The sequence below is a fragment of the Hippocampus bargibanti genome, linkage group LG11 (assembly GCF_051943395.1).
Source record: "Hippocampus bargibanti isolate YZ-2025 linkage group LG11, ASM5194339v1, whole genome shotgun sequence".
Lineage (NCBI taxonomy): Eukaryota > Metazoa > Chordata > Actinopteri > Syngnathiformes > Syngnathidae > Hippocampus > Hippocampus bargibanti.
This window is the reverse complement of record NC_142744.1, coordinates 15668843-15813021: the sequence shown is the minus strand read 5'-3', so window position 1 is coordinate 15813021 and position 144179 is coordinate 15668843. Positions and strand designations below refer to the sequence as shown.

The window sequence follows — 144179 nt, the reverse complement described above, 5'->3', positions numbered from 1 at the left end:
CAAGGAATGAGATCCACCTCCCACCTATCCGGGCATACATGGATGACATGACCACCTTGACCACTACCGCAGCTTGCACCAGGGGGCTACTTGGAAAACTGCAGGAAAACATTAAATGGGCCCGGATGAAAATCAAGCCGAGCAAGTCACGCAGCATCTCAATCGTCAAGGGACAGCTAAAAAATGTGAAGTTCTGCATTGCTGATGACCCAACACCAACGGTGTCTGAGGAACCGGTCAAAAGCCTGGGCAAGTGGTACAATGCAAACCTCAGAGACAAAGATCAAGTGCAGCAACTCAAGCAGGACATCACCAATAGTCTGGAAAACATCAACAAGACTGAGCTGCCAGGAAAGCTCAAGCTCTGGTGTCTGCAGGTTGGACTTCTCCCTCGGGTAATGTGGCCACTCACAGTCTATGAGGCCCCACTCTCAACTGTGGAGAAGATGGAGCGAACCATCACTAGATATGTGAAACGCTGGCTTGGTGTTCCACGCTGTCTGTCTAACATCGGCCTTTATGGCAAAGGGGTCCTTGCCATAAATCTAAATCTATCTCTCTATCTCTACCTCTACCTCTACCCTCTCTATCTCTCTCTCTATCTCTATCTCTATTTCTCTCTCTCTCTATCTATCCCTATCTCTCTCTCTTTATCTCTAACTCTATCTCTAAATCTATCTCCCTATCTCTCTCTATCTCTATCTCTACCTCTACCCTCTCTATCTCTCTCTATCTCTACCTCTACCTCTAAATCTCTATCTCGCTATCTCTCTCTATCTCTCTCTATCTCTCTCTATCTCTAGTTATCTCTATCTATTCTCTCTATCTATTTCTATCTCTCTCTATCTATCTCTATCTCTTTCTATCTCTACCTACCTCTCTACCTACCTCTCGATCTCTCTATCTCTCTACCTCTATCTCTACCTCTACCCTCTCTATCTCTCTACCTCTCTCTATCTCTACCTCTATCTTTCTATCTCCAGATCTCTATCTCTAGATCTCTCTCTCTATCTCTCTCTCTATCTGTCTCTCTCTCTATCTATCTTTAAATCTCTCTCTATATCTCTCTCACTACTGACGATGGCACACTACAGACGATGTGTGTCATCTACGATGTCCCAAATTCACAACCTCCCATCCCTGAGGCACAGCTCCCACGCCACTCTCAACATCAAGGCTAATCTCATGTGAGGACCATCCATTGACACAAATGGACAGAATAACATCACGCCCAGTGTTTCATGATTCTTCTGAACTTGGAGGAACGAAACCCTGCATTGTAGTCATGAGAAGTGATTATTTTAAGTGAGTGACGTCATTGTTCTTTGGGAATGCAATGATGACGCCAAAAAGCTGATAAGTCACACGATAAAACAATCCAGTGAGATTTAGAACTGATTACAACAAAACAAAACACACGCACACACGCACATGCACCCACACACAAACACGCGCACAAATGCATACACACACACACACACACACACACACACACACACACACACACACACACACACACACACACACACACACACACACACACACACACGCACACACGCACACACGCACACGCACACACACACACACGCACACACACGCACACACGCACACGCACACACGCACACACACACACGCACACACACGCACACACACGCACACACACACACACACACACACACACACACACACACACACACAACCTTCAACTATCGTTAGATTAAGAGATGATCATATATCTGACATCGCTCGGGTGAGGGGCCTTCGACGAGCAGTCTGTTGCACAGGCGTAATCCTGACAAATCCTTTATTTTCCTCGGAACATCCAACACATGAGCCGCTCCCAGCTTTGAATGAGCCACAACAGTGAGCTGCTTCAATGAGTGATGACGCAGGAATCTTGAGGGAAAAAATGAGTTGTGTAGTTGTCAATTTACATCTAATCCGCGTCCACTAATGACTGGCGCAAATCAAGAGCAGAAATGACACAATCGAACATTCAGGCTTACTTGTCTGAATGTCTGGATGAACAAACATACCCAAATGGAGGTGATCCTCCAACGACTTTGCAGCACTTGTGTCACATCCTCGTCGCCGTCTGGAGTTTGCCCCTCCCCTCCTGTCTCCTCCTCCGCTGCTCCTTGGAGCGGGCCCCTCCCTTCCTGGCTGACCCGGCTCACGCACCTGTTCCCCATTCCCTTAATTGTGCCTTCTGGCTATAAAAGCCACACCTACCGTACGGGTGTTGTCGGAGTATTCCAGGAAGTTCCCCGTCACTCTTACGCATGCAGGTCGGTTTGTCAGTGCCCGTATCCTCACCTTGTTATCTGCCATTTCATTTCTGTCTCAGTAAAAGACTCTTTGTTGGAAACTGTCTTACTGTGTATTTCGGATCCAACCTTTACCTCCTTCTGTCGTCCCTTGAGTCCTGTCACGCCGCCTCGAGTGGACGTGACAGCTTGTGTCTAAAATCATTGACTGCTGCATCCAGGCAGGAAAAGCGAGCTTGACTAATAAAATGAAATAACTATTCCAAATATGTATCACACAAATCGAACAAAGTTTGTTCAGGATTTCATATTCAGAATAAAAATGTCTGGTTGGAGATGCAAATATTTATTTAGGACTTGGCAAATAAAGATTTGCGTGTTGACGCGACCCAAAACCACTTTTTAATTGTGTTTCTAATTAGCAGAATGTGCTTTGTCATTGAAGTTTGTTCGTGATTACCATATTGTAATCTGTGTGTGTGTGTGTGTGTGTGTGTGTGCGTGTGTGTGCGTGTGTGTGCGTGTGTGTGTGTGTGTGTGTGTGTGTGTGTGTGTGTGTGTGTGTGTGTGTGCGTGTGTGTGTGTGTGTGCGTGTGTGTGCGTGTGTGTGCGTGTGTGTGTGTGTGTGTGTGTGTGTGTGTGTGTGTGTGTGTGTGTGTGTGTGTGTGTGTGTATCATTTGCTTGTAAAGTGATAAGCCAGATCAAATTTGACATCCAAGGTTATTGTCAGCTTTTGATTAAGTCTTGGTCAACAAACGGTGAAACTTATCTCTGAGTTGAATTTGAACCCCAAATAACCTTGCTTTCAAATAAAAATATTCAAGTGTGAGGACAAACATATGTTGTATAGGACCTATTCCAGCAAGTACAAAGTGACTCAAGCAAGAGAATTAGTTCCGATACAAAGATCTGGTGAAGGTTCCCTTAAAGTGGCTGCCCGTTAGTTATTGGACAGATACTTTATTAACTATTCGCTGCCATTCCTGAATTTATTCGGGAATTGAAAAGTGTGACATGGAGCGCCATTCCCAAAAAAGCGCTCTATACTGTAAATCAATGTATATATTGTATTTTGTACAGCCGTCGCCATTGCAAGGTCAAATATCTCCAGATCAATATAATTTAGGAATTAACTCATTTTTTTCTGATGAAAGAAGAGAATCTAAGGTTTCTTACGCTGAATTTAAGGTTTCTGTAGTCATAATACTCAATATTCTGTGGGTCCTGCAATTCCAGTGAAAATGACAAAAACCCGTGCACTAGAATGGACACATTTTTGCACATCATCTGGCAGTGAATGAGTTAATGCCAGGTCAAAGACTCAATCCAAATGCTCAAGATGACCAATTTTAACAGGAAAATACTTTTTTTTAGTTTGAATTTTTACCACGTAGAACAAATGGTATTGCTCAAGGCTTCGTGTCATGCCTTCTGTTTATCTTAACATACAGCTCAAGGTTGTTTCATGACAGACCTTGAAAAGTGAATTCAGAGATTTGTTTTTAAATATATTAGACACGTTTGAAGATAAACACTGAAAATCTTTGCCAAGACAGTTATCCTGAATTGTGGAGATATTGGGCCCTATTTTGGTGCCCAGCCTAAATCTAGTGAAATGTGCAGCCCAATTGTGCGCATCAGCATCTTTTTCTTTTACTTTTGTTATGTTCATAGATAGACACAGGTCAGAAAGGGGCATTTGCACTATTACATTCAGGGAAGGAAATTGGCACACCCATTTAAAAGGAGGAAAGGAGCTCACAAGCTAGCTGGTGGCAAAAGTCTCTTTCTGGATCATAGAAAGACCTGCTACAACGGAGCCGGAAATAGGTCGGCCAGCTACTGGTAGCTTTAACTCATTTCCTGGCACAGGAAAATATGACATAGACCGCTATTCCCGAATTAGTTCGGTTTTTGTTTTTTCTTACTTGAATGCAGATAAATCGCTGGCCAGACCTCCTACAATATTTTCCCTTCCACAAGGGGCAGCATTTCGCTTTTTTCCATGTTAGGACTTGTTTTCAGCTTCAGCTGTTGTTAAGAAGCTGTATAAACCAATATGTATGTATTGGATTGTATTTTGGACAGCCACCCTCATTTCAAACTCATATAACTCCAGGTGCATATAATTTAGGAAATAACTATTTTTTTCTGATGAAAGAAAAGAGTCTCAGGTTTCTTATGCTGCATTCAATGTTCATGTCGTCCTAAAACTCAATAATATGTGGGTCCTGGAATTCAAATGACAACGACAAAAAAAAAAAAAAAAAAAAAAAAAACTAGACTGGAGTGGACATATGTCTGGCAGTGAATGAGTTAAACAAGTATTTTCGTATCTCAAAAATGTAACCGTCGGGAACATTTCAGACATGAGTGATTGACATCATGTCAATCACTCATGTCTGAAATGTTCCAGTGCAGAGGAAATGATCTGTTTAACCACTCAAAAATTACAAGGTTGCTAAAATCACTCTTCTTTATGCTGTGTCACAATTGTTTTTTTTTTTTACTTTAAATGAGGACAAGCTCTGTCCAACTTCGACAGGAACTAGGTCATAAAGAGGACCCAATTTAACTTGGCAGATAAACTCATCAGATAACCACTCCACTGACATCGGCTGGATTCTATACATAGTGACATGGTGTTCATCTTATATGGTGGGTCAACAGGTTGCCAGCTAAGTCTGAAATGTAATAAAGAAGAAGTTAAAAAAAGATGTTGCATTTTCCATTGAGGGTTTTTCCCCCTACTATGCTTTCGACCACTTCATTGACATGTTGGGTACAAAGACGAGTTGCTCTCTCTTTTTATTGATTTATGTTTTTACACAATATAGCTGCACCTTTTACGAGACAGAAGGCTTTGGGGTTAAGCCAGACATGGGCAAACTACGGCCCGCGGGCCACATACGGCCCGTTAGGCTTTTTAATCCGGCCCGCCGAACCTGCCCAAATTATAGTAAAAACAGCGTCTGAAACTCATGACAAAAAGTTAGCGGACAACAGGGCAGATAACTGAAAAGTTGCCTGCCCCATCTTTCACAACCTGAAACACAATGAGACAACTAATCACATTAAAAAACATTGTCACAAAGTATAACGTTTTCTTTTAAATCAAGAATGTACCTACTACAAATGCTACCTTGCATAATTTACGGTAAATGTGCATGGCTAGATTTTGCTGCAGTAGTCGATTGTCATTGTGGTGCACAATGCAACGTTTGGATTGCTTCCTACGAGCCACTCAGCCCCTTTCATGAGTCTCACGTACACTTTACAGTCAGGGTTTAATGTAAATTTACGTTTTGTAGCGTCACATATGTTGTTAGCTTCTTTTGAATCTTTCTTCTGGGCTGAGGATCTGTGCATCTATTTTGGAAAATTATATGCAATTGGACGACTTTATAACGCTTGCGAAAGTCCGGAAGAAAGAAGCAGGCTTCTGATTGGCTGCCGTGCCGAGTATGCAAATTTCACTGCAGGTTGCCTATGTCTGTGTGCTCGGCGACGGTACACGTGTATTGTTTGCGCGTGAAGGCGAGGGCGTCAGTGAGGAGTTTGTTGAGCGCGCGGTCAGGACAAACCATCTATGATTTGACGGAATTTAACACAAGTAGGTATTATTGAGCTTGAATATTTCGTTGTGGAATAATATGTTTTGAATGTTGAAAGTGATTCCATTTTTCAATAAATGTTGATTTCTTTAACTTTGCCCCTCCAATGAAAACTTATTAAAAACAGACGCAATCTTGATGAATCACAGTGCATATGTTATTTTAATCTATTTCCATTTCCTCCTCCAAGTATCTGCGAAATAGTATGTAAACGCCATATTCCTTGAGACAAATTTATTAACTGATCAGGGATATTTTTCACATTTGAAAGACAGTTAATAAATTGGGTTCTTACTGTGCTATGAGGTTTGTACACACTACATTTAAAGGACAACCGGCACCATTTTTTCGTGTTTCCCACTGACATTATAAAAACGTTTTATAGCGTCTATAATACCCAAAACAGGCAGGCTGATATTTTTAGTTAAATGAAAAACACCAATAAAAATGACTTCAAAATGAATCTGGAAATGGCCAGTTTCAGAAGGTCCTACCCCTTTGTTCGTGACGTCACGCCATGACGTCTTGCCTTGCTCGAGAATCAAAACAAGGGCTTCAGATTCGGAGAAGATGTTTTCTTGTTACTCATCCAGTTATGAATATGATTCAAATAGTTATGAAGAGGAAAGCATAAATGTTTGCAATCAATTAAAGGAGTCCTCTCATATCAATTCGAGCCGCCAATGACAGCAATGTAGCACCCAGAAAATGCAGAAGATTGCGCCCAAGCTCCGTTGGAAATGGGCTGATTTGTCAGCTGGGAATTTGTATCAGCGAATATCAAATAGTTGTCTTGGTGCAACACACAACGATTCACCATGGCGTTATTTATGTGTTGTGTTTTCCTTCTAATTTCGCCATCAACACGAAGTTTTCAGACCAAACAAAGTACCCAAAATGCATTGTGTGTCGCTTTCTCGGTCAGGGGCGGTCCAAACGTGACGTCACATGGGGATCGTCATCAACTCGAAAACAAGACTTAGTGAATATTCAGCGCAAGTCTTAGAACGTAAACTATAGCTATATGCTGTGGAATCTTTGTAAAATACGCTCAGTAGAAGTCATTTGAAGTGATTTTATACATTATGGACATAACTTGTCGGGAGGCGTCGGTTGTCCTTTAATGCTTTAGGCTTAGTATTTCCGGCCCAAACACTCCCTCTAAATGCTCCTGGCCCGGCCCCTCTGTCAAATTTTAGAACCCAATGCGGCCCGCGAGTCAAAAAGTTTGCCCACCCCTGGGTTAAGCACTGCAACCACGTCACCATTATGCCTCAAGAGGATCAGAAGCACACTATGCCCGATCGCAAAATGTCAGGGAAAACACCCTGTGTCAACATTATTTTGGGTCTAATGCTTTATTGAAGCTAAAAGTACTTTTAGTCAAATATTTATTTCCGAACGTGTCACTTTCAAGCTCCACGTATCCAAATGAGAAGAGCTCCTCAACTCCATTGATTGACTTTTCAGTTCAAAATAAGCATCCCATTGACTCTTGTCGTGAAGTTCCGACCTTGAAGCTTTGTCTCGGCATGTGCAAGCTGTGTGTAAAGTAAATAACGCACGTATCACATTGTGAGAGCGCACAGACGCCGCAGCTGTCTCCGCGAGATGACCCGCGTCAGAAAGGCCACCTTTCCCACAGTCTTGAACGTGCATACTTTTTTTAATAATTAAATAATAATTAAATACGCCCAAAGGTTACATTAATATTAAAGTCTTGTGTGTGGGATCAAAAGACTGTTGAATATTTTTTTTAATAAGGTCCCATAGTGACCATTTTATTTGTGCACCTGATAGTTTGTTGACATCTCACCAGGATATCTTTGAAAATGTTCCACTGATGGACATGTCTTATTCAATAATACAAGTCAGATCTAGTTTGCTTTGGCTAGTTTGCTTTGGCTATCCCACACAGAACGATGGGGTAGGGGGGGTGTACTTAGTGCCGTTGTCATGTGTTATGTACTCAATGTGAGCAACATCACATGATGGATGACACACAAACAGTGATAATCGGGGCAAATTTGAGCATTTCCATTTTTTTCTATCAAAATCAAGAAAATGCCCGACTCATAAATGTCTCCAGAAGATGAAACCCATCTTGCTTCGAAAACACAAGAGGTTTGCAATTGTAAAGGTAAAGACCTCTTCTTTTCCTTTCGGCTTTTCCCATCAAGGGGTCGCTACAGCAAATCAGTGTCCTCCATCTTTAGAGGTTTGATCCACATGTTTGTTTTGGCCAAGCTTTTACGTCGGATGCCCATCCAGCCACAACCCTCTGTATTTATCCGGGCTTGGGACCGGCACAAGAAGACTTATGTCCCTTTGTGTCTACAGAACAAGCAACTCACTCAGTCAAAGGCTCCCCCAAACACAAAATGGTCATCGGCACAGCAACATTCAAAAAAGCAAAAACTCTACTCACCATTCAGCTCTAATGGTAATCATTACTATACAGTATGCCTATTTTGCTTGATGCAGTGTTCATTTGCATGTGTTTTGTCAACCGTGGACAGTAAATCAAGTTTTGTGTTTCCTTTGTTAAAGATGCAAAATTAATTCCCAACTGCTAAGAGTAGAATGTCACTCCACATAGTCATTGTTGTGCTTGAGGCTAGGTGTTCATTTCACTTTCAAAAAATGGAAGAGGAGCTTGCCTATATGTTTTACTCAAAGTAATGTAAAGGTAAAGACCGTTCAATATTAATGATCCCAATCCGTTATAAATGTCATATGTAGTCTATCAAGCCACTAAACACACTAAAAATGAATGTGGTGGAGTCACCAAATTAGACAAACGTGATAGTCGCCTTTCTCTTTTAATTTTGGCAGGTCTCTCTTAATACTGCGACTGCTTTGGACAGGCGGAGACTCACTTTGTTCGTCAGCTTGAGTCAGCGCCAGTCTACATGAGCAGGAAGCACACACTTCCCAATCTTTTCCTCAACATGTGTGGGGTTCACATAAAAAAAGCATTTCAGCAAGGACAAGGAGAGTTTCAAATTGTGTCAGTTGTGTATGTGCGTGTGCATGCGCGAATCCATGGAGAAGTTGGAAGCGAGGGATTGCCCTCCGTTGGCCAGAGGAGAGTGTACTTTGGCAAAGACTAACCTTGGGATGTCAGGGACTTTTCTGCATGTGTATGAAAAGTACTGTCATGCGTCTGGACTTTTTTTACAAATACATGTAGTATATATACATATAGTAAGTACTTTGGGTTAATAAATGGTAGAAAGCACTCGTCTTCTCATTAGTCTCCGGAATAAATCAAAGTATTTAAAACAAAGTACAGTATATAAAGTATTTATTTCCCCGTTAGGTGATGTCTCAAACACAAGGTGCATAAAATTGGAAGTTGTTGCGTTAAATGTTGTTCTTCCTGGTTCAGCTCTCCATTTGTATAGTCTAAATATTAAATCAGCAGGAAGCAAGTCGATATACAAAAAAGGAATATTTATTATCAGGCAGCTAGTGGATGTTCTCCAGGGGAGAAGCTAGGCCAAAAAAAAGAAAGAAACAGACCTGGTGCAAATATGACGCACCAACGTGACTATATGTTGCTTTGCTATTTGCATTTCGGTCTCATTTAATAAAGAAGTGAAACGGTATGCAAGTAGAAATTGTAATGTGCAACTATGCATGTTGCAGTATTGATGATGATGATGATGATAATAATAATAATAATAATAATAATAATAATAATAATAATAATAATAATAATAATAAGAAGAAGAAGAAGAAGAAGAAGAAGAAGAAGACATTTAATTTACAATTTATAATTTCACGTAATGGTGGTTTGAGGTTTAAATTGGATCCTGCTTACAACAGACTTCTTAGATCGTTACCACGTAGGCTTAGTCATGCTGATGAGGTGATACCAGAGCGAATGGGGCAATAAGAGCAAGTCATAGCCATAATCAGACAGACAAAAGAAGTAATCAGATTAGGTTCAGGGAGTAGTCCACCGCTCCCCCCAAACTTAGAGCAGGGATCTATCAAAGCAGAAGTCGGGCACCGCCACCTCTGTCCATTATGGTTATGTGCTACCAGCACAACTTTAGTTCGCTGACAAAGCTTTTCAGATGAGGAGCGAAACATCCAACACCTTCAAAGAAGTACAGATGATGGCTGAAGAAACCTTTTCAGTAAAACCATAAATAAATAAATAATAAGAGCTGATTAAACTAAACTGTGAATGATGATGATGATGATGATATAACATTTATTTGTCTCACATTGGAGAAATTCCTAATTCACAGCAACAAAGTTATGAGGAAGAGAGAAGGAAAACAAATAAGTAGAAAAAGAAAACATTGGTAACATTGGCAAGTTTTGCTACTTAAAGCGCATTTGAAAATGCAAACTTTAGACAGTTCATAAAATTAGAGCATTGCAGTTACGGTTTAGTTTGAAATGGTGGTTGTTAAAACAATGAGAAAAGTGAAAAACAACATGTTCTCTTTGCAACTATGGCAGGAGTAAAAAAAATTGCTTTCTCCCACAGGCTGTACTGTACTTGAGAACACAGCGTACCGGTAAACACAGCAGTCCTTTCTCAGAGCGTTTCCCAGGTGGCCCGTCACACCGTGGGAACGGTTTCCCTGGGTGAACTTGAAGGAATCACAGCGGAATTGTCTTTCAGCACAAAATCAATTCGTTAAGCTGGCATACACGGCGAGCCTGTTCCTGTACCTGAACCTGTAACAGCACCCGCTTTGACCTCTGGCCGAGGTGCAGTGACCGATTCATCCGATTGTTCTTTTTTGGATACACGCCACTATTCATTATGTTTATCTGAAAGCCCATCATTAAACCAAACCGAGCAGGATGATGACATTTGTTATGCATCACTGCTCTTAGCGCATTACTGCCAGAAAATGACTTTCAACTATTGCCATTTCAGTCTTATTCAGAAAGACGTTTTCTCTCTCTCTCTCTCTCTCTCTCTCTCTCTCTCTCTCTCTCTCTCTCTCTCTCTCTCTCTCTCTCTCTCTCTCTCTCTCTCTCTCTCTCTCTCTCTCTCTCTCTCTGTCTAACAGTTATAGTTTCACATCAAACAGAACTGTCATGGTCATACAGTAGATAAGAGAGGGAAGTCTACTGTAGTGTGCAAAGGAGGAGGGGGGGGGAGGGGCTTCCCTTTCACAAGCCAGTCACGCTGCAGTGAGAGGCCAAGTGACATCCGGGCACATCATAAGGCAAAGTCCAAACCAATTCAGACACCATGAAATTCAAGTTGGAAGCCCATTTTTCTTGGCTGTGTAATAATTAGGGCCGAGCTGGCATGCTGTTTATGTAAGAGGGGCTTGTTTATTCATGGCGGGTTCGGTTAGTGCGAAAGCTTGGTTCGGGTCTCAATGGCTCCATTACGTGGCCGAGTGCTTAAAAGCCTCTTTCGAACTTCAAACATAAGACGGGTCCTGTGCTGCCTCCATTGGTGGGCTGCAAAAAAAAAAAAAAAAAAAACACTGGCATGGAATCACACAGCAAATACAGCAATGAGAGCATGAAAGTGTGCGGTTCCGATTCTTTCGTTCTGACCCATAGCGTTATGCAATTTGCTGTATGTTGAGCACCTGGCTCAGCGCGCGCGTTCCGAAACAGCATGTTTTATCAACATTTGAATAAACGACATACAAGAAGTTCTCGCATTCCAGCTGACCCGTTCAAAGAGCAAACAACCGAGTTGGCTTCCTTTTTGGTGCAAAGAACACAGAAGCTGCTTATTCTGGGGTGCGTAAAGCCTCATATTGATCGGATAGCTGTAAGCCTCTTTGACACGCTCTCTCAGGACCGGACCGGGTAGAGCTTGGTCGCTCGTTTTGGGCAGAAACATTATGAGTTTAAATTCTCCTCTCTTGTGTTGAATTAAGGAGTCCAGAAAATTACTTGTGATTTGAAGAAACTTAAGAAATACTGTCATTAAACTGTTCATTTTTTTACTATGAATGTGTGGATTTGTGATAAGCTCATAAAATTGCAATATTATATGCTACCTTCAGAGCTGTCCAACCTTTCTTGATGATGTCCAACTATTCTTAAAAAGCGTCTTGAAAGTGGCTTTAACAGTATATCTGCAACCAAATCAATTTCTTTTCCTCCTTCAGCCATTGTGAGTTGACAAAACCGCTATTAAATCAACACAAAAATGCTCGCTGCACATACAGTGTGCTCGCTCTGGCCAGTATGTCAATCATAATTTGCAAATCTCTGACATGTCCAGCGCCTCCGAGCAGGACCTGGGTGGCCAACTCTGATTGGAGGCAGATTGGTTAAAGCAACTGTTTCATTGACATTGGTTTTAATGCTCCAGAGCCTGCAGAACTGATTGTGAAAGTGTACAAGAAGATTTCTGACCCTGATAACAAATGATGGCTGAAATCTTCTTTTCCTTTCGGCTTTTCCCTTCAAGGGTTGCCACAGCGAATCAGTGTCCTCCATCTAACCCGGTTTTGTGCATCCTATTCTCTCACACCAACTACCTTCATGTCCTCTTTGACAACATCCATAAACCTCCTCTTTGGTCTTCCTCTCATTCTCCTGCCTGACAGTTCAAGGCTCAGCATCCTTCTCCCGATATAGTCACTCTCTCTCCTCTTGACACGTCCAAACCATCTCAGTCTGGCCTCGCTGACTTTCTATCCAAAGCCTCTAATATGAGTTGCCCCTCTCATGTACTCATTCCTGATCCTATCCAACCTGGTCACTCCCAAAGAAAACCTCAACATCTTCAGCTCTGCTACCTCCAGCTCTGCTTCCTGTCTTTTCTTCAGTGGCACTGTCTCCAGTCCAAATATCATGGCTGGTCTCACCACTGTTTTATACACTTTTCCTTTCATCCTAGCTGAAACCCTTCTATCACACATCACACCTGACATTTTTCTCCAGCCGCTCCAGCCTGCCCGGACACGCTTCTTCACCTCTTTTCCACACTCTCCATTGCTCTGGACAGTTGACCCCAAGTACGTAAAATCCTCCACCTTCTTTATCTTTTCTCCCTGTAGCATCACTCTTGCTCTTGTATCCCTCTCATTCACACACATATATTCCGTCTTGCTGCGACTGATCTTCATTCCTCTCCTTTCCAGGGCATGACTCCACATCTCTAGTTTCTCCGCCACCTGTTCCCTGCTCTCGCTACAGATCACAATGTCATCTGCAAACATCATGGTCCAAGGAGATTCTTGTCTAAAGTCGTCTGTCAGCCTGTCCATCACCATAGCAAACAAGAAGGGGCTCAGAGCTGACCTCTGGTGGAGTCCCACCTCCACCTTGAATTCCTCAGTCATACCGACAGCACACCTCACAACTGTCTTACAGTCATGATACATATCTTGCACCGCTCTGACATACTTTTCCGTCACTCCAGACTTCCTCATGCAATGCCACAGCTCTTCTCTGGGCACCCTGTCATACGCTTTCTCCAGATCTACAAAGACACAATGCAATTCCTTCTGATCTTCTCTGTACCTCTCTATCGACATTGTTAAAGCAAACTATGCATCTGTCGTACTCTTTTTTTGGCATGAAGCCATACTGCTGCTCACAAATGTTCACTTCTGCTCTTAGTCTAGCTTCAACTACTCTTTCCCAGAGTTTCGTTGTATGGCTCATCAACTTTATTCTTCTTTATTCTTTATTCTTATTTATTCTTTATTTTTATTCTATGGCTGAAATGTGATTGGTTAAATGGTTAAATAGGAAAGAAAGCACACATCTGGAAGCAGCGTAACATGGGAAAAGCAATGAAAGGAAGCTGAAAGGTAATATGGAATTATTTAATAAGAATTCATGGACAAAATATAATTCACATTCGTTTGTGATTCAGATATTTTTAGGCCAGCTGAGAAGGCCTTGCAGGCTGGTTAAAATGGTCCATATATTAAAAAAAAAATCTGCGTCTCACCCACCATGGGTGGTGTCTGTCTCCCATTTTAGCTTGGGTCCTCTACCAGAGGCCAGAAAGCTTGAGGGTTCTGCGCAGTATCCGTGCTGTTCCCAGCACTGCGCTTTTCTGGACCGAGATATCCGATGTTGTACCCGGGATCTGTTGCAACCACTCGTCGAGTTTGGGGGTCACTGCCCCGAGTGCTCCGATCACCACAGGCACGACTGTCACCTTTACCTTCCAGGCTCTCTCAAGCTCCTCTCTGAGCCCTTGGTATTTGTCGAGTTTCTCATGTTCCTTCTTTCTGATGTTTCCATCACTCTGGACCGCTACATCCACGACAACGGCTTTCTTTTCCCCTTAATCTATGACCACGATATCTGGTTGGTTGGCCATTACCATCTTGTCGGTCTGTATCTGGAAGTCCCACAGGATCTTTGCTCGGTCATTCTCCACCACCTTAGGAGGTGTTTCCCAATTTCACCTTGGGGTTTCCAGTCCATACTCCGCACAGATGTTTCGGTAGACTATGCCAGCCACCTGGTTATGGCGCTCCATGTAGGCTTTCCCTGCCAGCATCTTACACCCTGCAGTTATGTGTTGGATTATGTGTTGATATGTGTTGAGACAATCCAACATATATATATATATATATTATTTATGTATTTATTTATTTATTTATTTATTTTTTTCAGGGACTCATCTTGAATATTTTCAGGGGATTCGTCTTGATAAATACAGTACAAAACAATAATATTTTATTCGTACATCAGGTTTGCAAGTGGAAATGCCCTTTTCAATCTATTCCATTCCTGAGTTTTGCATTATCATTCACTAATAGCAGTAAACAAGCACAGCTATTCTTGAAACTTTGAAAACAGAAACCGGCATTGCTTTGATCTGTGATATGCTTAAAAAAATATGAAGAATAACACAATTGTGAATGTTGTCACTCATCCTCAACACAATCAACGTTGTTGTCGCGGAATCAATGGCGCTGGGGAGGACAGGAGTGTTTGATTGTTTCCTGTCATGAATGGAGTGTTTCTTGATGGCTTCTTGATTAAGCTGATGTCACCGTCACGCCAGCCGGGTCACACGGCATGCATCTTATGATCATCATACACCGACGCCGAACTCTCCTGGTACATCACACACCGGACCCTGGCTGCTGGAACTAAATGTGGGTGCTTAAAATGTGCAAAGACTTCCATTGTAACATGTTATTTATTTATTTATTCGTTCATGTATTTGTTCATGTATTCATTCATGTAGTCGTTTATTGATTGATTTATTTATTTATTTATTGTTAATTTTTTAATAATAATATATTTTATTTCTAAGCACCTTTCAAAGCTCTCAAGGACACTTTACAGTTACAGGATAAGAATTTTGTTTTTTTATTTATTCATTATTTTTTTTATTAATTTGTTTATTAAACTGTTTATTAATGTATTTATTTGCTTATTGATTCATTTTTATACATTTAATCATTCACTTAATTATTCATTTGTTTGTTTGTTAATTTGTTTATTTATTTACTTATTCATTCATTTATTTATACATTTATTCATTCACTAATTTGTTTGTTTGTTTGTTTATTTATTTTTCAATGTATTTATTAGTTTGCTATTTTATTATACATATACCATGTAAATTTCTCCACTGTGAGACTAATAAAGTCATATCCAATCCAATCCAATCCAATACATCAGAATCAAAACCTTTATTCGTCCCACAATGTACACATTTGCAGTCAACAGTAGCAATTTGAAAGGGGATGGGGGGTGAAAGGATAGAAAAACAAGACATTCTAAGCAGAGTAAAAAATGAGATGTATACTGTAAATGTGCAAAACCGTCTCATAAAAAAACTGGACATAGTGCAAGTATCAAGAAAGTCATATTGATATATGTAGCTGTATTGTATTGCATCAACCCATATTTACTGTACAAGAGTACTGTTTTTTGTTTATTTATTTATTTTTATTTTTTTTTCACATGTGATTATTGACAATTGAGAAGTCTGACAGCAGTCGGTAGGAATGAGCGGCGGAACGTTGCAGCAAAGGTGTAATAGTCTCTGGCTGAAGGAGCTACCCAGTGCTGTCAGATTGGGCAGGAGGGGGTGGGAGGGGCTGTCCATCATAGCTTTTAGTTTAGCAAGCGTCCGTCTGTTGCCCAGCCACAGTATATATATATATATATATATATAAAATGCATTACATACGTAGAGATTAGGCATTAGCTTGTTCACTGGCACCTTTTTCCTCAATTTTAATGCCACAGTTAAAATGGAAAAGTTTTTTTCCTGCAATGCAATTCTACAACGATGACACGACAAAAGCTCCAACCTCAAGCGTGCCCGCACAGCAGACTTTGAAGTAAACATTGTGCAAATGTGATGCAAGGTTGCAGCCTTTTTCCTTCGGAGTCACAGACAGCAATTGCGCGAGTCAGAGAAAATGGCGGAAACAGCTGCTTCCTTGAGTCGCGACATCTTATTTCCCCTTTGTGAATTCAGTTGTTAAGAGGCCTTTACACACTCCCTCAACCGAACTGACCACGGTCGGTGCAACACAGTCTTGATCTCACACAATACAAACCTAACTTGACCCCTTGTAATTGGAGATTTGTGCGGTTTCCTTAACCAAACCAGATTCTTGAAGGCAACTGCTGCGATGACTCACTGGGGTAGCCAATGAATGAAAATGTCTGGGTCATATTCATCTTTTATTGTGAACATTGAAATCCGCATCATGTTTAGTGGTGGGCGGTCACCACTTGATAGCAAGTCTCAAACAATACGTTATTGTTCCTTCTGTTTTGTTTTGTTTTGTTTTGTTTTGTTTTGTTCTCACTCACGCCCAGAGTCCTTGTCTTCGATTTCATGCCAGTCTTTCTTTGCTGGTTTCTATTTATCTTTATTCACCGAAACATCAACAACGGAACATTTGTAATCAGATCAAGGAGAGAAGCGGAATGGCACTTTATACTGTTTTCAAATAACAGGAGCTGTTGAGTCACAGGACATTAAATAGAAAGCAAAAAATCTGCACGAGCCTTTGCTACCTTTAGATCAGATGTCAAATTCGAGGCCTGGAGGCCAAATCTGGCCCGCCACATCACTTTATTCGGCCCGCGAAAGCAAATCACACTTATGAAATTCCATGATGCTTGTTAAAGTCTGAACCAACATTTTAAATTGTCAAATATAATCCACAATAACAGTCATTATTCATATTTAAAAGCTAGTTATTTATTATTTTGTTGTGCACTCTGTATGTAATATGTGGAGGAACTATTCTCATGTTTTCTGTGGATTCTCATGTTTCTATTCTGTGGAAGAACTATTCTCATGGTTTCGCCAAATTCATAATGGCCCCTGAGAGGAAACCGTAACTACAATGTGACCCACGGCAAAAAAACTAGTTTGATACCACTGCTTTAGATCCACAACAGTTGCGATTACCATCTAACACAAAAAACAACCAAGACATGCGGTGACCGCAGTAAATGTATAAAACATCCTTATGACTTAAAGTTTTTAGTTCTAGACTCAGTAAAAAAACAAAAATAAAACAATAGGTGTCAGTCCAGTGTTAGAGAATCACTTTTGAAAATAAACGAAGTTGGAGTAACATAACCGAATAAATCACACAATAATCAGTCAGTTTTCCTTCAATTCAGATCAGATACTTCCAGTTAGTCCTGCAAATGAAACAGGAAGTTTAAATTAGAGAGAAAGAGAGACAGAGAGGAAGACAGAAAGCGGAAGACGGATGGACGGACGTACGGAGATAGATAGATAGATAGATAGATAGATAGATAGATAGATAGATAGATAGATAGATAGATAGATAGATAGATAGAAAGCATGTATTATGTAGAGAGACGATTATTAGCTACTCAAGTAATTCTCATTGTGGTTGTAGTTTAGGGTCACACCGAAAGTGTATGCAAAAAAAAAGTGATTAAGATTGCGCGACTGTCTGTGTTTTATAAGCTGCGTTGTCTTATTTTGTCATTCTGTTCTGTTGAATTCGGCTCGGGCACCTGCAGTGGCTCTTCTCTCACCTGCGGTTGAGAGGAAATTGAAACATGCCAGTGGCTGAAAATAATTCATACTGGCTCCTCAAACACTGTGGATCAATCCATCATGGGAAAATCGAAATAAGAGTGTCCAAGGCCACGAGTCAAAATGTTCAGGAAATACAACACCCATGCTTGCCAACTACTCATCTTATATTGAATATTATTACCTGGTGAGTGTTACATCCGTAAATAAGTATGGAAATGTAACGCAACTCTTTCAGAAACATTTGTGGTGCAATTCGCACTGCGGTCTGCACTTGGGACATTCTTGCATGTATATTCCTGTAATGCACGTTTACTGTCAGTTCATTGGCAGGTTTCCATTTTGTTAAATGCCAAAAAGTCTATCCCGTTCGTACGAAATGCAAATGCCCAAAGAAAAGGCCCACACAACTCCAATTTATTTGGTGGCCCAACTGAGCTGCATTTTTCTTCCATCAAATTGTAATTTGTAACATAGGCCAATGAAAATGCAACAAAAAAAACTCAACCATATCATGTGCTGTCAAGTAAATGTTGACCTATTTTCTGTCCATTAAGTCCCTGGTGATTACTGCCGGTGAACAAAAGCTGCCCTTGCAGGTTACATAACTGCCTTGGAGGCCAACGTTTACCTTTGGTGTTGTGGAGCTGTCATTGGGATTGTGTTACCCCCAACGACGAAACCGCTTTACACTCTGGATATCAGAATCAGAATCATCTTTATTGCCAAGTATGTAGAACACACAAGGAATTTTTTTCCGGTACAACACACTGCACTAGTATCGTCGTCAAAAAAAACTGCTAAGTGGCACTATACAGTTCCATTTTGGCTACTGTTGAATATGTGACAATTGTGACATGCATTATATCATTGTCGACTTTCACCATAACTGGACACACTTTAGGACAAGACGTTGCAAAAAGTGGACATTTCCGGGCTCGCGTTGGGGGTACACTCAGTACATGCATAATCATCAGTTGTTTTTTGTGGGGGCATGCAAGAACAATCAACCCAGAGAAGAGGGGGGCCAAGTGCACAATACTCAGGCTGTCCCCCCGTCGGCCCCACGCCGCATAAAGACCCGATTATCCCCCCAACCCCGATCGGCTACCTCTCCTCCTTTTCTCTGTTGGCCAGCTAGCATAGTGGACAGAGATTGCTTTGCAGTCTTTCTTGTCTTCTGTTGAGCAGCAGGGACTCTCCCGGGTCTCTGCATTTTAACAGGATTGGCGAGCCACTGTGGGAAAGTCATTAAATGTATGGCACCCTGCTTTTTTTGTTGTTTAATTTGTTTCAAAGGGACTCCTGGAAAGCAGTGTCCAGGAAGGCAATGGATGCAAATGCTGGTACCCGCTGCCATGGCAAAAACTCTCAGACTGATAAACCCCCCGACATTGTCGACAGCTAAGTGCTTCCTCTATTGTCCAGGAGCTACATAGTCTAATGTCTTAACAGAACAGATTGTGAAGGCGTCCAGGTAGATTTCTGACCCTGGTAAATAATGATGGCTGAAATGTGATTGCTTAAATGCTTAAATACAAAAAAACACACATCTGGAGGCAGGGCAACAAGGGAAAAGCAATGAAAAGAAGTTGAAAGAAAAATTGGAATTATTAAATAAAAAATCATGGACAAAATATAATTAGGTCATTCACTGTCAGACAATGTACAAAAATGTGTCCACTCCAGTGCCAGGGTTTTTGTCATTTTCTCTCAAATTGCAGGGCCCACAGAATATTGAGTTTTAGGACTACATAAAGATTCAATGCAGCGTAAGAAACCTTTGACCATTTTTGTTCGTCATAAAGTAAAGTTATATGGGTCTGGAGTTATCTGAGCTTGAAAGGGGGGGTGGCTGGACAAAAGGCAAATTCTGCTCCCTTGTGGGAGGGAAAAACATTGCCAGAGGTCTGACCGGCGCTTTATCTGCAAAAAAAACTAAACCCGAATGGCGTTCCACATCACGGAATGGCAGTGAATGAGTTAGCATCAGTCTGTGATTCAGATATTTTTAGGCCAGCAGAGAAGGCCTTGCAGGCCTTGACGGTCCATCACTGGTAAATGCACAGGGAACCTGAAAACTGGTGTCTCCTGAATTTTATGCATAGACTCTGTTTTCATTGGTAAGGCGAATTTATTTTTAAAAGAACAGCGCCCCCTGTCATTAGGCAGGAGAACTGTGTGCCTCACCTATGCACACAGTTTTGATAAAAATAAAATAAAATAAACACTGTAGTACAGTGACTGTACATTATATACACCAGCTAAACTGTAGAAATTTAGTTCATATACTAAAAACTTTTGAACACTTTAATAGCGATATGCAGAGGGACAGCAATGTGTTAGCGTAGTGATTGCGCAATCCATGGTGAGGCTCCACTTAGTATTTGAACAGTAAATGTGAAAATTCAGTGATTTTGAAAAAAAAATGGTGAAGTTAAATGGAAAAGAACGTTAAAGTACAAATCACTAAATAAATATAACTGTTTAATGTATTTTGTCATTTGATATTTCCATCATGACAGGGGAGGCACAGCCTCACCTGCCTCCCCTGACTGCACGTCACTGATCACTACATTTAAAACATCCAGTTTGCATTCTCCAAACAAACGACCCACGTTATGAAAAACCACTTCTGCAGAACATGAAACGACCAAGGTACAACAAGTGACCGGTTTTAGTTGCATCGTAATAACGGAATACTGATTTCAAACACGTTTTTTGCTTCGTAAGGTGCGTGCGCCGGTACACAATTAAACATGGCATGACGTGACGCTTTTGCTGTAAGACCACCTCGAAGTGGAGCAGGGAACCAGTCTGAAGCAGTCTGCACAGATAAGGAGGGGTGAGTTCAGTCATTCATTGTCAATGGAGGCGACTGTGACTAAACAGTACCCTCTGCTGGCGATTACCGACGCCACGTTTTGTTTACCAAGCCATGAAAACACAGGAGGGACCAATGCAGAACTCAAAGTGCTTCTCTTGTCCTGTTTACTGATGTCACAATATAGACGTGCCCATGTCGCAATATTGGGCCATGACCTGTAGTGGTCGTTAAATAAAAGTTCTATATTGGGTTCTGTGCATCAATTGGATCAACAAACCCTAGGCCATCTCCAAATATAAAGGCTGATAAATTTCAAAGAACCATTCAAAGGAATCCAGTCAGGGTAGGGGGAAGCATGCTCAAGGTTGTCACTGGAAAGCCGTATTTTGATAAATCCTGGTCAATAATCATTGATTGATGTCTCACTCCGTTAATGGCATAGCGATGTGCTTTCACGGTTTAAATCCAATGTTGTCTGGTATATTGTACTTCATTTTCTTTTAACAACGTTTGGGCTAATGAGAGAAGACAAGCATTAATCTGACTCTGATTTACCAAATAGCAAAGCGCTAAACGGATGAAAACAAGAACATTTTTATAGCCCCACTCATTTGTTTTGATGACAAAAATAAAAACTACGTAATCTTGACAATCATAAAATTTGCCCCATTTTCTATGGTGACACAAAATGAGCAAATATGAAAAATATATACATTTGCGACAAAGTTTGTGTCGGCTGACATTTCGAAGGTGAGCAGCAGCAGCATGTTGGATCAACTGGAGACACTTGATGGAGGATTAGTCGACTCCCAAATAAATTTGCATCCCAGTAATCCAGAAGCCATTCAACGAAAACAAACTTGTCTCAAAAATAAATAAAAAAATAATTCCCCCTTTTCTCTGAAACACTGAGTAAGGCTGAATCATCCAATGATGATCGTCAGGTAACAAACAGGCAAGGTGCGTTTTCACCATTCAATACAGCACGACAGCCATTGTCATTGGAGTCAACGGTCCATTGAGGCCTGTTGGATTTCATTTCCAGCTCAAAGATTCATCAGCTCCTTCCACCGCCCCTCCAGTCTGGCTGCAGAAGCGGAGTGAACTGGGTTAGGCTTATGTAACCAGTGTCTGTTCTCACAAAGACCCTCAGCCACTCGTCTTCCTCTAATCTTTTCAGCTTGATTACACTCCCCATCCCTCCTCTTGTGGCGTGTTCTCACACACTGGAACAATCTGGATAGCACCACATGAACTGAGGAACCGGTTAGGAGCGGATGGTGCTGATGGTTGTTTGGGGGGGGCATGCGTGTGTGTGTGTGTGTGTGGGGGGGGGGGGGGCTTACGATTGGCCAGGTGTGAGCGCAATGGCTTGTCGTGACAAATGTGGAGCTGATACATCAGCGCTGAGCTGTTCGCATTGTTGCTATTGCAGCCCGAAACATTACCGCAGCCGTATCCCCGTTTATTTATTTATTTATTTATTTATTTGTTTGTTTGTTTGTTTTATTAGTGTATTATTTTGTTTATTTATTGATCTATTTATTTGCCTATTTATTTATTTATCTACTTATTTATTGTTTATATTTTGTTATAATAAATATAATAATTTAATTTGAATTGTTATTGTAATATTTATTTACATTTTGTTTAATTATTTTTTTTAAATTCTGGAACTCACTTCCTACCAACATTCATAACATCGATTCTCTTCCCACCTCCCAAATCCCATCTCAAAACCCACCTATTTAAAATAGCATTTTCGGTGTAGCTCTCTCTTGTTTCTATTTATAATTTTCATAATAATAATAATACATGACAATTTCAGCGCCTATCAAAGCTCTCAAGGACACATTACTGTCACTGACAAGCATAGGTACTACAATAAATAAAATACAACCACAAATAGCATGCAAAATACAATTATCAATAGAAACGAGAGTGTCCTTGAGAGCTTTGAAAGGTGCTTGAAATAAAATGTAAATATCCTGTGACTGTAAAGTGTCCTTGAGAATTTTGAAAGGCGCTTATAAATGAAATAAAATATATTATTGGATTGGATTGGATTGGATATGCCTTTATTCGTCTCACAGTGGAGACATTTACATTATTACATTATTATTATTATTATTATTATTATTATTATTATTATTATTATTATTATTATTATTATTATTATTATCTCATGTATTTATTTAGTTAGTTATTTCTATGTATTTATGTATTTATACGTTTATTCGTTTATTTATTTATCTATGTGTCTATTTATTTATCTATTTATTTGTTTATTTATTGTTAATTCATTTATTCATTTATTTGGGGGGGTAAATCAGTATCCTGCATGCAAGAGTGATTACACAACAAGCAAATAGAAGTACTGTATCAATATTTACTATTCGCATGTGTATAGGATGTCATGTTGACCTTGTTACGAACACAAATTTTATGAACACAGACATTCTGCAATCATAGAATTTGCTTTTGTGTGTTGCATGTTATAAAAGGGAAATCACTCAATAAAATGCTGTACAGAAAAATGAGCCACAAAGCAATGTGTGATAACTACAAATGTATTTTACATGAATCGTTGTTCCATCCATTATCCAAGTCACCTAACAAGGGTTATGGGCGGACTGGAGCCGATCCCAGCTAACTTTGGGCAGTAGGTATGGTCAACCCTGGAGCATTTGTCAGAGAATCCCAACCATCTTTGTTTCATAAATGAGCCCCACAACGCAACAGAAATTTGTCACATTGGGATTGGCGAGAGGTGCGCGCATCTTCTCGCAACTCGCATCTTCGTAGGGCTGCAGCATCAAGAAGCTGGTGACACCCATCATAGAGGTGGACGCTTCGGAGTCCGAGGTGTGGGCGGTATTATCGCAGTGCGCCCCAGTTGACCAGAAACTCCACCCTTGCGCCTTCTTATATTATATATATATATATATATATATATATATATATATATATATATATATATATATATATATATATATATATATATATATATATATATATATATATATATATATATATATATATATAAAATATTATGATCCAAGATGGCGCCGCGGATGGCAGCCTCGGTCACACGCTCCCTAGTATTGTTCCTGGTTTTGTCATTTTCATTTGTTTTTTGCGAACCTACGCGACTCAGTTACACGAGGGAAGAGTTACTGAGCATTGGGGAATCCACTCTTGGACTATTTTCACCGACACACCAAAATCTACATGGTTTTTCGGGGCTGCTCGCGAGCGGCGTAGCAGCTCTGTACGGAGCTTTGAGATGCCGGCGTAGGAGGGGTAAGCGAGCCGGCGTGCTCGTCAAGCTACGGCAGCGTGGATTTCGAACGCCGCTCCCATCGATCCACGTCGCTAATCTACGCTCACTACCAAACAAGATGGACGAACTTCTGCTTCTCACAAAGACCAATAAAACGTTTGCCCGCTCTGCTGCGCTGTGCTTCACTGAGACTTGGCTCAGTGACCGCCACCCGGATTCCGCGCTACACCTACCCGGATTCCGTCTCCTTCGGGCCGACCGTGACACGGAGCAATCGGGGAAATCCAAAGGCGGTGGACTATGCTTCTACATCAACGAAGAATGGTGCACCGATGTCACGATGCTCAACGCACACTGCAGCCCTGGTTTGGAATCGCTGTCTCTCAACTGCAAGCCATTCTACTCCCCATGTGAGTTCGCTTCCTTTATTCTCGTTGCCGTGTACATCGCGCCACAAGCTAATGCTAACGCGTGTATACAAACGCTAGCGGACCATGTAAACCATCTCGAACTAAAATATCCAGAATCTCCCCTGATCATTTTGGGCGATTTTACTCAAACACGTTTAAACCATGAACTTCCCAAATATAAGCAGCATATTGACTGTTTCACCAGAGGAGAAAACATTCTAGATCATTGTTACACAGCACTCAAAGGCGCATACCGGTCTGTTGCCCATGCAGCATTGGGTCTTTCTGACCACTATTTAATCCACTTAATTCCCACATACAAACAGAAACTCAAATGTGTAAAACCGGTAGTCAAGACAGTTAAAACATGGACAGATGAAGCAAAGTTATCGCTACAAGAATGCTTAGACTGCATTGATTGGAACGTCTTTGAAACTTCAACGGGCACATTGGATGAATACACAGATACTGTAACATCATACATCAGTTTCTGTGAGGACATGTGTGTACCAACAAAGTCCTTCCGCTCATTCAACAACAACAAGCCATGGTTTACTCCCAAACTCAGGCAGCTTAGGAAAGAGAAAGAATCCGCATTTAAAAGCGGCGATCGAGCAGTTTACAAACTCGCCCGAAACAGGCTGACGAAGGAAATTAACATCGCAAAGAAAAGTTATGCGGAGAGGCTTAACAAACAGTTCTCCGCTAACGACTCTGCATCGGTGTGGAATGGCCTGAAAGCAATAACAAATTATCGTTTACCTTCCCCCCAAGCAGTGTACAACAATGGTATGGCTGATGAGTTAAATACATACTTTTGCCGATTTGAAAAGGACACCCCCATTTCCCTGGTCTGCCCACCATTACCAGAAACTACCGTATCTCCGCCCTCTGCCCTACAGATCCACGAAATGGACGTTAGACGGCTCTTCAAGCAGCAGAAGATCAAGAAAGCTGTAGGACCTGACAGAGTGTCCCCCTCCTGCCTGAGAGTCTGCGCTGACCAGCTGGCTCCGGTCTTCACACAAATCTTCAACAGATCCCTGGAGCAGTGTGAAGTCCCATCCTGCTTCAAACAGTCTACTATCGTCCAAGTTCCAAAGAAACCAGCACCCTCGGGATTGAACGACTATAGACCTGTTGCTCTGACGTCTGTGGTCATGAAGTCCTTTGAACGCCTCGTGCTGAACCACCTAAAGAACATCACCGGACCTCTGCTAGATCCTCTTCAGTTTGCCTACCGGGCAAACAGGTCTGTGGAGGATGCAGTCAACATCGGACTGCACCACATCCTCGACCACCTTGACAACACAGGAACCTACGCAAGGATCCTGTTTGTGGACTACAGCTCTGCGTTCAATACCATCATCCCAGAACTCCTCATCCCCAAACTTCTCCAGCTTGGTATGTCCCCCACGATCTGTCAGTGGACCCTCAGCTTCCTGACAGGACGGACACAACAGGTCAGACTGGGAAATATATCATCCACAACACGAACCACGAGCACTGGATCCCCGCTGGGATGCGTCCTCTCTCCATTGCTCTTCTCTCTCTACACGAACGACTGCACCTCAACGCACCCAGCTGTCAAATTCATAAAGTTCGCAGACGACACCACGGTCATCGGTCTCATCAAAGACGGCGATGAGTCTGCGTACCGACAACAAGTGGAGCAGCTGGAGCTCTGGTGCAGCCGTCACAACCTGGAGCTGAACACGCTCAAGACAGTTGAGATGATCGTGGACTTCAGGAAACATCCATCACCACAGCTACCCCTCACACTATCCAACTGCCTTGTGTCAACCGTTGAGACCTTCAAGTTCCTGGGAATCACAGTCTCCCAGGACATGAAGTGGGAGGTCAACACCAACTCTATTCTGAAAAAGGCCCAACAGAGAATGTACTTCCTGAGGCTGCTAAAGAAGCATGGCCTGCCACAGGAGGTGCTGCAACATTTCTACACGGCTGTCATCGAATCCATCCTATGTTCTTCCATCACCGTTTGGTTCGGGGCCGCCACAAAAATGGACAAAATCCGACTTCAACGGACAGTTAGGACGGCGGAAAAATCATTGGCACCGCCCTACCCACTCTCGAGGACTTGCACACTGCAAGAATCCAAACTAGGGCGCGGAAAATCCTACTGGACCCTCCGCACCCTCCCCACCACCTTTTCCAGCTACTCCCCTCAGGCAGGCGCTACCGATCCATGCGCACCAAATCCAGCAGGCATTTAAACAGCTTCTTCCCCCAAGCCATTAACTCTTTGAACTCTTTCAACAGTAGCCAAAATGGAACTGTATAGTGCCACTTAGCAGTTTTTTTTACGACGATACTAGTGCAGCGTGTTCTACCGGAAACAAATTCCTTGTGTGTTCTACATACTTGGCAATAAAGATGATTCTGATTCTTCTCTCGTCTTCTCAGCCCTGCGGAGGCCCACTACGACGTGGGAAATCGGGAGCTGCTGGCAGTCATCCTGGCTCTGCAGGAGTGGAGACACTAGTTCAAGGGGGCGAAACATCCCTTCACAGTGTTCACCGAACACAGGAACCTGGCGGCCATCCGGTCGGCCAAGAGACTTAATTCGTGCCAGGCTCGGTGGGCACTGTTCCTGACCCGCTTCAACTTCACACTCACCTACTGCCCCGGATCTCAAAATACCAAACCAGACGCCCTGTCGCTCATCCATGCGCCGGCGGCAAGGGAGGAGGTCGCGACCAGCATCCTGCTGGCGCAACAAATCCTGGGTGCTCTGAGGTGGGAGGTGGAGAAGAAGGTTCAGGAGGCGCGAGTTGGTTACCAGGTACCGAAGGAGTGTCCGGTGGATTGACTATTCGTCCCCCCCGCACTACACGTGCTACGTGCTTCACTGAGGACACGCCTCCTGGGTCGCCTGTCACCCTGGAGTCAACAGGACGATCCACCTTGTTGCCCAGTGGTTCTGGTGGCCGGAGCTCCGGATGAACGTCGCCGACTTTGTGAAGGAATGCCCGGCATGCACCTGTGGGAAGATGTCACACCAGCCCCCGGCGGGACTTCTCCAGCCACTGCCAGTCCCCTCCCGACCCTGGTCCCACATCTCCCTGGATTTCATCACGGGTCTTCCCCCTTCCCGTGGCAAGACGGTCGTCCTCACGGTGGTGGACCGTTTCTCTAAGTCGGCCTACTTCATCCCGTTAACCAGGTTGCCGTCCACCATTGAGACAGCCCAACTCATGGTTAACCACGTCGTCCGTCTCCACGGGATCCCGATGGACATCGTGTCGGACCGGGGACCACAGTTTGTGTCCAAGGTATGGAAACGTTTCTGCAGGGCCATAGGGGCGTCAAGAACCAGGACTTGGAAGCGGCTCTATGTTGAGTGTGTCTCCCCCGTCCAGCGTTGTGGGCCCTCCACTTGCCGTGGGTGGAGTACGCGCACAACACCCTGGAGCGCCAGGTGGAGGTCCCGTCCATGCAACATCACCTCAAACGGGCCCATCAGGTGTGGAAGGAGTGTCTCAGTAAAACATTTTGAACTCATCTATTGTCTCCATCGAGTACTTCAAATCCAGCTCCTTTTTTTGTCCGACGAGGTCTTTCGCATTTACCTCGTGCGGATGTGACAAAATTGCTCAATTGCCAGTGAGCCTCTGTTTGCAGGTAGCAAGCTATGACATTTAGATTAACTTACTTGCATTCTATCTTGCACAAATTTGACACTAATCAAAATCATGATAAGGTCTTCTACAAATCATACAATACATTTAAATTAGCCACAGCATGACATGAGTCATTTTTCTGCAAGCAAACATTTGCGCTCATTGCTGTGAGACTTTTGAGTGATTTTTTTTAACTGCAGTATCAATGGAAGTATCAATGGACATTGTGATCCGTAGCGAGAGCAGGGAACAAATGGGGGAGAAACTATAGATGTGGAGGTCTGCCCTGGAAAGGAGAGGAATGAAGATCAATTGCAGCAAGATGGAATATATGTGTGTGAGGGAGAAGAGATAAAGAAGGCGGAGGATTTTAAGTACTTGGGGTCAACTGTCCAGAACAATGGAGAGTGCGGAACAGAGGTGAAGAAGCGTTCCCAGGCAGGCTGGAACGGCTGGAGAAAAATGTCAGGTGTGATTTGCCATAGAACGGTTTCAGCTAGGAAAAGTGTATAAAACGGTGGTGAGACCAGCCATGATGTTTGGACTGGAGACATGCCACTGAAAAAAAGACAGGAAGCAGAGCTGGAGGTAGCACAAATGAAGATGTTGAGGTTTTCTTTGGTAGTGATCAGGTTGGATAGGAGCAGGAATGAGTATCTCAGAGGGACAACTCATATTAGAGGCTTTGGAGAGAAAGTCAGAGAGGCCAGACTGAGATGGTTTGGGCATGTCCAGGGGAGAGAGTGAGTGACTATATCAGGAGAAGGTTGCTGAGCCTCGAACTGACAGGCAGGAAACAGAGAGGAAGACCAAAGAGGAGGTTTATGGATGTTGTCAAAGAGGACATGAAGGTAGCTGGTGTGAAAGAAGAGGTGGCACAAAACCGGGTTAGATGGAGGACACTGATTTGCCGTGGCGACACTTGAAGGGAAAAGCGGAAAAGAGGAGACATAAATAACATAACTCGGTCTGCATATTTCCACCTCCGTAATATCAATCGTCTCCGCCCCTCTATGACCCCTCAGACTACTGCTATCCTTATGCACAGTCTCGCCACCTCCCGTATCGATTATTGTAACTCACTTCTTTTCAGGGTCAATCAAAAATTTCTCCATAATCTCCAACTAGTCCAAAAGTAGTCATCACTAAAAAACCCTCCTTTCACCACATCACTCCTCTCCAGCAGCTCCACTGGCTCCCTTTTCAACTTCGTATTGATTTCAAGATACTTCGGTTTACATTTCAGAAATCAGAAAATCAGAAATCAGAAAACCTTTATTCGTCCCACAATGGGGAAATTTCCAATGGGGTGGGGTGGGGGGGGGGGTGAAAGGATAGAAAACAAGATATTGTAAGCATAACAAAATAAAAATGTCAACTGTATACTATGCAAATGTAAATGTGCAAAACAGTTTCATAAAATAAAATAAATAAATAAATAAATAAATAAATAAATAAATAAATAAATAAATAAATAAATAAAGCCATAACCTTGCCCCCCTATCTGTCTGACCTACTTCAAATCTCCGTTCCTTCTCGGGCCCTCAGATCCTCTTCCTCCCTCCACCTCTGTTGCCCTCTGCCCCTCTCACCACGATGGGGTGCAGAGCTTTCAGCCGCTCCGCTCCCAAACTCTGGAACTTACTTCCACCCAACATCCGTAACATTGACTCCCTTCCTACTTTCAAGTCTCACCTCAAAACCCACCTTTTTAAACTTATTTTCATGGTCTAGTTTAATCTGCTGTTTTATTATTATTGTTTTATTCGTGAATTCATTGCTTTATGTATTCTTTTTATTGTAAAGTGTCCTTGGGTGTTCAGAAAGGCACTTGTAAATTAAATGTATTATTATTATTATTATTATTATTATTATTATTATTATAAAAAAGGCCAAGATGGCGCCAGAGTAGGCAGCCGTCAGTAAGGCCTCTCATGAGCCTTGCTTTTTTTGGTTGTTTTTGTCTTGTTTTGTGTTTTCTTATGTCACTTTGTGTTGTTATGCGTCGTGTGGAATGGATACGGATTGTTTTTCAGCATTTTTGACCACGACATTCATCAAGGAGGAGACTGTGCTGAGCGGTTGCGCCTTTTCGGCAGCATGAATATGCCAGTACTGTTTTTGAATGGGAGGAATGTCGGTGCCATTCGACTGCCATCGCTGGACAGCTCTGGGGCCATTGTGCTTTTTTTGCGCCTGTAATGGGCAGCATCTTCACAGCCCCGCTTTGTTCAGCGGAAAGGTCTGTGCTGTTGGACAGTTTGCGGCTGGATGGATGCATGGCTTGAGGAGCCCGCGATAAGAAGAAAGGAGCGTCAGCGCAGGAACTGTTGCGGCTTGGAATTGAAGCAGATTTATGTGGGACAGGAGATGTGAGACAATCTCTTTTCGTCAATGGATGCTACAGCTGTGTGTTTGCTTTCAACATTTAGCTTGTAGTCGACGTGCACATTCCACCATGATGTCCCTGATCCACTGGTGGAAAGACGCTTTGATCTTCTCCTCTTTCATGCAGAACTGCTTCATGTCATCACAAAGAGGGTACAGCAAGTCCTGAAGAATGAATTACTCTCTGTGTCTTTGTTTTGTCATATTGTCTTTGTGCTGTCATATTATTTGTTTAGTGTTTTTTTTGTTCTTTTGACTTCAAGACGGCGCCGCAAGAGTGGCTGCCTTTCCAGCAGCTCATGTATTGTGTTTTTCTACTTTCATTCCTTTCATCACTTTGCTGCTGTGAAATGTAAATTTCTCCACTGTGAGACTAACAAAGGCCAATCCAATCCAATTATTATTATTATTATTATTATTATTATTATTATTATTATTATTATTATTATTATTATTATTATTGGCCACACTGAACGGCATGCAATAGAGTCTAGTGACTAGACCGAACATGTAGCCAACGAAGCTTTGGGGCAAAACAATTTGCAGTGATATTTTTGTGATCGACTCACCCCACCCATCTAACTGTAGTTTGCGGTGTGCGGCTTTGGCCGCCATGAATATGCACGCTATGTATTTTAAGAGCAATTTCTAGGACGGTGTGTACTCTGCTTTAATACTTGCTTACTGCTTTAATACTTTTTCCTGCTTTAGTTTTTCTTTCAATCTTATTTGCCAAGTGGTGCATTGAAGCTTCACATGTTTAGTTTCTTAGAATGCTTGTCTCTTTAAAGTGGATACTGTGATGCACATTAAAAGCAGAGCAGTGACCTGGGTGGTTCAAAGGTCAGCAGCTGGGCTCCACTTGATTTTTTATTTTCTCAAACTGCAGTGGAAAAGCAAGACCTGTCTGTCACCGCGCTTTACTCAGCAGAAACAAACGTGCACAATACCCACAAACCTGCTCAGCGGACTATGTATTTAATATCCTTTCTGATATTTTATGATGGCAGCATGGTAATTGACTGGTTAGTACGTCGCAGGGTTCAATTGCGGAGTTTGCATGTTCTCCCTATGCCTATGTAGGTTTTCTCCGGGCACTCTGGTTTACTCCAACATTTAGAAAATATGCATGGCAGGCTAAATTGTCCCTAGAAGTGAGTATGAGCATGGATAATTATTTGCCCTTGCATGATCTGTGCTTGGCTGGCAACCAGGATGTCCCGCACCTACTGCCCGAAGACAGCTCGGATAGGCTCCAGCATGCCTGTGACACTCATTAAGATGAACGAAATGGATGGTTGGTTGAAGGTGTTGTGACCTGGTCAAGGCTCAAGATGTATTGTGACACAGTAAACGTTTGACAAAAGACCCCAAAAAAGTCACTTGCGTAACGTTGCGTAAACCTGGTTGGGGTTAAAAGCACGTGGGGATCTGCAGTGGAAAGAGGTGAATAAAATGATCAGTGCTCACTATTGGTGAGTAGAACACACCTCTCCCCCACCCCCCCCCTGAAGCAGTGGCTTATATTAGCAGCCTTCATGACAATGCCAAACCTATAAGAAGTACAGTGAGACTTCAACTTACAAACTTTTTATCTTACAAACGTCAAATTTATGACAATTAAACCTTATAATAAGCACTATTTTCATAATACACACCCACCACGGCTGGCGGAGTGATCTTCGGCGGAAGCACACGACCGAACAGCACCAGAGGTTAAGTTACCAACAGTCCTTATGGAAGGTGACTCTCCTTCCATAAGCCATCAACGACCATCAAGAAGGTAAATGAAACTTTATTCTACAGCACAGTTTATTTATTTAATTACAGTCGTCATGTAATGCGCCTCTCTTTCCAAACAGCAATTCCCTTTGACCTTCGACCTCCAACGCCATTCCATCAAGCCATAAATGACCATCACAAATGTAAATAAAGTGACTTTATGATACAATGCAGTGTATTTCTTTCATTACAATACAATAGCACATTTATTATACATAGAATAAGGTATGCTGTGTGTAGTTCTAAGGCTTATTTAGTTGAAAAGTATATTTTATGGAAACCCGGGAACGGATTATTCCCATTTTAATGGTTTCCTATTGGAATTTTTTTTTTTGAGATACATACTTTTCGCCTTACACACTCTGTCTGGGAACCAATTAAGTTCTTAAGTTGAGGTCTCACTGTATCTTGTATCAGTACTCAACCATTCAGAGATCTGGTAACACCATACACCCATTAATTTTTCATTGAGTTCGTCCTCATGAGGGTCACGACGAAGAAACACGGTACATTGTGAACTGGTTGATAGCCAACCACAGTGAAAAAAAAATAACACTGACACATTCACACTTATGGACAACCTCAGACAATGGAATGTTTTTAATAAACTTAAAATCTGCGTTTATAGCTGTAAAATGCACATACGAAGTCTCCAACACAAAAAGCACAGGTGCTCTCTGTAATATTTGAGGAGAAATTGTAGAACAAGACAGCAGATTTATTTTAGTTTCATGCATGACATCACCTGTGAGAGAGAGATTTTGAGGTTTTTCAAACCTGTCACCAAATTGGCATTCCTACTGGAACAGCGTTTGTTGTCTGCTGACATCTACCAGCCTGGCCTAAAATTACATTTGAGTGTCAGAGAAGCACTCTGCTGCCCTCTAGCGGTTGAAAGCAAGATAACCAAACCCCCAATCGGAACTGTTTTCGTCTATATTACAAAGCAAACTTTAAAATGGATAAAGCTCTTTACCAATTCTTTCAAATACAATTAATCCGAAACAATTTCGATTAATACTGTAGGCATGACCTTCCCGTTAGCAGTTTGCATACTTTCTTGGTGCGAACACATTTGGTTGGTTGGTTTCTTTTCATTATTACACAATCGTGTGTCAAAATGTCGTATTGATTCCTTGAATAGTGTTTTGTTAGATTCAAAATGTCACCATAAATTTGTTTTTTCTTCTTCAAAAAGTGTGAATCTCCTGTCCGGAATCAGAAAAGTTTCCAGGTTTGCCTGGGTGTGCCTGTGGATTTTGGCGCGCTGACATGCCACGCGTGCAGCTGCCCACTTCCTGACGTCCTTCCATAACCCGGGTCAGACAAACTTGGTCCCAAGTAGTTTGACTGACGCCCGGACGCCAGGGTGTGAGAGGGAATGAATAGAATTACAAATTCGCAGACGCCACTCCTGCGGAACCACAGGACGAGTGCGAACTGTAGACACATCGGAGAGGAGGGCGGGACCCCTTCGCACATATCCACTAGATCGACTTTAGAAAAGATCATGGCGCTGGTCAAACGTGCAGAAAAATCTTGGATGTGCAGGATGGGGTAACGGTCATGTCTGGTTATGTTATTAAGTTGATGAAAATCACCGCACGGCCGCCAAGAACCGTCACTTTTGGGCACCATGTGTAAGGGTGAGGCCAACGCCTCACGATGCCAAAGCGCACCATCATCGCGAACTCCCCTTTCGCCATTGCCAATTTTGTCGCGCCGAGGCGACAAGTGCGGGCAAAAGCTGGCGGGCCAACCGTGGGAATTAAATGCTCTACCCCGTATTTTGTATTAGAATTGGAAAAGGCGGGAGTAGTTAGCGACAGATAATCGGTCAGCAGGTGTTCATAAACGTTACCCGACGTTAAATAATTATCTTGCGTCAATGGTCCGAGCCCTCCAGCCTCACACGGAAAAGTGGCGAACCAGATGGCGTCAATCAAACGACGGTTAGCAATGTCCACAAGTAGTGTGTGAGCACATAAAAAATCTGCTGACTTGTGATCCGCTGTCCACGAGGTAAAGTCTTCCTGACTAGGAATCCGCAATGAAAAGCAGCTCGCATTCGTTGCCAGCGTCCACGGCTGCAATTGGGCGCCGGCGCTGGAGTTTCCCGGAGCCTCGTAGGTGCAGGGAGGTACGCAGCGTCGAGCCTTGGCGCCAAATCGCTGGTGGAAAAAACAGAGGGCCTTCTCGTGTCGTTTCTGCGTGACCACTACGGCCACGAAGATCAGATCGATGCTTGATGCCGCTTCACCGAGGGGTTCGGCCGTCACACTTTGCACGGCGAACCGCCGTGTCGCCAGAAACACTCGATCCGCTTCTTCCGCCAAATTTCGATAGTCGCCGGTGGTCAGGAACGTCGAGTTAGCTAGCACGGCGTGCACTGAGGGTGGTAGCTGGCGGAAGAATACATGTGGGAAAAGGAATCCGCCTTCATCCGAGCCTAAAAGCGACAGAATTTTGTCCATGAGATCCACTGCCATTCCATCGCCTAGTCTGGGAAGGGAAAAGAATCTGTCTGCCGAAAAAGTGAACCTTCTGAGCAGCAGTTGTTTGAGTGCGTCGTACTTCCCGCAGCGTGGAGGCGCACGCAGAAGTTGCATCATGCGATGTGTTGTAGGTTGGTCGACGGACGCCACGACCATGTAATGCTTCGGCTCATCCGTCATGATACCATGGAGGTGGAAAAGTGCGTCCACATGCTGAAACCACGAAGTCGGGTCACTCGGCTAGAACGTGGGCAGCTTCCGCTAGTGGCGGGGGCTGTCAGTTGCGCACGTTGGAGCGACAAGGCCAAGGAAGGCGCCTCTTCATCCGTTGCCAGAAACATTTCGAACGTCTGGGTCATCAGTGTAGCACTTGAGGAAGGGGAACAAACGACTGGCTGGAGCACATCTTTATTCCAACTGCTAACAAGTGGATCTGGCTTGAACATGGGAAAATGCAGTAAAATATACTTATCATAAACATGCCCCTTGCTGTACACCTGCTGGGTGAGATACATGGTCCTAGTGCCCGCCACAGTGTGATGTTTTTTTAACATTTACAGCAGCTATTCTATTTTTATTTGAATTGTTCAAAATAAAAAAGAGCCAGTATGTATCATACAGCTATAATCAAATTATTCATCGAACAACGATCTAAACCAGTAATGCTCAAAAGGGTTCAACGTTAATTATTGTTGATAATGTAATTGATTAACTGTATACTTTAAAAACAGAATTGTCCAAATGCTCAAAACAGGAAATATTATCAGATTTGTGTGGTGCTTCGTGAAAGCAGACTTATTCTTTGTCTTGAATGAAACTATGTTTGTGCGATTTCTAAAGTCAATTTGAAAATGTACCCGGTAGCTGGATCAAGGGATGGAAATGAAACATTTTTTAAAAATCTGGCTAGTTTCGAAAATCCCAAAAAATAATCAATCATTAAAAGTTGTTAGCTGTAACTGTAAATTGAAGTCTTTGCAATTTGGGAGTAGGCTTTTGTAAGAAACAGGAAATGAGAAAAATATTTGCTTTCAAGGGCCAATTAAAGTGATTTTGCTTCTCCCACCATTACATTACTGAGGATAAAGTCCAAAAATGCACGAATACTCTTTATTTCCAAATGTACAACCAATGAAACATGTATCAGTTTGTCATAAGAAGTTCCCAAAGTCACACGATACAGGCACGCACACGCAAACACACACGTTCACTGTAAACTATAACAAGCATAGATCACAAAAACAGGCTGCGCTCATTTCCGCAAAAGTGAACATGCAAGAATATTAACTGGGGCTATTAATTACATTGACTCATACAGTACTCTTACAGTGGCTCATAGCGCTGGGAACGCTGCTATGTACAAAGCTAAAACTCCATATGCACCCATTGGACATATCATGAGATACACCGACACAATCTAATGATGATATTAAAATGAGAATGATGCTGTTATCTTGTTTATGTACGTGTAAGGAACAATTTCATTTTCTGCATTCAGGTTGATTTTCCGTGAAGCAAAATCAAACAAAGGCATGAACTAAAGTGAGAACTAGCCCTCTTTAATTTGATCTTTTTGCACAATCTAAGGCAACGTTGCTTTCTCTGGAATTCAGGTTTTTGAATATTTCTGGGCAGTGACAACAAGGCAAAGAAGCAGAGGATTTGACTCAAAAAGTCCAAGGGCATGCAGTACAAAGCCTGCCATCATTCCATTTTTTAATAAATATAACTGAGGAATAAAAATCCAGCTTTCACAGTGTCAACTGTTGATATAAAAAAAGGCACAACACATTCATCGTTTTATCTGTGCACTTCAGACAATCACAATACATTATTATTTTTGGAAATACCAAATCTTTTATGCAGTGCAAATCTTTTATGCAAATGGCAAATGTTACTGCTAATGCACTTCAACTCGACCCGGTCACTGCTCGCCTTTGACTTCCAAACTTTAAGTCAACAGAGACACACAGTGGTAGTACAACATCCCTTTTGGGAAAAATTATATAAAACAGTGGTCCTTAACCACCGACCCGTGGGGGAAAAATGAACTGTAAAGCCCTCTGTATTAATTGATGTGGATTTGCCGTCCCGTTTTAACTGAATATTTTTGGAACAATTAATAAGTCTTGGGGAAACAAGCCAGTGTCTTATTGTGCCGATCCCAAGCCTGGATAAATACAGAGGATTGTGTCAGGAAGGGCATCCAATGTAAAAGCTCGGCCAAAACAAACATGCGAATCAAACCTCTGAAGATGGAGGACACTGATTTGCTGTGGCGACCCCTGAAGGGAATAGCCGAAAGGAGAAGAAGAATAACTATTACGTCGATCTAAAGCGTGCATATTTTGGATATATAGTGGTACCTCGGTTCTCGACCATAATTCGTTCCAGGACCCTGTTCGAAAAGCGATTTTTTCGAACACCGAAACCACCTCTTTGCTCCTGTCACTTGCGAGTTGACAGCGGGGGACTGGGGGAGGGGGGAGAGGGGGGGGGCTGCCTCTCCCGGCCGTTCTCCACCCGCTGTCATTCTCTAATCACGGACACGGGGCATTTAAACGGTTTGCGATCACCTCGCCAATGCCGGATGATTGACTCAACTCGCCACTGTGCCTGGACTCTTCCTTCGATGCGCGAGTGGATCCGGTCCGAGGTATTTTCCCCGCGTCGCGTAAATTTATGTCATCTTCCGGGATTGCGTAATTTTGCACCCTCGTGTGCCATTTGCTTTTTGGCGTAGTAAGCGGGTCGGATCCCCCCCTGCCTTCTTACTCGTTGTGTTTTCTTTGATTTGTGAATAAACATCCTGCTTGGGTAGTACGTGTCTGCTTTGGGATCCCAAACATTCCACTACGTTCTGACGAGTCAGCTGCCGTCACTCTCGCTTGGAACGTGACAGCTACGGATGACTCGGCTACAGGATGTTCTTTTCTCTTCAAATATCTATCCAATGACACTTGCTCTCACACCCACAGTCACATCACTAGATTTCACAGCCTCCTTATTAATATCGTACTGATCGTAGATTTCGCCATGCTGTATTCCCTCGCCAGATCAGACACTCGCACACCTCCTTCATATTTTGTGATTATTTCTTTCTTAAATGCAATAGTTTTACGCACTACTTTTCTTTTGTCATTTTAAGCAGCACTTACTTTCTTTGGAGGCATGATTAGGGGCTAAAACTCTTCGTACACCTATATTAAACGCTAGAGCAAAACGCAGAACGTCCGCGAGCGACAACAGTTGGTCACGAACAGAGCGATACACCCGTGCGCCGCTCAGCTCCCCACCCTCGCGTACGCACTCACGCGTTGTATTGGCGTTCGAACACCGATTGATGTTCGAACGTCGAAGCAAGAATATCTCGAATATTTTGATCAAACACCGATTTGTTCGAACAGTGAGGCGGTCGAGAACCGAGTTACCACTGTAATTTTATTCAAGACCACTAGATGACGCCAAACAATCGACTCTGACACTGTCAAAACCCGTAAATCACCCTCAGATTTTTTTTTTGCGTTGAGTTGTGCGGGGCAGTGACGTGCGGTGAGGTTCATGGCTGGTGAGGCACTGACGTCATCAATGACGTCACCCATCGTCTCTACTTAGTATTTGAACGGTAAATGTGAAAATTCAGCGATTTTGAAAAAAATCCTAAAACGGTGAAGTTAAATGGACAAGAACTTTAAAGTACAAATCACTAAATACATCTAACTGTTTAATTTACTTTTTCATTTGATATTTCCATGACAGCCTTCCATGATGACAGGTGAGGCACTGCCTCACCTGCCTCCACTGACTGCACGTCACTGGTGCGGGGTGCCCAAACCTTTTAAACTCAAAATTTACTTTTTAAACAATCTCACCTCCCGCGATTGACCCGTTCACGTGCACGCGCATATACGCATGCACTTACACACAGTGAGCAACAGTCATCACGTTCCCCAAGATCAGAAATGAACAAAACTCGAAAATAAATACGTACAAGAGTTTATAGTTTGGGAAAAGAAAATTGCTGCCTACCTTAGTAGGAAAAAAGCGAGATCGAACCAGGTCTGATCGAAAGCTGCACCTGCAAACCTCTGTACGCTAACAACTTCCGGTGCTCTCTACTACTACCTGGAGCAGTATCCTGGAGGGACGAACGGACAGCGGGGGGCGTGACTTGCCTGTCAGATCTGACAGGTAGGTCACGCCCCCATAGCAACACCAGCTGAAAATGGCGCGTCACAACAACATCCGTGACACTCTGACGAAGGCGGAAGTAGACGCCGAAACATGTCAGGTATTTGAACACCGACAATACACTGTCTGTAAGATAAGAATCTGTTTAAAATTAGATATCAAGTAGACAGAATGAACTTAATACAACTATTATTATTATTATTATTACATTACTTAACGAGTGTTCTGACCGCAATTTTATTCATGGCCACTAGATGGTGGCACACAACCTACTCAGAGACTAAATTTGAAAAAAAAAATGAAACCTGGGAAGTCACCTCCACAGACTTGTTTTTTATCATCTGGAAATTCAAACACGGACTCATCCAAGGAGTCACACTCAATGAACAAGAAGGTTATGTGTACGGCGAGGTGGCCTCCTCTCTTGGCAGGTTTAGCTGAACCTCTCCTCCCGAGACAGCCGAGTAGACCACGCCAATAGAACCGGGTGAGTCGTTGTTGTCCATGGTGAAGAGCTTGGTTGTACCAGAAGCTTCTTTTTCCGGGCTCAATCCCCTGGACGACGCGGGGGAGGATGTGGGGCTGAGCTGTACGGCTGTGGTGTCCTGAAGTGTATGCTCGCTGGTCTCAATCTCGAACGCCGCTCCACCAGACAGCCCGCCGTTCCCGATCAGGTTCATGCCTCGACCGCCCATCTGGGCCCCACGCGAGTTGCGAGGAGGAGGAAGACGGCTGCACACGCAACACGCCCCAAAAAAGGAGAAGGCCACCAGCAGCAGGATGGGTCCGATGACAATGGAAGGGTTGGCAGAAGGCACCAGGGTCCGGAAGGCAAACACTCCCACCAGGGTGATGTTGAGTCCGGCCAGCATGATGCACAGGCCGCAGGCGCAGCACAGGGCCGGAGAGGGCAGTCCGTTAGGACGAGACACTCGGCGCTTTTTGTCCTTGAGTGGTTCCTTCTTGGACACGGCGCCGCCGGCGTTTCTATCAGTGATGACCATGGTGTCGCTCGCCTCAGGGCGACCGCTCGCTTCTTCACGCCAATATCTTCACCATTGTCCTCTTCTGATCGGGGTCAAATATCTGATCATGTGCAGGGATGAAAGATTTTACTGTTAAACTCTGGAAATGCAAAGCACAGCAGCGTTATTTATAGAGTGCATTTCATACATAAGGTAATTCATACAATATACAGTAATACCTCATTTATCACGTTCATGCGGACCGGGACCACCCGGGATAGACAAAAATTCGCGATGTAGCGAAGCCTACCATGGAGTAGTAAATTTACATGTGTATGGGTACAAAAAATATTCACAAGGCCAAATTTAGTGGAAGACAGTACAGGATATGCATAGAGAAGCACAGTAAATGTTTGTAATACGGTACAAAACGAATGCAATAATTTGCTGTTGTTTACACTACTGTACTGTCGTGACTTTCGCTAACATTTGCGGCCTTTTTTTAAAAAAAGAAAAATATAATTAAAAAAATTAGTCCTGCTCCATTTTGTGTTTAGTTGTGCTACTTGATTCACGTCACTTGTTGGTCTATCTTAGCAAATGTTCCTGCGAACATCCTTGTGACCATTTCTCAAAGATGCCACGCATTTTATTGTGACACATTTTGTTTCTTTCAACATCGTGAACGTCTCCATCATTCAGTTTCCAGAACTGTGATGTCAATTTTCCTCAGGTGTCATCTCTAGTCATGTGAGGTAAGCACGTCTCACATTAAAGAAGGTTCAGACTGGGAAACCTGCTCAAATCATAAAGTTCTAGTCTGGCTTCCAAAAACAAATCAGCTCACTGGTTTGAATGGACTGTCTGTATTTGTCAGGATTGTGATTGACTTGCGCCACATTTCGTTCTGAGCGAAACACTTGAATTAAAGATATTTTTAAGCGCAAAAATGTTTTAGTTGAATGCTAATCTATTTTTGGCATCATAAACAATGATTTGATGAAATCACGTTTCTTCATTCAAATTTCAAATTTCTCCTCTTTCATCTAGAACTGCTTCATGTCATCACAAAGTGGGTACAGCAAGTCCTGAAGAATGAATGTCTCTCTGTGTCTTTGTTTTGTCATATTGTCTCTATGCTGTCATATTATTTGTTATTTAGTTTTTTTTTTTGTTCTTTTGACTTCAAGACGGCGCCCCGAGAGTGGCTGCCTTTCCAGCAGCTCATGTATTTTGTTTTTCTACTTTCATTCCTTTCATCACTTTCCTGCTGTGAAATGTAAATTTCTCCACTGTAAGACTAATATAGGCAAATCCAATCCAATCCAAATTTATCTGATTATTAGAACCTGGCAGTTTGGTTGAAACAAGTTTTAGCGTACATTGGATTGGATTGGATTTGCCTTTATTAGTCTTGCAGGGGAGAAATTTACATTTCACAGCAGCAAAGTGATAAAAGGAATGAAAGTAGAAAATCAAAATACATGAGCTGCTGGAAACGCAGCCATGTATATATATGTCAAGTCACTTGAGGCTCGAGGGCAGGACTCGAGTGACGAAGGAAAGCGGAGAGGTAGGATCCAAAATACACGGTGAGACAGATACTCAGGAACAAAAGTCTTTACTGAGACACGCATGCAAAAATAACATCAGGATGAGGTAAGTGACAGTAATTGATAAAGGCAGACCTGACGGCAAGGTAGTAGCGAGGGTAGCTTTCAGAATTCTCAGACGGAGACGGTAATGTGCGATCGGCATTTATATTCAGAAGGCACAATCAGTGAATGACAATCAGCTGTGGGAGCCCAGGTGAGAGATGACGGGAGGGGCCGTCTCCAGGGAGCAGCGGAGGAGGTGACAGGAGGGGTGGGGCGCGCCCAGGAGGGCGACGAGATGTGACTATATATATATATATATATATATATATATATATATATATATATATATATATATATATATATATATATATATATATATAATGGCTGGAAACTGAAAGATACTGGAAAGGCATATGGGAGAAGGAGGTCGCACATAACAGCAGTGCACAATGGCTGGTGACTCTGAAAGAGGGGCACAGCAACCTCCCCGAACAGAACCCAGTTACCATCACAGCGGCAGATATACAAGAAAGAGTCTCAGGTATGAAAAACTGGACGGCACCAGGCCCGGATATGGTCCACACCTACTGGCTAAAGAAACTCACAGCTCTCCACGAGCGCCTAGCAGCACAAATGAACCAGTTGCTGATGGATGGGACTCACCCAGGATGGCTAACCGAAGGGAGAACAATCCTGATCATGAAGGATTCCTCAAAGGGTGCAGTTCCTTCCAACTATCAGCCAATAACCTGTCTCTCCACAACATGGAAGCTCATGTCAGGCATCATTGCGGCTAAGATAAGTGGACACATGGATCAATACATGAGCAAAGCACAGAAAGGCATTAGTAGAGATACTAGAGGTGCCAAACATCAGCTGCTGGTTGACAGAACAGCCGCACAAGACTGCAGGTCCCGGCATACCAACCTGTGCACAGCCTAGATTGATTACAAGAAAGCATATGACTCGATGCCACACACATGGATCACCGAATGCTTGGAGTTGTATAAGGTCAACAGGACCCTGAGAGCCTTCGTTGCAAACTCGATGATGTGGAAAACCACACTTGAAGCCAATGGCAAGCCACTAACGCAAGTGTCCATCAAATGTGGCATATACCAAGGTGATGCACTCTCCCCACTGCTGTTCTGCATAGGACTGAACCCCCTCAGCCAGATAATCGCCAAGACAGGCTATGGATACCGCCTCAGAAATGGAGCTACGATCAGTCACCTCCTCTACATGGATGACATAAAGCTGTATGCTAAGAGCGAAAGGGACATAGACTCCCTGATCCACACAACCAGGATCTACAGCAGTGATATCTGAATGTCATTCGGGCTGGAGAAATGTAGTCGGATGGTGACTAAGAGAGGCAAGGTAGTCCACACTGAAGGGGTCTCACTCCCTGAAGGAACAATACTAGAAATTGAAAACAGCTACAAGTACCTTGGTATACCACAGGCCAATGGCAACCTCGAACTAGCAACAAGGAAAGTGGCTACGACCAAATACCTCCAGCGGGTGAGGAAAGTCCTCAGATGCCAGCTCAATGGCAAGAACAAGACCCGGGCAATAAACAGCCATGCCCTGCCCGAAAACTCCTCACCATGCATGGAGGGTTCCATGCCAAGTCCAGCACCCTGAGACTGTACACAAGACGTAAGGAAGGAGGCCGGGGACTAGTGAGTGTGAGAGCCACTGTCCAGGATGAAACATCCAAGCTCCATGAATACATCAAAGAGAAGGCTCCAACGGATGATGTACTCAGAGAATGTCTCAGACAATGGGGAACAGAGGATGAGGTGCTGGAAGAGGGACAATCATAGGAAGAAAAGCCCCTACACGGGATGTACCACCGAACCATAACAGAAGTGGCTGATCTCAAGAAGTCCTATCAGTGGCTAGAGAGGGCTGGCCTAAAGGACAGCACAGAGGCACTCATCCTGGCTGCTCAAGAGCAGGCCCTGAACACCAGAGCCATAGATGGAGGGATATACCACACCTGACAAGACCCGAGGTGTAGGTTGTGCAAAGAGGCACCTGAGACAATCCAACACATAAAAGAAGGAACATGAGAAACTCGAGAAATACCAAGGGCTCAGAGAGGAGCTGGAGAGAGCCTGGAAGGTAAAGGTGACAGTCGTGCCTGTGGTGGTCGGAGCACTCGAGGCAGTGACCCCCAAACTTGACGAGTGGTTGCAACAGATCCCGGGAACAACATCGAATATCTCGGTCCAGAAAAGCGCAGTGCTGGGAACAGCACGGATACTGCGCAGAACCCTCAAGCTTCCTGGCCTCTGGTAGAGGACCCGAGCTAAAAAATGGGGGACAGACACCCATGAGGGGTGAGGCGAATATATATATATATATATATATTGTGATATCATGAGAGGCTAGCTCTCATCGGGACGGGACAAGAAGTGCAATGGACGACAGGTTTTGATACAAACAAAAGGTTTTAATCAAGGGTTCCAGGGGGAATTCACAAGCAACAAAGGTTCGAATAGTGTCTCTTCCAATACTTGTCAAAATAAAGTCTCTTCTGCTACTTAAATCCAAATAAAGTCTCTTCTGCTACTTAAATCCAAATAAAGTCTCTTCTGAGGTAAAACTGAAGACGGAGTTCTTTACAAGAGTCTCTAGGCCTCACCCCTCTTGCCGTCCTCGTCATGTAGCCTAGCCACCTTAGCTAGGTTCAAATCCAGTGTCTAGTCGTGTGGTCCCAACTGGCAATGAGTTCCACGCCGCAATCAACTTCTCCACAGAGCACAGCAATCGAGCTTGTCTTTCCCCAAGCTGCACACTCAGAGGCTCTCTGCCTTAAGAGCCTTGCTTCCCAATCAAGCCCTGATCAGCTGCAGGTGTGTGGGTTTAATTGCTGCCTTCCACCAGGTGGGGCCAAGACTCTCTCTGGGTGGAGCCATCTTAGGGGGATGTATTTGCCCTCCAGGACACAGCCTCTCGTGACATCACAATATACAGTAAAGTCTCGTTATATCGATATTCTCGGGAGTCGGAAAAAATATCGATATAACCGTACTATCGATATATCCGATCCTGCGGCATGTAAATTTTCTCCTTGCGTTCATAGAAATAGTATCGTAATAACCAGTACTATCGATATAACCGATATCGATATAACGAGACTTTTATATATATATATATATATATATATATATATATATATATATATATATATATATATATATATATATATACAGTAAAGTCTCGTTATATCGATATTCAAGGGAGTCCGAAAAAATATCGATATAACCGGGACTATCGATATATCCGACCGTGTTTGCATGTAATTTTCTCCGTGCGTGCATAGAAATAGTATCGATATAACCGGGACTATTGATATATCCGATATATATATATATATATATTGTTATTCATAAATAATATCATTTTCTGCTCAATTAAAGGACAACCGATGTCATTTGTTTTTTTAACTGAAAAACGTTTTATAGCATCTAAAATACCTAAAACACGCAGTATGATATTTTTAGTCAAATGCAAAACACCAATAAAAATTACTTAAGTCTCCAAAATCTGCAAAAAATTGAGCTGCGAATTGGGCATTTTCAGAAAGTCCCGCCCCCAGTTCGTGACATCACGCCAAGACGTCTTGCATTGCTTGTGAATCAAAACAATGGCTTCAGATTCAAAGAATATGCTTTCTTGTTATGAATATGATTCAAATAGGAGAGGAACACATACATGTCTGCAATCTATTAAAGAATTATATGTGCCATTTTGAGGCAACATTGAGGGAAAATCTCTCACCCAAAAAAAGAGGCACAAAATGGCGACCAGTGGCCACCTCCGCTTCCGCAGGCTGAAAAATTCTTTATATGGTGCTTGGATGCCCTCTTCTGGCCTTCTGGCGGCTTTTGGGTGCAACACGAGGTCCCCAGACCAAACAAGTACAGCAAAATACATTGACGTGATGGAAGGACCGCTACAATGGCTTTTTTACAGTCAAAGGGCGGTCCTTTAGTGACGTCACGTACGGACTCGTCACCTACTCAAAAACAAGACTTCCTGAATATTCAGCTCAAGTCTTAAAATGTAAAATACGCTCAGTAGAAGTAATTTGAAGCCATTTTACAAATTATGGACACAACTTGTCTGGAGACGTCGGTTGTCCTTTAAGTCAAATTTGACTTCCCGAGGCACACCTTTAGAACTCTCATGGCAGCGGTTGGGAACCACTGCGGAGTGGATTATTTGGACTCCATTCAACATTTCCATTGTGTCAAATCAGCCGTTACATCAAAAACGGCTAGATGGAGATGCACACTGTATGAAACACTATAAAGCTTTGTCATATTTAATTCTTTTTTTTGCTGCATAGGTGTGAACATCTGCTTACCTTTCTATGTACAATGACGCCATGACGTCCATTCCAGTCCACCCGGCTGCTTTAAAAAGGATCATTTAATGGTTGAGAGTTCGGAAAGGAGATTTTGCAGAAGCTGGTTCCGACTGCTGCTGTCTTTGTTTGCAACGGCGCCGATTGAGGAGGGCGCAAGTCATGACACGCGTTCAATCAGCGGACATGAATATGAGGCGAGCCGAGACCCCCCAAGTCCTGCGGCACATGCGAACCGATCAATTTGGACCACCATCTAGACCCCACCCGTATAAAAAGAAATGGCTCCTCAATATATCATATGGAGCATGTACAGAATATTACCTCCTGTCAACCTCTAGTTGTGTGGACGTGCGTCGCGATGACGTCGTGGTTTTTTTTTCTTTTAAAGAGAAACGTACACGGAAATTGGACAGAAAACACACCCGCCGGCAAAAATATGAGGCACACTTATACACATTATGATTGGGTGTTGATGGGAGATGTGTTATTTATTTTTTCACGATGCTGACAGTTTTAAGCGTTTTCAAGAGTACTTGGACAAACTGATATTATATTTTTTTTACATTATCAAGGACACTTTACAGTCACAGAATACTATTTCTTTTTCTGTGGGTATGCAGCGTCAGCCAGACGAGCCACCTTCACTCAACCCGGAAGTAACACACACTGACACTACGAACTCAAATGAGAACTATGTCAGTCCTGTGTCTACCTGTAGTTCACGTGGCATGTGAGGGACTTTCTTCCAATTCCAAATGGCTTGTCTTTTTTAATGCGTCAGTAATGACAAAATAATCAAGATGAGAAGCCTTTTGAGGCTCATTCAGACACTGTTAGAAGTTATTATACAAGGGCGCTCCTGCGCATCTGTGGCGAAGAGAGGAAATGGATGATGACAAGATTTAGACACCCCAAGGAGAGAATATCAAGATCATTTCTAAAGCATTTTTTAATTTAATATTGAGAGATTCGTTTCCAACAGGAGGCGGTGGAGGTGCCAACGCCCCCTTGGAAACCTGCCAATGCTGTGGTACACAACATATCCGTTTGTTTATCCACATTTGTCAAAGGCCTGATTGCACTGATTACCACTTCAGCCTCCTCACCCCTACGACACACAGACAGCTAATCTGAACTGGGTCACCTGAACCATGCAGTGCAAAACTAACCTATGTTTGTTATTTCATTGTTGGTTATTGTGTCTCCAATGTGTTGAGCATTCTATAAAGGCTGCATGTTATCTTCTAGAGCACAGCACGATTCAGCAAAACTAGCAGTGCATCCAGGCGTTGATCAGCCACTCAGCATCTCACCATTTTTGTTTGGCCACAAGGAAGGATGACGTGCCGAATCTGCCGTGACGTCCCCGAAATATCAATTGTATTCTTCTCTGTAGGGTGCACACAATGGATGTCACTCTTTTTGCCTGCATGCTGGTTTCTGTACATAATCCAGCTGGTTGTGTGCATGCTAAACATGAACCGGGCCATGTAAATATCATGCAAAATCTAATGAGCTCTTCTTTGAATAATAACCTAAATGATTCCTTAATTGTAGGATGAGAACACGGCGTGATGAGATGAGTTGCATAGAAATGGAACCACTGGGTTTAATTTGTTTTAATCAGTGTCAGGAAGTCGAGAGGCAGTGCTCTCAGAATCTTAATTTAACATGATAGCTCCAGTTCAATTCAGGAGAGGTTTATGAAATGATGTAAATAATATATAATGAGCGTATTTACTGTAAATCCCTAAACCAGGAAGTGGGGGTGGGGAGAAACACTCAGTGTCCTTGAGAGCTTTGAAAGGCGCTTGAAAAAAAATTATTATTATTATTATTATTATTATTATTTTAATAAGTATGACAAAACAGATGTACCATATATGAAATAAAAGAATGTCAACGTGGTCAAAGTAGGCTAGAAAAGTTTCTCTTCAAGTTATGTCTGACTGAGAACCGAAAAGCAAGGAAGCAGTTAGGCAAGAAGAACAAAGAACAAAGGTTAAAGTAAACTATGGAATGAACACAAAAAACAAAAACAACAAATCTATAAGCAATACAATAAATAGGAAAACTCAAATAATCAACAGACAATGACAGCTAGAAAACTGAAACGTAACTCAAATACTCAAACTGACGAGACAAGAAACACCTGAGCAAGGCATAAGTATCTTAAGGCGCTGAGTTGACATCACGAGACAGGCATGGGTAGAACTAAAATCTATTAAAATAAAAAATCAATCAACATTGGATTTAATTTCCTTTAAAAAGATATTTCAGTTTCTTACACGGAATGTGAAATAAAACCGAAAGCAGTGTCAGATCAATAAAGGCAGACATCGTTCATTTGTCATTGGAGATTTCTGCTACAGACAAATGGCAACTAGCGTTCGGTGTGCTGAGATCACCGTTTGGTGGCAATTTTTGTTTTGAAATTTTCTCCTTCTTTGTACAACAAAAATATAGTGTCTTTCTTGAGGGGATTTGAAGGAGGGGGTGGAGGTCCTCGACAGCTCTGAAGGCATCCAGCTACTCTCGGTTAGTCGTTACGTAATCAATACTAATAAGTGAGCCTGTTACATCCATTATACACAACGAGGACATACAACACCTTCCTGTTTGCGCTAGCTTAGATCATGAGCCATTTCTTTCTTTCACTATTATGATTGTCTCTGTGTCCTCCTGATCACAAAGGCTTCAGAAGAAAGTCATAACTTAAATCAAATTAGCAAACCACTGAATGAAGCAAAGTGCTCACACACCAGAAATCTGCTCACATTAAACTGTGGTTTCCCGCTTCTGTTCAAAGTCATCAAGGGCTTCAAATATTCCACCCTTAAAATATTATCCCGAACAACTATCACATTTCAGTTATTTATGTGAATAATTTAGAATTAAATAGTTTATTCTGAATTTGAATTACATCACTTAAAGTTCAGTGACTCAGATATAGGATGACTCTGTATATTATAATCTTAATTTATTGATTAAGTGAATCTGAACAGTACAATTTGAATTTGAAAAGGCCAGTTTTAAAACTGTATTCGATCCTAACTGATAATTAAATTCTGTTTATTTTCATTTTCACATGCTGCTACGATTGGCCGGGGAAGAGTCTCGAATAATACTTTTTACTTTACATTGGTAAGATCAGAGCATTGTCATCAAAAGTGAGTCTAGTTTTTGCTTTTTTTTAATGTTGCTGTGCCCATGAGCATTTTGTGTTTGGGAGCCTTTTACTGAGCGTGTTGCTTGTTCTGTAGCCACAAAGGGACATAAGTCTTCTTGTGCCGGTCCCAAGCCCGTATAAATACAGAGGGTTGTGTCAGGAAGGGCATCCGACGTAAAAGCTTGGCCAAAACAAACATGCGGATCCAACCTCTAAAAATGGAGGACACTGATTTGCTGTGGCGACCCCGTCAAGGGAAAAGCCGAAAGGAAAAGAAGAAGAAGATCACAATAAATATCACAAGAGTTTTCATCTGTAATGTATTTACCAGTTAAGCTAGCTAAACACCTAGCAGAGCTTGTTATAAATCGACCACTAAAGCTACTCGCCTATTCCTCGGGGGTTTATCAATATGGAAAGTGCAGCGTACGGTTTCGTAAAGTCTTTAAGGACAATCTTCTGAAAAATGTACAAAAAAATACACACAAACGTTTTTCCTAAGGTGAGTGTCTTTGTAAACTGGAACAGCTGTGTATCAACACCATGCCCGGCCGACTCTGTTTCCATGACGGCAGCATAAAGCGCATCATGGGATATTTTCTTAGCCAACCCTTCGCAAATAACGAACCAGTGGATGTTTAAAATAGCTATAAAAAGAACAATATTCCGCTTTTGTCTCATAGGGGTTGGATACTGTATATAGTCATGTCATATGAAGTACTCCAGGAACCACAGCGCGAGGACATTTTTTTCCTCATCATGTGTGCGCTCTCTCACAATTTAGAAATCGGATGGAGATATCATGTACACTATTATATTATTAACGCAGTTCTTAAAGGGCAGCACTGCAATATCTTGAAGGGTCTCAATCGCAAAAAGTCCCTGGGAGTTGTTTATACTCGACAGCTATTGTATACTTGATCGCTCACTCTCTCTGACTTCATGGAAATAAAACTTCTTTCAATACAGCTGACGTGTATGCGCTGAATAATGACGTTTATTTCATTTTTCACACTCCAAACTGCAAACGTGGTTCAGTGAACAAGGTCCTGGGTTGCCATGGTGACAAGATCCAACGAGATTGTTCATTGTACCTGATAACGTTCTTGTTCGAAAATGTCCTCGTTTTTTCCTCTAATTGGGAATCGCGCGGGCGAAAAAAATGCTATTGTGTTGGTCGTTACGGTTTGGTAGACGGGCTGTGATTGGTTAATAATCAATTGTTATCAACAAAAGTCTCCTCGACAGACGTATTTGGGCGGGAAGTGACGGACTAAAAAATACGACTTAGTGAAATTGGTTTCTAGCAAAATATGATGTTGAAGAAACCATTTTGTTGCTGTGAGTGCAACGTTTTTCATCAAATCTTCGCAAGGTGGTTCATTTTGCAAAATAGGGCGGCACAATCAAGTTCTGGGTTGAAATGTCAGTGTGTGGATATTCTTTCTGTGCTTGATGTTTTATGAGGCTTCCTCTCACCAACACCATCTACTGTACATATGTTGCTTTCCTCAGAAGAGGGTCCCTTTCCAGCCTGATTTCAACATCTGCCTCCTCCAAAACAAACAATTCACATAATCAGGATGGTTATCATGCACCTGCAAAGATGCTCACGGATGAATGATTCGAACACTGCTTTCCTCCCCTGACAATCTGATTTAAATTTACAATCCAGGCAATACATCACAGTACATTCAAACAAAAACACTGTGTGTAGAACACAATGCAGATGGAATGTACTTCTCTGAATCCGTTCAGTGTTCAAGTTCTACACTCATCTGCTATTTCCTCCCCTCAGCCCGCAACTGACGCCTCTGTGACACACCCAGAGGTAATAAAAGTGTATACCAGCTCACGTGTTAAGTTGTTCGCAATCAACTCCAACCAGAACATAATAACAGAAGCACAGCGCCTGTGGTCCTCTCAGTGGCACTTGCCTCCGATTTAACACTTTTTGATTCCTCCTTAGGAGCGACGCAAGCTGGCACTAAACCGTGGCAGGTCCTGGGGGTGGCTGTGAAGCTTGCATGTGTTCAGAATGTCATGAAAGTAGTGAAGGAGTGAAAAGATGTTGCCAAGAACACTCTGTTCATGCTCATTAGTCAGCTTGTGTGTTGGGTGGCGTCATCACGCATGAAACCCCCCAACAAAAACACATAACACATAATTAAGAGACGCCATTGACACAGCCACCGGCAGTTTTGAATCAGCCATCATGCGCCACATTGAAACGTAGACAGCAAGACTAATTAAGCATTTATATCTCATCATAAGGTTGAGATGTAAAGGCCCAGCCATTCCCAAGTCAAACCGGTTAAGAGACTTAAGAGACTTAAGTTTATCTTAGAAATCACATCAGGTGGCTCCTGTTCGACTCTTATCAAGCTGTCGCATGGTGTTCTTTTCACGTATGACAAATAAACTGTTATAGATTTGGACACAAGTGACATAATTATGAAATGAAACACTTTTTAGTGAGAATCTTTTGCAGCCGGAAGACTGATCCATGGGTAGATGATATATTCCTGTATACACATACACACAGTAGATGCATTGAGGAAAAGGGAGAGAGAAAGTGTCAGCGAGAGAGTGAGACAGAGAAAGAGAGTGAGACAAGGAGAAACAGAGATAAAAGGGAGACAGGGAGGGAGAGAGAGAGGGGGGGGGGATCCCAGCCAGGAAAATGAAACAGATCAATGTAAATTTCTCCACTGTGAGACTCATAAAGTCAAATCCAATCCAATCCAATCAGCCGGAGGTCAAGGGGGCCATAAATTTATGAATGCAAGATTGCATATTAAATATCTACGACATAATTATACAAATACCATTTATTATGTTTATACAGATTTTTCACCCACGCTGGTCATCCCCCATCAGGGTTAGTTTTAGTATTAGAAATCCTAATTAAAATCATGGTATACTACAGGTCAACAGTAATAAACATGCCCTATCATAATTTCCTTAATCAGAATAATAACTTGTGAATTCGAATGATTTACCACGTAGTTTGTAACTCTGCTTTTTCAATCATTTTTTTTCTCTGCATGTTTGCTTCCCTCACAATGCTGTTTGAGTGACAGTTAACCTTTTGCCACCATAGTTGATCACTTTTTCCCGGATTCTTATGCTTGAATATGAAATCTGAAAGCGGGCATGTCTTTCAAACCATGACCAATTCCACAAATTATTTATCCCCCCGTCCAGAGACAAAACCGTTCAACTATCATATATGTAGGATATCTCTCTTCCACGACATCTTTACAATGTGAAAAGCAATCACACGGAACATGTGAACGTAAGCTTCACATCAAACCTAAATCGATATATATCTAACCTACACTGTCTATACTATTAACACATTAAACATATAAGTAAAAAAAAATGAAATGATGTCTAGCGCAAGTTTACTGGTGAAAAGCGCGGTAAGTGAGCTGGCATATTTGTTTTCTCGTTTCATCGCGCACAGTCTCGCGGTATTTTAGTCTCGAGCAAATCCCAATTGTCAACGGAAGCAACCGACATCGACCAAAACACACGAAAGCATGCAGACTCAAGCACGATGCATTATGATCATCCTATCACCCTTCAAAACAAATTTTTAGCGGTTGTATACGGAACTAAAAGAACTTTTGCATGAAAATAGAAACTAACATTTTGGCGGGAAAAAAATAGCGGACGTCAGGGATCCCTGGAGAGAGAGAGAGAGAGAGAGAGAGAGAGAGAGAGAGAGAGAGAGAGAGAGAGAGAGAGAGAGAGAGAGAGAGAGAGAGAGAGAGAGAGAGAGAGAGAAAGGAAGAGAGCAAGAGAGGCTCAGAGAGAGTGACAATGAGTGATGGACAGAGAAAGAGTAAGAGAGAGAGAGAGGAAAAGTGAGAAAGATAAAAAGAGACAGAGAAAGAGAGTGAGACAGAGACAGATACAAATAGACAGAGAGAGAGTGAGACATACAAATAGACAAAGAGAGAGACAGAGTGAGACAGAGACAGAGAGAGCAAACGAAAGAAAGAGAGAGGGAGCAAGAGAGAGACAGAGAGAGTGAGAGAGAGAAAGAGGGAGCAAGAGAGAGAAAGAGAGACAGAGAGATAGAGCGAGAGAGCGAGAAAGCGAGAGAGAGAGAAAATGACGGGATAACAACCCCAAGCCCAGAGCTGAGATTCAAACCCTCTTCAAAGCTCAGAACTGTGAGGCAGACATGCTTAGCTGTCCTCCACCATGCTGCCATGTTCCTGTTTTAATTCCTAAAAGGTGTTGTGAACTTGTTAGACGAAAGCGTGCAGACAATTTGAAGGAAATGTTTTTATTTTTTAATGACAAAATATTATGAAAGCCTTTCTGTACTTCTGTTTTCATGTGGAAGCAGTTTTTCAAGGGATGTCCATCAGTCAGTGGCACCTGTTCTGTTTCCAACACGACAAGAAAAAAAGTTAGAAATGGACAAATCCCAATGGGAAAACTATCAAGCAGGCATGGTTATCATCTGTTAATAAATAATGATTATGTATAATATGTAAAACATGTTTAAATAGTTGAATGGTCTGATAATGAGACTTACATAATGGTGATCCATGTCGTGACAACCTAAGCAAGAACGGAAAACAATTGTTAGGAGGAATGACAACGGTGATGTACATTTACATTACTGAGGGGACAAAGTGTGTAATGCGAACTTACATTGGCTCATTGTAATTTTCCCTTTCGTGCACGTAATTCGGCTGGTAAAATCACGCCAGACACACTGAACTCCCTTGGTTTCTCGTTCTTTTAGAATAATTGTTCCAGAATCTTGGAAATTGTAGTTTTTGTACTCATCAAGGTTGATTTGACAAAATGCTTCTGCACAACATAAATAAGGACAGATAAGATCCATTGGAGTTCTTCATACAGGGGCCATCAGACAGTGGCTCACGGTCATCTTCTTTAGAAATACTTTACATGCCTTTCTTATTCTTTGTGACTGCATTATTCATTTCTCCTATTGCTAAGTTGACTTACCTTTGCATGTTGGTAGTTCTGACCAAGTCCCATCATTGTAGCACACCACTGTCTCTGGACCAACCCTTTTGTAAAAACCATTACACGCATATCTTAACGACATTGTTCTTTTTCGCACAACGTCACCATTTGGAACTTTTGGGTATGATCCACAGTTGGAAACTGAAAACAAACAAACAAACAATACTTACGCACGTTTAAATTGACTTAAAGTGAAAATAATACCCAAAGCAGCTAAATGACAAATCAGTATCAGACAGGAGTTGCACACGTATGAACCTATCGAGTGAATTATGTTTTTAACTACATCATGTGAGTCGAAAGCTAAAATATATAGCTAAAACATGTTCAGAGATTAATTTTAAAGCTAAGAACACATCACTGTTATCCATGAAATGCCAATTGCACAGTGTGTAATTTTCTTGCATTCCTGAACATTGAGAACAGTGCAGTATATCAATAATTCTTTACCTGCTGTGACTAGGGGTGAGTTTGTGCTCTCGGTTTTGTCAGAAGTAGTTACAGATCCTTGATCAGAATAAAAAGAAAAACATTCAACTTATTATCACAATAGCTCAATTTTAACTCTCAATAGCGTAGCAAAATATACATCTTAGCAGCTGGTATTTCAATAAAAATGTACAGACAAAGTCTACTTGGCTGTTTTGGACAACATACCTCCAACATCGATGCTGTAGATTCGATGGATGTTGGTTTACTTGTATCAAATAAACAATAATACAGATTGAATGCCTGTAAGGAAAATGCTTGTTTGACCTTAATGACTTGTGCAAAGCATCATTCGAAGTGAAGTATAAACCTTGCAGATTTAGAGCTGTTTCTGCTTTAAGCCTCTCAGTGTTGCATTGTTTCAAAGCAGGTGGTCAGGGTGCTATCCATGCCGTGAAGAGAGTTATTTCTTGGGATTGGAACGATACCCAAAATGCCAATATGTAATGTTATTATTTTATGCACCTTGCGAGATAGCTTCTCATGATGTTGTGCGGAAGTTGGTGATATAAAAACAGATCACGATAATGTATAGAAATGTATGACAACATAAATAAATGACTAAAACATACAAGCAGACACCAAGAGAGGACTGTCGAGTCCTTCTTTTACTTAATTCATTAAGTTCGCAGACGACACCGCGGTCATCGGTCTCATCAAAGACGGCAAAGAGTCTGCGTACCGACAACAAGGGGAGAAGCTGGAGCTCTGGTGCAGCTGTCACAACGTAGAGCTGAACATGCTCAAGACAGTAGAGAGGATCGTGGACTACAGGGGAAACATCCATCACCACAGCTGCCCCTCACACTATCCAACAACCTCGTGTCAACCGTTGAGACCTTCAAGTACCTGGGAATAACAGTCTCCCAGGACATGAAGTGGGAGGTCAACACCAACTCCATTCTGAGAAAGGCCCAACAGAGGATGTACTTCCTGAGGCTGCTGAAGAAGCATGGCCTGTCACAGGAGGTGCGACAACATTTCTACATGGCTGTCATCAAATCCATCCTGTGTTCTTCCATCACCGTTTGGTTCGGAGCCGCCACAAAAATGGACAAAATCCGACTTCATCGGACAGTTAAGACAGCGGCAAAAATCATTGGCACCGCCCTACCCACTCTCGAGGACCTGCACACTGCAAGAATCCAAACAAGGGTGCTGAAAATCCTACTGGACTCTCCGCACCCTGCCCACCACCTTTTCCAGATACTCCCCGCTGGCAGACACTACCGATCCATGCGAATGTGTACAAACGTTCGTTTGGCAATTTGCATACTCGGCACGGCGGTCAATCAGAAGCCTGTTTCGTGCTTCGGACTAGACCATGACTGTAAAGTGTACTTGAAAGTTTTGAAAGGCGCTTAGAAAGAGGAGTCCACGTGGCTTGTAGCGGTTTGCTTGTAGCGTTTGCTTTATTGAATAAAGCAAAACGTTTGATTTGAAAAAAAATATTTTTTCTTGAAGAAGTTATCGGCCACCCGGGCCGAGACGTTTTGAAAGTTGTATGCCCGACATAAAAGTTGTACACCCCGGGCCTCCGGGCAGACGTTATTTCAAACACTGGTAAATAGATCAGTCACCTTGTGTTGACTTAATACAACTACATATATAAAATATTTTTTGCACAGTTATACATTTCAGTCGTCTGACATTTCTATTATGCTTAGAATACTTTGTTTTTATCTCCTTCTCTTTCAAATTGCTGCTGTAGATTGCAAATGTCCCTATTTGTGGAACTAATAAAGGCTTTATGATTCAGATTCCACAGGATTGAAGGTACATTTTGTCTTGTAGTTTTGAATTCTATTTCAATATTGGATTATTTCCCAGGTCTGAAACTGACGGGATGTTATCAAACGATTGTAGTTGCATTCCTTCAACGGCACCCGCCAGAAGTGGAACAGAAATGGTTTGGGTTGGTCGGTGGGCTCCAAGCCAAGCTTGACCATACAAAGTCCCACATCTATATTCTCCATATGCAACTGGCACACACTTCGAGATATTGTGTAACATTTCAGAGCCAAGTCTCCGGAGAGCATATAGCCCGTCCCAGAACAGTAAGGGGGATATGTCGAGTTTGGGTATTCCTTTTCGGAAATATACCACTTGTTCATTCTGTTCCGGATGGGTTTACTATTGCGGAATAAATATCCGGTGAGATAGTAGGTCTTGGGCTTCAGCTCTGGTCTGAGCAACTTCAGAATCAGGTTTTCTGTATTGATAAACATGTCACTGTCAGTCTTCATGACATAGCTGGCCCGTGAGCAGTACCGGGCCACCCTGTGGAGGCCCAACAAGGTCTTTAAAGTCAGGTTGTTGTACGAATCCAAGAAATCCTGTTGAATGACGTCATGATATTTCCGACTTTCTTTCTGGAGAATCTGTTGCTGGTGGTTTGACGCCTCACCCTCTTGTTTTCCCAGCAGAAAGATTCGAACGACTGGCACACCTCGGATCAAAGTCTCATTCCCCCAGGTCTGTCGTATTGCGGCCCTTGCTTCCACCTGCCAGGCCTCTGTAGTTATAATGAACACCAGAAATGGCGCTGTATGAGTCTCTCGACATTTGAACGGTTCGTTGATGATGTAAGGAAAAAGGCCCTGGATTCCGCCGTCATTCGAGTCTCCCACCTCGCTTTGGTTCATCGTGGTGAGCTTCAGTGATTCCAAAGCTGATTTTTCTCTTTCAAGTCGTTCAACTTTGGACATCTCTGTATGATTGCCTGTGATGTTTGGCCAAATGTGACACCGCAGAACTACCAGTAAGAAGAAAAAGGCCAATTTGGCCAACTAAGTACAGATTTGGCGTCTTTTAAACTGCATGGCACTGGCTTAATTGTTTTTGAAATCTTATTGTTTTGGAATGGCATAGTCAAGGGATTGTCATGCTTTTTTCTCTGATTCCTATCCGTAAGTAAATGGTGAAGATCTGGCGGTAGGCAACCTAAGATACAAAGAAGATAATGGCATGTATTGAAGGCTTACACAGTGCAGACATATTTAATTCACAGTGTATGTGCACAAGATGCTTTATTTCTGAATTACCATCTTTTGACCCTCAATAAGAATCATATTTTCCTTTCGGCTTTTCCCTTGACGGGGTCGCCACAGCGAATCAGTCTCCTCCATCTTCAGAGGTTTGATTCGCATCTTTGTTTTGGCCAAGGTTTTACGTCGGATGCCCTTCCTGACACAACCCTCTGTATTTATCCAGGCTTGGGACAAGCACAAGAAGACCTATGTCCCTTTGTGGCTACAGAACAAGCAACTCGCTCAGTAAAAGGCCCCCAAACACAAAATGGTCATCGGCACAGCAACATTCAAAAAAGCAAAAACTATACTCCATCATACCATTTGATGACAACCGTGAATGTGTGCCTTACTGTACCGTATTTGGATTGGTTTGGATTTGCCTTTATTAGTCTCGCAGTGGAGAAATTTAAATTTCACAGCAGCGAAATGATGAAAGGAATGAAATTAGAAAAACAAAATACATAAGTTGGTGGAAAGGCAGCCACTGTCGCGGTGCCGTCTTAAAGTCAAAAGAACAAAAAAAAACTAAATAAAAAATAATATGACAAAACAAAGACAAAGAGTCATTCATTCTTAAGCACTTTCTGTACCGTCTTTGTTACATGAAGCAGTTCGAGATGAAAGAGGTGATTTCTGGTCAATTGTAACACTGTCTATTCATGACTGTTACGTTCGCTCCATTGGCTTTTAAAGCCAGACTGACCAAGTCTGAAATGTGACACATATCAGAAGAGAAAACAAAAAAAAGCAACAGATGAGCTTCATTTTCTTCTTTTCCTTTCAGATTTTCCCTTCAAGGGGTCGCCACAGCGAATCAGTGTCCTCCATCTTAAGTGGTTTGATTCGCATGTTTGTTTTGGCCAAGCTTTTACGTCGGATGCCCTTCCTGACACAACCCTGGGTATTTATCCGGGTTTGGGACCGGCACAAGAAGACTTATGTCCCCTTGTGGCTACAGAACAAGCAACTCGCTCAGTAAAAGGCTCCCAAACACAAAATGGTCATCGGCACAGTAACAATCAAAAAACCAAAACTATACTCAATGGTTGTCATCAAATCCATCCTGTGTTCATCACCCTTTGGTTCGGGGACCCGCCACATCCACTGAGATATTGTTTATTTATATATATATATATATATATATATATATATATATATATATATATATATATATATATATATATATATATATATATATATATATCTTATAAAATCTGAATCTCTTCCTTTACTTTATTGGTTGCAACAGATCCCGGGAACAACATCGGATATCTCGGTCCAGAAAAGCGCAGTGCTAGGAACAGCACGGATACTGCGCAGAACCCTCAAGCTTCCTGGCCTCTGGTAGAGGACCCGAGCTGAAATGGGGACAGACACCACCCATGGTGGGTGAGACGAGGATTTTTTTTTTATAATCCACATCTCACCCCCTTTGGGTGGTGTCTGTCCCCCCATTTCTGCTCAGATCCTCTGCCAGAGGCCAGGAAGCTTGAGGGTTCTGCGCAATGTCCGTGCTGTTCCCAGCACTGCGCTTTTCTGGACCGAGATATCCGATGTTGTTCCCGGGATCTGTTGCAACCACTCATCGTTTGGGGGTCACTCACTGCCCCGAGTGCTCCGACCACCACAGGCACGACTGTCACCTTTATAATCCAGGCTCTCTCCAGCTCCTCTCTGAGCCCTAGATACTTCTCAAGTTTCTCATGTTCCTTCTTTCTGATGTTTCCATCACTGTGGACCGCTACATCCACGACAACGGCTTTCCTTTCCCCTTTATCTATGACCACGATATCTGGTTGGTTGGCCATGACCATCTTGTCAGTCTGTATCTGGAAGTCCCACAGGATCTTTGCTCGGTCATTTTCTACTACCTTGGGAGGTATTTCCCATTTTGACCTTGGGGTTTCCAGTCCATACTCCGTACAGATGTTTCGGTAGACTTTGCCAGGCACCTGGTTATGGCGCTCCATGTAGGCTTTCCCTGCCAGCATCTTACACCCTGCTGTTATGTGTTGGATTGTCTCAGGTGCCTCTTTGCACAACCGACACCTTGGGTCTTGCCTGGTGTGGTATAATCATACCTCTATGGCTCTGGTGTTCAGGGGCTGCTCTTGAGCAGCCAGGATGACTGCCTCTGTGCTGTCCATTAGGCCAGCCCTCTCTAGCCACTGATAGGACTTCTTGGGATCAGCCACTTCAGTTATGGTTCGGTGGGACATCCCGTGTAGGGGCTTTTCCTCCCATGATTGTCCCGGCTTGTGTACAGTCTCAGGGTGCTGGATTTGGGATGGAACCCTCCATGCATGGTGAGGAGTCTTCGGGTCTTACCATCCGTGGTCTGAATCTCTTCCTTTGGCCACTTTATTATTCTTGCAGGGTATCTGATCACTGGCAAGGCATAGCTGTTTATTGCCCGGGTCTTGTTCTTGCCATTGAGCTGACTTCTTCAGACTTGCCTAACCCGCTGGACATATTTGGACGTAGCCGCTTTCCTTCTTGCTAGTTCGAGGTTGCCATTGGCTTGTGGTATACCGATGTACTTGTAGCTGTTTTCAATATGTGCTATTGTTCCGTCAGGGAGTGAGATCCCTTCAGTGTGGACTACCTTGCCCCTCTTAGTCACCATCCGACTACATTTCTCCAGCCCGAATGACATGCCAATGTCACTGCTGTAGATCCTGGTTGTGTGGATCAGGGAGTCTATATCAATCGTCTCTCACTCCTCACACCTTTGCTATCCTCGTTCATAGTCTTGTCACCTCCCGGATTGAGTATTGCAAGTCACTCAGAAACTTCTCCACAAACTTCAACTCGTCCAGAATTCTTCAGCCTGGCTCATCACTAGAACCTCATCTTTCACCACATCACCCCTGTCCTCCAAGAGCTCCACTGGCTGCCGGTCAAATATAGAATCAAATTTAAAATTCTTCTTTATACATTTAAAGCTATCCATAACCTTGCCCCCCCCATACCTCTCTGACCTTCAAATTTCTATTCCCTCTCGTTCCCTCAGATCCTCCCTCCGCCTCTGTGTGCCCCCCCCCCCCCTGCCGTCTTAGCATGATGGGTGATAGAGCCTTCAGCTGCTCTGCCCCCAAACTTTGGAACTCACTTCCTCCCAACATTCGTAACATCGATTCTATTCCCACCTTCAAGTGCCATCTCAAAACCCACCTATTTAAAATTGCATTTTCTGTGTAGCTCTCTCTCTTGTTTCTATTTATAATTGTATTTTATTTATTGCATTCTATTTGTGATTGTATTTTATTTATTTAGTACCTATGCTTATCTGTGACTGTAAAGTGTCCTTGAGAGCTTTGAAAGACGCTTAAAAAGTAATGTATTATTATTATTATTATTATTATTATTATTATATTATTATTATTATTATTATTAATAATATTATTATTATTATGTCCCTTTCGCTCTTAGCATACAGCTTTATGTCATCCATGTAGAGGAGGTGACTATATATGACTATATCCTTATTTAGGTTTTGATGCCACTACTCAGGAAGGTGTCCATGTCAATGAGATGCATATAACATCACCTTCCAATTGTTATGTCATGTCCGTTGATCAGCTGCTTGGCGGTACCGCTGAAGATTATGAAAACCATGTTTTAAACTCTATCAATCGTATTGTTAATGTTTATTGTAAATGTTATCATTGTGATTTTGAGAAAACCAGGAAGAGTATGTTATCCAAGATTAGTAATACATGCAATGTATCTTTGAACAAACTTAATTGTCAGTTACATTAATTAGAAATTATTGCCAGTGGGCTATTTGTAAGGAAATGATTGTGTTCCTGGCAACATTGTTTTGGCCATCAATAAATTCCGGTACTGGATTGGATTTGCATTTATTAGTCTCGCAGTGGAGAAATTTACATTTCACAGCAGCAAAGTTATGAAAGGAATGAAAGTAGAAAAACAAAATACATGAGCTGCTGGAAAGGCAGCCACTCTCGCGGCGCCGTCTTGAAGTTAAAAGAACAAAAAAAAACTACATAACAAATAACATGACAACACAAAGACACAGAGAGTCATTCATTCTTAAGCACTTTCTGTACCCTCTTTGTTACACGAAGCAGTTCCAGATGAAAGAGGAGGGGATCAAAGCATCTCTTCAACAGTGGATCGGGGACATCATGGTGGAATGTGCACGTCTGTCTCACAGCTGTAACATCCATTGACGAAAAGAGATTGTCTCACATCTCCTGTTCCACATAAATCCGCTTCAATTCAAAGCCGCGACAGTTTCACATACGCATCGGCGCTCTGCGCTGACGCTCCTTTCTTCTTATCGCAGGCTCCTCAAGCCATGCATTCATCCAGCCGCAGACTGTCCAACAGCCCAGACCTTTCCACTGAACAAAGCGTGGCTGTGAAGATGCTGCTCATTACAGCCGCAATAAAGCACAATGGCCGCTTTGGTGTCCTCCCATTCAGAAACAGCAAATTATTACTGCCGAAAAGGCACAACCACTCAGCACAGTCTCCTCCTTGATGAATGTCGTGGCCAAAAATGCTAAAGAACAACCTGTAATCCATTCCACACGGCTGTTGCGCATCCACTCCGAGTTCTGCATAGCGGAGCTTCTTGCGCTCATAGGCCTCTTCAACTGAGTTTTCCCACGGGACTGTAAGTTCTGTGATGTAGACAGCCTTGAGTGAAGGGGACCAGAGCACCAAGTCTGGTCTTAGGGTGGTGGCTGCAATCTCCGCTGGGAAAACCAATTGCTGGCCAATGTCAACCCGCATCTTCCAATCCCGGGCCCTGGACAGCTGTCCAACCTCTAGTTTTGCAGGAGGATGTTTGGGCTTTTCCTCTCCCTCTCGGATAAAAGTCAATGGTGCTGCGCTGGAAGTGGTGGCTCTCATGGGCAAGGAGTTGAGGGCATTCCTATTGCTCTCAAGGACAACTGCCAAACTCTTCAGGACCTACTCCAGGTGTAGCGGCCTTGTGTGAGGCTGGTCTTACAACCGGTCAGGATGTGTTTGAGAGTTCCTGGAGTTGGACAGAGGTCACAGGTTGGATCTTCGCCATGGAGATTTTTTGGAGAAGGGAGCACATCATTGATAGCTCTGATGATGAAGCTGATGTTGCTTGCCTCCATTTCCCAGAGATCCCTCCAGCTGAGCTTCCGCTTCTCCAGGCCTTCCCACCTCATCCATTGTCCCTGCTTGGCAAGAGATACAGCCTTTGCAGTTCTTTCAGCTTCCTCTTGGCGGCGCAGCTCTTCCATCACCATTTTCCTACTTTCCGATGTTGAGGCCTTACGCCAAGACGGTTTGCTTGTAAGGCCAAAGCCCCCTCTTCCTAGCTGGACGTGTCCCACGATGTCACTGTGCCTTAGGGCTGCTGTGGCCTGCTGCACCGCGATGGATGGCGTCCATTTCCATCCAGTTGATAGGGGGGGGGGGTGCAGCTTGACTGATCTTCCGGCCCCTGGAGTCTGTAAGGGTGATCTGAAGTCTCACTTTAGAGCACTTGTACTCTTCGGTGAGGCTTGTGATTGGAAGCTCGAGGACCCCTTTGCCATAGAGGCTGATGTTTGACAGATAGTGTGGAACACCAAGCCATCTTTTCACATATCTAGTGATGGCTCGCTCCATCTTCTCCACCGTTGAGAGTGGGACCTCATAGAGTGTGAGTGGCCACATTACCCGAGGGAGAAGTCCAAACTGCAGACACCAGAGCTTGAGCTTCCCTGGCAGTGGAGTCTTGTTGATGTTTTCCAGACTTTTGCTGATGTCCTGCATTAGTTGCTGCACTTGATCTTTGTCTCTTAGGCTTGCATTGTACCACCTGCCCAGGCTTTTGACCGGTTCCTCAGACACCGTTGGTATTGGGTCATCACCAATGCAGAACTTCAGATCTTTCTTCAAATTGATATATTGTCAGGGAAAGTTGTGGGTAGGTCAATTCGCCATATTTGTCGATGAAAAGGTTTCTTCAGTTCTGAACATCTGTACTTCTTTGAAGGTGTCAGACGTTTCGCTTCTTATCCAAGAAACTTCGTCAGCAAACTGAATGAAGAGACAGGCGATAAACTTGGTACAATGGAAGAATGGAGAAGTTGAAGAAAAAAGCTGGTGGAACATATGTTGTTAGCTACTGGGGTGAGAATGAGAGTTCAGATAATGCATTTGATTTTGATCTGAACAAGTACGCTCGTGCAGCTGATATGCTGTGTCATAAATGGGCAAATCTGCTAATAAACATTTAAAAGTATTCTATGTATTGTGATTGACACAATCTTACTATACTAGTCAATTTTGTGAGCCAAGTCAGGGTGACGATTTCTGAGTAATTGTGGTGAGTACTTATGCCAAATTAGTATTTCAAGTACTTATTAAACTAAATATCAGTTAATCATTTTGAATATTTTCGTGTGTTTAATGTTCTTGTTTAGAAATTCAAAAGCTTTCCAATGGTAACTTAGTCATTAAGATCTGCCAAAAATGTAAACTGTAATGAAGAAATCGGTCACAGATTTTCATTGTTTTAACTGTGTAATTACAGGCAGAAAATCCCCTAGAAGAATAATCTATACATACGCACAACAACACAAAGTGACAAAATAAAACACAAAAACAAGACAAAAACAACAACAAAAGCAAGGCTCATGGGAGCACTTGCTGACAGCTGTCTACTCGGGCGCCATCTTGGACTCCTTAACTATAACTATATATATGGCGGACTATAAGGATAGTAAGGGAGATCCACAGGGATGTATCTCATTTTTAGAGAAGTCTAGCTTACCAAAGTGGTTTCTGCCAAGATATAGAGGAAACTGGAAACTGAATCGTCAAGGTGTCATAACATTGATGCAAAGGAAGTCATGGGAATGTTCTCTGCAGCAAAAGATCGAGCCCATAATGCTACACTGAGTTTTATATCCTCAAAGATCCTGGCTCAGAAAAATAAGGTTGGCTCGTATATTGAGTGACTTCAACAGGTTAAAAGAGAAAGATTGATAATGTTATCTGTAGGCTTAGCAAGAAATTCAGAATCATGAAACACTGGACATGATGTTATTCTGTCCGTTTGTGCCAATGGATGGTCCGCACATGAGATTTAGCCTTGATGTTGACAGTGGTGTGGGAGCTGTGCCTCAGGGATGGGAAGGTTATGAATTTGGGACACATCATCAGGAGTGCCCCAAAGAATCATTGGGTGGATTGGATTGGATATGCCTTTATTAGTCTCACAGTGGAGAAATTTACATTTCACAGCAGCAAAGTGATGAAAGGAATGAAAGTAGAAAAACAAAATACATGAGCTGTTGGAAAGGCAGCCACTCTCGCGGCGCCGTCTTGAAGTCAAAATAACAAAAAAAAAAAAATACTAAATAACAAATAATATGACAGCATAGAGACAATATGACAAAACAAAGACACAGAGAGACATTCATTCTTCAGGACTTGCTGTACCCTCTTTGTGATGACATGAAGCAGTTCTAGATGAAAGAGGAGAGGATCAAAGCGTCTTTCCACCAGAGGATCAGGGACATCATGGTGGAATGTGCACGTCGACTACAAGCTAAATGTTGAAAGCAAACACGCAGCTGTAGCATCCAATGACCATGTCTCACATCTCCTGTTCCACATAAATCTGCTTCAATTCCAAGCCGCAACAGTTCCACATACGCATCGGCGCTCTGCGATGACACTAGTTCCTTCTTATCGCGGGTTCCTCAAGCCATGCATCCATCCAGCCGCAGACTGCCAACAGCACTGACCTTCCACTGGACAAAGCAGGGCTGTGAAGATGCTGCCCATTACAGGCGCAAAAAAGCACAATGGCCCCTTTGGTGTCCAGCGATGGTAGTCGAATGGCACCGACATTCCTCCCATTCAAAAACAGTACTGGCATATTCATGCTGCCGAAAAGGCGCAACCGCTCAGCACAGTCTCCTCCTTGATGAATGTCGTGGTCAAAAATGCTGAAAAACAATCTGTATCCGTTCAACACGATGCACAACAACACAAAGTGACAAAAGAAAACACAAAACAAGACAAAAACAACCAAAAAAAGCAAGGCTCATGAGAGCACTTGCTGAGGCTGCCTACTCGGGCGCCATCTTGGACTTCTATTTTATTCTATTTCGGCCTTTCATCACTAGACACACTCATTGATGGTGGCCAGCGACAGGTTGATCACGCCCGCACTTGTGTCCCATGCCCAATCAGACGTTCAGAAGCTGGTGGTGGGGGGTGGTCTTAGGTTGCTGACCTATGAGCCCAACAAGGGTCCTTCCTCTTCATCCAGATCCAGTGGCTGCTTCTTTCTGCCGCTTCAGAGGGTGACCTAACTGTGTGCCGCAGAGCCTGTCCATGGATGCCCAGGTATTTTAGCAGTTTGATGGTGGAGGAATCCACAAACCCTCTACATCCAACTTCAATGGGATAGACCTTGGCTTTCCATCCTCGCTGTTGCGCATCCACTCCGAGTTCTGCATAGCGGAGCTTCTTGCGCTCATAGGCCTCTTCAACTGAGTTTTCCCACGGGACTGTAAGTTCTGTGATGTAGACAGCCTTGAGTGAAGGGGACCAGAGCACCAAGTCTGGTCTTAGGGTGGTGGCTGCAATCTCCGCTGGGAAAACCAATTGCTGGCCAATGTCAACCCGCATCTTCCAATCCCGGGCCCTGGACAGCTGTCCAACCTCTAATTTTGCAGGAGGATGTTTGGGCTTTTCCTCTCCCTCTCGGATAAAAGTCAATGGTGCTGCGCTGGAAGTGGTGGCTCTCATGGGCAAGGAGTTGAGGGCATTCCTATTGCTCTCAAGGACAACTGCCAAACTCTTCAGGACCTACTCCAGGTGTAGCGGCCTTGTGTGAGGCTGGTCTTACAACCGGTCAGGATGTGTTTGAGAGTTCCTGGAGTTGGACAGAGGTCACAGGTTGGATCTTCGCCATGGAGATTTTTTGGAGAAGGGAGCACATCATTGATAGCTCTGATGATGAAGCTGATGTTGCTTGCCTCCATTTCCCAGAGATCCCTCCAGCTGAGCTTCCGCTTCTCCAGGCCTTCCCACCTCATCCATTGTCCCTGCTTGGCAAGAGATACAGCCTTTGCAGTTCTTTCAGCTTCCTCTTGGCGGCGCAGCTCTTCCATCACCATTTTCCTTCTTTCCGATGTTGAGGCCTTACGCCAAGACGGTTTGCTTGTAAGGCCAAAGCCCCCTCTTCCTAGCTGGACGTGTCCCACGATGTCACTGTGCCTTAGGGCTGCTGTGGCCTGCTGCACCGCGATGGATGGCGTCCATTTCCATCCAGTTGATAGGGGGGGGGGGTGCAGCTTGACTGATCTTCCGGCCCCTGGAGTCTGTAAGGGTGATCTGAAGTCTCACTTTAGAGCACTTGTACTCTTCGGTGAGGCTTGTGATTGGAAGCTCGAGGACCCCTTTGCCATAGAGGCTGATGTTTGACAGATAGTGTGGAACACCAAGCCATCTTTTCACATATCTAGTGATGGCTCGCTCCATCTTCTCCACCGTTGAGAGTGGGACCTCATAGAGTGTGAGTAGCCACATTACCCGAGGGAGAAGTCCAAACTGCAGACACCAGAGCTTGAGCTTCCCTGGCAGTGGAGTCTTGTTGATGTTTTCCAGACTTTTGCTGATGTCCTGCATTAGTTGCTGCACTTGATCTTTGTCTCTTAGGCTTGCATTGTACCACCTGCCCAGGCTTTTGACCGGTTCCTCAGACACCGTTGGTATTGGGTCATCACCAATGCAGAACTTCAGATCTTTCTTCAAATTGATATATTGTCAGGGAAAGTTGTGGGTAGGTCAATTCGCCATATTTGTCGATGAAAAGGTTTCTTCAGTTCTGAACATCTGTACTTCTTTGAAGGTGTCAGACGTTTCGCTTCTTATCCAAGAAACTTCGTCAGCAAACTGAATGAAGAGACAGGCGATAAACTTGGTACAATGGAAGAATGGAGAAGTTGAAGAAAAAAGCTGGTGGAACATATGTTGTTAGCTACTGGGGTGAGAATGAGAGTTCAGATAATGCATTTGATTTTGATCTGAACAAGTACGCTCGTGCAGCTGATATGCTGTGTCATAAATGGGCAAATCTGCTAATAAACATTTAAAAGTATTCTATGTATTGTGATTGACACAATCTTACTATACTAGTCAATTTTGTGAGCCAAGTCAGGGTGACGATTTCTGAGTAATTGTGGTGAGTACTTATGCCAAATTAGTATTTCAAGTACTTATTAAACTAAATATCAGTTAATCATTTTGAATATTTTCGTGTGTTTAATGTTCTTGTTTAGAAATTCAAAAGCTTTCCAATGGTAACTTAGTCATTAAGATCTGCCAAAAATGTAAACTGTAATGAAGAAATCGGTCACAGATTTTCATTGTTTTAACTGTGTAATTACAGGCAGAAAATCCCCTAGAAGAATAATCTATACATCATTTGAAAGCTATTTAAATGCACTTTAATATGATATTAGAGGATTTGTGATGAATTATTATTGAACATTTTTGTCACATATATAGTCTGTCGATGAGAGCAGGGACCTATCATAGCAAAGTCCGGCACCGCCATGTCTGGACAGTAGGGATATATATATATATATATATATATATATATATATATATATATATATATATATATATATATATATATATATACAGTAAAGTCTCGTTATATCGATATTCAAGGGAGTCCGAAAAAATATCGATATAACCGGGACTATTGATATATCCGACCTTGTTTGCATGTAATTTTCTCCGTGCGTGCATAGAAATAGTATCGATATAACCGGGGCTGTCGATATATCCGATATCGATATAACGAGACTTTACTGTATATATATATATATAGGGCCTAAACTACCAGTAAGACTTTAGATTGCTGACAAAGTTTCTTGGATAAGAAGCGAAACGTCCGACACCTTCAAAGAAGTACAGATGCCGGCTGAAGAAACCTTTTCATCGATGGACCACTCCTGTACGACTGAGAGCTTACACAGACGTATCCCTAGTCTGTGTTCTTTCACAATTGTTATGTTCGTCTCATCACACAAAGAAAAAATTATCTTGAGGCACTTACTTTTGTATTGTGAGTGGACTCAATCTGTGGAGGGCCTCAATTGTGCTACACTCACGTTTTAAGCATGGGTCGTAAAGGTCGGTCGCCAAAACATGCCGATATCAAATTGAAATGTTAACCACTAGAGGGTACTAGAACCACACATATGGAAAAACCTGACCTATTTAACAGCCGTGTACCTATTAATACTATTACATGATGACGTCTTCTCATCGCGTTGCTGAGTTCCTAGGTATTAGTCCTAAGCCAGTGGACTAGATACTCACCAATAGAAACAAAGGCACTCAGGTGCACATTTTCAACATTTATTCCCAAACATGTCAAAAATATTTGGAAACAAATAGCTGCATTTAGTTGACTTGTATGCATTCAATTTCAGACAGTAATATGAACCTGCGAATCCACCTCCTCATTAAAATAACGGAAATAATAGCTCAAGGTTGAACTACATGGGCGCAGATTAGACAAGGAATACATAATGGTGACAAAATATTGCTTGAAAGAGTTGTCTTTCTACAGATGTTTTGTCAAAGAAAGTTTTCGGTTACCCACCTGTTTCACTCCCTGTAGAACTACCAGTACTGACACCGGTAGTGGCCCTACCAGCAGGAACAGCAACACTGGCATCTATAGCACCAACACCGTGCCCCCTTCCTCGACCTGACAGGAAAGTGAAAACATTTTCATTTTCTGACTTACGTTTTTTTTTGTTTTTGTTTTGTTTTGTTTGTTATTAACCTACTTCCATCAACAGGTTTTGTAGTGTCACCTAATGTGTCTCCATCATCTCCAGGACCTGGCTTGGAGATGGCTTACACAAAAAAAGTCACAACAACAAAAAGGTTGGGAAAACCACAATGTCGCAAGTGCATCTAGGGACAGTTTTTGAACTCACTGCAGCTTGAAGCTGGTGTCCAGGCCCCAGCATTACAAATGACAGACTTCCCAGAGTTTGCACCCTCAACACTATATCCATCTTCACATTCATAGTGGACCTCAGAGCCTGCTGCAAATATGTCCTGGTACTTGTGAAGGACAACACCGTGCGAGATGTAAGGAGGCTCATTACAAGACATTTCACTTCCTGGAAAGAAGTAAAGGAAATACTGTATTTGTATGTGATGTATACAAGTGGATGTGCTTAGTTTGTGAATGTGATGGATCGTACGTTCACAAGTGGGCAAAGCTGACCAAGCTCCCTTTCTACATGTGGCTGTTGCTCCCCAACCTTTGTGTTTGTATCCTTTGTCACACTTTATCTGAATGACTGATCCTTCTTTGTACCACAAGCCTTCAGGACTTTCATTATATTTTCCATTTGGAATATCAGGTGTAAAGCAGGTGTTTTCATCTGAGGAAAGCAAATTTATGATGAGATGTTTTTTTTTTTCTTTTAAAGAAGTGCACGTGTCAAAAGAACACATCTTAATTATTCGTATGACTGATTAGAAAACCGGCACCACAACATGAACAACATAAAGTATCAAAGTCTGGCTTGAGATGGAGAGACCAGCGTTGGGCAATTTAAATGACTCTTGCATCAAAATAAACATTCAAGGACAAGCACGATACAGTTGCACAATAAACCAACAAAAAAGTGCAAAACTCATTTTGATAATATTATTAAAGTATTGTTTGCCCTACATAGCATTTGAAAGTGACACGTTTATATATCTTTGCCCCAGTATTAGCAGAGTTAAGTCATCTTCCACATCGTAGCGATATTGTAGTGATAGTGATAGTATTACAACTCAAAACTACAGCTGACCCCTGCATATACACAATTCAACATCTAGCCACCAATTCACATACAGTACTGTATATATTTTGTTCTATATTCTATATATTCTATAATTCTATATATTTGTCTGTATATTTTTTTGGAATTTTAAAGATTATAACTTGAGACACTTGAGAATTAATATGACGTTTCCAGAATAAAGGGAACAATAAATGAAACTTAGTTCTGACAACATAAAAAAATGACATGTTTATGGGCACAAGGGAAAAGCAGCAACATCTTCCCAAATAACATGACAAAACAGGTTAAGCTGTCATCTTGACACATTTGTAGTGCTGCAAGTGTGTTTTTTTCCTCATCTCATTTTGTTGCAACTCCTGGAAACCTATTATCCCTACCTCGATTATCAAATATACATAACAGTTCATTCCTAAATTATATAAGTATTGAGTTATATGAGCTTGAAATTAGGGTGGCTGTCCAAAATATTATGCAATCCATACATATTGGTTTATATAGCGCGTTAACAAGAGCTGAAGCTGGAACTAAGTGCTAACGTGGAAAAAAAAGGGAAATGTTGCCCCCTTGTGGAAGGGGAAAACATTACCAGAGGCCATTGCCAGAGGCCACGGCCAGCGCTTTATCAGTACAAAAAAAAAACAAGAAAAAACAAAATCCAAACAAATTTGGGAATGGTGCTGTCCGTCATATTTTGAATTCCCAAATACATTTGTGAATGGCAGTGAACGAGTTAAAGAAAAAAAAAATAATGTCATCATTCCGGTGCCCTATCAGATAAGGTTTCTGCAAATACTAATCGGGGTCACTCAGAGCATTGGATGAGTCAAATAATTTCTGTATATTGTGCAAGCAGCAATTTAAATTAGATGATTTGAGGCTGAACTCCAACCTGTAAGGAATTGTTGCGTCACACGCGTGTATGATTTTGAAGTGCGCCTTTCAACCCTTTCATGTCTTTCAATTCCTTGATCTCCTTGATGTGCGTATCACCCTGACGCATAGCACACGCTTGCAAATTGTATAAAAAGAGCTGTCGCGGGACAGAGAGATGGGGCAAACCACGGGGCAGAATCATATCAGACTCATCTCGGACTCACGCCCGGCTCACGCCGGGCGTCGGACGGACATCACGGCACGACTTGCTCGACTCCACGCCACGATCAAGCTCTGCGCGTCACCTGCCTAGGAGATCTGACAACGAACCTACTTACAAATAAAGAGAAACATCAAACTCTTTAGAATCAGCAACAATCAACCAAACTGCATCTAGGGAAGGCATTGAATTGAGCACAAATTTGCTGCTATTTTGTCATTGTAAAAATGCCAACACAACTCTTCAAATAGAAAATAGTTGACACTAATTTATCATTTAGACTATACTCACCAATACATTGTGGTGTATGTGACCATAAACCATTCAAGCATACACTGGTGGCCCACCAGCCCTCCACTGCTGGTTTCTGTCCAGCGCTGCAAGCATACGCGAGTGTGCTCTCATGCAAGTAGGACTGTAGTTCAGGCACTAAAAAACCTCCCTCCAGCTGGGGAGCAGCACATGGTTCCGCAAAGCTCTGGGCTATACACAACAAAAACAAAAAAACAACTACACTGGAAAAAAAACTGTCATAAAAATCAAATAGCAGTTTTGTCTGTACACCAAACGGCATCAGATTGAATGTGACATACCATGAAGTACTCCAGGGTGAGAAAAGACAAGGACCAATCCAAGACAGCCGAGGAACATTTTGTCAGGAATTGTCATATTATCTGACAAAGTTGAGCAGATCCTCTCGAATCGGATAGGGATAAGTTAATTATTATTCAATTGCACCATCACCCACTCAAAAAGCAAACACAGACCTCCTCTGCACAGGCCACGGTGATGTTTGCTTTGAAGAGTGAGGCTGCAAAGTGTAAAGAACAACAACTTTTTGTCCTTCCTACTTTGACTTACCGTGACACACCGAGAATGCCCTGAAGATAAATCTTCATCTTTATTAAGTTCATGGAGTTGCTTGTTCTGTAGCCACAGGGGGACACAAGCCAGTGTCTTCTTGTGCCGGTCCCAAGCCCGGATAAATACAGAGGGTTGTGTCAGGAAGGGTATCCGATGTAAAAGCCAAAACAAACATCCAAATCAAACCTCTGATGATGGAGGACACTGATTCGCTGTGGTGCCCCCTTGAAGGGAAAAGCCGAAAGGAAATGAAGTATTCTAAATATTTTGTAAAATTCTTTGTTCCAGCTGCAGCAGTTGTGAAAGTTCTGAATAAATAAAGCTGTATTGTATTTTATTGTATTCCCTTTAACTTTGCTCCATCTAGTGGATGCATAATGCAGCCCAAAATGCAGCCCAAGACACTATTGCAGCTTCTATTCCATGATATAAGTATAGTATGTAGAACACACGAGTAATTTGTTTCCGGTAGAACACGCTGCACTAGTATCATCATCAGAAAAATTTAGGCACTATACAGTTCTATTTGGTTACTGTTTAGAGAGTTAATGGCTTGGGGGAAGAAGCTGTTCAAATGTCTGCTGGATTTGGTGCGCATGGATCGGTAGCGCCTGCCTGAGGGGATGTAGCTGGAAAAGGTGGTGGGCATGGTGCAGAGGGTCCAGTAGGATTTTCCACACCCTTGTGTGGATTCTTGCAGTGTGCAAGTCCTCGAGAGTGGGTAGGACGGTGCCAATGCAAACACGGACTTCCTCTGCACAGGCCATGGTGATGTTTGCTTTGAAGAGTGAGGCTGCAAAGTGTAAAGAAGCTGTTCAAATGTCTGCTAGATTTGGTGCGCATGGATCGGTAGCGCCTGCCTGAGGGGATGTAGCTGGAAAAGGTGGTGGGCATGGTGCAGAGGGTCCAGTAGGATTTTCCACACCCTTGTGTTGATTCTTGCAGTGTGCAAGTCCTCGAGAGTGGGTAGGACGGTGCCAATATTTTTTTTCCTGCCGTCCTAACTGTCCGGTGAAGCCGTTTTTGTGGCAGCCCCGATCCAAACAGTGATGGAATACAGGATGGATTTGATGACAGCCGTTGAGTATAATTTTGCTTTTTTGAATGTTGCTGTGCCGATAACCATTTTGTGTTTTGGAGCCTTTTACTGAGCGAGTTGCTTGTTCTGTAGCCACGAAGGGACATAAGTCTTCTTGTGCCGGTTCCAAGCCCGGATAAATACAGAGGGTTGTGTCAGGAAGGGCATCCGATGTAAAAGCTTGGCCAAAACAAAGATGTGAATCAAACCTCTGAAGATGGAGGAGACTGATTCGCTGTGGCGACCCCTTGAAGGGAAAAGCGGAAAGGAACATGATTCTTATTGAGGGTCAAAAGATGGCAATTCAGAAATAAAGCATGTTGTGTACATCCACTGAGAATTAAATATGTCTGCACTATGTAAGCCTTCAATACATTACTAAACAATTAGATTTCAAGAACGATTAAGCATGTGAATCAAACCTGTGAAGATGGAGGACACTGATTCGCTGTGGCGACCCCTTGAAGGGAAAATCTGAAAGGGAAAGAAGAAAATGAAGCCCATCTGTTGCTTTTTTTGTTTTCTCTTCTCATACGTGTCACATTTCATACTTGGTCAGTCTGATTTTGAAAGCCAATGGAGTGAACGTAACAGTCATGAATATACAGTGTTGCAATTGACCAGAAATCACCTCTTTCATCTAGAACTGCATTATGTAACAAAGACGGTACAGAAAGTGCTTAAGAATGAATGACTCTGTGTCTTTGTGTTTTCATATTATTTGTTATTTAGGTTTTTTTTGTTCTTTTGACTTTAAGACGGCGCCGTAACAGTGGCTGCCTTTCCATCAACTCATGTATTTTGTTTGTCTAATTTCATTCCTGTCATCATTTCGCTGCTGTGAAATTTAAATTTCTCCACTGCGAGACTAATAAAGGCAAATCCAATCCAATCCAAATATCGTACAGTAAGGCACACATTCACGGTTGTCATCAAATGGTGAGTATAGTTTTTGCTTTTTTGAATGTTGCTGTGCCGATGACCATTTTGTGTTTGGGGGGCCTTTTACTGAGCGAGTTGCTTGTTCTGTAGCCATAAAGGAACATAGGTCTTCTTGTGCCTGTCCCAAGCCTGGATAAATACAGAGGGTTGTGTCAGGAAGGGCATCCGACGTAAAAGCTTGGCCAAAACAAAGATGTGAATCAAACCTCTGAAGATGGAGGAGACTGATTGGCTGTGGCGACCCCTTGATGGGAAAAGCCGAAAGGAAAATATGATTCTTATTGAGGGTCAAAAGATGGTAATTCAGAAATAAAGCATCTTGTGCACATACACTGTGAATTAAATATGTCTGCACCGTGTAACTGTAAGCCTTCAATACATTCCATTATCTTCTCTGTCTCCTAGGTTGCCTACCGCCAGATCTTCACCATTTACTTACGGATAGGAATCAGAGAAAAAAGCACGGCGATCCCTTGACTGTGCCATTACAAAACAGTAAGATTTCAAGAATGATGAAGCTGGTAGTTCTGCTGTGTCACATTTGGCCAAACATTACAGGCAATCATACAGAGATGTCCAAAGTTGAAGGACTTGAAAGAGACAAATCAGCTTTGGCATCACTGAAGCTCACCACGATGAACCAAAGCGAGGTGGGAGACTCGAATGACGGCGGAATCCAGGGCCTTTTTCCTTACATCATCAACGAACCGTTCAAATGTCGAGAGACTCATACAGCGCCATTTCTGGTGTTCATTATAACTACCGAGGCCTGGCAGGTGGAAGCAAGGGCCGCAATACGACAGACCTGGGGGAATGAGACTTTGATCCGAGGTGTGCCAGTCGTTCGAATCTTTCTGCTGGGAAAACAAGAGGGTGAGGCGTCAAACCACCAGCAACAGATTCTCCAGAAAGAAAGTCGGAAATATCATGACGTCATTCAACAGGATTTCTTGGATTCGTACAACAACCTGACTTTAAAGACCTTGTTGGGCCTCCACAGGGTGGCCCGGTACTGCTCACGGGCCAGCTATGTCATGAAGACTGACAGTGACATGTTTATCAATACAGAAAACCTGATTCTGAAGTTGCTCAGACCAGAGCTGAAGCCCAAGACCTACTATCTCACCGGATATTTATTCCGCAATAGTAAACCCATCCGGAACAGAATGAACAAGTGGTATATTTCCGAAAAGGAATACCCAAACTCGACATATCCCCCTTACTGTTCTGGGACGGGCTATATGCTCTCCGGAGACTTGGCTCTGAAATGTTACACAATATCTCGAAGTGTGTGCCAGTTGCATATGGAGAATATAGATGTGGGACTTTGTATGGTCAAGCTTGGCTTGGAGCCCACCGACCAACCCAAACCATTTCTGTTCCACTTCTGGCGGGTGCCGTTGAAGGAATGCAACTACAATCGTTTGATAACATCCCGTCAGTTTCAGACCTGGGAAATAATCCAATATTGAAATAGAATTCAAAACTACAAGACAAAATGTACCTTCAACCCTGTGGAATTAGAATCATAAAGCCTTTCTTAGATCCACAAATAGGGAAATTTGCAATCTACAGCAGCAATTTGAAAGAGAAGGAGATAAAAACAAAGTATTCTAAGCATAATAGAAATGTCAGACGACTGAAATGTATAACTGTGCAAAAAATATTTGACATATGTAATTGTATTAAGTCAACATAAGGTGGCTGAGTAATTTACCAGTGTTTGAAATAACGTCTGCCCCGAGGCCCGGGGCGTACAACTTTTACGTCGGGCGGAAAACTTTCAAAACATCTCGGCAACGGGTGGCCGACAACTTTCGACAAAAATATTTTTTTTCAAATCAAACGTTTTGCTTTATTCAATAAAGCAAATGCTACAAGCAAACCGCTACAAGCCACGTGGACTCCTCTTTCTAAGTGCCTTTTAAAACTTTGAAGTACACTTGACAGTCACGGTCTACTCCAGGGGTGGGCAAACTTTTTGACTCGCGGGCCGCAATGGGTTCTAAAATTTAACAGAGGGGCCGGGCCAGGAGCATTTGGAGGCAGTGTATGGGCCAGAAATACTACACCTAAAGCATTTAAGGACAACCGACTCCTCCGGATGTCGTTGTGTCCATAATTTGTAAAACCACTTCAAATGACTTCGACTGAGCGTATTTTACAAATATTCCACAGCATATAGCTATAGTTTACGTTTTAAGACTCGCGCTGAATATTCATGAAGTCTTGTTTTCGAGTTGATGACAATGCCCATGTGACGTCACATTTGGACCGCCCCTGACTGAGAAAGTGACACACAATGCATTTTACGGTACTTTGTTTGGTCTGAAAACTTCGTGTTGATGGCGAAATTAGAATGAAACCACATAAATAACGCCATGGTGAATCGTTGTGTGTTGCACCAAGACTTCTATTTGATATTCGCTGACACAAATTCCCAGCAGACAAATAAGCCCATTTCCAACGGAGCTTGGGCGCCATCTTTTACATTTTCTGGGTGCTACATTGCTGTCATTGACGGCTCGAATTGATATGAGAGGACTCCTTTAATTGATTGCAAACATTTATGCTTTCCTCTTCATAACTATTTGAATCATATTCATAACTGGATGAGTAACAAGAAAGCATATTCTCCGAATCTGAAGCCATTGTTTTGATTCTTAAGCAAGGCAAGACGTCTTGGAGTGACGTCACGAACAAGGAGGTGGGACCTTCTGAAACTGGCCATTACCAGATTCATTTTGAAGTCATTTTTATTTGTGTATTTTTCATTTGACTAAAAATATCAGCCTGCGCGTTTTGGGTATTTTCGATGCTATAAAACGTTTTTCTGATGTCAGTAGAAAACAAAAAAAAAATGGTGCTGGTTGTCCTTTAAATGTACACAGTAAGAGCACAGTAAGAACACTACAACCCAATTTATTAACTGTCTTTCAAATGTGAAAAATATCCCTGATCAGTTAATACATTTGGCTCAAGGAATATGCAAGATATGGCGTTTACATACTATTTCGCAGATGCTGGGAGGAGGAAATGGAAATAGATTAAAATAACATATGCACTGTGATTGATCAAGATTGCGTCTGTTTTTAATAAGTTTCAATCGCAGGGGCAAAGTTAACGAAATCAACATTTATTGAAAAATGGAATCACTTTCAACATTCAAAACATATTATTCCACAACGAAATATTCAAGATCAATAATACCTACTTGTGATAAATTCCGCAAAATCATGGATGGATATTGTCTAGACCGCGCGCTCTACTAACTCCACGGACGCCCTCGACTTCACGCGCAAACAGTACACGTGTACCGTCGCCAAGCACATAGACATAGGCTACCTGCAGTTGAAATTTCCATACTCGGCACGGCAGCAAATCAGAAGCGTGCTTCTTTCTTCCGGACTTTCGCAAGCGTAATAAAGTCGTGCATTTGCATATCATTTTCCAAAGTAGATGCACAGAACCCTAGCCCAGAAGACAGATTCAAAAGAAGCTAACAACATATGTGACGCTACAAAACCTAAATTTACATTAAACCGTGACTGTACGTGAGACTTATGAAAGGGGCTTAGTGGCTTGTAGAGCGCCATGCAAACGCTGCATAGAGCACCATGATTATAAATGATTACTGCAGCAAAATCTACAGCCATGGACTAATACCGTAAATTAAGCAAGGTAGCATTTGTGATAGGAACATCCGTAATTAAAAAAAAAACTTTATACTGACAATGTTATTGGCAATTCGTGCTTCGGTCTATACCGTGACTGCAAAGTGCACTTGAGAGTTTTGAAAAGCGCTTAGAAAGAGCAGTCCACGTGGCTTTTAGCAGACAACGTAACGCAAACATTGCAGTCGTCTTATGGCCGAGCAGGCAACTTTATGGCCGGGCAGGAAACTTTTCAGAGTTGTCTGCCCGTGTGTCCGCTAACTTTTTGTCATGAGTTTCAGACACTGTATTTACAATGTAATGCAGTCCTGAATTTTTTTCTTTCCCAAGTGTGATTATTAAGATGCCTGACAAGACACTTTCTTGCAGTGCGGGCAATACGGTGTCTGGCTGAAGGAGCTACCCAGTGCTGTCAGGGTCGGTGGGAGAGGCTGTCCATCATAGCTTTTAGTTTAGCTAGCAATGAAATGATTCCAGCCGAATCATTCTTAATAAAGAAACTGCTGCAATGACTGCCCACTTGTGTTCAAACAATAAAGTCAGCCACAAAATACGTAGCAACAACATCAAAATGCTTTCTAAAGGGTGTTTTGCTCCTCATAAGACAACCAAAATATTAAAACCAGTCTGCAAATGAGTCCTACTCCATGGCGGAGTATAACATAGCTTTTCAGAATCAGAATAATCTTTATTGCCAAGTATGTAGAACACACAAGGAATTTGTTTCCGGTAGAACATGCTGCACTAGTATCGTCGTCAAAAAAAAACTGCTAAGTGGCACTATGCAGTTCCATTTTGGCTACTGTTGAAAGAGTTGAAAGAGTTCAAAGGGGGGAAGAAGCTGTTTAAATGTCTGCTGGATTCAATACCTTTTTCGATACCATTTTTGAAAAAACTCATGTACCGCATTTTATTTGAATGTGCACGCGTACATAAAGTGCATCTAACTTCGGGGTGACTTTACAGCTGGTAAACGTTTGTCTGTAACTTACAGTCAAAGGTCTTTCCAACGCAACAAAATGCAACAAAACACACATTTAGGTACAAGGTACATTTCTCACAAGCAGAAAACAGAGGGCTTCTTAGTGGACTTTATGGTACATGTACCGCATATTTATACTTATTTTTCCCACCCAAATTTTTTTTAAATGAAAAAAAAAAAAAAAGTTGTTGAATCGAACAACCTCAATTACTTCCAGAGTTCAATAGAAAAGAAAGTCTAAGATGAGCTATGACTGGAAATTTGTTTTCGAAGTACCTTTCTTATTTGTGACATACAGTATATACTCACACAAAAAAATAACTACAATTGAGGCGATTCGGCTTTCTGGTAACTATTCAAACTATTTCAGAAATCAGAAATCGGGAGATTTTCGTACTTGAGACTCTGGTGTGTGTTAAAATAATGTGAGCATTACAAAAGTGTACATTTGAAGCAAATAAAACAAAAAAATGCTTTCATTGTTTATTTATACACTCAATTGGTATAAAATGTATTTTGTTTTGAACATTTTGTTTCACCTTACAAATGAACTTGTCTGTATTGTGTCAATAATTGCTTTATAAAGTGAATATTGTGGTTAAAATCGGAAGTCTCCCGACCAAATTAGGACTTAACATGTATGACTATTAGAAAATAAAGCTTCAAGATGCTTCATGAACCATTTTTATTGAACCCACAAAATGCCACTGTGTTCAACATAGGAATGAAAGCACACTAACTTGCAATTTCTGAAACCACTTTCTTTCAAGCAGCAGTGGGATCTTGAGGAGTCAACAAAATACAATTGGTTCATCATGAAGCAACTTCACACTTCATTTTTCCATTGCTACCTTTTGGTTGACAATTCACGATGAACCTAAAATTCACAAGTAAACTTAACCTTAACTTTTTAATGAATGTCCAACCTGTATGTGGCCAAATGAAAAAAAAATATTTTATTTTATTTAAAAAAAAAATATGAAAATTTGCAAAGATCTCCACTTTATTAGCCCTTTTAATGATTTTTCTAATATATTTGTATTATCTGTGGCAATTGTTGATATTGTAAACCACACGTGACCACTTTTGAAGCGACCAACCGCCCGCGATCTACCCGACTTTGCATGTGCGTGCACCCAAAAATGCACACGTGTGCATATGCTCCCACGCACTACATGAACAGCCGGAACAGCCCTGAAAATAAACAAAACTGAAACACATGTACAAAAAAATACCCCTGCATCCTATTTTAGATGGCTCCCTCTTGCAACACACCTGAGAGAGTAGTAAATTACGTCAAAATGACTTTCAAAAATGAGGACAATATTAAATGAAATACACTGCTCATGGTTCTTCCAAAAGCATTGTAGTTTAATGCTGAGTGATTCAATTTTAACAATGCAAATTCAAGTAAATACAAATTCAGTTTTCCAATGCACATTTTCAAGTTTTCTGATTCAAATTCAAATACAGTAAAGTCTCGTTATATCGATATTCAAGGGAGTCCGAAAAAATATCGATATAACCGGGACTATCGATATATCCGACCCTGTTTGCATGTAATTTTCTCCGTGCGTGCATAGAAATAGTATCGATATAACCGGGACTATCGATATATCCGATATCGATATAACGAGACTTTACTGTATGTTCGACAGATTCAGTTTTTGGCAGCACATATTCTATTTAAACCCATACGATAGCCTAAGAGTCCATGTTTGGAAGAATCGAATGACAAAATAAAATCAGACTTTCAGATTTGATTGTTCTGTGAATGAATTTGTGATTGCTGCTGATGCGTTTTATTTAGAACTCAAAATGAAGCTGATGGCTGCCTCGTAGACTGACTCTTTGTTTTCTTTCTTGTAAATGCGACAGTTTAAAATCAAACAGTGTCACACCCGCACCTTTCTGGTCGGCTTTATTGTCTTCTCACTTCAGAAACCAAATTGTCCAAGGCTCAATAATGACACCAATGAAGGAAACACGAAGTTTGTAACAGAGTCATTGAATGTCCGAGTATTTCAAAAACCATGTGTCCAAAACAAAGTCGACAAGAGACTTCTAAAGTATTAAATCTGTTTATCTCTTCGCCAAAGCGCTTTGCGTTGCGGTTTGATGTATATACATGCTAAAGTCCTACACAGCCAAACTCGCTAACGCACTTGGCCAATTGTGAGTTCACCAATGGTTGAGTCACACAGTTCCTCTTCACTCAGAACAAACTTGCAGCTTAAATGCGTTTTTGTGTGTGTTTATTTTTATTTTATTTTTTGTGCTGATTCATTTTTTTTTTGATAGAAAAGTAGTATTTTTGCCCATGTTGGAACATAAGAAAATAAAATAAAAAAAACATTCCAACAATGCCCAGCGCACCTAAATTACTTCTTTGAGTAGATTTGCATTACAAGTTGTCGAGTAGTCCCTTTGCGGCTCCACTATTCCTCTCCGAGGAGCATCATGTTAGAATATGGAATGGCCGCACAACATGGGGAAAGAGGAGCCGAGCAGAGTCGTGTAACAGGGTCTGGAGGTTTGATCAGGATATTCCAGGGCTTTGGCCGCTGCTATTTGAATTTAAAACCTGAGGTGAGATTTGTGTTTCACCATATATCTGGAGGGCAGAGAAAAAAAGTCAGTTTGTGCCTTTAATCTAACTGCTAACAAAAAATGGTAAGGTTTAGATAGGCTCAAAGCTAAGGTAGAGAGGAATAGATTTTTTTGTATTTGTCCTCATCAAAGTTATTATAGATAACTAGAACAAATCAAATACAACCCAGAAGTATGTTCAAAAACAGAATTGTTTAAATCCCAAAAGCATGTGTCCCATCATAATCTATGTAAAAAAAAAAAAAAAAAAAATACAGTCTAGAAAACTCTGACGAAGGCGGAAGTATACGCCGAAACATGTCAGGTATTTGAAACACCTACAATACACTGTCTGTAAAATAAGAATCTGTTTTAAATAAGCCTAGAAAACGTTTTAGTTGATATATTTCAAGTGAGTTTTGAGGGTTTATTTTATCCTATTCATTCCACGATTGCTTTACATCTATGTCTACTACGTATGGCCATCTCGCCACAAAAGAGGATTTGACAGGGTTTTTCAATATACAGTACACAGGTGTGAACCGACAGTTTAATTGGAAAGTGGTATAATTCAGTTTAACTCAGTGGGATTGTGGTTGAATTCAATACTGTATGGTTCAGTTCAGGAGATTGATTTCATGACATTTTTTTTGTAATTTTACATGTATTACAATTAATTCATTAACATGTTCCTGGTGGATCCCCCCCCCCGCCCATGTTGTCCTATCTCTCCAATAAAAGGTAATTCGATAACTGTGGGGTGTATTCATTCATCAAACTCAAAGGTGGTGTGTGCCAAATGCTTGTTACCTGTCCAGGGTCTCCCAAAAGCGAAGGAAGACGGGCCGGTCCAGATGGCGCCGGTGGCGGCTGAGCTCCAGGACCGTCACATCCCACTTCTGCACATTGAGGTCCGTCTTGGCCTCATCATATTTCAGATGAAAGGCTCGAACTGAAGGCAACACGTTCATAATTGAGTTTGAGGATGGGCGGCTTCCACGTTCCTTGCAGCGACCGAGAAGGCAAATATTGTAGCTTACTCTTGGCAAAAATGTCGACAGGGGAGCCATCAGGCAGCAGCCAGGGCCAGCCCTTAAACTGCCAGGCAGGACCCTGCACAAACACGGCCACCACTCGGTCCCTGTAAAACAAAGAAAAACGCAAAAGCAAATAAAGAAAACTTGAAACTACCACCTGTCTTGAAGATCCCATTACAAAAAAAAATTGGGGAGGAGGGAGCGGTTCTTATAGATCAATTGACAGTACAGTGAGACCTCGGTTTACGAACCCCTTGACTTACGAACTTTTTGGTTTACTAACGTTACATTTATGAAAATTTTACCTTGGCATCCGAACTATTTTTCAGGATACACAGTGAGCTGCACAATGAGTGATGTGTCGTCCGCGAACGAGCCTGTTTTTCTAACAAAATGGCAGCCGACCGCATTTATTTCTCTCTTCCCCGCCCCCAGTCTTCGGTTAAAGCCACATGATTGGTCAAGAACGCAGCAGTGTGGGATGGGGTTATAGAGAGAGAGTGAGAACATTCTCCAAAAATCAAAATGGCCTTCGGTTAAAGCCACGTGATTGGTCAAGAACTCAGCAATGGGTGGGTGGGGTGTTAAACATTAAAGGACAACCGACGTCTCGGGACAAGTTGTGTCCATAATTTGTAAAATGGCTTCAAATGACTTCTACTGAGCGTATTTTAATAAGATTCCACTGCATATAGCTATATTTTACGTTTTAGGACTTGCACTGAATATTCCGGAGGTCTTGTTTTTGAGTTGGTGACGAGTCCGTACGTGACATCACTGAAGGAACGCCCCTGACTGAAAAAAAGGACACATTGTAGCAGTCCTTCCATCACGTCAATGCATTTTGCTGTGCTTGTTTGGTCTGAAAACGTTGTGTTGCACCAAAAAGAGCCAGAAGAGGGCGACCAAGCTCCATATAAGGAATTTATCAGCCTGTGGAAATGGGCTGATTCATTCCTCACAGGAGCTCGGTCGCCATTTTCTGCCTCTTTTTTGGTGATCCATTTCCCCCCAATGTTGCCTCAAAATGGCACGGAATAAATTCTTCAATCGATTGCAAAATGAATGCTTTCCTCTTCAGAACTATTTGAATCATATTCATAACCGGATGTGTAAAAAGTAAGCATATTCTCCGAATCTGAAGACATTGTTTTGATTCTCCAGCAATGCAAGACATCTTGGCGTGACGTCACGAACTGGGGGCGGGACTTTCTGAAAATGCCCAATTTGCAGCTCAATTTTTTTGCAGATTTTGGACACTTTAAGTCATTTTTATTGGTGTTTTGCATTTGAATAAAAATATCATACTGCGTGTTTTGGGTATTTTCGATGCTATAAAACTTTTTTCTGATGTCAGTTAGGAAACAAAAAAGTGACGTCGGTTGTCCTTTAAAGAGACAGGCAGACAGAGAAAAAGTGAGAGGAAAAACACACACACACACACACACACGAAAGGGAGATGACAGAGTTTTAAACCAAAAAACTAAAGTGAAAAATAAAAGAAAAACATAAAAGAGGTGAGAGAATGGATAGAAAACAGTGAAATTTAGCCTCGTTTCAACTTTGAAAATTCAAAAGCATAGTGGAGACTGGAAGGTTAAAATATCCCATCAATAAGGCTCCACAAATAACCCGCACAAGTCATCTGTACACTTGATGCAAAAAGCTATCAACCTAGCTAAACAGATCACAATTGAGGAAGAACCAGATACAATTATCACAGAGAAAGCACCTACAATAGATCATTCCTCAAGATGGTGAAAGAAGAAGGTTACGTTCCTCATCAAGTGTTTAATGCTGAGGAAACCGGCCACTCCATTCCATCAAGCAATTAACGACCATCACAAAGGTAAATGAAATGACTTTATTGTACAGTACAGTTTATTTCTTTAATCATAAACCATAGCACATTTATTATACATTAAATAAGGTATATTTTGTGCAGTTTTAAGGCTTTGAAAATTAGAAAGAAGAAAATTATGTTTTATGTGGACCTGGGAACGCATTATTGTCATTTTAATGGTTTCCTATGGGAAAGTAATTCTTGCCATACACACTTTTCGCCTTACACACTCTGTCTGGGGACCAATTAAGTTCGTAAGCCAAGGTCCCACTGTATGAAATTCTACTTTCAGTATTTCTATTTGTTGTTTCCTAAAAACCATGCCAGCATATGAAGGCACTGAAAAAATACTGCCACGCGCTTGAGCTCCACGAAGCTGCTGCCTGTTGATTTCAGTGAGGCGTCCGTGTTGTTGGTGCCACAAGTTTGGCAATTAAGCAAACTCAAAGTGTCAATTCGTCGGTTCGAGCCCAAGAACTCAGAACACAAGGACTGAATTGGTGTCCGCTGCACATTGTCAGAGTTGAACATATCTGGTGTTCAAGATTTCTCTGTCGTTATATACCACAGAGTTATACACAAACAGTTACAGCCTTCATTTCTTCTATCATTTCATGTGTTCTTCCATCACGGTTTTATTCGGGGTCGCCACAAAAATGGACAAAATCCGACTTCAACTGAGATAAAGGACAGCGGGAAAAAAAATCATTGGCACCACCCTATCATGTCTTGAAGACTTACACACTGCAAGAACCAAGACAAGGGCATGGAAAATCCTATTGGACCCTCCGCACCCTGCCCACAACCTTTGCCAGCTCCACCCATCAGGCAGGCGCTACCAATCCATGCACACCAAACCCAGCAGACAGTTAAACAGCTTCTTCTGCCTTCCTAAACAGTAGCCCAAATCTAACTGTATAGTGCTTCTTTGCAATTTTGCACAACCCCGTGGAACAGCATCCTGTTCTAATCATTGTAGCTCTATCTCTGTACTCAGCCATACCCCTGTTACTGACCAATATAATCTCCAGCACAAGACACTGAGGCGCTCATGGCCATTTGCATAATGGCACGTGTTGGACTACAAATACAGTGATCACTTTAAAATGGTTCACTGATTTTCTGAACAAACTGTACAATTGTTATCATATTTCATTCTACCACCGATCACTGTAGCTCTGCTTTATACTTTGCGCAGTTGTACCTGAGACGTACTACTTACCTACCATACTTATTTGTCATTTTTTTATGATACTAGAGCAGCGTGTTCTACGGGAGGCAAATTCCTTGTCTGTTCTATACATGTGGTCAATAAAGATTATTCTGATTCTGAATAAAACCGATTAACACATTATGCCTTATTAGTATTATTTTTCTAAAATGTTCTGACAATTTACCAGTCCTGCGGTGCCAGTTTGAGAGGTTGGTCGATGACTCTATAGGGCACGGTGACGGAGAGCATGTTGCCACCGGGTTGGATCTGGTCTTTGCGTCTCTGGAGAAGAACCTCATTGTCGCGTTGGATACCTTGCTTTTTTTTCTCGTCGGAGGTGACAAATCTGGAGGGAGGTAAAGATCCAACTGATTCCAGGCCACCTCATCCACCCCTCAGACCCCACTAAAACCTATAAAATGTGACGGTGAAACGTACTTGAGGTCTTGCAGCAGATCCTTTGCGTTAAGCATTGTGATGAGTGAAGTGGTGGCGGCCGGGATGATGATAATGGGCGTGCGCGAGCCTGGAGGGAGAATGCCATTGTCGTGTTGTCCAATATATGCAGAGTATATATGTATCGATACATAAGCATAAACCCAAGTTCATTACATTTATCGTTACACCCTTATACTCACACATATAATTTTCACTTCAGCGCAACTAGTACTTAGCAAAACTTTTGACACTTTTCAGGTCAGTTCCAAAACTGTTCTACGAGTTAAACAGCTCTGACAAAAAGAAACCGCTGCGTAATATTTTCATGCTTGAAAAAAATAGATCAATACAAATGGAAAGTTTAGTCTTGCCTTTTTTCTGATTCGGTGGCGGTCTGGCTTGCGAAACTAGAAGACAAACAGAAACAGATGCATTATGGCGTGTCACTGCTCTTACGCAAGAGTCACTTACCCTCGCATAAGAAAAAGTACAGTAATTTGTAACAGATTCTTGTATTACAGACAATGGCGTTACACATATCAAAAGTATTGATAGCTGGATTTGAGAATCTATTTCAGGGCATCAAGATCTGATCGTGGACATTGACAAGCACTAAATATCAGTGATAGTGATGATGAGATTATATATTTTTGATCGGGCTCTGGGTCTGAGGATTTCACAGGAACAATCGTTTGAAGTCGCGTGTCATTTTCAGGGATAATTTTTTACGGCACTGAAAAACAGTTTCCCATAAAAACTACCGCACGCTAGTTGACTGTACGCGATTGAATCTCTCAAGTACCCACGCTTGCTTCATCATGAGCAACAAGCTGTTGAATTCACCTGGGCGTGGTACAGGCTGAAGTGCAGGGGTCTGAGCCTTGCGAGCAGAAGCCCCTTCCTGAAAAAGAATGTGATATCGAGGTTTATAAATGAGAGTACCGACTCATCTAGATTTCAGTTGTCATTTTGAAAGAAACATACAGCGTGATGTAAAAGACCCAATGCAATTTCATCAAGCCAAGTTCTGATCCGATCAAATATCATTTCAGCTGACAGGATCACATAACAATCTGTCTGCCGTTAGAATTACTATTCTAACTATTTTGAGTTGCTCTCAATCATGTGATGTGAATGCGTGCGTGTTCAAACGATTTTATCTTTATGACCATGGGTATTCCGGCATGGTCCAGTCCAATGCGCAAACCAACAATAAGGCAGTCACCAGGAAGTTATGAACAACTGCTGTTTCGAACGGCTTTTACGAAGAGCAGGTAATCCATGTTGAATATTTTCAACAGCTTCTGGTGTTCTACAAATTGGATTAGAAGAGCTTACCGTCACTGATTTCAGAGTCATTCCATGGTAGGTCCCCATGGTATCAATCTTGAAACCCTCAGTTTCTGCAACCATCAATTAAAAACAGCATCATTCATTGGCACAATTTTGGATTCCAATAAATGAAACGTGCACAGGTCCACACTGACCCTCTTTTCCTTTGAATCTCTCCTGATCGTATCTGTTGTAGGCGGCCGGCACTGGCTGCTTGTTCCTTAGCGAAGGGTCCTGGAAAATATCCGTCTTCGTTAGCAACGGCATCATAATGTTGCAGAAGACACAATTCGTGGAAAATGACGTTCTGGCTACAGTATTGGTTAGTGTACACCCAAAAGGGTTGCTGGAGCGCCTGCCGTCAGTGAGAAATGACAGAAATGAGTGAAATTATTGAGCTTTGCTATTTCCGAAAAAGTGTTTGCATGCCAGCCACAGAGTTTGTTGTGATTGTGAAGTCTAAATTCTGGTTCATTTAAATAATACTGCATTTACAAAGAAATTGTACACCCACAACTTGGCAGGTGGGCCGGGTGAAGAATCATCATTCTATGCTGTTACACTGGCGAGAATAAGACAAATATTCTTACCAGTTGAGTTGTGTTCTGTGTTGGTCTTTGCTCTGGGGCTCGACCTTCTTCTCTGGCTTTCACTGACTGAAGAATGGCAAAGATGTTCTTGGAGAAGTTCTGCAACAGATGAGTAGGAGCAAGTTCAGACAAATGCAGAGACTTATTTCGTCAACTGCAAAAAGCGAAACTAAAATGCATTTGCGCATATATGCAGACTTTTCTTTTCTCTGTCCTCCAGCGATTGTTGAAAAACTCACCTAATTATATCACTCTTGTAGTCAGGATGAAGCCGCACTTAAAATACTTTAGACAAATAACTTTGAAACCACTGAGCTGTTTCTTGGCGGGAAGTAACTATGCTGGAGTGAATGGAGGGGCTTCTTCTGGAAGAAAGGTGTTGCTATGCTACAATCGTGTGGCATTTACACAGTTACAAACCTTTACAAGCTGACAACTGCTAACCGATTTTTGTCATTTGTTGCAGGGCTCATTCCACCTCGCATGACAAATACATTTTATTACAGAGGCTATCATACGATCTCATATGCAAATATTCCATAGAATGGTATATGTAACTCCAGTCTGTTATATTTTTCAATGCCAAGAAAAAAAGGAGAGGGGAAAAAGGTATTTGGGGAAAGATGCATCAAATTGATTTGGGACTATTAACTTTGTGTGCACTTTGACCTTTCCAGTGCTCTGGAGAATGGTTGTCCTTGTCCTCCACACCCTTTCCCTGCTGACAATGTCTCTAGTCACATCTACTTCAGCATCCACAAAACTTCTCTGTTTAACAGTGATGTCGTCATCCAGATCCGTTTTGATGGTGGACCGCTTTTTGGCCATAATCTTTGCTTTAATGGCTGCAATTTTCTCCACCGACATGGCCTCAGACAGGGATCTGCAGGAGCAGGAAGCAGAGAATTTTAGGACCCGCAGTTGTTTACTGTGCTGCATTTATCCCACTGAACATACATACTATATGGACAAACTACCTGATCTGGTCGGTCTGTACAATACCCTCCTTGTGGCCTTCCAAACGAGCAGCCAATCGCTCCTTATCCAGACGCACTCGTTCTTCATCCTGTGAAAGGGAGAACAAGATAATGCACAGAAGTCAAAATGTTGTGTTATACGAGGAGGAGTCAACCAGCGTGCATTGGTACTGAATTCGACAAATGGATGCTAATCGGCAAGATACAAGTTCTAAGTTACAACAAGGAAATGAAGGAAGAGTTGTGTCACTGTCTGAATGGACACACAAACACAACATTGTGCAGACCTGGTGGCATCTTTGTCCAAGCCAATGGATGATGAACCTAGATTATGTTGATAGGTATGTGATGTATCGGTTATCCTATACTTTGCGTGAAAGGGGCTTTCGATTCGTGCAAAATAATCACCTCAATCCTCGGTTTTTTGGCTTCTGACGACACCTCATCGGCAGCTCTTTTCACTGAGAAAAATAAAAACAATATCAATGTGGCCCTTTGTATAAAATGTGATTTGAAAGTACAAACTGTAGATGATAATTTTAACTAGTAGTTCTAAGCTGCGTACATCACCACCATTTTGCTCAAGCATATCAGAAAATCAGTGTTAACATGTAATACAAGATGTATGACTGTATTTTACTAAAATCTTCCACTAACTACCAATGCAATGTACTAAAATGGAGTGGTTACCTTGTGTTGGCCTTTGCAGACCAATTTCTATAGGTGCACTTCTGTCAATACTAGTCGATGTCGCTGTGAAGAGAAAAGAAAAAGAGACTTGATTAAAACTTTGTCCACAAGAATACATTAAAGTGGGTTGGTCACATTCTCGATGCTACTTACAACTCTCGCCATTAAGGTAAGAAAGCAAGCCCTTTCGATCAGGCCTTCGAACAACAGGGATGTTCTCTGTCTATGAAACCACGGAGGAATAAAATATATTAAACAACATATTGTGACTTGCATTTACAGACAAATGTGAAAGGGAAAATGAAGATGACTAAATAACTGGAATAGAACTTTCACTTTAACGGAGACACGAAGGTCTTGACAGTGATTTTAAAATGGACTAGAAAATTGGTGCCATTGTTAAATGCAGCTTCTTTCATCTTATGAAAAGCTCTTTACTCAAGGGAACTTTGAAACAGTAACGTATGCCTTTGTCACATCCCAGATGGTTTACTGTAACGCACTATATTTTGGAGTCAGCCAATTCCTCACTCAGCGTTTCCAGTTGGTCCAGAATGGTGCTGCCCACCTCTTGACTCGTACTTGTAAGCGCATGAGAACTACTCTGGCATCACTTTTCAACAATGGATGCTACTGCTTTGTGTTTGCTTTCAACATTTAGCCTGTAACAGATGTGCACATTCCACCATGACGCTTTGATTCTCTCCCCTTTCATATAGATCAGGGGTCGGGAACCTATGGCTCGCAAGCCATATATGGCTCTTTTGATGATTGCATATGGCTCGCCGATAAATATTACATATTATAATACATATTGTCGCTTTTTTCGTCGTTCATTTCCCGTTGGGGCTGTAGTTGGCGGAAAGCGCAATTTTGATTGGATGATAGTGGCCGTCATGTTGAAATAGGTAAACGCCCCTTTAAATGAGCCCAACTTGTGAACTTCAGCGTGAATGCACCGGAGCATTAGAGGAGAGAAAATGTTCTAATTCTAATTTGCAATGAAACAATACCATCGATGAAACAGTCGAATGTCAGTGACATTTTAACAAGCCCCATGTTAACGTTAGCATCGACATACTTCTGCGAGAAGTAGATTGCAGATAGCAAGTGTGAAAGCTTATGAGCCGTGTGCAGGCTAGCTAGCAGTAACTTCGCCTCTGGACCGGCAAATTGAATTTCATTCCGATCGTTTTCCTGGATTTTTACCAAACACGAGGAACGGAAAACCATCCATGTTAACGGTGAGTACTATCACAAAGTTATTTTAAATAATACATTCTTATATTTTGTTGAAAAGTGGCCGCGCATGTGTGTGTGCGCGCGCGCACGCGAGCGTTTGTATGTGCGCGCGCGGCTCTCGCTGACAAACATTTCTAAATATTTTACTTTTATGGCTCTCTTAGTCAAAAAGGTTCCCGACCCCTGATATAGATCCTCTCCTCTTTCATACAGAAAAAGAGGGTGCAGAAAGTGCTTACGATTGAACGATCGTGTCTTGCGATGTGCGATGATCGTGTTGGTATATTATTTTATTATTTATGTACATATATTGTTCTTTTGACTTCAAGATGGTACCGCGAGAGTGGCTGCCTTTCCAGCAGCTCCTGAATTTTGTGTTTCTACTTCTTCCTTTCCTCTTCCTTCGATAACTTTGCTGCTGTGAAATGTAAATTTCTCTACTGCGAGGCTAATAAAACATAATCCAATTCAATCCAGCCCTTTACTGGCTCCCAATACATTTTAGAGTTCTTTTCAACACCATATTTGTTTTCAAGTCTTTAAATGGCCTAGTCCCACTTTACCTCTCTGAGATTTATGATTTAGCCTTTGCTTTTGTGTGCTTTCCACTGCCTTTGTCATTTATTTATTGTTTTGATGTTTGTTGTTACACCAATTATTTTTGCTTCACATACAGCACGTCGGATATAGCGTCGGTTGTATTAATGTCTTGAATAGAGTGAGTGTTTTAAAATACTTACTGCAGCTCTTCGCACATAGGACGGATGGGGTAGGTGTACATTGTTGAGCAAGAACAAAATAGAGTCGAGTGTGTAGTATTCTTTGGGCTGGCCCTCTTTTCCGGTTCTGGAGGGATAAAACACAGACGTGGTTCTGTTCAGTCGATATTTACGCAAAGCTGCGTTTGCAACTTTAGCATCGTACAGAACACTTACAAATGATCACTGCATAACCAACTCGTCATTGGTTAGTTAATTTTCCACACATAAACAATGGGCTTTTTTGTCAACACGAACAAAGATGATTATATACAACCCGAGCTGTTTTTAAACACCGCCGACCCCGATAACCACAACTAACAGTAGAGTCAAGTCAAGTAGAGTACACTGTACTCTACTCTACTTGACAACACGCCTTGGTGCCAAGTTTAGTGTTGCATGGCAAGCCAATAAAATTTTACGCTCTATATTTACACACCCGTGGTTGTCATTACAAGTGGCCTTGGTTGTTGACACATATAAAGTGATTAACTTATAAAGTATGGAAGTTTAAGAGTTACGTTAGCATTTGGTAGCTATCTGTCTATAGATTACTCATAGCACAAACGAAGCATAATATGCAGGCCTGCAAAATACAATGGCAAAAGAAAAAACACTGACGCACCCCCAGATAATATAGTTGGTCTTGACATTTTTCGGCCAGGAGAACTCGCCAAATATAACTTCATCTCCCTTTGCGACGATTTCCTTTTTCTGGATATTATACTGCCGAAGAACACTCAATACATCCGCCATCTTCACTTGCCTGTGTCGAAGTGCGTTTGGAAGGCCCCTTGTTATCAACATGAGGTGGCCTTACAGGATGCCTGAATAAATATATTTGTATGTACGTACACGAAGTCCTGCACAGTACGTGTACAGACATGCAAAACAGCGTAAAAACAATCTTATCACTTCTGTTCCTTGTTAATTTCAAATTAGATTATCGAGCCTTTTTCATGGTTTTACCCAAAAACGAACTTAGGTTCTGACAGCAGCTACGTCATTACAAAGTACTTTTAAGACATGTATGTGTACAACTCACACTGTATGTGAAAATGTGCGTGTTTGTGTGTCACGCTAGTACAAATATGGAGATATATTTAAATACTAAGATTATTGAATACTCGGTTACTACATTGGTGTAACAGTCAAATACTACTGAAATGTACACTGAAATCATAGGTAAAATTACCCATGATTTCTCATGAGAAATCATATATATATGCATATATATGCATGAGCGAGAGCGGCGGCGCGACACCCAAGTGTAGAGTGGGGGGTGGGTGGGGGGGACTGTACATCAAACTCAAAGGGATTGGCATGGAAAGCCGAGGGACCCTCAAGATGTTCGCCCGCAAGAAGCGGGAACTTATCAAGACGCCGTCCATCTCCAAGAAGAGTCGAAGCAGAAGTCCCGGTTCGCCCAATTCGCTGTCCATCCTACAGGAGCAGCCTTGGACGGATGGCGGAGACGCCACCCTTTCCTCTTCACCCACATATTCCTCCTCATCCTCATCCATGATCACCCCGTCCTCAGCGGGACTACAGGAACCCTCACTATCCTGCCCAGGAACACCGAGCCCCCAGCACTTCAAGATGGCACCGGGCACCCTAGCCTCCCTGGCCTCCACCGCTACCCTGAGGCGGCCGACCAGCCTGAGCCAACACGCCAGCGCTGCAGGTTTGACTCTCCAGTCATGGGTATTTGCCAAAGGCCAGGCTAAAGAAGCCATGACACCAACGACGTCGTCATCTGAAGGCCCAGAGGCCGCCGCCATCGAGGTGGAGGACATCCCGGCCCTGCTCAGGGACGTGGCGCGCTTTGCCGAAGCTGTGGAGAAGCTGAAGGACGTGGTGGTGTTGGCTGAAGGTACGGAGAATCAGCGGTCCATCGCCCACGAGTGCTTGGGGGAGGTTCTACGCGTGTTGCGACAGGTCATCAATACGTACCCCTTCCTTAACACTGTGGAGATCCTCACCACTGCCGGGAAACTGATCTCCAAAGTCAAAGGTTTCCACTATGAGGTGTGCAACGATTCGGACAAAAGGAGTTTGAGAAAGCCATTGAGACCATCGCATCGAGGTGGACAGTAGCACGCTGCTCTCATTGTTGCCCACAGAGAAGAGCCATGGAGAACTTGTATGGCGCAGGTCAGGACTGCGGTCAGCTGCGGAGCAACTCAGATGACCTGGGCAACATGGAGGGGGCAGATGTGATTTTGCAGCGCAGTGAGGGTTGACTCCGCTATGCAGTACGCCAAAACCATCGGCAAGTACATGAAGGATCTCATCGGTTACGTGGAGAAGAGGACCTCGCTCGAGATGGAATTCTCCAAAGGTCTTCATAGATTATACCAGTCCTTCAAACACAGCATCACACACCCCCACATGCCCCTCTTCTCCATATACTCTCTGGCTTTGGAGCAGGACCAGGAGCAGAGCATCGGCCTCCAGCAGGCCAGCGCCACCCTGCATAATCAGACTTTTATTCAGCCGCTGGTGCTGCGCAAGCAAGAGCATGAGAAGCGTCGGCAGGAAATCAAGGATCAGTGGGTTCGAGCAAAGAGAAAACTGATGGACTGCGAGGCCAACCTGCACAAGGCCAAGCAAGCCTACATGGCGCGCTGCGAGGACTACAAGGCCAAAGCGGCTGCCAGTAGAGCTGAAGAGGAAGGGGCGGGAGCCACCGCCAAGTCCTTGGACAAGAAGAAGCGGTTGGAGGAAGCGGCTCGTAACAAGGCGGACGAGGCGGGGTTTGTCATGATCGGGTCGGCGACCAGCGGGTGGCGCTGTCGGCCCCGCCTGCAGCCTCGCAGGTGCTGGTCGTTTTAATCACTGACACTCGGCACGACCATCCGGTGTCGGTTCATTGTTTGCTGCATGTTTGTTGCGTGCATTGTGAATGCTGTGCATGTGTTTGTTTAACCTTGGCGGACTTTTTCAGATGATTTTGATGTTTTACATTTTGTTCCTGCTGACCTTTATTTTAATACAATTTGTCAAACAACCTCCTGCTCCCTCCTGCCTGCTTTTTGGGATCCACACCCGCCATCACCACCTCGCAAAACGTGACAAGATGATTGAGTTGGAATACACCAAAGTCACTGTGCTGAGGCAACTTCAGGACCTCAACAAACAGAGCGACCAGACGCTGCGCTCGGCCACCATCTCGTACTACCAGTCGATGCATATGCAGACGGTGGCGCTCCCCCTCTGTGACCAGACTCTGTGCGAGAGCAGTAATCTGTACGACCCTGGCCAACAGTATGCCGCCCACGTGCGCGATTTGCAATTCTCCGACCAGCCTGTCGTCTGCTACACGTTCGAGCCCTTCAGCCCTTCCGGCGGAACGACGCACACTGCCCTGCGAGTGCGAAACGACAGCTTTGACGGAGAGCAGACGACCCAAGCTGACATCCTCGCCGCAGGAGTGGAAGTGGATCGTCACCCCAGGCAGGGTCACAAGTCGTGGGGCTCCACAGTGAGTGATGACAGCGTCTCCAATCGCCAGAATCTGATATATATATATATATATATATATATATATATATATATATATATATATATATATATATATATATATATATATATATATATATATATATATATATATATATATATATATACATATATATCACTAGAAGTGTCGTCATGGCTGTTGTCATCATTGGAGCTTGGAGCTCTCTGTGATTTATCTGAAAAACAAACCAAAAAAAAATACATCAAATCAACTGCCAATGAAAGAATGTTTGGCTACAGCATAAATTGATTACTCTCTTCAGATATTATGTGATTATATACAACCCGAGCTGTTTTTAAACACCGCCGACCCCGATAACCACAACTAACAGTAGAGTCAAGTCAAGTAGAGTACACTGTACTCTACTCTACTTGACAACACGCCTTGGTGCCAAGTTTAGTGTTGCATGGCAAGCCAATAAAATTTTACGCTCTATATTTACACACCCGTGGTTGTCATTACAAGTGGCCTTGGTTGTTGACACATATAAAGTGATTAACTTATAAAGTATGGAAGTTTAAGAGTTACGTTAGCATTTGGTAGCTATCTGTCTATAGATTACTCATAGCACAAACGAAGCATAATATGCAGGCCTGCAAAATACAATGGCAAAAGAAAAAACACTGACGCACCCCCAGATAATATAGTTGGTCTTGACATTTTTCGGCCAGGAGAACTCGCCAAATATAACTTCATCTCCCTTTGCGACGATTTCCTTTTTCTGGATATTATACTGCCGAAGAACACTCAATACATCCGCCATCTTCACTTGCCTGTGTCGAAGTGCGTTTGGAAGGCCCCTTGTTATCAACATGAGGTGGCCTTACAGGATGCCTGAATAAATATATTTGTATGTACGTACACGAAGTCCTGCACAGTACGTGTACAGACATGCAAAACAGCGTAAAAACAATCTTATCACTTCTGTTCCTTGTTAATTTCAAATTAGATTATCGAGCCTTTTTCATGGTTTTACCCAAAAACGAACTTAGGTTCTGACAGCAGCTACGTCATTACAAAGTACTTTTAAGACATGTATGTGTACAACTCACACTGTATGTGAAAATGTGCGTGTTTGTGTGTCACGCTAGTACAAATATGGAGATATATTTAAATACTAAGATTATTGAATACTCGGTTACTACATTGGTGTAACAGTCAAATACTACTGAAATGTACACTGAAATCATAGGTAAAATTACCCATGATTTCTCATGAGAAATCATATATATATGCATATATATGCATGAGCCGAGAAGCGAGCGGCGCGACACCCAAGTGTAGAGTGGGGGGTGGGTGGGGGGGACTGTACATCAAACTCAAAGGGATTGGCATGGAAAGCCGAGGGACCCTCAAGATGTTCGCCCGCAAGAAGCGGGAACTTATCAAGACGCCGTCCATCTCCAAGAAGAGTCGAAGCAGAAGTCCCGGTTCGCCCAATTCGCTGTCCATCCTACAGGAGCAGCCTTGGACGGATGGCGGAGACGCCACCCTTTCCTCTTCACCCACATATTCCTCCTCATCCTCATCCATGATCACCCCGTCCTCAGCGGGACTACAGGAACCCTCACTATCCTGCCCAGGAACACCGAGCCCCCAGCACTTCAAGATGGCACCGGGCACCCTAGCCTCCCTGGCCTCCACCGCTACCCTGAGGCGGCCGACCAGCCTGAGCCAACACGCCAGCGCTGCAGGTTTGACTCTCCAGTCATGGGTATTTGCCAAAGGCCAGGCTAAAGAAGCCATGACACCAACGACGTCGTCATCTGAAGGCCCAGAGGCCGCCGCCATCGAGGTGGAGGACATCCCGGCCCTGCTCAGGGACGTGGCGCGCTTTGCCGAAGCTGTGGAGAAGCTGAAGGACGTGGTGGTGTTGGCTGAAGGTACGGAGAATCAGCGGTCCATCGCCCACGAGTGCTTGGGGGAGGTTCTACGCGTGTTGCGACAGGTCATCAATACGTACCCCTTCCTTAACACTGTGGAGATCCTCACCACTGCCGGGAAACTGATCTCCAAAGTCAAAGGTTTCCACTATGAGGTGTGCAACGATTCGGACAAAAGGAGTTTGAGAAAGCCATTGAGACCATCGCATCGAGGTGGACAGTAGCACGCTGCTCTCATTGTTGCCCACAGAGAAGAGCCATGGAGAACTTGTATGGCGCAGGTCAGGACTGCGGTCAGCTGCGGAGCAACTCAGATGACCTGGGCAACATGGAGGGGGCAGATGTGATTTTGCAGCGCAGTGAGGGTTGACTCCGCTATGCAGTACGCCAAAACCATCGGCAAGTACATGAAGGATCTCATCGGTTACGTGGAGAAGAGGACCTCGCTCGAGATGGAATTCTCCAAAGGTCTTCATAGATTATACCAGTCCTTCAAACACAGCATCACACACCCCCACATGCCCCTCTTCTCCATATACTCTCTGGCTTTGGAGCAGGACCAGGAGCAGAGCATCGGCCTCCAGCAGGCCAGCGCCACCCTGCATAATCAGACTTTTATTCAGCCGCTGGTGCTGCGCAAGCAAGAGCATGAGAAGCGTCGGCAGGAAATCAAGGATCAGTGGGTTCGAGCAAAGAGAAAACTGATGGACTGCGAGGCCAACCTGCACAAGGCCAAGCAAGCCTACATGGCGCGCTGCGAGGACTACAAGGCCAAAGCGGCTGCCAGTAGAGCTGAAGAGGAAGGGGCGGGAGCCACCGCCAAGTCCTTGGACAAGAAGAAGCGGCTTGGAGGAAGCGGCTCGTAACAAGGCGGACGAGGCGGGGTTTGTCATGATCGGGTCGGCGACCAGCGGGTGGCGCTGTCGGCCCCGCCTGCAGCCTCGCAGGTGCTGGTCGTTTTAATCAAACTGGACGCAGGCCAACTCCAGGCCAGCAGCATCATGTTGCGCTGTGAGTGACTGCAATGGCCAAATGCTGCTGCCATGTAGAGCTGTTTAGGACCTTGGCGGGAGCCACCGCCAAGTCCTTGGACAAGAATGAAGCGGTTGGATGTTTTAGCGTTCGTAACAAGGCTGACGGGCGGTTTTGTCATGATCGGTTCGGTCGAACCAGCGGGTGCGCTGTCGGCCCCCCTGCAGCCTCGCAGGTGCTGGTCGTTTTAATCACTGACACCTCGGCATCGACCATCCGGTGTCGGTTCAAAACGTTTGACAAGCATGTTTGAGTTGCGAATGCATTGTGAAGTCACTGTGCATGTGTTTGTTTAACCTTGGCAGGACCTTTTTCAAGATGATTTTGATGTTTTACCATTTTGTTCGCTGCGCTCGGCCACCTTTATCTCGTAACTACCATTTGATGCATATGCAGACGGTGGCTGCTCCCTCCTGCCTGCTTTTTGGGATCCAGACTCTGCCATGCGACCACCTCGCAGTAACGTGACAAGATGATTGACCCTGGAATACACCAACAGTCACTGTGCTGAGGCAACGTGCAGCGATTTGCAATTCAAACAGAGCGACCAGACGCTGTCGCTCTGCCTACACGTCTCGTAGCTACCAGTCGATGCCCTATGCAGACGGAACGACGCTCACTGCCCTGCGAGTGCGAAACGACAGACTCTGTGACGGAGAGCAGACGACCCAATCTGTACGATCCTGGCCAACAGGTAGTGCCGCCCACGTGCGCGATCGTGCAATTCTCCAGGCCAGGGTCACAAGTCGTGGGGCTCCACAGTTCGAGCCCTGATGACAGCGTCTTCCGGCGAATCGACGCACACTGCCTGCGAGTGCGATATACGACAGCTATATGACGGAGAGCAGACGACCCATAGCTGACTATACCTCGCCGCAGGAGTGGATAGTGGATCGTCACCCCAGGCAGGGTCACATAGTCGTGGGGCTCCACAGTGAGTGATGACAGCGTTATATCGCCAATATTATATATATATATAATATAATCACTAGAAGTGTCGTCATGGCTGTTGTCATCATTGGAGCTTGGAGCTCTCTGTGATTTATCTGAAAAACAAACCAAAAAAAAAATACATCAAATCAACTGCCAATGAAAGAATGTTTGGCTACAGCATAAATTGATTACTCTCTTCAGATATTATGTGTCACAATATGCAGGTTGCTGGAGTCTAAGGATTTGACACTGTAACTGAAGTCGCAAGTTCTTTAAAACAGTGTCGATAAAGTTAAGTTTAACTTCATTTCATTTGTGGCAGACTATAGTTCAGCGATCTGTCGTGGTGAAGAAGGGGCTGAGCCAAAGAAAAAAGCTCTCAATCCACCGGTCGATCTACGTCCCAACCCTCATCTATGGTCATGAGCTATGGGTTGTGTCCGAAAGAACAAGATCCCGGATGCAAGCGGCCAAAATCCGTAGGGTGTCCGGGCTCTCCCTTAGAGATAAGGTGAGAAGCTCGGTAATCCGGGAGGGGTTCAAAGTCGAGCCGCTTCTCCTCCACATCGAAGGAGCGAGATGAGGTGGCTCGGGCATCTGATTAGGATGCCCCCAGGACGCCTCCCTGGTGAGGTGTTTCCGAGCATGCCCCACTGGCAGGAGACCCCGGGACAGGGGACCTAGAACACGCTGGAGAGACTGTCTCCCATCTGGCATGGGCACGCCTCGGGATCTGTCAGGACGAGTTAGAAGAAGTGGCTGGGGAGAGGGAAGTGTGGGCTTCCCTACTGAAGCTGCTGCCCCCGCGACCCCGGATAAGCGGAAGAAGATGGATGAATGGATGGATAAAATAAACAAACTATTTCTATTTTCTTAAGTTACTACACAATAAATGCTGTGCTATTTTGATAAGCTACGGTACAGAGATGACAAAAAGAACAGACTTAGCACAATATTTCTCATTAGTGTCTACTTAAATTTCTTTGCTTGGAAGATTTCCAATGTGGTGCAACAGCTCTGAAATAATGTCCCTTATCCGCTAAATTCGAATTGTTAACAGCAGTTTGCAGAAACGAATTGTCACTCCGTTGCTTCTTGAAAAAATGAAAATATGTTGGTGTTTAATATCTTTTAGTGTTTTACTCCTGTTCTTTCGCTCCATAATGCAACCATTTATGTCGATGTCGTTCGATGTCAATACTGCAATGTATCATGGGTAAATGATTATTCGATTATATTATCTCAGCAGTTTCCAGCTAATCACGACGAAAGTTAAAACCTCTCAAGCAAAACGAACAGTTTTCAATTGCTGTTTAACTAAATTTGTTTCTTTAGCTATTTTAAAAGAAGTATGTCATATGAGGCGCAGATCACGTAGCAATATGGGCGAATCGTGATAGACGCGCGCCTGTGCTGGCGCAGTGGAGTTACAAAGTTGCTCCAGCGGCTGTCAAAATGCGTAAATGGGGCGGCCCAAATGCATCGCTGCACATGTGTTTTTGCATTTACAATAGAATTGGGGCTGCAGTATTAGCTGCATGTATCAATTTCATTCAATTTTATAAAAAGAATCGAGTAATGCTGGCTGCAGTGGGCCATGAACCATGGTGAAGGTGGTGACAACAGTCTCGAAAATATGATTTATGAGACCAATCTATGTCATCGTAGTTTCATCATTATCTGAACAAAATGTGGTGGATGCTCTCGATGCTAGTGTGCCACATTGTTGGCATTAGGCCGTGACATCGAATGCTACATGCAACGCACCAATTGAAGGCCATGTGTTACTTATACGTATTTTCACATATAAGTATGTTGTGGCGGGCATGCTCATTCCTCTACTGCTACAATGTCTTACTTGCTTAAGGTTGTCCATCGTGTCCGATGATGACAGTCCAGCTCTACTTCTTCTTGTGGGACAATTTCATGTGACTGTATAGCCCAATCCGTGATCCACACTGCTTGCCGCAGGCAGACCAGGTGAAGGCATTGATTGACTGGGGTTGTGGGTATGGCACTGGCATGATGTCTCCATTGACGTTTCCTGGTCAAGTTTCTGTATGCCTTGTTGGAGTAGCTGCCGCCAGATGGAGCGTTGAGCTGCAATGTCCTCCAGCTGGGTCGGTCGTGTTCAGGCCGCATTTTTTCATGGCAGTCTTCACCTGGCCTTTATGGCGTTGTTTGGGGCCTCCTGCCAGGCGACGGCCGAGATGGAGCTGGCCATAAAGCACCTTACGTGGCAAGCGCTCTTCTGGCATCCTGATCACATGGCCTAGCCAGCGAAGTTGGTGCTGGGTGACTGTAGCTTCCACACTGGTGCAGTTGGTTTTGCAGAGTATTTCTGTGTGGGTGGAAGGTGGGGGAAGGTCTGTCTCTCCAGGATAGCCCAAGGATGCATTGTAGGCACTTGATGTGTACATCCTCAAGCATCCTGAGGTGGCGACTGTACAGGGTCCATGCTTCGCAGCTGTAGAGGATGGTTGACACAACAACAGCCCGATAAACTGCAGTCTTGGTGTGGAGTTTGAGATCTTTGTTTTGAAAGACTCTCCTCCTAAGTCTGCCAAAAGATACTGGTACCTGCTTGATCCGGTTTTGTATCTCTCTGTCAATGCTGCAGTCGTCAGAGAGAAAGCTGCCCAAGTATTTGAAAGAGTTCACTATTGCTAGTGGCTTATTGGAGATGGTGAACGTTGGTAGATGAACTGGAGGAATGGATGCCCACTGACAGATTACCTCAGTCTTTTCCATATTGACAGAGAGGCCCAGTCTACCATAGGCATCTGCAGCAGCTGAGAGACTAGTTTGTTGTGCCACTGGTGTGTGGGCCACAACTGCACAGTCATCTGCATATTGGAGTTCGATGACTTACTTACGTGACTGCCTGGAGCCTCCTGATGTTGAATACATTTCCATCAAGCCGGAAATCTATGGTAACCCCACTGTTCTTCTCGATCCTCTCATAGAGCAACAGTGTCACACACAGGAGAAACATGTTGAACAGGACTGGTGCGAGGACACATCCCTGGCGTACACCAGTCTACCACATTAGGGTCGCACACACTCACACAGTTTTTTGGTCTGGAATGCCCCCGTGGGTACAGTTTAGGAAATGTTATGAAACATCTTTTAAACATGGTTTGAAGTCTCTCAGAGCAATTTGCCCGTGTGGACCTTATTTTAGGTCCCCACGGGTACACGAGTCCCCACCGAAAGACGGAAGAGCAAAGCAGGTTTCTGATTGGCTGCCGTGCCGAGTATACAAATTGCCAAACGAAACGAAATTCAGACATTTCCAAACCGAATGAAGATTTCAAAATCGGAATAAATATTCTGATTTCGAAATCTTCGTTGAAATGTTTGCTTTATTAAATAAAGCCAATGCTTGATTTGAAAAAAAATCTTTGTTTTTTTTTTTTTCTTGAAGAAGTTGTCGGCCACCCGGGCTAAGATCTTTTGTAAGTTCTACCCCCGACGGAAAAGTTGTACGCCCCGGGCAGACGTTATTTCAAACATTGTAACAAAGTGTGACATGTTAATTTGATATGGTGGGCAGTTTTTCAGAAGTTTTCCCGTTCCACACTCAAGTGGAGTATGTCATTGCTCCACCAAATGTTAATTTGCCTCCCTCAAAATAAACAAGACAAGAAGCTTATGGACCTCTGTTTGAACTACTTCATTTTGAACATGTTCAGAAGAATATAAATAAAAAATGAAATATTGTATGTTTTATACATTAGTAATTCATTTTACAGATCGTTTTACCTTATTTTCGGTAGTAAATTAATTTAAGCATCAAACAACCTGAGAGCCGTTAGGGAGCCGAAAGAGCCAGCTCTTTTTGGTGAGCTGAGCCAAAAGAATCGGCTATCTAAAAAGAGCCTGTTTTCCCAACACAGAGAGGATCACAAAATAACGCAGAGAAATCACAAAATAAATTCTATGTGTTTAAATTTCATGTTAAATTTCTAAATCTCGAGCGTAAAGAACCGTTGAATTGCACTTGCTTAAACAAATAGATTGAAAAATTGCAGGATACATTTGCAAAGTAGATGAAAAGAGCAAGTTGTAAATAAATATTGTTTAATACATCAGTAGAACAGCAACGTTAGGCCACAAGCATCACATTTAGTTTGGGTTTCAAAAGAGTGGGTGTCTGATCACAATCATGTCAGCAGTCCAGCATTGCACTTACTATGTCAATCTCTGAGATATTAAAGTATATGCATAATTACTGATTCAGATCGAGTCCCGAATAGCCCGATAGATGTCAGACCTGAGGAAGCGGGGGTAAGAATCTCCCTCCATGAGCTTGAAGATGATCCTCTGGGCTTCATCAAAGCACCCCGCGCCACCCGTCTTCAGGTTTCGCCTGATCAGCTCTCTGGTCTTGTGATCAATGTTAATCTAGAGGACACACACAATGTTTTTTATTTTATTTTACAGAAGGTACTATTTTTCTCATCCATTATTTTCAGTGTGCCCTTTGAAGGTTTGCACACCTCTCTCTGGGCCTCGGCCTGAATGTAAAGTTTGAAGATTTTTTCCGCCTTGCACGCCATCCTATAGGACGACCTGATCTTCTTGTATTCCTCGCACACCAACCAAAATTCCATGTTTTCATCACTGAACTCGGACTTCAGGAAGGCCTGGAATACTTTTGTTCCATCTAATGCAGAAATGTCAGCAGTTACAGGATGGAAGAATCTAAACAACAGACTCACTGGAAGTCAATGATTAACTTACATTTTGACGCAATAAGTTTCTCGAGGGAGTGGGACCACTGAGACAGTTCTTCAAAACAAAGCCTTCAAATTGAGAAGAAGTTGCAACATGTTATAGTTTGTTCATAGTTGTCAGATGTCTTGCACTAATTTTTCGTTTACCTACCCTCTAGTTCTTGAACCTTGAAATGATCTGCACTGCAGCTGAAACTTTAGACCTCCTCTATCCGCATTAAACATAATCTCTTAGTTCACTGAAGTATATTTGTCATGCCAAAATACAAAATATGAGTAACTAAAGAATGATAGGATTCTTGCCTGTTCTCTGCCTGTTTCTCTATGTTGGTATCCATGCTGTGCAATCTATCTTTTGCTGGTGAAGTGACCAGACTTGACATGTGGCATGTCAGTGATGAAGAACTTTGAGTTTGTGCATGCATGAATGAGCCTGTTGCCTTCATCTACTCACAGACTTTTATTTAATATGGGCAGCAGAGGTGAGGTACAAGCGTTACAGCGTCATGTTAGGCTAACCACAGGAAAAAGAGGAAGTTGAGAATTACGCAAATGCAGTTACGATTGTACGTACTGAAACCTGTCAACACAGTTCATTGTTTGATGTCATTTATGGAGATGCAAATCTGACAGTGGAAAGCAGATAGGCAAATGTTCGGCACACATTCGTCACAACAAATATAATTTTCTGGTCATGTTTTTATAAAATATCGACTACAAGCACAATTTACAGTGTATGACTCTCCTCACAACCGTGACAGAAAAACGGAGGTTTTTAATTCTGATCGCTGTGGCTTGAGTTCTGGCCACAAAAAAAAAAAAAAAAAAAAGATCAGAACATACTACACCATTCTTAAAGGACAACCGACGTCACTTTTTTGTTTCCTAACTGACATCAGAAAAACGTTTTATAGCATCTAAAATACCCAAAACACGCAGTATGATATTTTTATTCAAATGCAAAACACCAATAAAAATTAGTTAGTGTCCAAAATGTGCAAAAAATTGAAGTGCGAATTGGGCATTTTCAGAAAGTCCCTCCCCCAGTTCGTGACATCACGCCAAGACGTCTTGCATTGCTGGAGAATCAAAAAAATGACTTCAGATTCGGAGAATATGCTTTCTTGTTACACATCCAGTTATGAATATGATTCAAATAGTTATGAAGAGGAAATCATACATGTTTGCAATCCGTTTATTCCGTGCCATTTTGAGGCAACATTTGGGTGAAATGTATCACCCAAAAAGAGGCAGAAAATGGTGCCCAAGCTCCTGTGAAGATTAATCAGCCTGTTTCCAGGGGCTGATAAATTCCTTCCATGGAGCTTGGTCGCCCTCTTCTGGCGGCTTTTTGGTGCAACACGAGGTTTTCACACCAAACAAGTACAGCAAAATACATTGACGTGATGGAAGGATTGCTACATTTGATCGTCACCAACTCAAAAACAAGACTTTCTGAATATTCAGAGCGAGTCTTAAAACGTAAAATATAGCTATATGCGGTGGAGTCTTTTTAAAATATGCTCAGTAGTAGTCATTTGAAGCCATTTTACAAATTATGGACCCAACTTGTCTGGAGACGTCGGTTGTCCTTTAAAGGGTTCACACTGGCTCCTGGTCAGCAATAGACAGATTTAAAAGTGCTGCTGGTGGTCTATACATCACTGTGAGCGCATAAAAGAAATGATGATTGAAAGTCTGCAGATTTTGGTCAGTTGTTGGAGCTCAGCCTAGAGTTCAAAGTTACCATAGCGAAACTTGATTTGACTGTTATACTGCACAAATGTAAGGGGCGGCTCAGTGAGTTCACTGGTTAGTACATCCGAGTCATAGTGCAGAGGGACAGGATTAGAGTTTACATGTTCTCCCCATGCCAACATGGGTTTTCTCCGGGTACTGCACTCCGATTTTCTCCCACATTCCCAAAACATGCATGGCATGCTGATTGAACACTCCAAATTGTCCTTCTGTGTGAGTGTGGATCATTGTGTGTCTATGAGGCTGGCAACCTGTTCAGGGTGTACTGCACCGCTTTCCCGAACACAGCTGAGATGGCCTCCAGTACGCCCCGTGTGCCTTGTGAAGATGAGTAGATCAAAAAAATGGATGGATGGAAAAACAATTTAGAATCATATTTTCATGTTATTTTAGGAATAAACGTTTCTGTTATTGTATTTAAATGCTTGGCATCAAAGTACATTCTGGTCATTTTTGGTAGTTGCTTTTGTTTTCTCTGTTTTGCTCCTGAATGATGTTATCCGTTGTGTTTATAAATGCATGTTGAAACCTTCAAGTTCCTGGGAATCACAGTCTCCCAGGACATGAAGTGGGAGGTCAACACCAACTCTATCCTGAAAAAGGCCCAACAGAGAATGTACTTCCTGAGGCTGCTAAAGAAGCATGGCCTGCCACAGGAGGTGCTGCAACATTTCTACACGGCTGTCATCGAATCCATCCTGTGTTCTTCCATCACCGTTTGGTTCAGGGCTGCCACAAAAACGGACAAAACCCGGCTTCAACGGACAGTTAGGACGGCGGAAAAAATCATTGGCACCGCCCTACCCACTCTCGAGGACTTGCACACTGCAAGAATCCAAACTAGGGCGCGGAAAATCCTACTGGACCCTCCGCACCCTGCCCACCACCTTTTCCAGCTACTCCCCTCATAGGCATCTGCAGCAGCTGAGAGACTAGTTTGTTGTGCCACTGGTGTGTGGGCCACAACTGCACAGTCATCTGCATATTGGAGTTCGATGACTTACTTACGTGACTGCCTGGAGCCTCCTGATGTTGAATACATTTCCATCAAGCCGGAAATCTATGGTAACCCCACTGTTCTTCTCGATCCTCTCATAGAGCAACAGTGTCACACACAGGAGAAACATGTTGAACAGGACTGGTGCGAGGACACATCCCTGGCGTACACCAGTCTACCACATTAGGGTCGCACACACTCACACAGTTTTTTGGTCTGGAATGCCCCCGTGGGTACAGTTTAGGAAATGTTATGAAACATCTTTTAAACATGGTTTGAAGTCTCTCAGAGCAATTTGCCCGTGTGGACCTTATTTTAGGTCCCCACGGGTACACGAGTCCCCACCGAAAGACGGAAGAGCAAAGCAGGTTTCTGATTGGCTGCCGTGCCGAGTATACAAATTGCCAAACGAAACGAAATTCAGACATTTCCAAACCGAATGAAGATTTCAAAATCGGAATAAATATTCTGATTTCGAAATCTTCGTTGAAATGTTTGCTTTATTAAATAAAGCCAATGCTTGATTTGAAAAAAAATCTTTGTTTTTTTTTTTTCTTGAAGAAGTTGTCGGCCACCCGGGCTAAGATCTTTTGTAAGTTCTACCCCCGACGGATAAGTTGTACGCCCCGGGCAGACGTTATTTCAAACATTGTAACAAAGTGTGACATGTTAATTTGGTATGGTGGGCAGTTTTTCAGAAGTTTTCCCGTTCCACACTCAAGTGGAGTATGTCATTGCTCCACCAAATGTTAATTTGCCTCCCTCAAAATAAACAAGACAAGAAGCTTATGGACCTCTGTTTGAACTACTTCATTTTGAACATGTTCAGAAGAATATAAATAAAAAATGAAATATTGTATGTTTTATACATTAGTAATTCATTTTACAGATCGTTTTACCTTATTTTCGGTAGTAAATTAATTTAAGCATCAAACAACCTGAGAGCCGTTAGGGAGCCGAAAGAGCCAGCTCTTTTTGGTGAGCTGAGCCAAAAGAATCGGCTATCTAAAAAGAGCCTGTTTTCCCAACACAGAGAGGATCACAAAATAACGCAGAGAAATCACAAAATAAATTCTATGTGTTTAAATTTCATGTTAAATTTCTAAATCTCGAGCGTAAAGAACCGTTGAATTGCACTTGCTTAAACAAATAGATTGAAAAATTGCAGGATACATTTGCAAAGTAGATGAAAAGAGCAAGTTGTAAATAAATATTGTTTAATACATCAGTAGAACAGCAACGTTAGGCCACAAGCATCACATTTAGTTTGGGTTTCAAAAGAGTGGGTGTCTGATCACAATCATGTCAGCAGTCCAGCATTGCACTTACTATGTCAATCTCTGAGATATTAAAGTATATGCATAATTACTGATTCAGATCGAGTCCCGAATAGCCCGATAGATGTCAGACCTGAGGAAGCGGGGGTAAGAATCTCCCTCCATGAGCTTGAAGATGATCCTCTGGGCTTCATCAAAGCACCCCGCGCCACCCGTCTTCAGGTTTCGCCTGATCAGCTCTCTGGTCTTGTGATCAATGTTAATCTAGAGGACACACACAATGTTTTTTATTTTATTTTACAGAAGGTACTATTTTTCTCATCCATTATTTTCAGTGTGCCCTTTGAAGGTTTGCACACCTCTCTCTGGGCCTCGGCCTGAATGTAAAGTTTGAAGATTTTTTCCGCCTTGCACGCCATCCTATAGGACGACCTGATCTTCTTGTATTCCTCGCACACCAACCAAAATTCCATGTTTTCATCACTGAACTCGGACTTCAGGAAGGCCTGGAATACTTTTGTTCCATCTAATGCAGAAATGTCAGCAGTTACAGGATGGAAGAATCTAAACAACAGACTCACTGGAAGTCAATGATTAACTTACATTTTGACGCAATAAGTTTCTCGAGGGAGTGGGACCACTGAGACAGTTCTTCAAAACAAAGCCTTCAAATTGAGAAGAAGTTGCAACATGTTATAGTTTGTTCATAGTTGTCAGATGTCTTGCACTAATTTTTCGTTTACCTACCCTCTAGTTCTTGAACCTTGAAATGATCTGCACTGCAGCTGAAACTTTAGACCTCCTCTATCCGCATTAAACATAATCTCTTAGTTCACTGAAGTATATTTGTCATGCCAAAATACAAAATATGAGTAACTAAAGAATGATAGGATTCTTGCCTGTTCTCTGCCTGTTTCTCTATGTTGGTATCCATGCTGTGCAATCTATCTTTTGCTGGTGAAGTGACCAGACTTGACATGTGGCATGTCAGTGATGAAGAACTTTGAGTTTGTGCATGCATGAATGAGCCTGTTGCCTTCATCTACTCACAGACTTTTATTTAATATGGGCAGCAGAGGTGAGGTACAAGCGTTACAGCGTCATGTTAGGCTAACCACAGGAAAAAGAGGAAGTTGAGAATTACGCAAATGCAGTTACGATTGTACGTACTGAAACCTGTCAACACAGTTCATTGTTTGATGTCATTTATGGAGATGCAAATCTGACAGTGGAAAGCAGATAGGCAAATGTTCGGCACACATTCGTCACAACAAATATAATTTTCTGGTCATGTTTTTATAAAATATCGACTACAAGCACAATTTACAGTGTATGACTCTCCTCACAACCGTGACAGAAAAACGGAGGTTTTTAATTCTGATCGCTGTGGCTTGAGTTCTGGCCACAAAAAAAAAAAAAAAAAAAGATCAGAACATACTACACCATTCTTAAAGGACAACCGACGTCACTTTTTTGTTTCCTAACTGACATCAGAAAAACGTTTTATAGCATCTAAAATACCCAAAACACGCAGTATGATATTTTTATTCAAATGCAAAACACCAATAAAAATTACTTAGTGTCCAAAATGTGCAAAAAATTGAAGTGCGAATTGGGCATTTTCAGAAAGTCCCTCCCCCAGTTCGTGACATCACGCCAAGACGTCTTGCATTGCTGGAGAATCAAAAAAATGACTTCAGATTCGGAGAATATGCTTTCTTGTTACACATCCAGTTATGAATATGATTCAAATAGTTATGAAGAGGAAATCATACATGTTTGCAATCGATTGAATAATTTATTCCGTGCCATTTTGAGGCAACATTTGGGTGAAATGTATCACCCAAAAAGAGGCAGAAAATGGTGCCCAAGCTCCTGTGAAGATTAATCAGCCTGTTTCCACGGGCTGATAAATTCCTTCCATGGAGCTTGGTCGCCCTCTTCTGGCGGCTTTTTGGTGCAACACGAGGTTTTCACACCAAACAAGTACAGCAAAATACATTGACGTGATGGAAGGATTGCTACATTTGATCGTCACCAACTCAAAAACAAGACTTTCTGAATATTCAGAGCGAGTCTTAAAACGTAAAATATAGCTATATGCGGTGGAGTCTTTTTAAAATATGCTCAGTAGTAGTCATTTGAAGCCATTTTACAAATTATGGACCCAACTTGTCTGGAGACGTCGGTTGTCCTTTAAAGGGTTCACACTGGCTCCTGGTCAGCAATAGACAGATTTAAAAGTGCTGCTGATGGTCTATACATCACTGTGAGCGCATAAAAGAAATGATGATTGAAAGTCTGCAGATTTTGGTCAGTTGTTGGAGCTCAGCCTAGAGTTCAAAGTTACCATAGCGAAACTTGATTTGACTGTTATACTGCACAAATGTAAGGGGCGGCTCAGTGAGTTCACTGGTTAGTACATCCGAGTCATAGTGCAGAGGGACAGGATTAGAGTTTACATGTTCTCCCCATGCCAACATGGGTTTTCTCCGGGTACTGCACTCCGATTTTCTCCCACATTCCCAAAACATGCATGGCATGCTGATTGAACACTCCAAATTGTCCTTCTGTGTGAGTGTGGATCATTGTGTGTCTATGAGGCTGGCAACCTGTTCAGGGTGTACTGCACCGCTTTCCCGAACACAGCTGAGATGGCCTCCAGTACGCCCCGTGTGCCTTGTGAAGATGAGTAGATCAAAAAAATGGATGGATGGAAAAACAATTTAGAATCATATTTTCATGTTATTTTAGGAATAAACGTTTCTGTTATTGTATTTAAATGCTTGGCATCAAAGTACATTCTGGTCATTTTTGGTAGTTGCTTTTGTTTTCTCTGTTTTGCTCCTGAATGATGTTATCCGTTGTGTTTATAAATGCATGTTGAAACCTTCAAGTTCCTGGGAATCACAGTCTCCCAGGACATGAAGTGGGAGGTCAACACCAACTCTATCCTGAAAAAGGCCCAACAGAGAATGTACTTCCTGAGGCTGCTAAAGAAGCATGGCCTGCCACAGGAGGTGCTGCAACATTTCTACACGGCTGTCATCGAATCCATCCTGTGTTCTTCCATCACCGTTTGGTTCAGGGCTGCCACAAAAACGGACAAAACCCGGCTTCAACGGACAGTTAGGACGGCGGAAAAAATCATTGGCACCGCCCTACCCACTCTCGAGGACTTGCACACTGCAAGAATCCAAACTAGGGCGCGGAAAATCCTACTGGACCCTCCGCACCCTGCCCACCACCTTTTCCAGCTACTCCCCTCAGGCAGGCGCTACTGATCCATGCGCACCAAATCCAGCAGACATTTAAACAGCTTCTTCCCCCAAGCCATTAACTCTTTGAACTCTTTGAACTCTTTCAACAGTAGCCAAAATGGAACTGTATAGTGCCACTTAACAGTTTTTTTCACGACGATACTAGTGCAGCGTGTTCTACCGGAAACAAATTCCTTGTGTGTTCTACATACTTGGCAATAAAGATGATTCTGATTCTGATTCTGATGTCAGTGTTGGCTTTCCTTGTGTAAAGCACAGAGTTGCCTTGTGTTCTTTGTACACTGAGAAAGGCTTTTGCTTAGGTGACTCAATTTTATTTCATCAAGTGGTTGAATGAAATAAAATTTCCCGGGTGCAGATACATTTTTAAATACACGATAGATCTATTATACAGTTTGTAAAAAAATTGATTGAATTGGATGGGACTTTACTTCTCGCAGTGGGGAAATTTATATTTGACAGCAGAAAAGTGATGAAAGTAAGAAGAAAGGAAAGGAAGAAGTCGAAAAACAAAACACAGGACCTGCTGTAAAGGCTGCCACTCTCGCAGTGCCATATTGAAGTTAAAAGAACAAAAAACTAAATAACAAAGAATGTGACAACATAAAATACACAGTCATTCAATCTTAAGCACTTTCTGCACCCTCTAGTTGTGTGAATAAGTTTTAGATGGAACTGGCGAGGTTCAAAAAATATTTTTCACGACTGGATCAGGAATGTCATGGTGAAATGTGGATGTCTCCTAAATGTTGAAAGCAAACATGAACCTGTAGCATCTATTGACGAAGAGACTGTCTCATATCTCCAGTCCCACGTGAATCCGCTTCAATTCCTAGCTGCGGCAGTTTCACATACCCATCGGCGCTCTCCGCTGACGCTCCTTTCTTCTTATCGCAGGCTCCTCAAGCCATGCATCTATCCAGTCGCAGACTGTCCAACAGCACCGACCTTTCCGCTGAACAAAGCGGGGCGATGAAAATGCACAATCGCCCCAGAGTTGTCCAGTGATGACAGTCAAACGGGACCGGCAATCCTCCCAATCAAAAACAATGTGGCATATTTGTGCTGCTGAGAAGGTGCAACGGCTCAGCACAGCCTTCTCCTTGATAATTGCCGTGGCCAAAAATGTTGAAAAACAATCCGTATCCATTCCACACGACTCACAATAACTCAAAGTGACAAAAGAAAACACAAAAACAACAACAACAAAGCAAGTCTCGTGAGAGCACTTGCTGATGGCTGCCTATTTGGACGCCATCTTGGACTTACTTCAAGTGTTCATTCACCCTGCCTTGAACGTTTTTGGAATGTGGGAGGATACCGGATGACCCGGAGAAAACCCAAACAGGCCCCACGAGAACATCCTCCACACAGTAAAGCCAGAGCTGGAATCGAACTTGCACTTCGGCACTGTGAGGCTGATGGGCCGCTAACCACTGGTTCACTGTGCTGCCTCAGAATATAGCCAAATCAAAATGTATGTGTATCCAAATGATTTTATTTCGTGCAGTCACTCAACAAATGTAATAGTGTAAATCCGACACACCTTTTTTTAATGTAAGAAGTGAGCTGTATAAATAAAAGTGAAAAGGATATAAAGGTTGTCATTTGTTTTCATTGTACTATGATACTTCCAATCTGAATTGGGGCCAAGTGATCAGTGGCACACCGGATCCAGCGGTGGAGATAAACTACCAAGGGTGGAATCGAAAAGTATCATTCTGAACATGTGTTAAGGATTGTTTGGCCTTGGAGGAGGTCAGGGCTCAAGTGCTTCCTGAGAAAGTGATGTTTTGTTCAACCAAGTAGCTTTCACAAATGCACAATAAAGTTGATCAAATAAATGCCGTTTGAAAACCCCAGAAGGTTAGATGAAATCTATTTTAAATCTCAAGTAAAGGCAAAAATATCGGAGGGTATTTTTATTCAATTGGTTTACGTACATACTGTATGTGTAACTCAAGCCCAGGAAAAGAAAATTGGAATTGGTTGTTTGCAGAGGATGCAGCACATCCTGTCCTCACATCCAATACATGCACTCCAATGAGAATGTATTTTTTCCGACTCACAGACTACTTTTTACATTTACCTGACTCATACATACAGTACATTAATATTTTTTTTCCACGTTTGCTTAAGTAGAAACATTGGCAACCCTCGTACCCACGTTTGGGCTTTCCATTTTGTCAAACTGAACGAAGAGGAGAGTTTCCCATTAAATCGTTTCAGTTGATGATAGAAATATTAACATTTAAAATAGGGGCAGCATAAAAATGAAGGGCCAAAATGACCAGGATTTTCTAGACTAGCCAAATGACAAACCTTAGAAAAAAATTCAATTATTATTGGAAAATGTGTGGTTTTTTCTTCTAGTTATGAAGAGGAAATCATACATGTTTGCAATCCGTTTATTCCGTGCCATTTTGAGGCAACATTTGGGTGAAATGTATCACCCAAAAAGAGGCAGAAAATGGTGCCCAAGCTCCTGTGAAGATTAATCAGCCTGTTTCCAGGGGCTGATAAATTCCTTCCATGGAGCTTGGTCGCCCTCTTCTGGCGGCTTTTTGGTGCAACACGAGGTTTTCACACCAAACAAGTACAGCAAAATACATTGACGTGATGGAAGGATTGCTACATTTGATCGTCACCAACTCAAAAACAAGACTTTCTGAATATTCAGAGCGAGTCTTAAAACGTAAAATATAGCTATATGCGGTGGAGTCTTTTTAAAATATGCTCAGTAGTAGTCATTTGAAGCCATTTTACAAATTATGGACCCAACTTGTCTGGAGACGTCGGTTGTCCTTTAAAGGGTTCACACTGGCTCCTGGTCAGCAATAGACAGATTTAAAAGTGCTGCTGGTGGTCTATACATCACTGTGAGCGCATAAAAGAAATGATGATTGAAAGTCTGCAGATTTTGGTCAGTTGTTGGAGCTCAGCCTAGAGTTCAAAGTTACCATAGCGAAACTTGATTTGACTGTTATACTGCACAAATGTAAGGGGCGGCTCAGTGAGTTCACTGGTTAGTACATCCGAGTCATAGTGCAGAGGGACAGGATTAGAGTTTACATGTTCTCCCCATGCCAACATGGGTTTTCTCCGGGTACTGCACTCCGATTTTCTCCCACATTCCCAAAACATGCATGGCATGCTGATTGAACACTCCAAATTGTCCTTCTGTGTGAGTGTGGATCATTGTGTGTCTATGAGGCTGGCAACCTGTTCAGGGTGTACTGCACCGCTTTCCCGAACACAGCTGAGATGGCCTCCAGTACGCCCCGTGTGCCTTGTGAAGATGAGTAGATCAAAAAAATGGATGGATGGAAAAACAATTTAGAATCATATTTTCATGTTATTTTAGGAATAAACGTTTCTGTTATTGTATTTAAATGCTTGGCATCAAAGTACATTCTGGTCATTTTTGGTAGTTGCTTTTGTTTTCTCTGTTTTGCTCCTGAATGATGTTATCCGTTGTGTTTATAAATGCATGTTGAAACCTTCAAGTTCCTGGGAATCACAGTCTCCCAGGACATGAAGTGGGAGGTCAACACCAACTCTATCCTGAAAAAGGCCCAACAGAGAATGTACTTCCTGAGGCTGCTAAAGAAGCATGGCCTGCCACAGGAGGTGCTGCAACATTTCTACACGGCTGTCATCGAATCCATCCTGTGTTCTTCCATCACCGTTTGGTTCAGGGCTGCCACAAAAACGGACAAAACCCGGCTTCAACGGACAGTTAGGACGGCGGAAAAAATCATTGGCACCGCCCTACCCACTCTCGAGGACTTGCACACTGCAAGAATCCAAACTAGGGCGCGGAAAATCCTACTGGACCCTCCGCACCCTGCCCACCACCTTTTCCAGCTACTCCCCTCAGGCAGGCGCTACTGATCCATGCGCACCAAATCCAGCAGACATTTAAACAGCTTCTTCCCCCAAGCCATTAACTCTTTGAACTCTTTGAACTCTTTCAACAGTAGCCAAAATGGAACTGTATAGTGCCACTTAACAGTTTTTTTCACGACGATACTAGTGCAGCGTGTTCTACCGGAAACAAATTCCTTGTGTGTTCTACATACTTGGCAATAAAGATGATTCTGATTCTGATTCTGATGTCAGTGTTGGCTTTCCTTGTGTAAAGCACAGAGTTGCCTTGTGTTCTTTGTACACTGAGAAAGGCTTTTGCTTAGGTGACTCAATTTTATTTCATCAAGTGGTTGAATGAAATAAAATTTCCCGGGTGCAGATACATTTTTAAATACACGATAGATCTATTATACAGTTTGTAAAAAAATTGATTGAATTGGATGGGACTTTACTTCTCGCAGTGGGGAAATTTATATTTGACAGCAGAAAAGTGATGAAAGTAAGAAGAAAGGAAAGGAAGAAGTCGAAAAACAAAACACAGGACCTGCTGTAAAGGCTGCCACTCTCGCAGTGCCATATTGAAGTTAAAAGAACAAAAAACTAAATAACAAAGAATGTGACAACATAAAATACACAGTCATTCAATCTTAAGCACTTTCTGCACCCTCTAGTTGTGTGAATAAGTTTTAGATGGAACTGGCGAGGTTCAAAAAATATTTTTCACGACTGGATCAGGAATGTCATGGTGAAATGTGGATGTCTCCTAAATGTTGAAAGCAAACATGAACCTGTAGCATCTATTGACGAAGAGACTGTCTCATATCTCCAGTCCCACGTGAATCCGCTTCAATTCCTAGCTGCGGCAGTTTCACATACCCATCGGCGCTCTCCGCTGACGCTCCTTTCTTCTTATCGCAGGCTCCTCAAGCCATGCATCTATCCAGTCGCAGACTGTCCAACAGCACCGACCTTTCCGCTGAACAAAGCGGGGCGATGAAAATGCACAATCGCCCCAGAGTTGTCCAGTGATGACAGTCAAACGGGACCGGCAATCCTCCCAATCAAAAACAATGTGGCATATTTGTGCTGCTGAGAAGGTGCAACGGCTCAGCACAGCCTTCTCCTTGATAATTGCCGTGGCCAAAAATGTTGAAAAACAATCCGTATCCATTCCACACGACTCACAATAACTCAAAGTGACAAAAGAAAACACAAAAACAACAACAACAAAGCAAGTCTCGTGAGAGCACTTGCTGATGGCTGCCTATTTGGACGCCATCTTGGACTTACTTCAAGTGTTCATTCACCCTGCCTTGAACGTTTTTGGAATGTGGGAGGATACCGGATGACCCGGAGAAAACCCAAACAGGCCCCACGAGAACATCCTCCACACAGTAAAGCCAGAGCTGGAATCGAACTTGCACTTCGGCACTGTGAGGCTGATGGGCCGCTAACCACTGGTTCACTGTGCTGCCTCAGAATATAGCCAAATCAAAATGTATGTGTATCCAAATGATTTTATTTCGTGCAGTCACTCAACAAATGTAATAGTGTAAATCCGACACACCTTTTTTTAATGTAAGAAGTGAGCTCTATAAATAAAAGTGAAAAGGATATAAAGGTTGTCATTTGTTTTCATTGTACTATGATACTTCCAATCTGAATTGGGGCCAAGTGATCAGTGGCACACCGGATCCAGCCCGAAAAGTATCATTCTGAACAAGTGTTAAGGATTGTTTGGCCTTGGAGGAGGTCAGGGCTCAAGTGCTTCCTGAGAAAGTGATGTTTTGTTCAACCAAGTAGCTTTCACAAATGCACAATAAAGTTGATCAAATAAATGCCGTTTGAAAACCCCAGAAGGTTAGATGAAATCTATTTTAAATCTCAAGTAAAGGCAAAAATATCGGAGGGTATTTTTATTCAATTGGTTTACGTACATACTGTATGTGTAACTCAAGCCCAGGAAAAGAAAATTGGAATTGGTTGTTTGCAGAGGATGCAGCACATCCTGTCCTCACATCCAATACATGCACTCCAATGAGAATGTATTTTTTCCGACTCACAGACTACTTTTTACATTTACCTGACTCATACATACAGTACATTAATATTTTTTTTCCACGTTTGCTTAAGTAGAAACATTGGCAACCCTCGTACCCACGTTTGGGCTTTCCATTTTGTCAAACTGAACGAAGAGGAGAGTTTCCCATTAAATCGTTTCAGTTGATGATAGAAATATTAACATTTAAAATAGGGGCAGCATAAAAATGAAGGGCCAAAATGACCAGGATTTTCTAGACTAGCCAAATGACAAACCTTAGAAAAAAATTCAATTATTATTGGAAAATGTGTGGTTTTTTTCTTCTTTAATTGTACAATTGTCTCACTTATTCTTGAAAGGTACCACTTCCATTAAGGAATTTGATTAGATTTGATTAGATTAGCCTTCCTACTCCATACTTATTTGTCCTGTCTTTTTTATGATGATATGAGTGCAGTGTTCTATCGGAGACAAATTCCTAGTGTGTCCAATATACTGTACTTCTGATTCTATAATGTTGCCTTTGGGTAAACATTTCAGAAAATAAGAAAATGGGTGACTTCAAAATTGCCTTGTGTCACAAAAAAGAAAGGTGATGGTAGAAAATGCTAGAATAAAGTAGCAAAACAAATTAATGACACTGTATTTGATGCCTCTCATACTAACCAAAACAGGTCATCCATCGGTGGCTTGGACTAGGGTCAGGTTTTAGATTTTATTATTAGATTAGATTAGTATTAGATTGTTTACCGATTGTTTAGTATTAGATTGTTTACAGAGTACAGACGTCAGGACAGGCTGGGACGCACACGTTGATCAGTTGTACTGATACAAACTTACGTAAGATTTTTTTTAATTCCACTTCCTACATTTAAAACGTCAACCTTCAATCAGTCATCTTATTTTATTGTGTCACTCACTTCCTTCTTATCACATGCTTTGGTTTTACACTGCCTGTATATTCTTCTCATCAGTGTGTAAAATGATTTTTGGTTAAATAAAAAATAACAGGGTTGATTCGAACAGAGAAGTTATTACTAGAGGAAGTAGATCATTTGCTAAATGTGTGACAAAGCGTCTATCACAGTCAGCAAATTCCGGATAAGAAGTAGCACAACAAAAGGTGGAGCAACTACAAAGACAGAAACTTGCAAGGTGCGATCGTTCAATCTCAAACCAAAGACAAAGAGGTTGGGATTTTTCAGGCATGATATATTCTTCAAGTTTATAAATGTTTATTGCATTTGTTCACTAAAATATTGTCACACATCCCAACGTTCTGAGCCGTACAATCGGTGAAATGCAATATTGTTTTCATTTGCATTAGGAAGAGGAACTGTTGATAATGCAAAATTCCTCATTGTTATGTAACATAAAGTACTTGTTTGCTCTGCAGGTTTTCAGTTGTCATTTTCACATGGCCAACATATCTCTTGCGGTCCATATTACAACCTGGACGACGATTGTGGCTTCTCAGCTTTCAATGACAATCAGGGCTTAAACAAATCTTTATTCTTCTTCTTCTTTTCCTTTCGACTTTTCCATTCAGGGGTCGCCACAGCGAATCAGTGTCCTCCATCTAACCCGGTTTTGTGCATCCTCTTCTCTCACACCAGCTACCTTCATGTTCTCTTTGACAACATCCATAAACCTCCTCTTCGGTCTTCCTCTCTGTCTCCTGCCTGGCAGTTCAAGGCTCAGCATCCTTCTCCCGATATAGTCACTCAGTCTCACCTCTGGACATGTCCAAACCATCTCAGTCTGGCTTATCTGACTTTGTCTCCAAAGCCACCAATATGTGTTGTGCCTCTAATGTACTCATTCCTGATCCTATCCAACCTGGTCACTCCCAAAGACAACCTCAATATATTCATCTCTTCTACCTTCAGCTCTGCTTCCTGTCTTTTCTTCAGTGGCACTGTCTCCAGTCCAAACATCATGGCTGGTCTGACCACGGTTTTATACACATTTCCTTTCATCCTAGCTGAAACCATTCTATCACACATCACACCTGACATTTTTCTCCAGCCGCTCTAGCCTGCCTGGACACGCTTCTTCACCTCTTTTCCACACTCACCATTGTTCTGGACAGTTCACCACAAGGACAGTGGTACCTCGGTTCTCGACCATAATTCGTTCCAGTACCCTGTTCGAAAAGCGATTTTTTCGAACACCGAAACCATCTCTTTGCTCGTGGGGGGCGGGGCTGCCTCTCCCGGCCGTTCTCCACCTGCTGTCAATTCTCTAATCACGGACACAGGGCATTTATACGGTTCGCGATCACCACGTCAATGCCGGATGATTGACTCAACTCGCCACCGTAAACTGGACTCTTCCTTTGATGCGCGAGTGTATCCGGTCCGAGGTATTTTCCCTGCGTCCTGTAAATTTATGTCATCTTCCGGGATTGCGTAATTTTGCCCCCTCGTGTGCCATTTGCTTTTTGGCGTAGTTAGCGGGTCGGATCACCCCCTGCCTTCTTACTCGCTGTGTTTTCTTTGATTTGTGAATAAACATCCTGCTTGGTTAGTACGTTTCTGTTTTGGGATCCCAAAAACTCCACTACGTTCCGACGAGTCATCTGCCGTCACTCTCGCTCGGAACGTGACAGCGACGGATGACTCGGCTACAGGATGTTCTTTTCTCTTCAAATATCTATCCAATGACACTTGCTCTCACTCCCACAGTCACATCACTAGATTTCACAGCCTCCTTATTCTTTAATATCGTACTGATCGTAGATTTCGCCATGCTGTATTCCCTCGCCAGATCAGACACTTGCACACCTCCTTCATATTTTGCGATTATGATTATTATTTTACGCACTACATTTCTTTTGTCACTTTAAGCAGCACTTACTTTCTTTGGAGGCATAATTAGGGGCTAAAACTCTTCGTACACCTATATTAAACGCTAGAGCAAAACGCAGCACGTCCGCTAGCGACAACAGTTGGTCACAGAGAGAGCGATACACCCGTGCGCCGCTCAGCTCCCCACCCTCGCGTACGCACTCACGTGTCGTATTGGCGTTCGAACACCGATTGATGTTCGAACGCCGAAGCAAAAATATCTCGAATATTTTGTTCGAACACCGATTTGTTCGAACTGTGAGGCGTTCGAGAACCGAGGTACCACTGTACTTAAAATCCCCCACCTTACTTTATCTCTTCTCGTTGTAGCATCACTCTTGTACAGGTAACATCCGATTTACGACCGGCGCGAGTTACGGCCACCCGTACTTACGACGAACGAGTTGCCGAATCATCAGAGCAAAATTGAATGTCTGGATCCCCAAGTAAGTGACAGAGACAGAAGTCTGTGCAGGATTCCCAAGTAGGCGACAGAGACAGAGGTCTGTGCAGGATAATGTATTCAGAGACAACACAAAGCGCTGGTCCCAAAAAGAGGACCAGGGGAATAATCAAAAAATAAACAATACCCAAAACGACGAATGGAGAGGGGGGGCAATTTGAAACCCAACACGCATTCTACGCCAATGGTGAAAAGCAACTCGCACACGGTGGTGCAGAGAAGGAACAATCCCAAAAGGATTACGGGATGTGGAGGGTGAGGGGGCTCGCACCGAGCACCGAAGATATAGAAATTCCAAGGTAATACTAAGTACAAATACAACTTGACAGCATTCCGTTTTTACAGCATTCCTGATGAAGGAGGTGGTGGAAGCGGGGAGGCGTGGCTCTGCCCCCAGCTATCAATCCGAACGTGACAATGTCGAACAAGTAGGATATTTAATTTAAAACAAATTCTTTTCTTACAGACAGTGTTTTTAGGTGTTCATTACCAGACATGTTTCGGCGTATACTTCCGCCTTCGTCAGAGTGTCCAGTAGTTTTTTTATTATAGTATTATAAAATAATAGTATTATTATTTTATTATAGTATTTGCCATAGCAGTATAGCACAAAAAGATGATACAAAATAACTGTTTCTTAACAAACGCGTCCAGCATTTTCTACACATTGACAGCATCTCACTCGCACAGAAATCGGGCTTGCATGCGTGGGAAGCCGTGCGTATTAGGGTCAGCAGAAATTGTGTGTGCCGACACAGTAATAAAGATCGATAATACGAAATAGAAAATGATTTAAATGACACTAAAAGTTATACGATTTCTAAATGAAATGTCGACATTTTGGTATATAATAGTATTAAATAGAACACGTTGCTTAAAAACAACAGATTGACGTCGTATACTATCCTGTCATAGAAATTTTGCATCAGCCATTTTGATTGCGTTTCGATTTACGACCGTTTGACTTTCGACCGTTTTGTTGGAACGGAACCTGGTCGTAACTCGGATGTTACCTGTACTTGGATCCCTCTCATTCACACATGTTCCGTTTAACCAATCTTTATTATTGTGGTTAATAGTCGTGCAGAACTAGCAATATGTCAAACATATTTTTATGACCTCATTCATTTGTGAAAATCATTAGATGACCTCAGTTCCACCCTGCGTTACTGTCAGCCATTTACAGTAATCCAGATCATTAGAGTGCCATCCAGTGGAGATCATTTTGGCACATTTTTCAATGTTAACCCTACATGGTGCTCTATGATTATTTATACACAGAATCTATCTAATGACTTACTATTTTCTTTCAATAAAAAAAATAAATCATCTGCAAACTCATCTGAAAGGAACTTCAGCCCTGTGAGGCTGTTCCCCAGGAAACACCTGTCGTCATGTTTTCAAAAAAATATTGTGTACCATCGAATCCCATTTTTAACAAAGGTATAATTTTGCCACAATATCAAAACGCGTTGTATGTGAATTTGATGCATGTGTTCCCCGTTTGAAAATATGTTTCAGAAGCCGTTATTGAGTGACAGGCCTTCGATCCACGCAGTAATCGATTGCCAAACAGAATTGGTTTTAAATAAAAAACGTTGCAACACTCCTCTCTAGTGGCGTATCTGCATCACCACTAAACGAGAGGTACTTGAAATTTAGTAGAAAAGCATCAACCCGCCACGTACAATTACTGGTACTGTATTCAGGTTAAAAAACGACAACATCCATTTATTGTGATAAATAAATATATGAGGCATTTCTTAATGCCAGTCTTTGCAAAAGACTAGCTTTGACCTGGATGCTGTTTTTTTCTTTGTGTTTTAAAATTTAATTTAGCATTTGTTGTGTGGCAATCAAAGCTTATTTATGTAGGTACGCTACAGTGACCTATATTCCTTCACGATTATTTCTGTCCAGTGAACCGAGCGCACTCTGTACTCGCAATCATATATCATTGAATTTTTGTGGAGTACGTAATCATTTTTCGTGGGATTTTCCAAGCTTTGCACTTTATGATGATGTATTACACGTTTCTCTCCATGCTGGTTCTTCAAATTTCCGAATACGACAAAGAGAAACGGGGAAAAAATGATTGAAGTTTACGCTGTTTTTGCTAACACTACAGTTTATAAAGGTGAGTAAGTTGTATTTATATATATATATATATATAAGTGGTGGAATATATATTTTCCTTCATAACTGCCAAGTTTCAAGAAAGAAGAAGAATTGGCATATATATATATATATTTCCTTATATAACTGCCATAGTTATATAAGAAATAAGAAGATATATATATATATATATATATATATATATATATATATATATTTCTAGAGCTCGCAATTTTCTTTCCTAGTATTTAGTGACAGCCATTTTTGATTTCTGCCTGCATTCGATCGTTGATATTTGCTAATTTATATTTTGAATCTTTTCCCATGTTTTCTGTTCTTGTTTAGAATTTCAGAGGCTTTCCAATGGTACCTTACTTGTTAAGATCTGCCAAAAAATAAGAAACTTATGATAGTTTAAACTGTAATAAAGAAGTCGGTCACAGATTTTCATTGTTTTAACTGTTAACAGGCAAAAAAAAAAAAAATAAAATCCCCTCATATTTCGTAAATTAAAAATTCCATTATTTCCTTGTTATTTGTCATAGAGCAATAATCTATACATCATTTGAAAGCTATTTAAATGCACTTAAATATGGTAATAGAAAATGTGTGATGAATTATTACTGAAACATTTTGTCACATCCTTAATTTATAATAATAATAATACATTTCATTTGTAAGCGCCTTTCAAAACTCTCAAGGTCGCTTTACAGTCACTGGATAAGTTTTTCTGTGGGTGAGCAGCGCGAGCCACACGCGCCAGCGTTCACTCAACCCGTAAGTAACTCAAATATTTATGTTGTTTTACTCTAAATAGTTGAAATCTTAGGAATATACACAAAGATTGTAAGTTTCTGTTGTCAATGTTAGCTTTTAATTATTTCTTTTATTTATGGTTTTATTGTTCTGTGCATTGTTCTTTTAATTGTAAAGTGTCTTAAATGTATTATTATTATCATTGGGTGGATGGGTCCTCCATGTTTAATGTTCAGAATATATATATATATAAAGACATAAATTTTAAGAAATGATATGTGTGTTTTTTACCTCAGTAATTGGTTTTATATATGCAATGATAACGAATGAGATAAAACTTCAAAACAACTACAGTAGAATCTACGCTGGCAGTGGTTGGAGCCAATCTGCAGCATCAGGCATTATATAAGAAGTGCGTCAATGAGCATAAGGTCACACATTCATGATTTTGATGCAAATGCTCATTGAGTGTGTGTTTGGGGCCTGCATCATCTCAAGAGGCAAAGGGAAGATGATCGTCGAGTTTTTCTCGGCAGCGATTGTATCGAGGGTCGCGGATGGATATATATATATATATATATATATATATATATATATATATATATATATATATAAAACTCACAAGGACACTTTACAATCACAGTTCCAGTTTTTTTGTGTGCAGATGAGCAGCGGCAGCCATTCGCGCCAGCGTTCAGGCTGACTATGTAGTTTTTTTCTTTCAAAACAACTCAACTTTATTTGTAGAGTCAGTTAATGACAATTTCAGATCACCTTATCACGCAATCTCCCAATACTACCTTGGAGATCGACTGGTCGATCATGATCGGCGTATTGAGCACCCCTGTGTTAGACCATACAGTGGGGCCTTGGTTTACGAACTTAATTGGTTCCCAGACAGAGTGTGTGAGGTGAAAAGTGTGTATCCCAAAAAATAATTTCAAAATCAGAATAATCCGTTCCCATGTCTCCATAAAATACAATTTTCAACTAAATAAGACTTAACACTACACAACATACCTTATTCTATGTATAATAAATGTGCTATTGTATTGTAATGAACGAAATACACTCCACTGTATAATAAAGTCACTTCATTTACATTTGTGATGGTTGTTGATGGCTCTTAATTGACACCTTTTGCTTTCTGACTTGTAAGGTCTTACAAAACTGAGGCATTACATTATCAATCATCATGTTGATGATTCTCATCGTCACAGTCTTTACTGGATGGAACTGTTCAATAAAAGTGTCATGATCTGGTTGGCGACCAACGGGGGGCGCTGTCGGCCCCGCCTGCACCTGCACAGGTGCTGATCGTCCCGATCAGATTGGCGACCAGCGGGTAGCGACGTCAGCCCTGCCGGCAGCCTCGCAGGTGCTGGTCGTTATAATCAATGACACTTAAAAGGACACCTGGCACGATCATCCGGTGCCGATTCATTGTTTGTTTGCTGTTTGTTTGCTTGCTGCATGCATTGTGTACGTGTTTGTTTAACCTTGGCGGACTTTTACACTTGGTTTTCTTTTGCTACTTTGTATTTTTTCCATTCAGATCATTTTGAGGTTTTACATTTTGTTCCTGCTGACTTTATTTTAATACAATTTGTCAAACAACCTCCTGCTCCCTCCTGCCTGCTTTTTGGGATCCGAACCCGCCATCACCACCTTGCAAACCGTGACAAAAAGTCTGCACATCACAAATTATTCCATGCTGCTTTCAAGATCGAAGGGTAACATCATGCCAACCGACAAAAGAAGGCGAGCGGGGGCAATCTGAATCAGAATCAGAATACCTTTATTCGTCCCACAATGGGGAAATTTGCAAATCTGTCCAGCCTATCAAGCTAGGCAAAATAAAATGGCACACGGTGGTGAAAAAAACTTGTGATCCCCGAAGGCAACAAACTTAAGTGATCGAGGCTAACAATAACCTCGGGCGAAGCAAACTCTTGTGCTGGCAAGTCCAAGACACTGGCGAGGCGCGAGGCGTCGTAATCATGTCATTGGTGAGGTGACAGCGACTCGTTGAAATGTCCCAGTATCGGTGATGAGGGGATTGACAGCAGCTGGCGGAGGAAGGGAGCGACGGCCCCGCTCCAGCTGTCAACTCGCACGAGACAAGTTCTGTGTCATTAGTCACGTGAAAGCATCGCGTAAATAACGCTGTTGTGTAAAGCTTTGTTGCGAAGGATGGTAGCAATGGTGGACTTGGCATATCGGTACGGGGATCTCTATTTGTAGAATGGTAGTCGAAAGTTACTCTCAGGGAAGTGACACACGGCATGGGAAATGTGTCAGGCTGAGATTCACATGAAAGCCGCGGTGCGCATCTGTGACGCCACAAACGCTCACCTCGTTCGTGTTTCTCAATGATCTCCTTCTTCTCCCCGACTGTAATTTTGTTTTGTGTCTTCTTAGGCTGAACACGAGCCCGTGGTGGTTTTTTTGGCCCCATAACAGCAAAAGTATCTGTAAAAAACTCATTGGAGGCGATCTACATGTCTGTCTCTCTCTCAGTCTTTCTCTCTCGATCGACATGTGCATTCAGAGAAAGGGGGTGTGGAAAGGCAGGCCGGCTGGGGCGCTGTTCGGTCGTGTGCTTTGGTGTATACCGCCGAAGATTACTCCGCCAGCCTTGGTGGGGGAGGGGGGGGGTGTATCGCGAAAAGTAGTGCTTCATCCAAGGTTTAATTTTCATAAATTTACCGTTTGTAAACCGAGGCCCCGCTGTATTTTATTTTCGTATTGAATTGAAATGTGTGTCGAACACTTCAGGGGGCTCCTTATGATAGTGGCGTGGGCAGAATAAATAAATCTTAGTTCACACTCTTTTCAAATACTTTATTATTATTATTATTATTACTTTTTTAAATAAAAGAGATAGTATGTTACAAGCTTAAAATAGCCTCATGCTGCGAGCGTCAACTGAATCACAGAGGTTGAGAAGACGTGGAACTGCGTTGCAGGGCAAAATCCAGACATCCAGTTAAATCACACATAGTCGAACGACAGAGCAAGGTGACAGCCATTTTGCATGTCTGCCAGCTTTAAAAGTGTCACCTTAAATCGATTTTTCTCAGGAGTCCTTGATAGATGTCAGACTTGAGGAAACGTGGGTAGCAATCTCTGGCCATCAAAGAGTAGATGAGCCTCTGAGCTGAGTCGAATGAAGTCAACGTTGGCTGAGAGATGTTCTTTGTAATTTTTTCCCTGGTAACGCAATCTATGTTGATCTGAAATTAAACATAATTGACAAAGGCATCTTAAAGCAATGGTTCTTTCAACCTGCAATGTATGGGGAAGACATCTCGCACGGTCATGCAGTAAGTTTTAACTGGCTTGAACCAGTGGTCGGGAACGTTTGACTCTTGAGCCATGTATGGCTCTTGTGATGATTGCATCTGGCTTGCAGATAAAAAAAACTAGTCTCGCTTTTTGGCTCCTCGTTTGCTGTCGAGGACTGCGTTTGGCTCCAACAACGATTTTGATTGGATGATATTGGTCTATGTTGCTGTTGCTGTGGAAACAGATAAACACCCCTTTTTGAAAAAGCCCACAAGTTCATTAGCTCAAAGTTAATGAAAAAAGATGATGAGTATTGTACACTTCAGGTTGAATGGACCGAAGAATTCGCCTTGGTGGAGAGAACAGGTTCACCCATGATTCTAATTTGTAATGAAACAACATTGTCGATGAAACAGTCGAATGTCAGTGACAGTGACACTTTGACACACCCCATGCTACGTTCGCATCAATATACTGTGCGAGCGATAGTAGAAAACAAGCGTGCAAGCTAACGAGCAGTGTACAGTCTAGCTAGCAGTAACTTTGCGTATGGACACGGCAAGCTGACTTTCAGTCTTATGGTTTGGCTGGATTTTTTTATCAATCACGAGTAATGGAAAACCATTCATATTAATAGTGAATATTATTTCCATGTGTGTGTGTGTGTGTGTGTGTGTGTGTGTGTGTGTGTGTGTGTGTGTGTGTGTGTGTGTGTGTGTGTGTGTGTGTGTGTGTGTGTGTGTGTGTGTGTGTGTGTGTGTGTGTGTGCTCTCACTGAAAAATATTTCTAAATATTTTGCTTTTATGGCTCTCTCTAGTCAAAAAGGTTCCCGACTCCTGGGCTTAAACAGTCTAAAAAGGAACAACATGGTTGTACTGGATCTGTAGGGGCATCTGTTGCTTGTCTCCAAAGTATCAGTTCGACCTTACTATTGATATTAGCAACTGAATCACTACATCAACTGGAATATATTACTCATTCTACACTGACCCCAAAACATGTCGTAATTTAACAAATGAAAAATCAACCTGGGTAAAAAAAGGTAAATGGAGTGCACTCAGAGTATGTTGTGCCTTACCGTCATTGCATGCCTAAGAAGCCAAATGCAGTGATACCTCAGTTTAAGGACTTAATTGGTTCCCAGATATTGTGTGCAAGGCAAAAAGTTCATCTGGCGAGCATTTATTTCCCATAAGAAACCATTAAAAAATTAGAATCATCCGTTCCCAGGTCCCCATAAAACGTAATTTTCTCCTTAATAAGACTTAAGACTACAAAAAATATACTTTTTTTATGTATAATAAATGTGCTATTGGATTGTAATTAAAGAAATAAACTGTACTATATAATAAAGTCGTTTTATTAACCTTTGTGATGGCCGTTGATGTAGTTACCTCGTGATGATATCCACGTGAAGTTGCCGTGCTTTCTCGTCGATAATACCCCCACACAATGTCCCATGCTAGCTGCTTTTTCAATCTTTTCTATTGCCTGAGATCATTGCTTAGTCAACACAGAAACACCCTTAGCAATGGTCGACTCAGCATACTTGTAGTGGCATGCTAAGTCACACAAACGCACACCTCGCTCGTGTTTTTCGATGATCTCCTTCATCTGCTCGACTGAAATTTTCTTTTGTGTCCTCTTTGTCTTAACACTATCCTGTGCTGGGGTCTTTTTCAGTCCTTAATAGCAAAAGTACTCCACTCGATAACAAACCACGTTGGCACTCAAAGAAAGTGGGTGTGGAAAACTAGTCCGCCAGCCACCGTGGCGATGTTTGACCGTGTGGTTTGGTTCGTCCGCTGAAAACTAGTTTGTATGCCAAGATTATATTCTCACAAATTTAATGTTCGTGAGGCGAAAAGTTCGTTAGCTAAAGCGTTCGTAAACCGAGGTATCACTGTAACAGTACATTGTTTAAATATATGATAGTGCACCCTTGGCCAGTGCATTGAACCAAAATTGGCAAATAAGTTTTTTTTTTTTTTTAAACTTTACAATAACTTACTTTAACCTCCTGGATCTCACGCCTTGCCCTGGCAAAAGGTTTAAAATGGATGTTTTGTTTTGTTTTTTTTTTTTTTTTGGGGGGGGGGTCCTGTTTTTAAACCATCTACGTTGGGATCTACCAGCCTCATCTTAGTGGAGTGTTAAGCGAGCTCATCTTTGAAATCTGGTTTATATTTGAAAACTCCCTTTTTTCTAAGATGATAGCCGGCCAACAGCTCAATGGCACGACGATTGGCTATTAAGAAATTATGCCACACAGTGCAGAGGTGCAGTGTTTGGTCCCAGCTCCTCCCTTTGTGGAGTTTGCATGTTCTCCCAGTGCCCGTGTGGGCTTTTACTGGCTACTCCGGTTTCCTTGTTTCCTTCTACATAGCAAAATCACGCATGGCGGGTTAACAGAGCACTTTCAATAATCCTGAGGTGTGCGTGTGAGCGCAGATGGTTGTTCGTTATGTGTCCTTTGATTGGCTGACAAGCAGTTCAGAATGAGTTGCTCAAATACATGTGGGATAAGTGCAAACACCTGGCACCCTTGTGATGATACGTGGATTAAAACAATGGATGGTAGGATGAATATTTTATTTAGTTACTCAGCACTGTTATCCACATTTTCCATTCTTCCTTTTTTGATAGTGCTCATTTGCATCAGGTTGCGCCTGAGCCTTTCCCAGCTGACAATAGTCACAAGACAATTGGAAGGATTTTTTTTCTCGCCCTACAGGGAGTTCACATCAGTGGATGTCGTTCACATTTATGAGCTGTGAGCATTTTAAGACGTTTCTCTGATATTAAGGCGATATACCATATTTTCCGGTGGATAAGGCACACGCAAAGGCCTTCATTATCTTCAAAAGATGACCCTGCGCCTTATACACAGGTGCGCCTTATATGTGAAGTAATATTGAGCCACAACAGGTCTGGCAACGACCGTCAGTAGCCACCGACTCCATTTACCCACTATAGAAGTAGTGTGTAACCCCCGCTGCTACTGTAGCGCCTTATAATGTGGTGTGCCTTATATTTGTAAATGTTTATATCTTTATATATTATATTTGTAAAACTTTTTTCATTCATTGAAGGTGCGCCTTACACTTCAGTGGGCCTTATATATGGAAAAAGTTTGAAAAAACACCTGTAAACCTGTAAATACAGTAAATATAAACTTCAAGACTTCCGTTGACTTAATAAACATTTTATAGTCCTCAAAAAAGCCTACTGTGCTTTGTTTGACAATGTAGGAGAAAGCCGCAGGCTTATTAACAAAATCATGCTCACCTCATCCTCATCATCCTCTCAATCATTATAATCACCATGTACAGTACCTGTTTGGGTGCTTCTGTTTGAACAAACTCAGAATAAATCCTGTTGGCGGAAGAGATCATCTCTGGGGCGCTCTTAATTTTTTTATATTCCTCACACGCAAGCCAAAACAGGATGTTCTCCTCACTGTGTTCCGACTGCAAGAACTCCCGGAAGGCTAACTGACCATCTGCAAAGCAAAAAACATGGATGAGATGGAGACCGTCTTCATCAGAAGTGAAAAGAGGCACTCACTTTTACAAGTGAGGACATTGTCCACCGACTCGCTCCAAGCATCGACGTCCTCTAGCGGGTCCTTGAGAAAGCAACATAATCCCCCCTTGAAAAATGCATGGACAATCGCTTATTTTATTCACTGTAAAAGAACCTGCAAACACCCAGCTTCAGCATTCTATTCAAAGTAGATACGCAGTGAAAAATAAGACTTACAGAAAGCAAAATCCGTCTTGTCATTTTCCACATTTCTGTTGTAAATGGCTGGAAATGTTCAATGCCTCCCAAAATGAAATGCAGAAAATCTCACTTGATCGCCATTTTCTTCATCCAAAAAGCAAGGGAATGCAAAAGACAAAACTCTGTCAGACTGATGATGTGATTGTGATTGTTTGGAAACGAGGGAAACAGGTGACTGAACAAATCCAAATTGGTCTGACCAACAGGAATGGAAGGTATGTAAATGTGTATGCAAAGATTTTTTTTCTTCCCATTTGTGAGGAGGGGTGATCCCTCCTGGTCTGTCACTCCTAGACAGTGATTTTGCATCGCATCACCTCTTGACTTGTGCGTGTTTGTGTCCGACAGCGGGAGCTTGACCAAGGAATTCCTTTAAAATTGCTAAATAATCAAACAACTACGGCATTTAATCTATTTGAAGAACTATACTGCATGTTTGAACAGAAAATTTTTCATGCCCTGATCTGATGTTTTAATTTTGCTGGTGGTAGTACAGTTGAACGCTGGCGCGTGTGTCTGCCGCTGCTCAGCCGCACAAAAAATATCCTGTGACTGTAAAGTGTCCTTGAGAGTTTTGAAAGGCGCTTATAAATGAAATGTATTATTATTATTACAGTACAGTACAGTACAGTACACAGAGGAATTTGGCATCATCTTCCCATGATAATTTACATACTAATTTTCATATCCTTTTAATGAGAACAGATCAAAGATATCACATGGTGTATTTCTGACGGTGCTTTTGCATGGCGTGATTTCTTGTCTTGTGACGTCACCGTGATGCCGCTAATTATTCTGCTGCTCTCGTCTCGCGCCACGGTCAACATTTTAAACCCATTCCTTTTGAACCGTGTTTTCCTTCCTGACCACTGACCAAGCATGTAAATCAAAACAGGCAGAACAGGTGGTGTTAAAAATCCCACGGCTGCCCTTATTTGCATGGCCGGACGCTCACCAGTTTGAGGAATTTGATTTTCAAAAAAGGGGGGGGGGGGGGGCTACACCAAAGGCGGCCCTGGCCCTATATTGCAGTGACGTGCGGTGAGGTTCATGGCTGGTGAGGCACTGACGTCATCATAGTCAGATTTACAAACATATGAACTCTACAGAGTAGTTTATTCACCATTTGATTGGCAACAGTTAATGTATTTTGTTTAAAATTTCATGTCAGCATTTTTTATATATACAAACTGTAGCATAGAAAAAAAGAATTAAAAAAACGTTTTTATCGTGTTACCTTTAGTCCATGTGCCGCTCCTTCTGAAGGCATCGATAACTTCTTTGTAGAAGCCTTCCTTATCTTTCTTCAGTTTTAAAAGTCTCTCTGTCTCAACGGAGATCACTGCCAGTGAAGAAAGTCGTCCTTGATCAGTCCTGTTCCGACTGTATGTTTTCAGTGCTGAGAATGACAATCTCGTCTACTTCTACAGCAACAAATGGGGCTGCACCGATCTCCTTTTTAATGTCATTTCTAATGACATCACCAAGTGCTTCAATTAAATCGTTCTGTATTCTGTTTCACAGGCTAGAAAATATAGTGGATGTCCCAAAATGACTCGCTAGCCTGTCATCTTTCTGAGCGAAAGCATGTAATAGTTCAACATAGTTGCCACGATGAGCAGAGCCTTTACTTTCATCATTTCCACAAAATGCCAGCTGTTGGCAAGCAGGTGGCATTGATGAGATCTTTTAAAATCTCCCGGTTCTCCTTTACCTTAGCATTGTGGATGCTGATGTTGAGTCTTCGCTCATTTTTGATGAGGCTCCGTTGTAAAATTTTCAGGTCGCAATATCCCATTTGAGTCCAGACATTGTCACAAATTGAGAACAGAAGGCAGGAAAAGCAGAAAAGGCGGTTTCTTGCTGGACATCCACACAGCCAGCCTTTTCGTGTGCACCAGTCCGCCTGAAAAGAGCGATTATTGTGTCCCGTTGTCTGAAGCAAACCTTTTAGCTCCGGTGTTGGTCTTCCTTTAATTATTACCTCCTGCTTTGATTGAAAGTCCAGTTTAGAAAATTCTTTCAATTTAGATATGTAATCCTCCATTCTGAAAGTGAGGCCAAGCAACACGAAAAAATGACTGCAGGGTTGCACTTTACTTGCTAACTGTTTACTGTAGCTTTCTGTCTCTAATTCTATTATTCTGCAGACGTGGAGTTGTTGCGTCACACGCGTGTATGATTTTGAAGTGCGCCTTTCAACACTTTCATGTCTTTCAATTCCTTGATCTCCTTGATGTGCGTCTCACCTTGACGCATAGCACACACTTGAAAATTGTATAAAAGGACCTGTCGCGGGACAGAGAGATTGGGCGAACCACGGGCAGAATCATCTCAGACTCATCTCGGACTCACGCCCGGCTCATGCCGGGCGTCAGACGGACATCACGGCACGACTTGCTCAACTCCACGCCACAATCAAGCTCTGCGCGTCACCTGCCTGGGAGATCTGACAATGAACCTACTTACAAATAAAGAGAACCATCAAACTCTTTAGAGTAAGAAGTATCTCTGGAATCACAAGCGCCCCCTGCCTGTCATGAGGCGGGAGAACTGTGTGCCTCACCTACGCACAGCGTTTTGATAAAAATAAAACAAAATAAAAACTGGAGTACAGTGTTTATAATGTACAATGACTCTACATTATATACACCAGCTAAACTGTAGAAATTTAGTTCATATACTAAACGTGTTTGAACGCTTTAATAGCGATATGCAGAAGGACAGCAATGCGGTCTCACTGCAGAGCAAGTCAGCACAGTAAGCATAGTGATTGCGCAATCCATAGTGAGGATCAGCCGGCTGGTGCCTCACTGCTCGTCTCTACTTAGTATTTGAACAGTAAATGTGAAAATTCAGCGATTTAGAAAAAAATCCTAAAACGGTGAAGTTAAATGGACAAGAACTTTAAAGTACAAGTCACTAAATACATATAACTGTTTAATTTATTTTTTCATTTGATATTTCCATGACAGCTTTCCATGATGACAGGTGAGGCACTGCCTCCCCTGCCTCCACTGACTGCACGTCACTGCTATATTGTGTCTCATTTGAGAGGCGAATGTAATAAAAGTGTCAATAGGTTCAAGAAAGAACGTAAACACAACTAATTATTAAATTTTGTTTTAAAAACATCTTTTTTTTCTCTCATACATATGCAAACGATTGTTATTCTCGTCGAAAATAAGGATCTGCATCACATGTGTAATTTCGCAATCACACGCTGGAGGGCAGTGTAATTCTCTACAGCATTTCAATGCTTGCTACGTCAAATTGTTGTTTTTTTCTCGTTTGTTTCTTTTCTCTCACGCTTGGTCCACCTTGTGTTATAACTCCATTTGAGGTCAGCGTTGACTGCAAGGATTCTGAACTATTTGACAGCAAGTCAATTGGCATGCACCTGATGACTTATTTCAAGAAAGCAATTAGTACACAGGCAACTTGGAGTCAGTCATCGTTCTACAGACACTACAGGAAACAGGCTGACGAGTAAAACCTTAGAGAATTGCCATGTATATAGTCCAACAAGCACCACTTAAGGACATACTGCAGGTGAAGTATTTCGTGCTTGTAGGTAATATTGGTACACATGAACCTCTGCATGCCTCTGCAGGTACAATGTTATTGAGTTTTTCTGACAGAAGTGTCATTTGGCCTGGAGCTTTATAGTTGCAGCAATATCCTGACATATGTTCGTATATGGCATTAAAGTCCCCCAGCTGTGGCCATCATGACTACAAGTTTTGTTTCTCGCAGGATGAGTTCATTTGTTATTTTGTGTGTGTTCCAAAGACATCAACTGTTTGGGAGGCAGGTTGTTGTGAATTTAAAGGCCTTCACAAGGTATGAGCCATGGGCCCGATAATAAGACAGACATTGTGTAGTGTCAATAAACACCACGGATTGTAGACATTGAAATACATCTTTCCAGTACATAAGTATTTGTTTGGGTTAACTTGCACACCCCGATGACCCGGGCTGTGAGTCAGCACTACTTCTCAAAAATTTCGATCACGTAGCAGCTGACAGCTCTGAGATGGTGAGCAATTGGTTCCTAAAATGTGAATTTGCCAAAGGGCTGGCACACAAAAGAGAGGGAACTGAATGGAAGTGATATTTCATCTGAGATTGAGCGTGACAATGACTATCTTAAAAGGTATCAAGTATTTGGACAAACGTTCTGTCTAGTGCAACCATTGAGGGGGCAATCAGATGAGCAAGTAAAAGAATCAACTGCACCGTTCTAAACAATAAACATATCAACCTGTCCAATTTGAGAACATTAATGGTGTGAATATGAGGACTTGCTTTTCTGCATGTGAGACACAATAGGAAGAAAACGAGAGATAATTAGTACCAAGACAACATCCTAGTGAGTAAAAAAAGCCTTTACAGAATGGTTTTGCAGGTGGCGGCCATGGCTCATTACCTTCTTTTTCCGTTGCTTCTGCTGAATTTCCTTCTAGTTTTCCACACATGTTAGCAAGATGCAGAATCTGCATATGTTGTGAATGTTGCTGTTTTTTTGTTTTTTTTTAGGGTTCCTGAGTGTTGTAAGCAGTTAGAAAAAGTTGAAAAAAAATCTTATTGTAAAAATACATTTAGAACATGAAAACAAGTATAACACTGAATTTTCCGGTGTATAAGGTGCACCCAAAATGCTTGATTTTCCTCAAAAGACGACCCTACGCCAGGGGTCGGGAACCTATATGGCTCTTTTGATGATTGCATATGACTCGGCGATGGAACTAAATACATATTCTGTTTTTTTTTCGCCGTTCATTTCCTGTTGGGGCTGCAGTTGGCGGAAAGCGCAATTTTGGTTGGATGACACTGACCTCGGTTGGCCGAAAGCGCCTTTTTGATTGGATGATACTGGCCGTCATGTTGAAACAGGTAAACGCCCCTTTAAATGAGCCCAATGAGTGCACTTCAGCTTGCATGCACCGGAGCATTCGCCTTTGAGGAGAGAAAATGTTCTGATTCTAATTTGCAATGAAACAATTCCATCGATGTAACAGTCGAATGTCGGTGACATATTAATGTTAACGTTAGCATCAATATACTTCTGTGAGAAGTATATTGCAGATAGCAAGTGTGGAAGCTTATGAGCCGTGTGCAGGCTAGCTAGCAGTAACTTTGCCTAGAGACCCGATCGTTCGTTGGATATTTACCAATCACGAGGAACGGAATACCATTCATGTTAACGGTGAGTACTATCACATAGTTATTTTAAATAATACATTCTGACATTTTCTTGAAAAGTGATCGCGCGTGCGTTTTGCGTGCGTGTTTGCATGCGTGTGTGCGTGTGCACGTGTGTGTGTGTATGTTTGCGCGGGCGCCCGAGTGTGGCTCTCACTGAAAAACATTTCTAAATATTTTACTTTTATGGCTCTCTTAGTCAAAAAGGTTCCCGACCCCTGCCCTACGCCTTATGCGCAGGTGCGCCTTACATGTGAAGTCATATTCAGCCATAATATGGCTATAATACTGTCAGCAGCCACCGACTCCATTTTCCCACCTTAGAAGAAGTAGTGTGTCACTCCAGCCTCTACTGCAGCACTTTATAATGTGGTGTGCCTTATATTTGGGAAAACGTTTTTTATATTTATTTCTCCAGTGCCTTCAACACCATCCAGCCAAATCTACTGGGGGACTAGCTGCGGCATGCCGGAGTTGACCACCACCTCACATTTTGGATTACAGATTACCTCACAAACAGGCCACAGTACGTGAGGGTGAAGAACTGTGAGTCGGACAGGCTTCTCTGCAGCACCGGAGCGCCGCAGGGGACAGTCCTGGCTCCATTCCTGTTCACCCTCTACACCTCGGACTTCAACTACAACCCCCCACACTGGCACCTTCAGAAGTTCTCTGATGACTAAGCTATTGTCAGCCTCATTACAGAGGGAGACGAACGGGAGTACAGGGGACTGACAAAGAACCTTTTGGACTGGTGCCAGCAGAATCACCTCCAGATCAACACCGGGAAAACCAAGTAGCTGGTTGTGGATTTCTGCAGTCCTCACCGGCACCGTTGAGCATCCAGGGTTCGGACATTGAGAGGGTGACCTCCGACCTGGGTGTTACTCTCAACAATAAACTGGACTGGACTACAAACACGGTTGCCCTAATCAAAAAGGGACAGTGTTGCCTCTTCCTACTCAGGAAACTGAGGGGTCACTCCTAAAGACTTTCTCTTCTTAAATATGGGAAAAAAATGAATATATACCATTCTTTGGGGGTGCGTCTTATACTCCGGTTATTCACCGAAAAATAAAGTACACTATTTTATATATTTACTTATTTATTACAACCATTAATTTTTATCGGTAAATGTCTGCGACTGTAGCTTGTGCAAATATATTACCACCATGTTTTTTAAAACGTGTTTTCAAAATCCAGTACAAACATTTAAAAAAATGTTTGTATTCTCACGTATGAAATTTCCTAAGGAAGAATCATGAAACACTGGACGTGATGTTATTCTGTCCATTTGTGCCAATGGATGGTCCTCACATGAGATTAGCCTTGATGTTGAGAGTGGTGTGGGAGCTGTGCCCCAGGGATGGGAGGTTGTGAATTTGGGACACATCGTCAGTCGTGTGCCAAAGAATCATTGGGTGTTTCGGCCTTTTAATCACTTGACACCCTCATCGATGGTGGCCAGCGACAGGTTGATCACGCCCGCGCTTGTGTCCCATGCCCAATCAGATGTTGAGAAGCTGGTGGGGGGTAGGGGTGTTGTGTCATAGGTTGCTGTTCTATGAGCTCAACAAGGGTCCTTCCTCTTCATCCAGATCCACTGGCTGCTTCTTTCTGCGGCTTCAGAGACTGTTCTAACTGTGTGCCGCAGAGCCTGTCCGTGGTTACCCAGGTCTTTTAGCAGCCTGATGTTGGAGGAAGCCACAAACCCTCTGCATCCAACTTCAATTGGATATACCTTAGCTTTCCATCCGCGATGTTGCGCATACACTGCGAGTTCTGTGTAGCGCAGCTTCTTGCGCTCATAGGCCTCTTCAACAGAGTTTTCCCACGGGACTGTGAGTTCTGCGATGTAGACAGCCTTGAGTGAAGGGGACCAGAGCACCAAGTCTGGTCTGAGGGTGGTGGCTGCAATCTCCGCTGGGAAAGCCAATTGCTGGCCAAAGTCAACCCGCATCTCCCAATCGCGGGCCCTGGATAGCTGTCCAACTTCTGGTTTGGCAGGAGGATGGTTGGGTTTTTTCTGTCCCTCTCGGATGAAAATCAATGGTGCTGTGCTAGACGTGGTGGCTCGCATTGGCAAGGAGTTGATGGTATTCCTCTTGCTCTCAAGGACAACTGCCAAACTCTTCAGGACCTGGTTGTGCCTCCAGGTGTAGCGGCCTTGTGTGAGGCTGGTCTTACAACCGGTCAGGATGTGTTTGAGAGTTCCTGGAGTTCGAGAGAGGTCACAGGTTGGATCTTTGCCATACCATTGGTGGAGGTTTTTTGGAGATGGGAGCACGTCATTGATAGCTCTGATGATGAAGCTGATGTTGCTTGCCTCCATTTCCCAGAGATTCTTCCAGCTGAGCTTTCTCTTCTCCAGGCCTTCCCACCTCATCCATTGTTCCTGCTTGGCAAGAGAGACAGCCTGTGCAGTTCTTTCAGCTTCCTCTTGGCGGCGCACCTCTGCCATCTCCATTTTCCTTCTTTCCGATGTTGAAGCCTTACGCCAAGAAGGTTTGTTTGTAAAGCCAAACCCCCCTCTTCGTAGCTGAACGTGTCCCACAATGTCGCTGTGCCTGCTGCACTGCAATGGATGGCGTCCATTTCCATCCAGTTGATAAGGGGGGGGGGTGCAGCTTGACTGATCTTCCGGTCTCTGGAGTCTGTGAGGGTCATCTGAAGTCTCACTTTAGCGCACTTGTACTCTTCGGTGAGGCTTGTGATTGGAAGCTCAAGGACCCCTTTGCCATAAAGGTCGATGTTGGACAGACAGCGTGGAACACCAAGCCAGCGTTTCACATATCTAGTGATGGCTCGCTCCATCTTCGCCACAGTTGAGAGTGGGACCTCATAGACTGTGAGTGGCCACATTACCCAAGGGAGAAGTCCAAACTGCAGACACCAGAGCTTGAGCTTTCCTGGCAGTGGAGTCTTGTTGATGTTTTCCAGACTATTGGTGATGTCCTGCTTTAGTTGCTGCAATTGACCTTTTTCTCTGAGGCTTGCATTGTACCACCTGCCCAGGCTTTTGACCGGTTCCTCTGACACCATTGGTATTGGGTCATCACCAATGCAGAACTTCACATTTCTTGCCACTGGCAACTGTTTTCGATTTGTTTTCCCTTTTTTCTATAATTTTCTATTCTATCCAGTGTCCTCAGTTGTTCTTTGTAAATAAGTATTTTTTGTCAAATCCACATTCAGCCGTCCGTTTACGAAACCCAATTGTGTCTGTGTCACATTTAGGTTTACGACGGTTGGCACCGTCGGGCCCCTGCCTGCAGCTGCACAGGTGTTGATCGTTTTAATCAGTGGCCTTTAAAAGGACTCCCGGTATGACCATTCAGTGTCGGGTCATTATTTGTTTCAACCTGTAAAGTTTGTTTTATCTTGTCATGGTTTACTCATGGTTTTGTTTGCTACTTTGGACTTTTTTGTTCTAATGACTTTGTTGTTTGAGATTTTGTTCCTTCCGGCTTTATTTAATACTGCCCCTCCCTCCTGCCTGATTTTTTGGGGTCCACCACCACCACCACCACCTTGCAAATCGTGACAGTATGGAGCATTCCAGATATTTAACACATAGCGAGTGAGTGAATGTATCGGTATCCACACTTGATCACATTCTTCACCTGATGATGTTTTGTGTTCCCTCTACACAACTTGATGTAGTGTAGACTGAGTCACCAATCTTCAAAAGAAAATAGAAATCTGCCAAGAAATTCTCAGCAGGCAACAAATCAATTGCGTTGATGAATTTAGCACATCGGCAGAGCCCCCATCTTTTGTTTCTGTATCATTTATTATTTGTACCACATGTTCTCACACTATCAACTGGAAAAAAACCACACACACACAACCCAATAAGTTCAGTATAGGAATGCCTGTCACATTGTATTTGATGCATCATAGGAATTATGAAGTATCCCATTCAGGTCTTTTCTAGCAACTGAAGTTGTGATGGGCATCGGAGGATCCTTGATACCGCAGCTTCTCTGCTTAATGAGCTGGTATGTGTGAATGTGTCTGTGAATATGTTCTGAAAACAGACATGTTGTACAGACTTGTATGTTCTCCTTGTAAGCGTATTCACGTGGAGTGAGGATCTCGTTGCCTTACTGACAGTTTGGAATGAATCCGTTATTTATTTCGGGGGGGGGGGGATCATCGCTTGTGCACGCCTATACACTGACATCAATTATTCCCCGCTCATGGTGCCAGTTGATAAGGTCTATTAATTTTTCAGTGATGTGAAAAACGGGAGCTCCATTCCATCACTACTTTCCTCACTATAATATGCATCCATGATGTTTTCATAGGTCGCGTTTAAATTTGGTCTTTCAAGCAATTAAGATCACAGACACGCCTCATTAAAATCGGATTTAATTTAATGTCTTATGTTCCGCTATGGTGAGGGAAAATGTTCGCATAAATGTGGATGTGGAATGAGTCCAAAGAGAAACAGCAACATTTTATTGAATCAAAAAGCTAATTAGTATCGCAATATAGCCTACTTTACGACTGATAATGACATTTATGTCATTTCAAACAAACATACAGACGGTTAAATGTGGTGTGCTAAGTCTCATTAAGAACTTTCAGCGCTCTCATGTCACCATCTATGCATGACTTTTCAATTCAAATTAGTTTGGAGGTGGCTGGACAACAAGAGGGAGAACATAATGAATCATTTTTGTTAGGATACAGTCAAATAAGCTTGTAACTCATATGAAATGTATTAAAGTTGCATAAGGTGCCGTTGCCGGTGGCAGACACATCACTAGCAATACAGCATGTCTGAATTCAGCGGAACAGGGGAGATGGAGAACAGTATGGCTGGATACGATTAGTTACATTCAGGCATCGCGGGTGCAATGCAGCCACCTATGCCATTCTCAACTGGCTTTTAAGAAATAAAGGAAAGGACAACAAATGGCCCTCTTGTGCAACAGTCTTTATGATGTAATCTTCTACAAGAGCAGCAACTAAAATTGCAACGTATTGGCAATACATTCTTTTTAAAAAACGTTTTTAAAAAACATTTTCAGATACAGGGCGCACCACATTATGTGTTTGCGTTATGCATAGCCAATACAATACAATACAATACAATACAATACAATACAATACAATACAGCTTCATTCATATAGAGATGATTCATCTGAAAAAAAGTGCTTTACAGAACATTTAAAATGCAAAATCCAAGGAATCGGAATATGGATTCATATCGAAGGCAAACTTGATAAAAAAGTCATGCTTTTAGGTGGGCCTTACAGTACAGAAAATACAGTATTAGTATTGTATTATCTCTTCCTTTTCATAAAGCTATTCTCGATTTTGTGAAGTGTATCAAATCAAGTGGTTGGCCAGAAAATTCCTCAAAGTTCCAAAAATCAATTTATAAATCCTTGACTTTTGAGTTGAACTATTATCAAGTGATGGTTTGGGTGACGATTAAGAGTTTGCATTATTTGTACATCATAGTCATATCTCATTGTCATTCACTGCCATTCACAAATTTATCCGGGAATTGAAAATATGACAGAGCGCCTTTCCTGAATTTGTTCGGGTTTTGTTTTTTCATACTTGGGTGCCAATAAATTGCATTTTCTGTGTAGTTCTTTCTCCTGTTTCTATTTTTAAATGCATTTTATTTATTGTATTCTATTTTGTGATTGTATTTTATTTATTATAGTACCTATTCTTGTCTGTGACTGTAAAGTGTCCTTGAGAGCTTTGAAAGGCACTTAAAATGAAATGGATTATTATTATAAAGCGCTGGCTATGGCCCGTGTCAATGTTTTTTTTTCTTTTCCACAAGGGGTAGCATTTCCCCTTTTCCATGTTATTGCTTTGTTCCAGCTTCAGCTGTTGTTAAAACGCTATATAAACCAATATGTATGTATTGCATTGTATTTTGGACAGCTGTCCTCATTTCAAGCTCATATAACTCCAGATGCATGTCATTTCGGAATTAACCTTTTTTCTGATGAAAGAAGTGAGTCTGTTTCTAACGCTGTATTGAATGTTTATATAGTTCTAAAACGCAATATTCTGTGGGTTATGGAATTCAAGTGATAATGACAAAAACCCTGGCACTGGAGTGGACACATTTTTGCACATCTGGCAGTGAATGAGTTAAAATCAGAATCAGAATCAGAATCAGAATCAGAATACCTTTATTCGTCCCGCAATGGGGAAATGGCATATATGGCAAATATTCCCTATTTGTGGGGCCTAAATGTCTTATCTCCAGGCTACAATATTATTCAAATACATAATCCACTGTGATTGTAGAGGGAAATGATTCATTTCTCAGAAACGTTGGATGATTACAATCTAAAACACAAATTACCACTGATGATCACCAATGTCATAATCACTTTTACGAGTGAGCGGCTATGTCTGAAATGTTATTGCTACCAGTGCGAAGGCTCGGCGGTGCCACCACCTTGCTCGTTGAACACACAGGAGCGTGACCTTCTGCGGAACATCGTGACTCCAGGCCCTCTCTTTCTGGTCAGACGTAAATAAAGGTCGGAGTGCAAGAACCGGGGATAGGAATCTTTTTCCATCAGACTGTAGACTTTCACCTGGGCCGCTTCGAAGCAGCTCCTTGTGGGATGTGATAAATTGGTCTGGATGGCTATCTTGGTGCTGTAGTCAATATTGACCTGAATAACACATAAACCGACAAGTGTAACTGGAAATGGCACATTCCAATTTGAATACCACATGATGGAAAACATTACAGTGTTACAATTAATCTGTTGAAAATTGGAGGCTCAACTCACAAACTTTGGTGACAAATCTCACATACTTTATGGATGAACTAAGCAGCCAAATCACCCGTTTCATGGGTTTGTTTATATGACGTTTGCAAGTAGAGAGGAATCAACAGAGAGAAAATGCAATCAGTTCGGCCCGATGCTGACGCAGATTTAATGTATGGTGGCGGCCACGTTGGCAGGGGCAACTGTTCCATTAAAAAAATGATTTCGGATCATAGCTAAGGCTGCTTACAGGCATAAGTCCACGACTGGATGGATGGATGGATGGATGGATGGATAGATAGATAGATAGATAGATAGATAGATAGATAGATAGATAGATAGATAGAGAGAGAGAGAGAGAGAGAGAGAGAGAGAGAGAGAGAGAGAGAGAGAGAGAGAGAGAGAGAGAGAGAGAGAGAGAGAGAGAGAGATAGATAGATAGATAGATAGATAGATAGATAGATAGATAGATAGATAGATAGATAGATAGATAGATAGATAGATAGATCATATAGTATGTGCACAATACTTGTTTTTTTTTGGTAGCATATAGGTAACAAAAAAGAAGCATTGTGGAACGGGCGAGCATTATAGCAACCATCCTCAAGCACAGGCACCAGCGAAGCAAAGTTGATACACTTGAAATCTTGTCACCCTTTTTTATATATTCATGACAATATTTTTATAATTATAAATAATAATACATTACATTTTAAGCGCCTTTGAAAGCTCTCAAGGACACTTTACAGTCACGGACAAGCATAGGTACTATAATAAATAAAATACAATCACAAATTTGTCTGAATAAGTTCACCTCGAGCTATTTGTAGAAAAAAAAGAATATTATTCTGAAACTCACGTTAAGAAATTACCTATTCAAAAAATACTTTGGTTCCATTGAAATTGAGTGATTGCCGATGCCAAAATGAATAATGTTTGAAATATAAGAACAAGGTTGAGGGTGGAATGCTTCATAGTATAAGCGTATTTTTTTTTTCTCTCAGCGTTTCCACAATATTTAAGCACAGTTAAGCGGGACTTTTGTCTCATCGCCCAAATTGATCTTAAGTCAAAGTCAAAGTCAGCTTTATTGTCAAACGTGCTAATATGCATGACATACAGCACAACTGAAATTAATGTCCTCTCGGACCCAGCGTGCAAGACATGCAAGGCACTTATAACGTGGCTAAAAGACATACAATTGACAACAGACAATACTTGTAATTTCTGTATGTAAAGTGAGGTAGTGTCGTCTGGAAAGTGAGGCAGTGACGTATGTAAAGTGAGGCAGTGACGTACATAAACTGACGTAATGTAGTATTTCAAAAACAAACAACAAGAAAGGGTTGAAGTGAGGTCTTGCAGAAAAAAATGAGAAAGAACAAAAAATTAGAGTTCAGGATGATCGTACAGCATGTAGTGTGTACTCAGAGTTCGGTGAGTGTGGAAGTGGGAAGGGGCAGGCTGGGCAGGGCTGGGAGGGAGTTGAGTCTCCGGACTGCCTGGTGGCAGAAACTGTCCTTGAGCCTGCTGGTCTTGGCTCGGAGACTCCGCAGTCTCCTACCCGATGGCAGCAGGCTGAAGAGGCTGTGGGAGGGGTGTGTGGGATCGCCAGCGATCCTGATGGCTCTGCGGGTGAGGCGGGTGTTGTAGATGTCCTGAAGGGGGGGGGAGACACCGATGATCTTCTTAGCTGTCTTCACGATGCGCTGCAGAGTCTTACGGCAGGACACTGTGCAGGCGCCGTACCACACGGTGATACAGCAGGTCAGGATGCTCTCGATGGTACCGCGGTAGAAGGAGGTCGTGATGGGGGTTCACTCTTTTAAGCTTGCGGAGGAAGTACATGCGCTGGTGGGATCTCTTGGTGATTGATGCCGTGTTGTGGCTCCAGGACAGGTCTTCGGGTA

At 42.4% G+C, this 144179-nt stretch overlaps 8 protein-coding genes and 3 pseudogenes across 11 annotated transcripts in view; 3 read left to right on the top strand and 8 right to left on the bottom strand.

Annotated features, from left to right (window-relative positions):
- Positions 1–36711: 36711 nt before the first annotated feature.
- On the bottom strand, positions 36712–46188 carry tmem275a (transmembrane protein 275a). 2 transcript variants are annotated; one of them, XM_089009030.1, is made up of 2 exons: positions 45815–46188; positions 36712–39995 (listed from the first exon to the last, which is right to left on the bottom strand). In XM_089009030.1, exon 2 carries the CDS (start codon positions 39872–39874, stop codon positions 39266–39268), a length of 609 nt encoding a protein of 202 aa, XP_088865156.1. In that variant the 5' UTR covers positions 39875–39995; positions 45815–46188; the 3' UTR covers positions 36712–39265. The 2 variants fall into 2 exon arrangements, with proteins under 2 accessions (XP_088865156.1, XP_088865157.1); XM_089009031.1 differs by having other exon boundaries at positions 36712–39956.
- A 7082-nt stretch (positions 46189–53270) lies between these two features.
- LOC148891783 (complement factor H-related protein 1-like) lies at positions 53271–72210 on the bottom strand. Its single transcript, XM_089008144.1, has 11 exons — positions 72052–72210; positions 71750–71941; positions 69772–69954; positions 69499–69687; positions 69346–69414; positions 69156–69263; positions 54453–54509; positions 53982–54143; positions 53661–53822; positions 53542–53567; positions 53271–53386 (listed from the first exon to the last, which is right to left on the bottom strand). Exons 1-11 carry the CDS (start codon positions 72125–72127, stop codon positions 53372–53374), a joined length of 1239 nt encoding a protein of 412 aa, XP_088864270.1. The 5' UTR covers positions 72128–72210; the 3' UTR covers positions 53271–53371.
- Positions 54516–58638, bottom strand: LOC148891784 (beta-1,3-galactosyltransferase 2-like; annotated as a pseudogene).
- Positions 72211–74687: 2477 nt separating the features above from the next.
- LOC148891782 (beta-1,3-galactosyltransferase 2-like) lies at positions 74688–75833 on the top strand. The gene is made up of 3 exons (XM_089008681.1): positions 74688–74706; positions 74748–74837; positions 74901–75833. The coding sequence occupies exons 1-3, from the start codon at positions 74688–74690 to the stop codon at positions 75812–75814; spliced, it is 1023 nt and encodes a 340-aa protein (XP_088864807.1). The 3' UTR covers positions 75815–75833.
- Positions 75834–80348: 4515 nt separating this feature from the next.
- On the bottom strand, positions 80349–92492 carry cdc73 (cell division cycle 73, Paf1/RNA polymerase II complex component, homolog (S. cerevisiae)). The gene is made up of 17 exons (XM_089008578.1): positions 92333–92492; positions 91690–91795; positions 89861–89930; positions 89708–89770; positions 89426–89478; positions 89018–89106; positions 88710–88923; positions 88041–88139; positions 87606–87684; positions 87457–87521; positions 86962–87019; positions 86490–86525; positions 86119–86206; positions 85865–86026; positions 82628–82728; positions 82398–82539; positions 80349–81612 (listed from the first exon to the last, which is right to left on the bottom strand). Exons 1-17 carry the CDS (start codon positions 92461–92463, stop codon positions 81576–81578), a joined length of 1593 nt encoding a protein of 530 aa, XP_088864704.1. The 5' UTR covers positions 92464–92492; the 3' UTR covers positions 80349–81575.
- Positions 92493–93014: 522 nt separating this feature from the next.
- Positions 93015–106948, top strand: LOC148891778 (rho GTPase-activating protein 45-like; annotated as a pseudogene).
- Positions 96551–98983, top strand: LOC148891780 (rho GTPase-activating protein 45-like; annotated as a pseudogene).
- LOC148891779 (regulator of G protein signaling 13-like) lies at positions 99665–104553 on the bottom strand. Of its 2 annotated transcripts, none has more exons than XM_089008793.1 (5): positions 104099–104553; positions 103969–104006; positions 103825–103886; positions 103581–103747; positions 99665–103485 (listed from the first exon to the last, which is right to left on the bottom strand). In XM_089008793.1, exons 1-5 carry the CDS (start codon positions 104261–104263, stop codon positions 103318–103320), a joined length of 600 nt encoding a protein of 199 aa, XP_088864919.1. In that variant the 5' UTR covers positions 104264–104553; the 3' UTR covers positions 99665–103317. The 2 variants fall into 2 exon arrangements, with proteins under 2 accessions (XP_088864919.1, XP_088864918.1); XM_089008792.1 differs by having other exon boundaries at positions 103969–104025; positions 104121–104545.
- A 497-nt stretch (positions 106949–107445) lies between the features above and the next one.
- On the bottom strand, positions 107446–109158 carry LOC148891777 (regulator of G protein signaling 13-like). 2 transcript variants are annotated; one of them, XM_089008305.1, is made up of 5 exons: positions 108727–109158; positions 108597–108634; positions 108453–108514; positions 108209–108375; positions 107446–108113 (listed from the first exon to the last, which is right to left on the bottom strand). In XM_089008305.1, exons 1-5 carry the CDS (start codon positions 108889–108891, stop codon positions 107946–107948), a joined length of 600 nt encoding a protein of 199 aa, XP_088864431.1. In that variant the 5' UTR covers positions 108892–109158; the 3' UTR covers positions 107446–107945. The 2 variants fall into 2 exon arrangements, with proteins under 2 accessions (XP_088864431.1, XP_088864429.1); XM_089008303.1 differs by having other exon boundaries at positions 107447–108113; positions 108597–108653; positions 108749–109154.
- A 17000-nt stretch (positions 109159–126158) lies between these two features.
- rgs1 (regulator of G protein signaling 1) lies at positions 126159–130405 on the bottom strand. Its single transcript, XM_089008489.1, has 4 exons — positions 130276–130405; positions 130081–130165; positions 129849–130015; positions 126159–126460 (listed from the first exon to the last, which is right to left on the bottom strand). The coding sequence occupies exons 1-4, from the start codon at positions 130306–130308 to the stop codon at positions 126284–126286; spliced, it is 462 nt and encodes a 153-aa protein (XP_088864615.1). The 5' UTR covers positions 130309–130405; the 3' UTR covers positions 126159–126283.
- A 10029-nt stretch (positions 130406–140434) lies between these two features.
- Positions 140435–144179, bottom strand: part of rgs18 (regulator of G protein signaling 18) — a 9329-nt gene continuing 5584 nt past the window's right edge. The window contains exon 5 of the mRNA XM_089008491.1: positions 140435–142170. Within this exon, the coding sequence (XP_088864617.1) occupies positions 141916–142170 (255 nt within the window). The 3' untranslated portion in view covers positions 140435–141915. The remainder of the gene's footprint in view (positions 142171–144179) is intronic.

Coding starts and splice junctions, on each gene's coding strand:
- LOC148891779 (XM_089008793.1), bottom strand. CDS start 104,263: ATGAAGGCAACAGGCTCATTCATGCATGCACAAACTCAAAGTTCTTCA. Junction 103,748..103,824: donor GAAACTTATTGCGTCAAAAT/GTAAGTTAATCA, acceptor TTTCTGCATTAG/ATGGAACAAAAGTATTCCAG. Junction 103,486..103,580: donor AGGCCGAGGCCCAGAGAGAG/GTGTGCAAACCT, acceptor TGTGTCCTCTAG/ATTAACATTGATCACAAGAC.
- LOC148891777 (XM_089008305.1), bottom strand. CDS start 108,891: ATGAAGGCAACAGGCTCATTCATGCATGCACAAACTCAAAGTTCTTCA. Junction 108,376..108,452: donor GAAACTTATTGCGTCAAAAT/GTAAGTTAATCA, acceptor TTTCTGCATTAG/ATGGAACAAAAGTATTCCAG. Junction 108,114..108,208: donor AGGCCGAGGCCCAGAGAGAG/GTGTGCAAACCT, acceptor TGTGTCCTCTAG/ATTAACATTGATCACAAGAC.
- rgs1 (XM_089008489.1), bottom strand. CDS start 130,308: ATGTGGAAAATGACAAGACGGATTTTGCTTTCT. Junction 130,166..130,275: donor CAAGACGGATTTTGCTTTCT/GTAAGTCTTATT, acceptor GCATTTTTCAAG/GGGGGATTATGTTGCTTTCT. Junction 130,016..130,080: donor CAATGTCCTCACTTGTAAAA/GTGAGTGCCTCT, acceptor TTTGCTTTGCAG/ATGGTCAGTTAGCCTTCCGG.
- cdc73 (XM_089008578.1), bottom strand. CDS start 92,463: ATGGCGGATGTATTGAGTGTTCTTCGGCAGTATAATATCCAGAAAAAG. Junction 89,479..89,707: donor TCTGCAAAGGCCAACACAAG/GTAACCACTCCA, acceptor TATTTTTCTCAG/TGAAAAGAGCTGCCGATGAG. Junction 87,020..87,456: donor TGACTCTGAAATCAGTGACG/GTAAGCTCTTCT, acceptor ATTCTTTTTCAG/GAAGGGGCTTCTGCTCGCAA.
- LOC148891782 (XM_089008681.1), top strand. Junction 74,838..74,900: donor GACTGTGCCATTACAAAACA/GTAAGATTTCAA, acceptor CAAACATTACAG/GCAATCATACAGAGATGTCC.
- tmem275a (XM_089009030.1), bottom strand. CDS start 39,874: ATGGTCATCACTGATAGAAACGCCGGCGGCGCCGTGTCCAAGAAGGAA.
- LOC148891783 (XM_089008144.1), bottom strand. CDS start 72,127: ATGACAATTCCTGACAAAATGTTCCTCGGCTGTCTTGGATTGGTCCTT. Junction 69,264..69,345: donor TACAAAACCTGTTGATGGAA/GTAGGTTAATAA, acceptor CTTTCCTGTCAG/GTCGAGGAAGGGGGCACGGT. Junction 53,823..53,981: donor AGAACTACCAACATGCAAAG/GTAAGTCAACTT, acceptor TATGTTGTGCAG/AAGCATTTTGTCAAATCAAC.